Source organism: Notolepis coatsorum (assembly GCF_963971535.1).
Source record: "Notolepis coatsorum genome assembly, chromosome: 3".
Classification (NCBI taxonomy): domain Eukaryota; kingdom Metazoa; phylum Chordata; class Actinopteri; order Aulopiformes; family Paralepididae; genus Notolepis; species Notolepis coatsorum.
The window spans coordinates 53,423,947-53,568,125 of record NC_140167.1 but is presented as its reverse complement, the minus strand read 5'-3'; the positions used below and the strand labels follow the sequence as shown (position 1 = coordinate 53,568,125).

The 144,179-nt window shown below is 43.9% G+C and overlaps 1 protein-coding gene across 1 annotated transcript; it reads right to left on the bottom strand.

Annotated features, from left to right (window-relative positions):
- Positions 1 to 33,241: 33,241 nt before the first annotated feature.
- LOC311225666 (uncharacterized protein C14orf132) lies at positions 33,242 to 115,524 on the bottom strand (the record flags this gene model as incomplete). The annotated part of the gene is made up of 2 exons (XM_084311057.1): positions 33,242 to 33,475; positions 115,498 to 115,524. 2 exons carry the CDS (start codon positions 115,522 to 115,524, stop codon positions 33,242 to 33,244), a joined length of 261 nt encoding a protein of 86 aa, XP_084167183.1.
- Positions 115,525 to 144,179: the final 28,655 nt, after the last annotated feature.

The window sequence follows — 144,179 nt, the reverse complement described above, 5'->3', positions numbered from 1 at the left end:
TTAGGGTTAGAAAACATTGGGGGCTTCAGCCCAGGGGGGTGGAGGGGGGGGGGGGTCACCCCCCCCCCCCTTTTTTTTTTTTTTTTTTAAGCACAGAAATACGCAATTTTAGATTAATTAGAGATGAATACTGAATAACTAGAATCATTAGAGGTTCTCAAAGTGAGGTCCAGGTCCATGAGAGGGATATGGGCAGTCCCTAGAAAATTCAAAGTTAACAGGACCAAATCATCAGTTTCTTATTTATTTATTTATTTAGCCAGATAAAACATTGATCTGGTCCAAGAAGCCCCAACAGGAGTACAAATATACATATATACACATATATATACATATAATATATATACATATACTGTACATACATACACATATACACCAATAACAAAATAAAAACACAGTTAATTGTAGATACACAATCAGGTTTAAGCACTATAAAAATGCAGCAGGTGAGTTCACCTGTCTTCAACCAAAATGGAAGGAGAGTGAAGTACTGTACACAGAGAACGTGAAAATATACAATACATTCACCAAACACTACACAAGACAACCAATGATGCAGACTGATGAAAATATACATTTTCTCCCATTTTCCCAAATCAGTCAACATGGAGAATCACAACAAAAAATTATCTTGCCAGATCCAGCTAGGCAAAGAGATAATGTCTAGTATTTTCTGTTTACATTTTTTCAAAAAAAAAATTGTGTTACTGTAATTTTAACCTGTACTGGATACAGTATTTTATGTTTGTCTGATATTTGCTGAGCTTACAGTGTTATGCACATAGTAGCATGAAAACTGGGACATGTATTGTTGTGATTCAGATGAACTCAATGGTACACTGGTTGAAGAAACCTGGCTTGGCTTCAAAACCAAATTCTCAACAATACTAAACAACATGGCCCCCCTAAGAACCACCAGGGTAAAAAATCGCGCTGAGCCGTGGATGCACACTGAAATACTGACCGCTATGAAAGCCAGAGACAAAAAATGCTCTGAATTTCATAAAAGTCAGTCAAAGCTTACCAAAAGCACAAGCAGTGAACTCCAAGCCCACGTGACTGAACTCAAACTAGAAAGAAACAGACTAAGAAATGACGTAAACTCCATGATAAAAACTGCAAAAAAAATGTCATCAATGACAAAACTGAGGAAAACAAAAATAAACCACGTGAACTTTGGAAATTACTCAATAATCAACTAGGCTGCAGTAAAAAACTTAAAACCAGGTTCTCAAACATAAACATAAAGACGGACAACACGCTCATCACAGACAAACTGGATGTAGCCAATTACTTAAACACTTTCTTCACAAACATAGCCACAACACTGGTAAACAAACTACCCTCCCACTCAGGGCAGTATGGGGTAGAACACATAGTAGCATACTACAAGAACCTAGGCGTCCACAAAGACGATTTCAAACTGGAAATGGTAACTACAGATGAGGTACTCAATAAACTGAGCGCCCTCCAACCGAACAAGGCCACTGGCCATGACAACATCCCCTCCAAATTCCTCAGAGACTCAGCAGCCGCCATCACCCCAGTCATCACACACATAATAAACCTCTCCATAAAACAGGGACACGTCCCCAAGGACTTCAAAATAGCGAGAGTAACACCCCTGCACAAAAAGGGCAGCAAATTAGACCCAGTTAACTACCGCCCTGTTTCTATCCTTACATCCATCTCGAAAGTCATGGAAAAAATAGTATACGAACAGGTCGAAAAGTACCTTACGGATAAAAATCTAATCTACGAATTCCAATCTGGCTTCAGAACATCCCACTCCACTGACACATGCCTTCTCTATTTGAACGACCACATCAAGCAAGAGGTGGACGCGGGCAAATACTGCGGCATGGTCATGCTAGACCTACAAAAGGCCTTCGACACTGTCAATCACACCATTCTGATTGACAAGCTAAAAGCAATTGGTTTTGATAGTTTATCAGTGAGCTGGATACAATCCTACCTGGAGGGGAGAGAACAGATGGTGGAGGTAAACGGTACCCTATCCCCCCCCCCTCACAGTGAACTGTGGTGTTCCACAAGGAAGCATACTAGGACCACTACTGTTCCTAATTTATGCAAATGACATGTCGTCAGCTTGTGACTGCAACTTGTTCCTGTTTGCGGACGACTCAGCCCTGCTGGTCTCTGACAAGAACAAATTACAGGTTGAAAAAACCCTCAGCTCGGAACTAGGCAAAATCTGCATATGGCTCGCCGACAACAAACTATCATTACACATGGGCAAAACAGAGTCCATTCTCTTCGGTTCAAATAACAAACTCAGCAAAACAGACGGCTTCTCAGTTACAGTGGGTGACAATATTGTCACAAGGAAAGATGAAATTACCTACCTGGGTTCCATCCTAAAGGCTAATCTTTCCTGTGACAAAATGGCATCCAATGTAATAAAAAAAGTCAATCAACGAACTCGATTCTTGTACCGGATCTCCTCCCTGGTAAACAAGAATACCCTGAAGACTCTGGCAGGAGCACTCATTCAAGGGTACTACGACTATGCTTGCACCTCATGGTACCAAAGCACCTCAAAGGCACTAAAAACCAAATTACAAACATCTCAAAACAAACTAGTCAGACTACTGCTTGACCTGACTCCTAGAACCCACCTCACCCCTGCACACTTTGCCAACCTAGGATGGCTTATAGTAGACGACAGAGTACAGCAACTTGCAATGGGCCTGGTCTACAAGATACACTACACGACCAAGGTACCCATGTACATGTCAAAATACTTCCCAAAGGTCAGTGAATACCACGATCACAACACCAGAGGGAGCTCCACAAATCATGTAAAACCCAGATTCGGCACAAACAAGGGACTAAACACGTTTCGCAATTATGCCACAACAATGTGGAACGCCCTACCCAAAGCTGTAAAGGAATGTAAATCACTACCCACCTTCAAAAACACTCTCAAAGAACACCTACGGGAGACTGCAATTCAAAACTGGCCCCTACAAATGTCCTAACCCAGTTGTACAATAAAGACCAAGCATGGCTTTGTCAATATTCCAATGTACAGCCCCACCCAACCCAACACCTACCCAACCTCCTCCAATGTACAGTTTCCATGTCAAATGTATGTCAGTATTCCAATGTACAGTGTTCCCCCCCCCTACCCAACCCCCCCCCCCCCCCCCCCCCCCCCACCTCCAATGTACAGCCCCACCCCACCTACCCAACCTCCCCCAATGCACAGTTTCTATGTCAAATGTATATACTCTTCTTCTGGATTTTTTTAGTATCACAAACAGTACTGTATTTGAAAATCTGGTATGTCATAAATGTATAGATGTAGCAGTACTGTCTATCTGTATGTCATGTGTGTCATATGATGAATTGAAAATGGGGGACCCTGATGGAAACAAGACGAAAGTCTTTCTCAGGTCTGCATCCTCTTAACAATTGTATGTATTGAGCTGTACTGTACTGTACCCATTCTGCAATCTGTTAATAAACTTTTCAATCAATCAATCAATCAATTCTCCATGTTGAAATGTTGACTGATTTGGTTATATGGAGAGAAAATGTTATTTTTTTCATCAGTCTGCATCATTGATTTGGGTATATGTAGATAAATAAATTATATTTTCATCAGTCTACAGCATTGGTCTTGTGTAGTGTTTGGTGAATTTATTGTATATTTGCACATTATCTGCGTACTTCACTTACAGTACTCTAATCACTGAGAAGTAGAATTGCTAAATGTGTTTTAGGTTAAGCACAGCAGAGTGTGTAACTGGTTCAAACAGAATTAAGTCATTATGTAACGTGTGTTTCATATGGTAACAAAATTAGTGTATGGTTTTGACAAGTGTTTAATTTAGCAAAGGATCTGAGGTGTTCTGATAATTGTGTGTGTGGTTGTGCTAATTGTGTGTTTTGAAACACCGGGCCCCGTTTTCAAAATCATGCTTAGGCAATCGAAAAAAAACTATTGTGTGTTTCATTATATACATATGTTTCAGTCTTCTCATTAAAAAAAGATTCGATTTTTGGGTCTTTTCCTGCCTTTGGTCCGCTTTGCATTCACATCTCAAATGAACCGCAGCAGGGTTCACTTGCAAGAGTGAATGAGCTTTCACACCACCCCAAACCAACCGGACTATCCGAGGTTCGATTAAAGCTTATTATAGGACACTGGACATGGGTATGGATGGCTCCAGGTGCTGCTGCGTTAAAGTGCACATCTTCAATATCTGTACTATTTAAAAGCACAGTGCAGGACACACTCAAAGGTTATCGCACATCAGAGATGGCAGTGGACATGTATGACAGGACAAAGGCCATATGTAATGGCCTTTGGATTGAGGAACATACTACCAGCCAAAGGAGGAAGCAGAAAAGGATGGACGAGTATGTAGTTGAGTCATCTTGTGGCACAAGCTCAGACCTCAGCTCAGGAGATCAGCTGAGACAGAGACTGTTCTATCCAGTCGTCGACAGAATGCTGCAAGAGCTTGAGAGCAGGTTCTCATGAGTTGGATAACAATTTATGAGAGGCATACAGGCATGTTATCCAGCCTCAGACCAGTTTCTCTCAGTGGAATTGCTGCAACCCCTCGCCACACATTACAATATCCAACTATTGCCAGAGGAGATCACAGTTGCAAAGTGTTTCCTGGTCAGGACAGGCAGAGATGCAGTCCCTACTATCCAAAGTGTCTTTTCCCTCCTGGATGATAATAATAATAATAATGCATTTGATTTATAAGGCGCCTTTCAGGACACAAAAAAAAAAGTCCACAAATCGGTGAATGAAAGAATTATAGGATAAAATGAAAACTACTTACTAAAATTTTTTAAAAGTACTAAAAACCAACAAAAAATACCAAACACTAACAAACATTCAGCACAGACAATGGGGATGCTGACAAAAAAAAAAAAAAAAAGTAAAAAAAAAAAAAAAATGTAAACATTTTTTTTTTTTTTTTTTTTTTTTTAGATCCGGGGCTAGGAGAAAAACATCCGGGGCTAAAGCCCCGGAAGCCCAGGGCTAACGACGCCACTGCTCTCCCCTATAAAGAGCCACGTCTGAGTGGACTCTTGAGCTCACCTGGGGACACTAGGCCGGTGTCCCAGTTGGGTCATTCAGCCATATACAAACAAATTACAAATAAACCTGTGTTTATCAAGTCTATCTTTGACTATCCACTATCCACTACGCCATAGCCCATGTGCTGCACACAGCAGAATCACACCTGGACAAGAGGCAGGGGAACTATGTGAGAATGCTATTCATCGACTACAGCTCAGCATTCAACACCATAGTCCCCTCCAAACTCATAGCCAAGCTCAGGGACCTGGGCTTGAACTATGACCTCTGCCAGTGCAGTGGGTCTTGGACTTCCTGACGGGCAGACCCCAAGTGGTGAGAGCGGCCAACTGCACCTCCTCATCCATCACTCTCAACATAGGGGCCCCCCAGGGCTGTGTTCTGAGTCCCCTCCTCTAGTCCCTGTACACACATGACTGTGTGGCACAGCGGAACAACAACACAATCATCAAATTTTCTGACGACACAGTAGTGGTGGGCCTGATCTCTGCAAACGACGAGAGGGCCTACCTGGAAGAGGTAAAGGTTCTAGCGGGATGGTGTCAAGAGAACAGCCTCTCCCTGAACGTCAGCAAAACAAAGGAGATGATTGTGGACTTTAGGAGTTCGGGAGTCAGGGATTACAGCCTCCTCAGCATCGACGGGGCACCGGTTGAGAGAGTGAACAGTTTTAAGTACCTCGGAGTCCACATATCCGAGGACTTGACATGGACCACACACATTGACAGTGTTATCAAGAAGGCACGACAACGCCTCTACTTCCTTAGACGCTTAAGGAAGTTCAACTTGAGTCCGAAGATCCTCAAGAACTTCTACTCATGCACAATAGAGAGCATCCTGACTGGCAATATCACCTCCTGGTTTGGGAATAGCACTGCACAAGACCGTAGCAGACTACAGAGAGTGGCCCGTTCAGCCGAACGCACAATTGGAGGTGGGCTTCCCACTCTCCAAGACATTACAACAAGCGGTGCATGGGCAAGGCTAAAAGAATAATCAAAGACTCCAGCCACCCAAACAACTGCCTCTTTGAACTGCTGCGGTCAGGCAAGCGATACCGGAGTCTCATGGCAAGCACAGAGAGACTCAGAAGGAGCTTCTATCCCCAGGCCATCAGGATGCTCAATGAACAATGAACAATAACAAACCATCAACACACCCACAGCACACACACACTCACTTTAAATAAACAACACACTGTAGCACCCACTTTACCACTTTAGACACTAACACACTTTACACTTTATATTTATATTATTGGTAAGGAAATTGCACAGCATTCTCATTCCTTATTCCTTATTGCACCTCATTGCACCTCACCACCACAAGGTGGCACCACAAGCTAAGCTATACCTCACCATTTTTGTACCAGCTGTACATACTGTATATATACAGTGGTGCAGTCGTAATATGGGCAATGCCCAAACGCCACGTGCACGCGCGCTCCCGCGCACGCGCATACATGTCCCTCGGTTGCGCACAGAACAGATGATTATTATGCATAAATGTTTTAAATGTAATTGTAGTTACAATTTCTTTAATTGAATTAACTTAAACTAGAAAAGTAAATACAAACTAAATTAACAATGTAACTTAGAGTTAGTTTACAGAAGCAGAAGGACAGTTTCCTTCAGCGACTCCCCGCCGAAGCTGGGCAGCTGCTCCGAGGACTCATTGACGCTGGTGGAGAGGCGGTAGTGGAGGAGAGGAGTCCGTTGTTATGCTATCGCCTATCGGTATCCTATTATTATGCAAAGTCTAGGTGATAAGTGCCGGCCGGCGCGACGTGCGCGTGCACATCCGCGCGCACTTCTGCCTCAGTGACCTATACCTAAACGGCATTTAACCGCGTTTGTGCACGACTGCATGCCTGTGTATATATAGGTATACTGAACAATTTTGTTGTTTACACTTGTTTACGTACTTGACTTTCTATTTTATACTTATATTATACTTATTTTATACTATCTTGTTATTATCTAGCACACTCTCAGGAGCAAAACAAAAAGAAGCATTTCATGCAAAGTATTCTGTATTTCTGTATGACAACTAATAAAGAAACTTGAAAACTTGACTATCTACAATCATTGATCGGGTTAATTTCCCTCACACTGTCTATCATTCTGTCAGAAGGTCTCCCCTGTCTGTCTGTCTGTCTGTCTGTCAGAGGGTCTCCCTGTCTGTCTGTCTGTCTGAGGGTCTGTCTGTCTGTCTGTCTGTCTGTCAGAGGGTCTCCCTGTCTGTCTGTCGGATGGTCTCCCTGTCTGTATATCTGTCTCTCTGTCTGTCTATCTCTCTGTTTGTCTATCTGTCTCTCTGTATGTCTGTCTCTGAGACCCTGTCTGTCGGAGGGTCTCCCAGTCTGTCTGTCTATCTGTCTGTCGGAGGGTCCCCCCCTCTCTCTCTCTTTCTTTCTCTCTCTGCCTCTGTATCTTGCTCTCTCTCTCCCTCCTTTTCTCTCTCATTCTCTCTCTCTCCCCCCTCATCTCTCCCCTCCCTTCTCTATCTCTCCATCATTCTCTCTCTCCCTCCCTCCTTCCCTCCCCCCTCTCGCTCTCTTTCTTTCTCTCTCTGCCTCTGTCTCTTGCTCTCTCTCCATCCTTCACTCTTTCATTATATCTCTCTCCCCCCTCTTCTCTCTCCACCATTATCTCTCTCTCCCCTCCCTTCTCTATCTCTCCATCATTCTCTCTCTCTCTCTCTCTCTCTCTCTCTCTCTCTCTCTCTCTCTCTCTCTCTCTCTCTCTCTCTCTCTCTCTCTCTCTCTCTCTCTCTCTCTCTCTCTCAGAAAAGGTATCTGTCTCTGCCTGTCAGCTCAGATAGAAAACATCCTTAGAAGGGGAAGAGGATTTATGGGGACACTGCTCTTTGAACGCAGATGGATGCGACCCTGTCCACCTGAAGCCCCGCGCACCACATCTCTGAGGCACGGAGACCTTGCAGGGTCGCAGCAGAGAACCGATGTCCCATCTAGAAGCGGGGATGATGAGGTGAATTTATAACAGGTGGAATTTGGCATCATCCCTTTAATCATGATTTATTTGTAGCTTTTTTTCTGTCACGTGTTGATAGGGTTATAGAAACACAGAAATATGAACAAAGCACATGAACGGATCACAAGGGAATCAAGGCCAAAAAAAAAGGGGAAAAAAAGTACAATTCAAATTAGAGAGAAATTATAATTGCATATTTACATAATAGATGTAACCATCGTCACATGTAGCTCAAGTGAAGGTATTGTGATCAAAAACAACGGTTCACATGAGATACCATGAAAATTACACATGGAATAATGTAAATGTCAATCGTATGTAAATCACATTCTCTTTTTTTGCATGTGGTAACATTCATGTGACATCTCAGCAGAGCCGAGACCCAGCAGCTTAACTACACACAGATAATCTGATGGGACTGATCAGCATTCAGAACATGTAGCCTGTCTATCACCATCCAGATTGACATGCATCACTCTGTCAACTCACAGGCACAGGAGCACACAGTTGACTCTCACTTACAGGCCTGCTGGCCAAAATCAAAAGGGAGGCCACTGTGGGGCTATGTTTAATACATGATCTGTTGAAGGGGTGTGGGGGTGATGGGGGGAGGGAGGGGGAGAGAGAGAGAGAGAGAGAGAGAGAGAGAGGGAGGAGTGGGAGGTAGAGAGAGAGAGAGAGTATGGGAGGCCAAACAATTAAGAAGCCTAACTAAATCAGACACCACCTCTCCAATCACTCTAGTGGTCCAACTCAGTTGGATGAACTTGAGTACATTTAATATTTATTACCTAGTACCAATTAGATTATAACTATAATCATTGTGTAGACACGTGAATGTGTCTGACTATGTTCATTATAACTGTTTCAATGACCCGTTTACTTTTGTGCCCGTCAAAGCATCGTGGGAGGACTAACACTACGGGGAGCTGGTTGGCGTCGGTCTGGTAGTCGGTAGAGAGATGCGAAGAGGATGTGTATCCACGAAGAGCCACATGTGCGGGGTCTCTTCGGCTCAATCCACGGGAGCGAGTGGACGTGTTGGCCACGATCATTTTACTTGAAATACCAATTGTGCACCGGAGCAGAAGAAGTAACGCTGCGTGCCGTAAGCTTATCAATACCAAGTATAGGTTACGCCAAGACGAAGAGGACGTTCGGCAGATGGACTGTGAAGATGAACGTTAAAGTGTTGCGTATTAGAACGTACAATCGGGGAGTCAGTCTAGCCATCTCGGCTATTAGCTTAGCTAAAGTGTAGTGCACTAGCCTTTTTAGCTTAGCACGTTGCGTCGCCGGTTTCCAGCGGCAGGAGGATTCAGACACGAGAGATTCTACTGGACGTTCACAATATTGCTACCGACTACCTGCTGACCGCCAGACCAGCCCCCCTTCTAAGTATCACAGGTGACGGTTTCTCTGGACCTTTTTACGGCCAAAATAACCCCAGACATTTGCTATGCGGGGCTAACCAGCACTTCGTCTATAGACCCTCACGCACGGGCGATTCGAGTAAAGGTACAGTACATTCCGCACCTGCCGCGCTTTGGAGCATTAACTGTTTATTTTGGTAGCATTTGCCGCCTGTGTTGCCGGTGACCCATGTACAGTGATGTACCTGAACGCGTTCAATGAACGATCGTTCATGAACGCGTTCGTATTTTGGGCGAACTTGAACTGAACGTACTGTATATCCGCTAACTGAACGTAATTGAGAACGCGTTCATTCTCAACCCTGTGTAACGGAGTTCAAAAGTGCGTTCATTCTCAGCACTCTATTATAACGGCGTTCAAATATGTGCCATATTTCATAATGCATTTCAGCCGAATACTCAGTTAAAACACTGTAAACAGGCTTAAAGATTATGCGTAAAACCACCCGATCTGGCAACCAGCCTGTCACCCCCTGCTACGTCATCAGACTCCTCCTCACAACAAGCAGTGGAACAGGAATCACTCGGAATCTGCGCGCAGAAGCCGAGAGCTGCAGCAGCAGCAGCACTCGCTCAGTCACAGTCAGACTCTACCTCTAGACGTCGGCGTATGCATTTAAAAGAGTTTACAATTCAAACGATTTGATAAACTTCTACTTTCAGCCCGGAAATGCATTCTGATAAACTGAATTAAGGATAAGCCTCCATTTTTACAAATGTGGTATAGAGAGATCTTCGGTGTGCTCCTACCCCATGAAAGACACTGTGCAATGCATAGAGTCAACGACGCTTCCTTTCAGGAGGTGTGGGCCCCACTATTAGACTATTATCCTGCTGAAATGTATCGGATCCTTCTAAAGGCCCAGTGCCCCATTGTATGGACAAAATAAATATATGTATGTAATGTCTACATGTGAATGCGCTCGAGGCAAGTGCAATACTGTACAGTGCCTGTCTTGGTCTGCTTTCCTTTGTGCTTGTTTTTCTTTTTGTTTTGTTTTTGCTTGCTTATGGTGTGGATGATGGCATAGAGATGAACTGGAGGACCCCCCCCCCCTTGTCCCAATGTGTGTTTTTGTAATGTAAGTAACTGTACGTGAAAAATCTATAATAAAAAATAAATAAAAAAAGAACTAAAAAGAACTAAATTAGTTCATTTTTGAAACCATGAACTTTAGTTAAACATTTTGAATTATGAACTATGAACTGAACTAGTTCATTTTAAAAATGTTGAACTGTGAACTGAACTAGTTCATGTAGAAAGTGAACTTTCCCAACACTGCCCATGTACACAGAGGGGTCTTACACTAACGTGATTTCTCAACAGCGGAGCAACGAGGTAACATTGTGGGGAAAGACTGTATTGATCGCCACTACCACCGGGTGTGGGGGGGTACGCCTTACTAGACTGGACACAGTTATAAAGGGGGGGTTACAGGGTACTGCCGGGTATTTGCCATTATAATATCCTACATGACTAATGTACCTGTTCCTAGGTTGGTAAATCCTAAGGCCCTGCTTACTGCATCCCTATCCCGTACGTCTAGCAACGCGGCCACCACAGTTGGGGGTTCGGTGGCTCCTCCACGTCCCTGCTATCTGGTGTTAGTATAATTTCACCCTCACTAAGCGGAGGTAATCCACCCTGCTACAATTGCTTTGGACTGCTGGGTACAGCAATATCCCAATTTTACACAGAACACGAAGACAGGTATCTTTAAAATGACAAGTAATTTAATTAAAACACAAGTAGATGAACATGAACACATCTAAGATCAAATAAAAGACTGAACAAACAGAGTAGTTTTAGGATAGGTCAGAATTAAATGACTACAAGCTGACTTTATGATGGTAAAAAGTGTAGGGGCGAGAGATTATTGACTCACTCAATACCTATCCTGCAGAGAACTATGGGGATTATGGCTCTTTGAAGGGAGCAGGATCTTTTGGCTCCATTCCTTTCCAAACCTGAAGATAGATGACTTAACTGAATGAAATCATCTGTCCCATAGCAACTCCACCCTATCTCATCCCCATAGCAATGGCTTCTCCCCTCCCTAGCCGACCAGCTATCTTTGTTGATGCGGCCGATTACCTCCTGCTGCTGGCTGCTATCACTCCCACACCCTGCCCCCTGTCTCCGTCTGTTCTGGAGAGTCTAACACACACTACATACATGGCAGCTGTCCTCCTCAGCGTCTATAGTTATAATATCTAATATCTATAGGTTATTTACATTATATACACATAGGGGCAGCGGTGGCCTAATGGTTAGAGAAGCAGGTTTGTGACCGGAAGGTCGCCGGTTCGATCCCTGGGACCGGCAGGAAAAATCTGCCGCTGAAGTGCCCTTGAGCAAGGCACTTAACCCCCAACTGCTCCAGTGGAGTTGCTCAGTGGCCAACGGTGTCAGACTGTGGTTGTACTGGGCAGCTCCCAGGTGTGAATGGAACTGTGTGAATGTGAAGCAGGGCGTAGCTGAAAAAGAGCATCTGTGCTCAGCGAACCTACCCTGGGTAAATAAAGGTTAAACAAATTTACATTATATACACATATGAAAAACAAGTGCTATCTCACAGGGTGCCGGGTCTGGGCACAGGCCCTGTGGGAGCGATAAAGCAGCACCAAGGTTGCTCGCAGAGATAGATAGATAGAGAAAGTGCATTTTAAACCATAGCAGCGTTTGATTGGGTCAGAGGTGACAATCGGCCGCTGTTGCTATAGTAACGAGCCACAGCAGAGAGAGAGAGAGAGAGAGAGTTCGACATCGCAAGAGATAGAGACTTGGAGACATTAAGCTGTGGATTCTTCCGGGAGACTAGTCAGACAAGCAGACGCGTTGACAGAGGGAGAAATCCTTAGCTGGAGGGTGGGGAAGGAGAACGCCACGAGGAGCTAGCTTCGGCTAACAGGAAAGGCTTCGGCTAACAGCTAGGCCGCAATAACCACCGAGCGGGTATCGAGAGAGATCATTAGAATTGTGAATTTAGTTTCTTCAAAGACTTTCAAAGACTTTCAAAAACTTTCAAACTGTTCCATCTTGTATGAGTCTATGTTTATGAAAATAAACATCACAATCTAAGGAAAGTGGTCACGTTTCCAGTGTTACTTCTTCTGATTACGGATGTACGAACGGGGTGGGGGGATACAGCGTGTGACAGCCAGTAAGATTGCCATTAACCATCACAGGACACAAACACAACGCAGAGGAAAGTCACGGAACAGCAGGTGACGGGTTGATTAGAGGCTGGAAACTCTGTAATCGATCACCACTCTCCAGGACATTTACACCAGGCGTTGCAGGGCCAAGGCTAAGAGAATAGTCAAAGACTCTAGCCACCCAAACAACTGCCTCTTTGCACTGCTGCGGTCAGGAAAGCACTACCGGAGTCTCATGGCCAGTACAGAGAGACACAAAAGGAGCTTCTATTCCCAGGCCATCAGGATGCTCAATGACTCTATGTAACACTAACCCATCCATCTACATTCATTGCACACACATGCACACACTCACTTTAACCAAACACTCACCTTTAACATTCACTTTAGACTATCTATTTATTACAAAAAGATTTGCACTACATCCATACCTAATTTTTGCATTATGCATTTTTCTTTTTGTTTGCATTTTTGTACCTCATTGTTTGCATTTTGTACTTCATTTTGTACTTTAGGTTGTAGTTTAGTTTGTATATTGTATATTTTGTATAGCGTTTGGACTTTATTATTTTGATTTGTTTACTGTATTGTTAGATTACAGTCGGATTAGCCTTTTATTGATTGGTATATCAGCCTTCATCTGCTCTTCCGTGAAGTATCTTGTGTTTATTTAGTATTGTTGAGGCACTCGTTCGGTGGAATTCTGTCCTCTCACGGACTGACTGGCTAAAACACTGTCTCTCTCCCCGTTAATGCATCCTAAATGACGTATGCTGAGTTTATTTACATAAACAAAGGTTCTCGTACAGAATGAAACACATTTAAAGTCTTTAGAGGTATACGCAGGGGTGTAAAAAGTACCCAGAAATTATACTTAAGTGAAAGTATGGGTACTGTCTCAAAATCTGACTCAAGTAAAAGTCAAAGTATCTGGCTAAAAACACACTTGAGTAAAAGTAAAAAAGTCCTACTTTTAAATGTACTTAAGTACTAAAAAGTTAACCTGTTAATCTGTAGACCGTTTTCGCCTAAAAGGTACATGCCTAAGTAAATGGAAGATTGCTCCACTTCTGCAAGGTCAATTTGCATGTTCTTGGTATCTAGGAACATCTAGGGACCTGGGGGTATGTATTTCCAGTGTCAGAAATATTGTGTCTGTTACTAGGCTGAGTAAATTGTAATGAATAAATTAATTATGATTCATTATGATTTATGATTTTGATGATGATTATCAAAAATTGATACGGGGCACGGGAAATGCTCACTGAGCTCATTCACCACCTTATTGAGATCATGTGCACAAAAAATCTAAGCTAATTAACTGCGGGAAGATGATTAAACAGAAGGATTTGTAGATACAGTAATTAATGATAATCGACTTTAATTATAAATTCATATTTGACCTTGAACTTGACCTTGACCTTATTATGGCCAAATCATATGGATAGGGAAATGCTCCTCTTTCCTATGGCAGGGTTGAATCTGGATTTAGTCATTTCTTGCGGTTTTTACGATAATTAGCATTTTCTGATACATTTGTATTTTCGATAAAACATAATAAACATCGGTAAAAATTTAAATATACAATTTGACTACTGTTTTTGATAGGGTTATGGTCTTTACTCTTGGCTACAAAAAAATTATTTAAAAACATTGACCTCTTAACATCCAAGGGCCCACATGTGGACGATTCTTTGCTGACCTCTAGTGGCTCGGGTGTGCATTTCTTTTAATATAGATAGAATTAAAGCCCTATTTGTTGCCTGTCGATTGCCCTTTCAGGTGACAAAATCCGTTCTGCAGTTCTCGAGTTACATGCCGATATGTGAGGCATGCCCCAAAGTACGCAAAAGTACACATTACCACCCCCGACTCCCGGGGCTTTAGCTCCGTCAATCATTTGGCGATCTCGAAAACCTTTGCACAGGGTTGTAGCCAATGAGTGTGGCTTTCCAATGATACCCCATGATATGATAATTGGGGATCTAATACGGTCTCTATTGATCGATTTATGATAAAGAAAAGCAGGGTCTTAACAGGTTGCATTTTTTTTGGAAAGGGATAGACCAGGGCCCTCATTTATCAACTTGACGTACGCACAGATATGTTCTTAAGCCGTGCGTACGATCATTTCTAAGCAAAGTGTGGGATTTATCTATTTGAACTTGTGCTTGACTTTGTGCGTATATTTAAGCACAGGTCGGACCATGCGTAGTTGGCGCCCGGTGGTAGAATATTTTTACAACGCGGAAATAAGCACTGACTGCGCTCCGCGTAACTCAACTCGTTATTATTTTGCGCATATATTGCAGAAATACGGGAACGTTTTGATTATATTTAAAAGGCTTTGCCATTGTTAAACGTAATAAGTGGAACCCCGAAGCTGTAAGCAGAATACAAGTCATATGAACACCCACGATATAAACGCATTGCAACGAGAACAGACAGAGGTTATTTGTTGAGTGTATGTGTATACAAAACCCTTGCAATAAATGTGTCTTACATGAATGAAAAGCATACATGCTCTGGACACAGAGCATATATCGTGTGGGTGATATCATGACTTGTATTCTGTGTCAAAGCCTAAATCAAAACGTTCCCGTATTTCTGCAATCTATGCGCAAAATAATAACGAGTTGAGTTCTAACAAAGAATGTATTACATGCTGGTAGGCTGATAGAGTAAACTGATATGAATATGAATATGATATGATCATATACTGGTCCGTCCGCGAGGATATCGAGGACTCGGATAGCCATTAAGCCATTTGAGAATATAGGCGGCCTATAGCCTATACATATTATTTAATGTTTTCATAAGCGTAAAGATACAACAGCTAGATTAATGATCAAGTTAGTTTACTGTATGCAGGCTTCGCAGGGCTGTGTGTTATATATGCGCAAGTTACTGTTGCATAATAATGTAGGCTGGCTGCTATTATATGTAATTCATAGGCTACCTAATACCAACAACGAAATAGATTGTATCATATGCCTCTGCATTATATTATACACATCATATTATATCTTGGTTCGGCAGCGCCTCTGTGAACAATCTCTCAGAGTTTGCTCCATCAATAAATGCGCATTTTGGCTGATAATGTGCCGGTGGCCGGAGTCTCATTCAGGCCTAATTGTATTTAATTCAATTGTAATGTTATTACTGGGGTATCTAAAACATCACAATGTAGATCAGGGTTATCCACTGAAGCCATAATGACTCTGATCAGAACCACGGGCTCATGACGAGCGCACACAATAGGCATTGTAGAGCGCAGAGTTGGCGTGCTGAAATTGATTTAATTTCAGTCATTACAGTGCTTAATGTCGGGTCATCTCTTGTCATTTATTTCTGTCAATGTGCTGGTTCTGTAGCAGGACTGGGTCAGTCAACATCCTTGGCTCCCGGCGCACCGAAGATTATACGTTCAAGTTGTTGGTCGGACCTCGGTGATCAATCTCGCTCTCAGTGAAGTCTCTCAGAGTTCGCTTGGGTTAGTCCACTTTTCCACATTTCATGGGGGTGTTCCATTACCGTATATGGTTAATCGGGGCGGTTCTGGTATGCAAATACGTGAAACCCGTTTTTTTTGTGCGTGCACACATTCTAAATTCTGTGCTTAAGTATGGAAATAGAACATTTTCTACGTCACGTTGATGAATGAGGGCCCAGGGGTCTCAAACTCATTCCATCATTGGCCAAGTTTTCATTGTAACTATACATTGCACCAGGTGAGTTAGTTGAAGAGGTGAGCCAATTAGTGAAATCATCAGCTGGTGTTTAGGCAAGGCTGGAATGAAACCAAGCATACACTCTGCCCACAATGGAATATCACAATATTAAAGACAGAATACTGGAGTACCCTGAATAATATCACAATATTAAAGACAGAATACTGGAGTATACCCTGAATAATATCACAATATTAAAGACAGAATACTGGAGTACCTTGAATAATATCACAATATTAAAGACAGAATACTGGAGTACCCTGAATAATATCACAATATTAAATGCAGAATACTGGAGTACCCTGAATAATATCACAATATTAACCACAGCATACTGGATTATTATCGTTTAAGGCAAACATTGAAAGTATGGGAGCCCTTCAGTCTTCTGCAGCAGAACGCCTTTCAAAGCTTTCAGTGTCGATCCAGTGAGCGGTTACCCCAATGAAACTTCTTCGTCGGGCTGTCCAGCAATCTGTTGTTGTCGCGATCCATTCAAATCAAATCAAATCAAATTTACAACACACGTTAATGTCCCCATGGGCCGTACAGGTCTTCTTTAAACAAGTCAAGAAGAAAACATAACAATAAGTCAAGAACAGAACAAGGACACCATAAGGTCCAACAAATTTAAAATAAATGCAAATAAATGAAAGAATGCAAGCACTCCCAGACATACCCCACGCGAAGGTAAGGAAAAACTCACTAAAACCTAACAATAGGTAAAAATGCTCCACAGGCAGTGTGGAGGAGAGAAACCTTAGAAGGGCCATTCAAGGGGGGATCTCCCTTCTTAGATGTCGGTGATAGTAGTGTTGCAGACGGACAGTTGGTAAGCATGCACTCAAGTGTGTAGTGAAACACAGATGAGTGCATGCAATAGCAACTGAACATTTTGAAAGATTAAAGATAGAGCTGATAGCGATAGCAACTGAACATTTTGAAAGATTGAAGATAGAGCTGATAGCGAATCTATTTGAGGCACAGGGGCGGCCTTCACTCATAGCAGCAGTGACTTTCTCTTTCATGGTTTGAGCAGCTTTGCTGATCTTCGAGCGGACAGTGGGCCTCGTAATGACGTTAGTGCTTGGTCGCAAACCATTTATCAGGTTTTTGAATGATGGCAACTCAACAACACTATAAGGTTGGAGTCCTTGAACTATGTATTTTTTATGTAGATAGGGCCATGGATGCTCGTCTTGTCCATCCATGCCGTCACCGACCGTTTCGTCCTCTTCATCACTCATTGTGGCCATCTTCTATGGCTTGTCACTCTGACTCTATTCTTCTGATAGCAGGTGTTTAATCAAAGATCCCCGCTTTCTAGTCTTGCACAAGGACCAATCAGCATGGGTATGGGCGGGTTCATTTTCCATTGATGGGGATTTGATTGGCTGTTTACCTGCGGCCGCAGGATTAATAACGTTAGTTTGGCCAGATAAACAATTCAAAAATACTAATTAAAATGGTTGGACCTGCGAGATTTGTACTTTGTACTTTGTAGGTCTGCATTTTAAATGTAAGGAGTAAAAAGTATGTTTTTCTTCTCTGAAATGTAATGGAGTAAAAGTACAAAGTATACAAACCTAATAATACTTGAGTAAAGTACAAATCCCCCAAAACAGTACTTAAGTATTGTAACAAAGTACAATTACTCAAGTACTTTACATACGGAAAGCTAAGAAAATATCTACTGTCTCCTCGCTATCCTCGGCCATGTGCTCCATCCCCCCCCCCCCCCCCCCCCTTCTCTCTCCAGCAGGGGGACTGCCCTGTCGCTTTACCACTGTGTGCTCTTAAATACCCACAAATAGCACAGATGCACAGAGACACAATGATGATGGCAACGCAGTTAGCACGGTATTTCACCCTTTGCGAGTGCTTTGTGAATAGCAAGCAGTGTTAATTTTGGCATCTATTTTCATTTTAGTTTTAGTCTTAGTCATGTGTCAAGTGCTCCTTTTTCGTTTTCATCATATTTAGTCATCTTCATTTATTTTTCGTTTAGTCAGTTTTAGTCAACTAAATGTCTGAGCATTTTAGTCTTAGTCAGTTTTTGTCTCAATTTTGTCTTTTTTGTTTTAGTCTAGATTTTGTCGACGAAAACGGATGACATTTGTGTATATTTTTTGTTAGTACAAAAAAAATATATATATTATATAAATTATAAAAAAAAAAATCTTTTCTTTTTTACAGCTACTGTTTTATATATACTGTTTTTTAGTAATAACTAGAAATTAATGGTATTTATTCAACAACAGGTGATTGTATAGATTAGTATTAGTATCATTAAAAGTTCTATGCTCAACTATGCTTCACCCACGGAAAGGTTGTTGGCACATTGGTTCCACACGGACATTATAAGTTGTTGCGCACTTCCTCCTATCCAGAAGGCTCCGTTTCGGTTAGCTACTGTAGTAGCAGAGGCTCTGTTGTGATTTTAAATGCACAATAAATATTCAACATTCTCTTTTGAGACTCCGCCTCAGACTCTTATCATTTGGCACTAAAAGTGCGAGAGGTCGATCAGTTAGCCACATTAGCGTGAGCTAGGTTAGCCACTAGCTAACGCGATCTAGATGGAAATACAAAAATGTAACGTTACTGGTGAAAAAGTGATTTACCTTGGAATACTCTTTTGCCAACTTGCTGTACTTTGCTTGCAGGTCTGCAGCTGGATTATGAATAGTCCCAACTTTAGCCAAGGTAACGTTAAGCTAAAACTAGCTTTTCAAATAGCTCTTCAGCTAATGCTAATAACACAGAGCTCCCCGTCATACTGCTCTACTCGGGACGATGGCATTAAGAAAAGTTATAATTATTTTGTCTCGTCTTGTTGTAGTCAACAATATCAACATACATGAAGAGAAATTTCGTCCTGGTTTTTGTAAATTTAATTTTTGTGTCCTCAGTTTGTGGTCAACGATATTTAATAAACGTTTTAGTCTCGTTAGCGTCACATGGTATTCAATAATGTGACGTCACGTCTCGTTGTCGTCATAAAAAAAACTCGTCGTTGACGAACACCTTTCGTCACCATTTTAGTTGACAAAATTAACACTGATAGCAAGGTTTGTTTTGGAGCTATTTGCACAGACATAGCTTCAGAAAATGCCGCACAATCCCTTTGTGAATTCGCCCCTTAAAGTACAATAAAAGCAAAATCATAGGATTTTTATGTGTGATTATATATAATGCAGTCGACAACTGTGGCAATCTAAAAACATGTGTAAAAACTGTGAAATCACAGATTTCAGCTATAGAGTGGAGAATCCAATAGTGTATTTGTGGAGCGTGACTGTCAATCGAATTCTCACAAAATTCAAATTCATGTGTGATGGGACATCGTATTGATGTCTTATTTTCTTTTTTTATAATCTTTCTATCTAGTTGCAGAATTTAGGCTACTGTCACGATTTACAAAACATCGTTCACACATATTGCATTTTTCTTTTACATTAATTCCTATGGGGGAAAAATTGCCCGTTTGAAGTCTATTATTTCCCAAACTGGTCATTTTGACACATCACACGTGTGTGTGTGTGTGTGTGTGTGTGGTGTGAAGGCAGAACAAAAAGGTTGCGTAAGAATAATAATATAAATTCTAATCGTGTGGTGTGCCTGGCTTTGCAAGTGAACAATGACAATGACCCCCATCTGATCTAGCACCAGTTTGCCGTCTTCAACACCAGTTTGATGTGTGACATTGAAGCAAACGACAACCATTCCGTGTTCCAAGAGATGCTTCCCTTCAGGGCTGCATCTGAAGCCTCTCCGTCCCCTGAGCAGGGTAGAAAGAGGTGCACTTATGGCAGAAAATTGATTAGATATGACTTCCTTGACATTTTGCCCTCCCCTCTTGTGTCGTCGCAAACTAAATCTCTACACTGATACATTCATCACGAGTCTTTCAATTATCACTCTGACTGGGAGGGAGGGGACATTTGCCAGGTTGAATTTCATTGAAGACACGCATCATGATTTCAGTGTTCCGTGTAAAATTTCAGTAGAATGTTACCACCTAATTATGGATACATCTGCTTGTAGGGTGTATCATATCACTGTCATTTTTGTTTTGTTGTGGCTGCCACTCTGTGCACCTCATCAGTGAACATAGTTGGTTTTGACGTGGACCTGACACTGATAATGATCAATAGGCACCATCAAATTGTGTACAGTGTGTGTGTGTGTGTGTGTGTGTGTGTGTGCTGAGAGAGACAGATAGACAGACGACAGACAGACAGACAGACAGACAGACAGACAGACAGACAGACAGACAGACAGACAGACAGACAGACAGACAGACAGACAGACAGACAGACAGACAGACAGACAGACAGACAGACAGACAGACAGACAGACAGACAGACAGACAGACAGACAGACAGTGAGTGAGTGAGAGATAGACAGACAGACAGAGAGAGAGGAAAGAGAGAAAGAGAGAGAGAAGAATATTGAGGTACAGAAAATGACTGCCACAGGCCAAAGGTGCCTGTCCAAATAAATCCATTACCGCTCTCCAGTTGCTATGGTAGCAGCACATCAAAAGAAATGTAATAAATAAAAAAGCCTTTCTTTTCTCCCGTCCCCCCACTCCTCCTACTCCATCAAGGAGCAACTACATTCCCTTCTCCAATTCTGAGGCTTTTCCTTTCGATCCTGCTGACGCTGCGACAGCTGTCAGTCAATCACAGTCAGCGGACCGGACAAAATACTTTATCGCAGAGGCGCACTCAGGCGGCTCACTTCAATAACATTCATCACACAGGCGTCAAGAGAGGATTATGGACGATGTAAACACGGCACAAATCACGCCGTGCTGTGACACCTCGTGTCACATCCCCTGCCTCTTGTTAATCAACTTAAGGAGTCAACAACGTATCCTCCCTATTTCCTGTGGTGGAGAGATGCATGATCTACGCGTACTTTGTTATCCTATTGACAATGTACCGTGTGATTGCAGAGCTGTTGAGATGATAGGTAGACTCTCTCTCTCTCTCTCTCTCTCTCTCTCTCTCTCTCTCTCTCTCTCTCTCTCTCTCTCTCTCGTCTCTCCTCTCTCTCTCTCTCTCTCTCCTTCTCTCTCTCTCTCTCTCTTCTCTCTCTCTCTCTCTCTCTCTCACTCTCACACACACACACACACACACACACACACACACACACCGTGACAGCTCCAACGGGAGACACTTTGATCAGAGACTAATAATAAGATTCAGATATGATCCCCAGCCAGCAGCACACAGGGGTCAAGGGCCATCCTGTATCCAAGTTCTGGGATATTATATTGTACCTGAGCCAATCTATGGGCTAATGATGGGAGCCAGGGTAGAAATGGTGTGATGTGAACTCCTGGCCCGTTCCAAGTCACCTGGGGCTGTCATTAAACCCCCCAACTCTTGCTCCGGAGCTGCACAACCAGGTCACTGCCATAATACGTGTGTGTGTGTGTGTGTGTGTGTGTGTGTGTGTGTGTGTGTGTGTGTGTGTGTGTGTGTGTGTGTGTGTGTGTGTGTGTGTGTGTGTGTGTGTGTGTGTGTGTGTGTGTGTGTGTGTGTGTGTGTGTGTGTGTGTGTGTGTGTGTGTGTGTGTGTGTGTGTGTGTGTGTGAAAGCTTGTCTGGAACCTGACACGATGTGAGTCTCAAAAAGCTCCCCAGATTGAGCCCCAGGGCTTGAGAATGAATTCTGTTCATCATAAAATGGGAGTTGACACTCAACTGTGCGATGAAAATGCAACGTATAGTTGAATTAGCGCGTGGGTGTTTGCGGCACATAAAACCTGCCGGAGGTAGTTTTCTTCCACCTTTGCGTTGAGTCTCCGTGTGTCTTCCTGCTGACAAGAGCGCAGCAAAGTAGGACTGTGGTGGGAGGACTGATGCCGGCCAGAGACAACAAGCGTATCTGCTGTTAATGATAACCGCGGAGCTCCCCTGTCACGCTCCTCCTCACACCCCCACACGCTGTAGCCTGTACTATTAGGCATACCTCCCTCCCACACTCTACCTCTGACAACTTGGATACCGTTGCTGAAACACCCCGCATCTCCAAAAATAAAACTTTTCAGCCTGATTCTTAAAAAAAGTAAAAAATGTATTTGTATTCATCGGTGGGTTTTGAAGTCATTTGACGTGTCCTTGTAAAATACTAACACGTAAAAGACCAAGTAAACCTTCCATTCAAATGAAAACATCATAATCACCAAAACTGTGAGTTACAAGGTTTCCCCACGACGAGCCAGGAAGGACACAATGATGCAAATCCTTCTATTGTTCAGCTCCTAGTTCTTCTCTTCACTGCTGCTGGAGATTGAAAAAAAATTAAAAACCACAAAAACATGAATACATGATGTAAATCTCTTGAATAAGGATTTCGTTGTCGCAAGGTTGTGGATTTAAGTAGCAGAACCCTGCAGTGTGATCCAGCTATGACTGACAGCTTGACAGGATGTGTCCGAGGTGCTTGGCATATACGGTATTAGCATATCCAGCACCTTATCACCGAGCCGTCAGCTGTGATTGGACAGAAGCGCAGCTAGAGTGTTGTGTCCTGGGAGGATCAGGGGGCTTTCCAGGCAAAGATGGTATATCTCTCCCCTTTTCCATGACTGTATGGCCTCTCCTGCTTTTCTTTTGTTTTTTCCTATTCCTCATTGTTACAACCCTAGTATTTCATTTCTTTATTTCTTTATTTCTTTATTTCAGATCCCCATTAGTCACTGCCTCAGCAGCGACTATTCTTCCTGGGGTCTGGATGTATGTCTAGGGGAAGGGCAGGGGTGAATAACATAAAAGATGATTGTGTTGTAATTTGTGATAAATGAACCAGTTGATAAATAAAGCAATGCCCACAACAAGTTTAGGTGAAAGAAAGTTATATATTGTGCCTTTTATATATACGAACAAAACAGACTAATAGACAATGACAATGGTGGCTTTGATACACACAACCAAGGGGAAAGGGGGGGGGGGGGGGGGGGGGGGGGGGGGGTGGGAGCTTGAATGATGCCAAAGGAATGAACTACGTAAAACAAAACACAACTAACTCGGCAAGGAATATCTTGCCTACCTATTCACAAACATCAAATAAAACCTACTGCTCACTACCTACACGACCTAACCAAACATATGTCCAAAATATACAATGAGTGACATCACTCCTTACCTAGGGTGTCTAGAGACAATAATACCACTACGTGTAGCACCAAATGTGTTGGGCCCCTTACCTTACCTGCTCCAATTCCCAACACACATACACACACACACTTGTACCAAGTTGGCTAATTATATCAGAGTCAAACATTTAACCAACAGCATTAGAGAAAAAAGAAGGGGGGGAAACAGGAAGTGCTACATGGGTTTTAAAACAAGAGGAGGGCTTCCGATTGGTCAACTGGTGATTTGCTTGATGGCTTAACCTCGTTCCCAGCTTTATCTTGAGAGATAAAGCCTGGTAAAGCACTACGGCCGAAAGTGGGAATCAGGTAGGAAGTCCCGCCCCTGAAATCACGACACGGTGCTCATGAAAATGTATTCCCCCCAGAAACAACCTCGTTATCGCTTCCCTCGACAGGCTGACAGACCTGCTTGTTGTTTGTTTCGCTGGGGACTATAAACAGATCAGGGGGTGCCCGGAAACCGGAAAGCCTGTAGCCGGTATTTCTGTATTTCCGATTCACATTTTAGGAGGCATAGCTTTACCAGCCTATTGATGGCTGGGATGAAGGACAGGAACCTGGATCAGAGTAGCAGGTGGGGGGGGAGAGAGAGAGAGAGAGAGAGAGAGAGAGAGAGAGAGAGAGAGAGAGAGAGAGAGAGAGAGAGAGAGAGAGAGAGAGAGAGAGAGAGAGAGAGAGAGAGATTGAGAGAGAGAGAGAGAGAGAGAGAGAGAGAGAGAGAGAGAGAGAGAGAGAGAGAGAGAGAGAGAGAGAGAGAGAGAGAGAGAAGGCACAAAAGTACAAACAACATACAACAGCCACATGCTCATCCAGTCATTTCCATTACATGTATTTGAAATACATATTAAAACATACTAGGTATTTTGTCATTTGTATTTTGTAGCCATTAAAAAATGTGTCATGTAATTTGCAATAAATAAAAGCTTTTTTCCACCTGCCGGGACAGCTGGATGCTGTAATATTACCATAGACTAATGCAACTGATCACATTGTTAGTCTTTCAGCCATCAGACTGATCTCAGACCAGTGGAATATGGAATTATCCACTGGTCATACTGATCTCAGCAGATTGTAGAGAGGATGTTCTGTTAAAGTAATTATGTACAGTATAGGCTTGTGAGGGAAGCAACAGAGTTACTCAGCCATCAGACTGATCTCAGATCAGTGGAATATGTAGTTATCTATCTGTCAGACTGATCTCAGCAGATGGTAGAGAGGATGTTCTGTTCAACTAATTCAAGGGAAGTAACAGTAGTGATTGGAGGATAAAGAAAAGAGACAGTAGGTAATACAGTAGGTATACTATGCTACCAATCAAAAGCTAGAAATAAAACAGGTATCCCACATGAATTAAGCAATAACAATTTTCATATTTACTCTTTCCATGTTGATTTGAAACATGGGTAGAATCTTTTTATTTTGTAGTTATATGCATTTGTTGAAGAAGTATTTGTAACTTGTAACAAGATTATTTGTATGCATTTTTCCCATTTCTGTCCTTCCCCTTTCTTTCCTCCTGTCTTCTCCTCTCCTCTCCTCTCCTCTCCTCTCCTCTCTCTTCTCTCCTCTTCTCCACCTCCTGTGCCTTCAAGTGACTGATTCATTTGATCCAGAGTTTAACTTAACCACATTATATCGTATTCACAGTGGTGGTAGTCAAAGACAGCATCCACAAGCTTGAACCACATAAATGGAACCATACCCACTGTGGATTTCCCCCAAACCGCTACCTGAAAGCCTAATAATTACCACCATTAGCATAGATTAGCCCGGGCAAGGTCAGCGGTTATTCACTTCATCTCCCTGCTTCTGAAGCAGCTTTTGAGGCCTCGTCAATGGGGGGGGGGGGGGGGGGGTGCTGCAGCCCGGAGACCTCCAGGGCGTTCTTCACAATTCAACTCTTCTGAGCAGATATACAGTAAGCAGCAGAAGCGACGTGAAGGTTGTATGAAGATCATCCACAGCCGACTTCACTCCCTTCTGCATCCCCCCTCTGTTGTGGGATTTGAAAAGCCTGTGGCGCAAGTGAGTCGAGCTGATTCATATATTATTAAGTGCCAGCTATTGGCTAATGTAGTGGTGGAACGGCTTTGATTCGGTCTCTAAGGAGGGGGAGAGGATTGAGGAGCGCGGGCTGGCACTGTGGAGGTGATCCCTTAATTCTCTCGCCCCTCAGTACTCTGTCCTGACCCAGAGTGAAAGGGATTTGCAACGGCAGCCTGAGCCAGACCTTATATAATTTATGTTGTGGATTTCAAGAAAGGTGAAAGTCCCCAACAATAAGAGGCAATAGACCATAGAAACGGCGAGGAAGGGCAGTAATTTTGAGCTATAGTGCTGGATGATAATCTGGAGACAAACACATTATCTGCTCCCATACCCGCGAGAAAGGAGAGCAGTGCATCTTTTTTTCTCCGAAAAGTTCTTACAAAAAGTTGGCAGGACAATATCCTCACAGTCTCATGCCGTTAATCTTTATCCTGAAACCATTTAGACTTACAGCGCAATCTGGTGGTTCAGCAAGAGCAGCGCGAAGCGTCGGGACATTAGTAGATCACTGGCGAACATCAGAGGAGCCTCCCCTCGCTGTTGTGGAAAAACAACTTCCCCTGGCCCACTGTCAGTGAGAGAGACAGATAGAGAGACGTACCCTACGGCACTGAGAGTGAGAGAGAGAGACAGACAGACAGAGAAAGAGAGAGAGAGACTAATGGAGAGAGAAAGAAGGGAGGGAGAGAGAGAGAATGATGAGAGGAGGGAGGGAGAGAGAGAATGATGGAGAGAGAGAGAAGGGAGGTGTAGAGAGGATGATGGAGAGAGAGGAGAGAGAGAAAGAGAGGGCAAGGCCAGATTCAGAGAGGAATCATTCCAGGTGGTGTGCCTACCGTCAGAATGACTGATGGCGTCGTCTATGCACAGGATTAATCTCACCTGATGGCTCAGCATCAACTGGTAATGTCTGCCACTGCCAGTTGGTGTAGCTTCAGCCGGGGGCCAGACGCTTGGGAGGCGGCAAAAACATGGCAACCAAAACATATTCTCACAAGTTGAATAAGTGTGTGTCAATTGAGTCACGAACGCAGAACGTTCTTCCTTCAGTTTTCCATGGTTTCCAGTATCTGGTTCTTTCCAGAAGATATTTTTAGATATTATGGAGGTTTAGTTCAACTCACAGGCTGTCGAGTGTTCTACTACAGAAGCAGCATAGTTATTCTAAAATTCTAAAAGCTAATTTTGGTCCCAGTAGGCCTACTGCTTGGTCATGGCAAGAGGTATCCGGGTTGCGTAAAGATTTCGCACGTAACAAGTCTCTCCGCACGCAACACGCACACACCGAAACCTTTCGGTGTGTGTGTGTGTGTGCGCCCGTTCGCCCATCCCAAATCTGGCACACTTTTGAACGATGTTATACTGTGATAGAGTGCAGAGAATGAACACGTTCACAATTACATTCATCTAGCGGAAATACAGTACGTTCAGTTCACGTTCGCCCAAAATATATACAAGTTCATGAACGATCGTTCAGGTACATCACTGCCCGAGTCCCAACAAATATCTGTAAAACACTAATATGTAAAAAGCTAATAACTATTTATAACAATATGTGTGCTAGCTAGCTGTCATGCTGAAGTCTTTTTATTTTATTGCGTTCTACACATACTGCAAGAGTACATTTTTGGTCACACACAGTGGAAATGACTATATAAAGGATCATATTAAGACGGCTAAACATAAGTGGTGGCTACAAGCCATGGGAAATAGCACAGTTGCCACCCACTGTACTTCAATAAGACTAACACCAGTAACAGCCATCTGAAAAGGGCAGCTCAGGAAGAGACCTTTGCCTACCATCTGGGGAAACGCAACCAGAGCCTTAGATCTATGGACTGTAGCCTACAGCCGGTCTCATTGGAAAATTCTATGATGAGCGTTTTACGTGCATTCGCACGTAAGCAATGTTATTGTGAGCAACGTTACATACTATGGATGTTGACCTGTTGCTGTTGATGCCTCAAACCACAAGGCGGTGAATCTTACCAATCATTATCCGGTACTTCAAACTAACTGAAGGGGTGAGCATCAAGATCCTCTCAATCCCAGGTGAGACGTTGACAGTTATCTTCGACAGTCCACCGTAGCCTCCGTGCATTTAACCTGATGTCGGCTTTGGTGCTGACAACACCAACATCAATTTAGGAGGAAAGGCGAAGAGGGGAAACCAAACAAGGCCACCAATGACCTTGTTGGAGTAGGCCGGCGCGGCACACAGTGCAAAACACAAGACAGACTGCAGCCAATACTCTCCCGTGTTACATTGATAGCTTTCTTGTAGCCTATATCCTAGTGTTTTGTGTTAACTTATTAGTGTTACATTTTTTTAATGAATTATGTTTTGGTGGATTTTGTCTGAGGCGCTGGAGGTGGACCTCGGTGTGCTAAGCGCTGTTTAGTGTTACTGTTGAAAGGCCAGCGCCTTTATATTATAGCTATGGATCTAATAATATGGTTGATTGTCCTTGAGTTTCTTCCGGTCAAGATGCAAAAAACAGATAATTTTCCCATACATACATTTCCGTTTTATACCGTCATGAATATGAGTGTAGTTTCAGGGCGGTCTGGTGTCATTTCCAAAATGCTCCGTAATGGCCGGCAACGTGTATTCTAGTAAATGCGTTATCGTTTCTTCCCTGGACGAGCTACTGTTCTCAAATCAAATCTTGATTATCGGTATTATGTTTCATCATGGATGCATGAAAGGGGGGGCGGGGCCCTCCGTGCTTTGATCGCAACCAACGGAACACGCCACACACACACACACTCCCCGATCAACGGAATATTGATACCATATAGTCCTTACCTTGACCAGGATCTGTCCCGAAAAGAATATTCCAATTATCTGATCGCCATTCCAAGTACTGATGTTGATCAAGGTGCCAACGTAATCCAGCATTGAACATGAACGGGGGGGGCCCGAGCCTCGTCGATGCATCCGTTATAAGCGCTTGCCTTGCCCGATTAGTTAGACCCCGGCCGCAGCTCGGCCCAGACACCAAGCCACATCATTTCAAATGGAGTGCAATAGTGGCCGCAAGGCGTTAGGCTGCGGTATTGGACTTTTGCGATCTCAGACCCATCCCCAGTGATCACACAGGCTGCCGGCATGTTTTTATGAATGGAAATATCTAATACAAGAATTAACGATGAAAACCCGACTATACTCGGGTTTTTGGGGGTCCTGGCACTCAACGTTTGCAGAGTTAACCTGCCTATAGTCGGGCCCGTTAACACTAGAACAGCCATGTTTGAGTGCCAAAATGTCACTGATTCTTGCCGGAAGGGGTCAGATGACCCCACAGCTTATATGAGAAATATGAGAAAAATAAACAGTGTAAACTATATAATTACCTCTTAATATAAAAATATGAGGTTTACCACAGGTTTGAGTGACAAAAAAAAAAAAAAAAAAAAATAATAATAATAATAATAAATAAAAATATTATAATTTTTATTTTTATTTTTTTTTGGATGGAAGAGCCACACATTGACGGGCAAAGAGCCACATGCGGCTCGCGAGCCATGAGTTGGCCACCCCTGCGCTAGACGCTCGCAAAGTGCTGTGACTTTCCATATATATTCCATATATGTGGAATAACGTTCTAATTACATTTTCCTGAAGTCATTTTGAAATTTCAGAAACCGTGCCAGATAAAACAGGTACTTTTAGGAGAAGTCATTGAGTGACAGAGCTGAAGCTCGACCGAGTGACGAGGATACATTTATTGAAAATGCCTAGGGGTCATTTGACCCCTTGTCGGCTGTGCTAGTAACCTGCGGTACACTTTTTAGGGTCCTGGATTTTGGTGTGAAAATATTGTCACCCTACCTGGGTTGGAACAAATCTTTAAAGCGGAACAGATTTGTCACCACACAGTAAATCCTCATTGGTGATTGTATTAATGGCACGAGAGAACAGGAATGGTGAACTGAAACACATCTCTGTTCTTCTCTTATCAATTGTATTCTGTTTCTCTATTTCTATGCAATGGTTTTGAACTGGCAACATGGCAACGACGCACAGAGATCACTATACAGTAATACTGAAACTTTAATAGTAATACATATTCTTACAAAAGAGTATTGTGTATGTGATTTATAACATTTCTAAACACTTTCACATTAGCTACCTGCTTATTAAAAATAAAATAACAGCCTTGAAAAGACCTTCTCTCAACATTATTGAAGTACACTCCTAATTATAGGGATTGAAATACCACGTTTGAATGCCATCTTACATGGGTACAGTAGGGTAGAGGAAGCCAACGTTCAAATAACCTAGTTTATACCGTATGAATACCAATATGTACCATGTATGAATATATACCAACACAAGATAAACCTTTTGACCTCCAAATATCACTGTTACCATTATTGTAGGTCACATGGGAAACATTCTACTAAAAACAAAAACAGCTCTCTTCCTCTCTCTGTCGAGACTACACACAGGAATTATGTCATATAATGTTGTCAGCATGAAGAATTGATACATTTAGTCATTTTGTATTAGACCAGTTGATGTATACAGCATAAAATCACTATTAACAGAACATTTGTCATATGTGTGCAATGTGTATCACAACTTCTCGACATGTGGATTGAAATGTATTATTAGCTTTACCTTTTCTTATGCCGTAGCCCAGACAGAAAATAAATGAAAATGTGAGAGGGAGCCAAGAGCTATAATGTCATGGGGGAAAGCTTAGAAAACCGAGTGTGTGTAAGTGCAGAGCGATTGATTGTATGTTTTGTGCGTTTGTGTGCGCCTGTTTATGTGTGTGTGCGTGTGTCTTTGTCTGCGTGTTCATCGAAAGCTCAGAGTAAAGGACAGCCACTGCGGCAGGTCCTTGCTTTTGTCTCAGACAGAGCAAAGTTAATATTCCCAATTAGGGGTAGGATTAATCACCATGGAAACAGCTGTCTCTGGATTCCATGGCAACAAAACAGCGATGAATTTAAAGAGCCATGAATTTGAATATAAATATATAGATAAATAGATAAATAAATATATTGGAAATCCTCTCTTGTTACTGGCTCCACTTACATGCACTCTGAGACAATAATAAATAAATAAAAACAATTGGGTATGAAAGCATCTATGGGTGGTACCGTACAGGTACAGTACAATACAGGCATCTTGCTTTTTAATCTGTGCTTCTGATACTTTGTTTATATCTGACTTCTCATTCTACAAAAAAATAAATAAACATGAATTGTTGTTATGATAATATTCTTATTCAGATATTATGACTTAATTTTGCATCAAATAAAATTATCCCATGAAGTCACTGCTTGTACCGGACTAAGGTACAACACTTTGTGTTGTAGACTTTACCTGACAACAAAATATGGTCAAAAGCATTCTGTTAGGTTTCATTAAATGTCCATTTGTCCATTTCCTGCCAAGAAAACAGCCAAGACACACATACAGTAGTATGTACACGCTAATAAATACAACCTTAAAATGTTTATAAATGAAACATGAATTAATGTGGAGGTTCCACTTCCCGGGCCACAGACTGGCACAGGAGTAATCCCAGTTCCCCCTTGAATGTTTTAACATTCAACGTCTCTGTTCAGCCGCATAATTAAGCAGCACTCCTCTAAATTGCCTAGCGACTATCTGGGGGATGTTTAAGATGGTCCAGTTCACCCCGCTTCTTAAGACCCATTTAATCTCTATCCTGAGCTCTGCATTAGTGAGAGTGTTGTCGACATGGAAACAAACTTAGGTTACGTTGATTTTGGTTGAGCGAAGGAGAGTAGGTCTATTGTTGCTGCCTTTGAGTGTTGCTTTACAAACTTCCAGTTGCCGGAATACATCCGACCATGCTGTCGACAAAAGTCTGCAATCCTCTTCGGGAGGGGTTAGACTATATGTACTCGTCCGATATCACACACCTTATACTGTCAGGGGCCTAGACATACCGTAATCTGTGTGTGTGTGTGTGTGTGTGTGTGTGTGTGTGTGTGTGTGTGTGTGTGTGTGTGTGTGTGTGTGTGTGTGTGTGTGTGTGTGTGTGTGTGTGTGTGTGTGTGTGTGTGTGTGTGTGTGTGTGTAGAGAGAGAGAATATCCCTGTGTCTGTTTATATACATTATAGCTTGGCCTCACTTAACACTTTGGATGCCACACCTCCCCGTCTCAAAACCTTGTTGCGTGCCACCACCCACTTCAATGATAGCGCTCTCATATTTGTGAACGCATAAACTACATCTTAAATTATGGCTATGTGTCTAATCTGGCCGTCGCTTATCAATGACTTGTTTGCAGTCAACATTGTCAAAACGGATAGTTTTTTAATCAGTTCATTTCCGTTTTATACCATTTTGAAAAACGCTAGTTTCTTGAAACTTCCAGAAGATTTCAGAAGATTCTGTGATAAACGCCCTTTACTGTAATACACAAAACACGTTGTAATTTTTCGGCCTATTTATGAATAGTTTTCAAATAAACACTAGATTATCGATAGTATATGTGTACTTATGCACGCTATAGAAGCGGGCTGAAAAATCGAATCTCTTATTTCCTGATCGCACACACACACCCCCACACACACACACACACACACACACACACACACACACACACACACACACACACACACACACACACACACACACACACACACACACACACACACACATAGGGCCCACGTTGATATCTCTGTGAAAAAAGCTCTGATTATCCTAAGACTGGTAAAATAGATTCCTTACTTCAGATCAGATGTTCTCCAAAAAGATTATTCCAATTCATGATCGCCATTCCAAATATCGATCGCGTTTATTGATCCAACGCTGGGTGGTCGAAACACCGTTTCCACGCTGTTCTGATGGTCCACAATGAATCCGATCGTCTCGGGTGACAATGGGGTGCAGTACCACAGGGAGAGACGATAGGGGGCGGTATTTTCCCAATGGAGCTCAGAGAGAGTTCAATTAGTAACGGGAGGCTAGATTGATGAAATATGAATGGAAATCGTTAATAAAAAAAAAAACGATTAAAAACGAGATTTCCCGTCCGTGGCACTCAACGGTCGGCATGAAATAACGAGAATTCTCGTCCGTGGCACTCAAAGTGTTAAGGTTCAGACATCTGAACAAAGCAGGATGCAGTAGAATTTGTATATGTGTCTGTTTATACTATATGTGTATGTGTTTATACTGTATAGTATGTTATATGTGTATGTGTTAATACTGTATCTGTATGTGTTCATACTGTAGGTATACACGTAATGCCGGGATCAGACTACGCAATATTTCTGTCTTTCGTGGTGGTCACCACGTCAGATGTGTCTTGTGCCGGGAGACAGGGGTGCACTATGCGTTTGTCCCCGTCAGGTCGCTGCATGCCGTCTTGGCTTTGGTTTAAACTTCTCATTTTGAGAAATAGTCAAAGAACATGTTGCAGGAATTGTCACACTAGAAGAAAAAAGGCAAAGAAAATATAAATAAACGTTTGGTCTGGGTGTCACCTGGAGTTTCCAGACGCTCGTTCTGTCGCTCCCGACGTTCATACAGTAATTGACGCTGGAAATGTGTGGCCGGTGACAAAGTCGTGTCAAACCTGTCTGAATTGGTGTAGTCTGACCCCGACATAATATGTGTGTATCAGAAGGTGAAGGCGTAGACCACGCCCACCACCACAATGTTTCCGATGGTGGCGGTGATGGCGATCCAGAGCCAGATGGCGTCGCTGGACATGGACTGCTGCTCGTCTTGCTGGGCCTGAGCCGAGGCGGAGGCCGCCGCGTGGACGCTGGCTGAGGAGTTGAACAGAGAGTGCTCTCCACTGTAGTCATCGTTGGGCGAAGAGTCCATGAAGGCGCCCGTCATGACAGGGATCTGGGACAGTAGGAGGGGAAGGGAGAGAGAGAGGAGGGTGGAGGGACAGAGAAAGAGAAGAGGGTGGAGGGAGAGAGGAGGGTGGAAGGAGAGAAAGAGAGAGAGGAGGGTGGAGGGAGAGAGACAGAGAGAGAGACAGGTTGCTTGACAGAATATTTGTGATTTGTCAGCCTGTAGTCGAGACAGACAGCAAGTGAATGAGAGACAAGCAGATGTAGACAGATATAGACTAGAGTGATAGATAGATAGATAGATAGATAGATAGATAGATAGATAGATAGATAGATAGATAGATAGATAGATAGATAGATAGATAGATAGATAGATAGATAGATAGATAGATAGATAGATAGATAGATAGATAGATAGATAGATAGATAGATAGATAGATAGATAGATAAACAGTTAAGCAGATACGCCGCAAGACAGAGACAGAGATAGAGACAGAGGTAGAGATAGTGATAGAGACAGAGATAGTGTGAAAGAGAGATAGAGCCAGAGATAGTGATAGAGATAGAGATAGAGATAGAGATAGATATAGGTGGTTGTCTTGCTGGATGCAGAGAAAGCTTTTGACAGAGTTGAATGGGGATATTTATTTGCATGTTTAGATACATTTGGTTTCGGTCCTAATTTTACCTCATGGATTAAACTGTTATACACTTCACCCAAAGCAGCAGTAGCTACAAATGGTATACAATCACAATACTTTCAACTTTTAAGAGCAACTCGTCAAGGGAGCCCTATTAGCCCATTGCTATTTGCTTTAGCCATAGAGCCGTTGTCTATTTTTCTTAAATCAATGCAATTGATACAGGGTATTCACAGGGGAGGAATTAAGAATACTTTATCATTATATGCAGATGATTTATTATTATACGTATCAGACCCTGTTTCGAGTATACCTCACATTATCCATACCCTGAATAGATTTGGCACATTTTCTGGATACAAACTGAACCTTAACAAAAGCGAATGCTGCCCAGTCAATGATGTGGCTCTTCAGATCCAAGATCATGTTTTGCCATTTAAAATGGCTCGAAATTAGCCAGTTTTGAGGCCTTATTAGGTCAATTTGATCTCCCCAGGTCAAGCCTGTTTAGATATTTTCAAGTGCGTCATTTTCTTAAAAGTCATGACCCCAACTTCCCAAATCTGTCTTCAACCCCAGTTTTAGAGGATATGTTGAAGCTCCCCCCTGATTCAGCTAGACTTATTTCAAGAGTGAACAGATTCATATCTTCTTTCAAGTGTGTTACTCTTGGCTGGGTGGCGCAGCGGACATTGCATTCGTCACCAACGCAAGATACACTGGGTTCGACTCTGGCTGTCGGCGTTGCCTCCGGCTTGGGCCAGCCGTCATACTAACTCAATTGGCAGAGTTAGCGGGTGGAAGTCAATGGGTGGTAATCTGGACGTTGTGGACAGCGACTCCTACAGGTCGGTTGGGGACGCCTGCACAGCAGAGACAGGAAATGGCGGGGGTAGTGTGAGCCTCCCACACGTTACACCTCGCCAATGAGAGTCCACGCTGACAGGTGAAAAGATGTGACAGGCTGCCTCCTCGTGTATCGGAGGGGACACGTGATGCAAGGCTTCTATCCTCCCTACAACCGGCCAGTGGGGGGCATATGCGAGCAACGTTCAAGACAGGGGAGGGAAGAATTGGCACAGTGGAATTGGGATGGGAGAAAAATAGAAAAAGAGGAGAAAAGTGGATAAAAAAAAAGTGGGAGATTGAGTTAGGGGAGACTTAAGAGGTTTGGGACCGTGCGCTACAAAGGGTAAATAGAAGTACCTCCTGTGCACGATTAAATATAATACAATTTAAAGTGTTGCATCTGGCTCACTTTTCCAAATCTAGACTGGCGAGGATATATTCCCTTCCAGATGCAGCTGTGATAGATGTCATAACACCCCGGCCAATTTATCTCACATGTTTTGGTTTTGTCCATCTCTATTTAATTTCTAGTCTTCTATTTTTGGAACTCTCTCAGAGACCCTTGATATTAACCTCCAGCCGAACTCCTTCACAGCCATATTCGGCATAACAGTTGGAGAGGACCCTAAGATTCTCAAAAGGCATGCAAATGTAATTGCCTTTGCAACTTTTACTTGCACGCAGGAGAATCTTACTACAATGGAAATCAACACACCCAGCACAAGCTTCGGTATGGCAGAGCGATCTTATGCAATTCATTCATCTAGAGAAGATTAAATACTCACTTAGGGGGTCCAAAGACAGATTTCTGCCCGTCTGGGGTCCTGTCCTGAACCATGTTGGAGGACTTTTTACTTTTTAAAATTTTACCTGATAAACTAGCTCGGTGACTGTTGTAGTTTCTTATGCAGCCTTAAGCATTTACGTTCACAATGGTGATGAATGCAACCTAAAGAATCCTTGACTTATGGTACGGGTTTGAAAGTGGAAATGGTATATCTTTTAAATTTTGTTATTGTGTTTATTTGAGTTTTTCTTTTGTTTTGTCTCTCTGTCTGTTTGTTTTTGTGTAATGGGAAGGGGGGGGGGGTAAAACAATTGTAAAATGGGAACTGATATGAATTGAAATTATGTGAAATATACTTGTTGGTACTCCCAAATAAAAGAAATATAAAAAAAAATAGATAGAGATAGAGACACAGATAGTGTGAGAGAGATAGAGACACAGAGAGAGACAGAGATAGTGTGAGAGAGAGAGAGAGAGAGAGAGAGAGAGAGAGAGAGAGAGAGAGAGAGAGAGAGAGAGAGAGAGAGAGAGAGAGAGAGAGAGAGAGAGAGAGAGAGAGAGAGAGAGAGAGAGAGAGAGAGAGCTTCATTATAGTGAAATATATGGTCTAGTGAATTCAGGTTCTGTGGCGTAAAGCATGCATTACATATATCAGGTTAGGACAATATTGCATATCTGGTAGTCAGTTCATCCGTCACATCAAATGTGGCTCACTGAACTTCTGCTTTTCAGTGTGATAACACTTTCAGTCACTCTCCATTGCTTTGACAGAATTGGCCTCACCTAAAAAGAAATTAACAGTTATTTCAAACACAGCCCCATTAAAGAGCACAAACCTCCCGGCAGAAAAGCCCCTGCCTGGATGATAACAGCACATTACCTCTGTGCCTCCCTTGGTCACGCATTAGCAAGGCAAAGATGTATATTAAAACCAAATAAGGGGAAGGGTGCAATGTATCACGGCATCTTTAGCAAATGGAAACAAGGTTTCTCACTCATAGCGTGGGTCTCTCTCTCTCTCTCTCTCTCTCTCTCTCTCTCTCTCTCTCTCTCTCTCTCTCTCTCTCTCTCTCTCTCTCTTTCTCTCTCATGTGTGCGTGTGTGTGTGTACACAGGCAAACCCCATTGTGGGAACTAGGGCTTGATTAACATGGGATGAATATTTCACATGTGGAAAGTGAAAATGATTTATTGCTTGGGACAATTAGAGCCCTGCAAAGGCTAGCCATCAGAGCAGAAGCAAGTGAGTGCCTCCTCCTCCTTCTCCTGTATGTGTGTGTGTGTGTGTGTGTGTGTGTGTGTGTGTGTGTGTGTGTGTGTGTGTGTGTGTGTGTGTGTGTGTGTGTGTGTGTGTGTGTGTGTGTGTGTGTGTGTGTGTGTGTGTGTGTGTAGTCTGTGGCATTCTGCTGTAGGGTGCTTGAGAGCCCCTCTTGCACACGCTGCTCAGATCAGAAAACAGACTCCCTTATTTCTTCACCGAGGACGTCAGGAAAACAAAGCTATAAATACCTCTGAGGCATGTCGAGCACTCTCACATACACAGAAACTCTCTCTTGCTTGCTCATTTGCTCACCTTCTCTCTCTCTTCCTCTCTCTCTCTCTCTCTCTCTCTCTCTGCTCTCTCTCTCTCTCCCCCTCTCTCTCTCTCACTCTCTCTCTCCTTCTCTCTCTCCTCATTCACACACACACACACACATACAGTAGAGACATACTCACTCATTCATGGTCTTCCCCTGCACTGGGGGGAAAACAGTGTTCAAAGAGCATTCTGCTGCTGCTCTCCATCCATTGGCCCCTGGTGGTGAATACTGACATGACTTATACTAAGGAGCGCCCGCTGCTCTCATGAGTATGATGGGAGCAGACATGCATGTGTATGGGGGGGGGGGGGGGGGGGGGGGTTAAGCAACCTGGGCTTCCTTCCCTGCAATCCCCCTCACACACACACACACACACACACACACACACACACACACACACACACACACACACACACACACACACACACACACACACGCACGCACGCACGCACAGACACACACACACACATACACACACACACACACACACACACACACACACACACACACACACACACACACACACACACACACACACACACACACACACACACACACACACACACACACACACACACACACACACACACACACACACACACACACATACTTATTATAATAGCTGATTCCACGTCTAAGAACCGCTACATATCTATACGTTGCTTACATCCATTTTAATGGCGTGTTTCTACCGAATATCATTATCACGAATAGGAGACCGGTCGTAAAATATTCTTCTGAACGGGACAAACAACTGCCGGTGACAATTGGCACACAGGGCGGTTTATAAAATGAGAATGCAGGTCAGTTTCATTTAAAAAGCACTGTGTCATTCAAAATTTATAGAACAGAGAAAGAGCATCCGCAAGATCATGGGCCTCAAAGCGACACCGGCATTTAACAGCGCATTCTGTGTGTAAACCACCCGCCTCCCTTCCGCTACCTATTCATCCAAGATCACAATTCCCATGTGATAGGGGGGCATGAGGTCACACCCAGCGAGCGGTTAAGCATTAATGGGATGGAAGGAAAAGGGGAAACCTGTAAGAGGGAGCTTCTTCCCAAGGCGCCAGAGCACTTAGGCGGCCGATGGCGGCCATCTCCATGCATTACCGTAGGAGGAGCCGATGCCTGTACAGTAGTGGATTAGGTAATAAAGCTATATACTGACCAAAGCTTCCTGGAAACCATACTGGGGGGGACTCCCTCTCCTCTGACCTTTTCTAGTGTGGTAGTAAACTAGCGGGTATGGGATGAATGGCATTAACAAATGAAGCATAATGATGACGTAGCTGAATGCTATAGGGGCCCAAGGATGTCTTGTCAACAAGTACATTTACATTTACATTTTGTTGTTTAGCTGATGCTTTTATCCAAAGCGACTTACAAGTTCTGTACAACAGGCCAGGAGGGAGGGTACAACTCTGGCAGCTAAGGGTGATATTGTTCGTCAAACGGTGTTGAACTTGAGTGCTACACTCCGAGTGCATAGTAGTATAGACATATTAGCATATAGTAGATAGTGTACACATAGTAGCAAAGTACATAATGGCGATGGTGGGAAAAACTGTGGTGGGAAGTTCGTTCCACCATTGTGGAGCGAGGACAGAGAATAGCCTGCTTCGCTTTGATGACCCCCCTGGAGCCTAAATAGGAGTGGATCTCAGGCGGCCAGAAGATAAAATAAAATAGAATTGCCACAGACATTACAAAAGGCGTTTCTTCCCCCACTCCTACCCCAGGACCCCTCAGGACCAACACCCCGACCCCGCTCCGCCGCTAGATCATGGCCTTTACTTTATCAGCCGCTGAGGCCCACAACTCAATGTTGGATTCCCTAACTCCAATCACCCGAGCAGTGGAGATCTCCATATAAATTACATCCAAGAGTGTCAAAGCCCAATTGATTGTTGTAAGTTTTTCGGGTTGTTTCCATCTCATAGATTGTTGGCTGCTGTAACTCCCGCTAGAATGAGTATTTTTTGTTGTATGGAGGCCGGTAGTAGGGAGATATCATTTAGGATTAGTGTTATTGCAGAAAGTGGAATTGTCAGGTTACATACAGTATGTCCGAAGGTTTCGTGGTTATGGATTTCCAAAAACAAGCCACCGGTGGACATTCCCAGAACATGTGCATATAGGTGCCAGTGGCCCTCAGAGCGCACAGGGTGCACCGAGAGTCTGCCACCAAACCCATATCACACAGTTTCCTAGGTGTGAGATACGTTCTATGAATACAATTAAAATGTATTTGTTGGTGATTAGGGTTACGGGAAGTGTAACTGAGGGGTACAATTCCCTGACTGTATTACTAGATATGATACTTACTACCACTACCTTTGTACTTAATATTCGGCCACCCAGTACTCGGCATAAATATATTATGATGAACACTGTCACGTAGATGAAACGGATCCAACACAAATGTACGAATTAGAAATAGGTCTTTATTTCTACACAGCGATGGTGTGTAGAGCAAGCACTTAATCAAATCAATCACATTTATGAATGGGAATTAGTATGCACTTTTATGGCAAGAGTATTCGTCGGTATATCAATAGAGAATGTCCAATCTCTGAAGGCGCAGGTGGTACATATACGACCTGGAATAGTTTAAGGAATAACAGCAATGATACTTTAATGATTATAGGCTGGATACACTAGGGGGGGGTAATCCGGTCGCTTGTAAGCCGACAGGAGTAGGAAGGGGGGGGGGTAGAGTCCTGCTGCCTCATCCGGCCAAGGGTATCCCAGGTGAACCCACTGTAGTGCCGTTCAATGCGCCGGCGATCCTTGGACCACAGATGAAAGCAGGTGGACTCTTTGTGGGCCGGCGTCCTCCAGTCCACGGAGGAGAGACGTGAAGCGACCTCGTCTTGCAGAGCGTCTCCTCACCTTGCGTCCTCTCCAGGGGGGGGGGGTTCCAACACACGGCAGTGTCGGGGGTCTTTATCCATGGAATAATCAACGTATACAAAGCATAATCCGTGCCTGGGAAGGCGGGCTGTCGTCGGTAGAATAATCCGGTATACAGGTCCACTCGCTCGTCGGCTCTGGGGCTCCTCGGGTGCAGCTTCACGTGGGGTCAACCACCCTGGATAAGCAGCCAGTTCTCTGCCCGAAACGATGGGGTACTGACTACGGTAGTATTCTCACCGCACGAAGCACTATATATTAACAGACTATTATTAGCTTAATAGACTACGTCCAACTCGACGATATAGTGCCAAATATGACTATTCAAATATTAATATACACGATGTCTCAATACCGATGGTAGGCGAACTTGGCCTTACTCCCACACGTGGCGTCGCGGGGAGGCTTTACGTCTGTGACTCTATTGGAGGGTAAGAAACTGGACTGAAAAAAGGAAGTCCTACTTTAGTAGCGCAGTATATATACGCACTATGAACAAATAGTCCCATTAGTGGTGCGGTAGCCAGATTCCTACGCGGAACTAGGACTTGTTCGTACATGTTGAGCGGTACGTTTGAACTGGGTCTGAGGGGTATGGCGGCCTGGCACCAAGGTCTCGACCAATAGTAGAATGGAGACTATTATGGGATGTTCAGTAGGCTAGAATGGATATTCAGTGCATATTGTACAAGGAATATACAAGGGATATCAGGGAATATTAGAGAATATACAAATACAATTAAATATATATATATAATAAATATATATATTCGGTTTAATCTGGCCCTTCACAACAGGAAGCCAATGTGTTAGTTTCTAGTAATTAGTCCAGACATCATCCCAATCGAACTCAGGGTCGAGGTCTGGGATGTCCTCTCGCCAAACTACTGTATATCTAATGATTTTTGTATGTGGATTTGAGTGTATAGAAATCTGAAACAAAACCCCTTGAGGTTGTTTTGTCTCCGATGAGTTTAAAAAAGGGGTCTGGATGCAGCGGTTGAGCCCACGGAACCCCTGCGCCTTGAGCGCCGCCCTTAGCTGTAAATAATAATCATACAAATATCTTAGGTCCTGAAACGAGCGAAGACCGGTCTTATCATAAACATCCCCCAGAGTGTGGATTCCTTTCCTTTCCCACTGAGGGTTGTTAATGGGTTTATGCCCAACAAGTAATTGTTGGTTATGAAATATTGGAGAGTCGAGGTGCCATGGGCACTTGATAGTATAGTACTTGAAGACCTCTGTGCGTTATGCCATGTTTGAATCACATGGGAGATGATAGGACCAAATTGTAATTGACATTTTGTAATCGGGTGTTGGAATATATTATATCTTGTAATCTTTGTGGATAGACTGCTGCTTCCTCTAAGGCATGCCACGACACAGCAATTTCGGGATAAAACCAGTTTATCAGGGGTCTCAGTGAGAAGGATCAGAAATATAATTTAAAATCAGGGATTGCTAGACCCCCCCGTCCTGTTTCCTACATTGAGTGGTGGTTCTTTTGATTCACGGTCGCTTGTTGTTCCAAATGAACTTAGATATTGTAGCTTGTATCTTGCACCAATAGTTAATTGAGGGGCGGGGTAAGGGGAGCATTGAGCTAACAACATTTATTCTGGGCAGTACGTTAATTTTTATTATGGATGCTCGGGCTTGTAGCGAGTTGGGGAGGCTCGACCATCTATTGAGATCCTGAAGTATTTTGTTGTATGTGCCTATATAATTGTGCCTATTAGGCTGTTCGGCGCCCAGTAGGTTCAGCATCATTTCCATGTGCTCCGACGGCTTGCTGTCCCCCAAGCCTCGTATAGCTAGCAAGCGTCGGGCCCGCTCTGACTGCGACAACTCGAAAATTCTGAGAAGGTGCGTCTTAAACGCCTCATATTTATTATGGGCCGGTGGAGCTGTAATGAATCCTACCATCCTCGCCGCCGTAGTGTTGTTAAAGTTCGAGACGCGTCATCAACAATTCCATGTAGGGCGAATTGCGCCTCCGTTTGGGCAAACCATGCTGCTGCCGACTGCTCCCAAAATTCTGGCAGGCTGAGACAAACAGCGTTTGCCATGTTGGTCAAAGTCTTGGAAACTTCTTCGAGACTAACGTCGGGGTCACCAGTGTAGTGCTGATAGACGGGAGTCGGAGGCGGTGTTGCAAAGCTGAATGTAACGCCTTTAATATTCATCAGCACAAACAAAACACAAGCTCAGTACACGTTACTGGAAAAGCTAGAATGAATGCCGGTGGCAGGAGGTGCCACACCCTAAATCGTTCGGGGGAACTAATGTTCCCAACAACAGTTCTGTGTGAATTATGTACAGTACAATCACTACAATGCCAAGATATTTAAAATGTTCAACTATGGGGATGTCCGCCGGTAGGTCCACAGCTCTGGCCAATTTATTAAGGGGTAGACAAGCAGATTTGGGCCAATTGATTTTGAATGATAGTTCAAATTTGTCAATTATCCTAAGTAAGTTTGTGGCTGATTGGGAGGGGTCGTGCATAAAAATCAGTAAGTCGTCCGCATAAAGAGCTATTTTGTGTGGGGTATCTTTGATTGTTATAGGGACAATTTCTTCCGTTTGTCTTATAAATTGAGCTAATGGTTCCAAGGAAAGCACGAAAAGTCTGGGACTCAAAGGACAACCCTGTCTAGAAGACCTAGAGCAGGGGTCTCAAACTCAATTTACCTGGGGGCCGCTGGAGGTAGAGTCTGGGTGAGGCTGGGCCGCATCAAATATTCCACAAAAAAAGGGTTTCAAGTATTCAAAAAAAAAGTACAACTGATCCAATCTTCTCAATCTTTAGCAATAACATTTCAGAACATGAACAGTTCTTCAGAACATGAATGGTTCTTCAGAAGATAGGCTTCTCAGTGGTGTCAGTGGACTCATCCACAGCTATGGAAATGCACTGTGCATTTTTTTTTATTCTATCACCAAGCTGTTTAATCAAATCACCAGCCAGTTATTCTGGTTGCTGTGCTATCTGAGGGGGATTTGCTTTTGTTTGCCTTCACTTCAGTCATACATTATTTTCAAATTGCCACCCTTCACAAGAGCTACCGTTTCTTGGCATATAGTCACATTGGTTTGGTGCTGGGACTCAGGATGAACGCATATTTTTCAGTCCATTCACCTTTGAATTGCAGTCGACTTTTCTTTTACTGACCATCTTTGAAAATGCCATATTTTTCTGCTGGCTGCCTGCTTGCGAAACTAGGCTAGTAGTTACATTTATCTCACGGAGATAAAACTGGGAGCGAGTTTACTGTAGATGCGCTGTCAACTCTGCTCTGACTCAGACTGTTTAAGACCCGCCCTACTCTGCCTCTGATTCGCAGAATGTGGGTGAGGGGGGAAAACACTGACGGGACGCTGAATGTGATTGGACCAGACCCGTACACAGACACAGACAGACAGTGGCAGTGCAGCCGGACATGCAGAGCACTGCTCGCAGTCAGAGGAGATAGCGAGCCAGCGAGGATGCATTTGCCTTCCACTTTACTTGATATCACTCCGGAATCACGTTTCAACCAAGTCACTAACCTAACATTGCTGTCATGAGCGTGCGCTATGGTAGCCTACAAGTGATCAAATAAATAAAACTTCCAACTCTCGCGCAACGACTCGGCAAACAGTTGCGCGTGGGCCGCATTAACACTAAACTTTGATGTCTGGGAAGATACTCCAGTCCTTCTACTCCGGAGCTGTAGAGAGCATCTTGACTGGAAATCACTGCCTGGTATAGAAACAGCGCGGCACAGGACAAGAAGGCCCTACAGAGCGTACCACGGGTATTGCACTACCACCCCTGCAGGTTCTATACAACAAGAGGTGCAAATCCAGAGCCTGCAGAATAATGAAAGACCCTCACCACCCCAACAACAGCCTGTTCATGCTGCTGAGGTCAGGCAGACGCCTGCGAACACCAGCTACTAGGACAGAGAGACTTCGGCTCAGCTTCTTCCCCCAGGCCATCAGAGCCTTGAACACTGAACTCTCCACACACAAGCACACATGAGCACACACACGACACACACACTGTACACGCTCACACACTAGCAGCCACTAAGGAAAGGTCACTTTAAGAATAGTAGAGTATAACTTGAGATTGTATAATATAGCATGTACAGAAAGACCCAGTGCCTCATCCATAGCTAACAGTGTATTGCACTACCACAGGACCTAGCATCTCCTACCATGCTCTGTAAATAACCTATGTACATATACCGATATGCCCTACTCTGTTTACTTGTTTTATTGCACAATGTCGTTCTATTGGATCTATTATATGTTATTACTATTGTATTATGCACATCGTTGCGGGCAAGACCACCCGCATTTCATTGTATACTCGTATGCCGTGACAAATAAAACTCTTGACTTGACTTGACTTGACTTGAATAAGAGCCATATTTACATCCCTCAAGAATCCCCCTTGTTCAATGGAGTGTTCAATCATCTCATGTAGTAGTGGGCACAGTGGTTCCCAAAATGCTACAGATGCAGCACTGAAAATCGAACCTCTCCTGCTCATCTGCTGCTCCTCTCCTGCTCTCCAACCCAGTTGAAGTGAAAATGGCTCTGATCAACGCGAATCACATCTCCAACAAAACCTTCGTCTTAAATGACTTTGCGACCAAAAACGGACTGCATTTTTTGATGGTGACTGAAACATGGGCTACCCCCGGTGAGTTCACTCATCTCGTGGAAATGTGTCCCAGTGACTGTAACTTTTTTAGCACACCCAGATCATCAGGAAAAGGAGGTGGTCTAGCCTTGGTATATAAAAACTCCTTTAACTGCCGTGTTGTGAACTGTGCGCAATTTTTAGGATTGACCATACAGTTGACCATGGTTGATTTGGACAAACCTCTCCTAATCACCCTCGTTTATCGGCCCTCTAGCAGCAAGGACTTTATTTCTAAATTTTCCGAGTTTCTGTCAAATACTATGTCCATCCATGACAGAATCCTGATTCTTGGTGACTTTAATATTCATGTGTGCTGCCCATCCAAGCCTATGGTGTCTGATTTCATGGAATTGATCAACTCATTTGAACTCACTTTGCTTACTACCACCACCACCCACAAACTAGGCCATATGCTTGACTTATGATTTCTCAGTGTCAAATGTGAATATTGATGAAAATGCATGCTCCTCTGATCACTATGCCGTAATGTTCACCTCCTCTCTCTCTCTCCCCCCAGCCAAATCCCCCTCCCCTGGACGTCCATCCCGCAGCATTAACCCCTTAACAACCAGTACGTTTTCCTCCTCCTTCCTAGCTGCCCCTAACATCTGTACTATTGAAGCCTCTCCCTCCCACCTTAACATAGATGAACTCACATCCCTGTTTAATTCCACCTGCCTCTCCATTCTGGACTCAGTAGCCCCCCTTAGACAAAAAAACAAACAAAGTCTAAAGGCCAGCCGTGGCTAAATGACACCACCAGAGCCCAGAGAAGAGAGTACAGTAGAGCAGAGTGTAAGTGGAAAAATTATAGACTCCATGGCCCTCATTTATCAACAATTCTTAGAAAGTGTACAGAAAAATTGGGATTTATCACACGTGCGTACACAGGTTCTACGCACACCTGCAAGTACTCCGTGTTGATAAATGCCACTTGTTATACGTTCCGTGCTCGTGCACGGTTTTACGTATTTGCATATAGCACCGCTCGTAATTAACCATATATGGTAATGAACACCCCCATGAAATGTGGAAAAGTGGACTAAGCCAGCGAACGCCTGGGAGAAATACGCGACAGGCTGACCATCTATCAACTTCCTAAAGACCTTTGCTGCTTGGGCACCGCAAACACTAATAAAGACCGTTAACCACTGTTTGCCATTGGTGTCATTAATAACCATGCTGGAATATGACTGCTTTTTCTTCATTTCGTTCGATTAATACCCAGGGATTAAAGTTCTCCGTCAATTTCATTCCAAATCGCGACGGATTTTCCGAAATTCTCTGCGTGCATATGATTTGTAGAGGCATACAATCTATTTTGATGTCGGTATTAGGTATAGCCTATATAAACAATAATACGAGAGCATATACAAGAACCTTTCTATTCACATAACGTAAGGTTATGTATATAACCAAGTTCTGTGAATTATGGTGACGCTCAGCATCATTCTGCACTGTACTTCACTTCGTGCACGAGCACTGAATAAAAAATTCCACCATGTACCTTTACATCCCAACATTCGTCTGGCCACATCCCCATCCGCTTACCTTCATAAGCAGGTGTGTGGTCACCTACTCGCCTCCTTCCCAAACTTTCACCACAAGGCGAGATCAAGGGCCGCAGCGGCGTCTGATGCTGAGCGTCACCATAATTCACAGAACTTGGTTATATACATAACCTTACGTTCTGTTTCATTATGGCTTACGCTCAGCATCATTCTCACAAGAGGAGCTGAGCGGGAGCCATAGCTCGACAAATGTACCCCGCTGAGGCCCCCCACAACCATCAGACCGGGGAGGACCGAGCCCCCCGACCATCCCTAATGGAGGATACCCTCCCTATTGGAGGCTTACGGGAGGGAGACGGATCCGACCGTGCGAAGAGGAACTCAAGCAACTCAACGCACAGGGTGAGCAGACCGTGGCTTGACCCCACGACTACGCACACGCACAACCCGCATGCCACCAGGGAACGAACGGAAGGAACAACCCTTGTTACCGCCCCCAAAATCACGGGGTCAAGAGCAAACCCAACCCCGTGGCAAGGCTGTAGCAGCGGAGCGCGAAGGAAGACCCAGACCCACTGAAGGGACTGGATCCCCTGGAAAAAGGGCGCCCGGAGAGGTCAATGACGCCAGGCATCAAGACCCCACCAGGGGGTCACTTAGTGACACCGCCCCCCACATCGCCAGCGTATTCGGATAGGGCCCCTCCAAGAGCGGGCCCTTTCCCCCCAATAGTACACCGCCTGGCACACTGAGCATGCAGAACAGGCAGTCAGCATGGCCGTAAGCACTCAATAAGTCCAACCAACGGAAGCAGGCAGCGCACCGGGGAAACCAGGCAGCAGGCTGTAACCTGAGCCTGGAGCACTGCGGACGAGACAGGCGCCAAAGGAGTCAACTGAAAACAGCCCCCCCCCGGCGGAAGGGGCGTATGCTGGCGTTGTTGAGCACCATAACAAAGCCTCCATTAAAAAAAACCCACCCAGAGGGGTCGAGGCAGAAAAGGCTGACACGATTGAAAGACGTCATGAACGTGCAGGGGCACACTCAACCGGGTAACCCGGGAGTTGACTCTGCTCCAACACACCAGGGAATCAACCACCCTCTCGGTACACAGACGGTGGTTGTTCCTATAACCCCTCAAGAAAAAACTCCAAAACACACCTGCGGGTATACACTGGCTATACCGCAGTACAAGTGTTTCAGTTTCCAAAAAAGGGTTATTCCAGGCCTACGGGTCGACGAAACATTACTTCGGACTGGGCCCGGCGGCTCGGGAAGCACACAGGGTTACCAGAGGAGGTCCAAAAGACCACCCCAACAGCCCCCTCTTCGCCACGCGTGAGAGAGGAGTGAAAATAATGGAGAACCAGCCCTAAGCTCACTGCACTTGGTATTCCCAGGCGGTCTCCCAACCAAGTACTAACCAGGACCGAACCTGCTTAGCTTCCGAGATCGGGCGTGTACAGGTTGGTATGGCCGTAACCATTACGATAGTGCAGAGTACAACATGTACCTAACAAAGGGTCTCCATAACACCTAACCCTGTGACACCCGGGCCGACCCGGCATTTTTCCCCCCGAAAAAAGCACAAGTCCCTCAGGGTACCAGAACAGCAGATCTGCATCCCCGGCGGACAACGGGTTAACTGACCTGGACCAGCGCGACCAGACCAGTCCCGTGCCCTAACCACGCCGACATGCCCACTCCAGAAGAGGGGGTAGGTATGCGTGTTGATCTAAAACATGAAAAGAGGGCGCCACCCAGACGGTCCCATTTGTACCACGCTCAGTGGCCCACCCCAAGGGCGTGAGACCCCTCTACCAATGTTCTGATCTATTCCGTTAACACCCCCCAGATATGAACGAGAATTCATCGAGACAACCTAGTAAACTGCCGCTCGGAAGAGACAAAACTCCATCCCAGTTGCCCTATAAAAATGCTGTTTTACATTTACATTTACATTTAGTCATTTAGCTGACGCTTTTATCCAAAGCGACTTACAAGTTCTGTACGACAAGACAGCAAGAAGGGTACAACTCTATCAGCTGAGTAACAATGTTCATCAAGTGTTGCGTGTTACAGTGTAGGTTAGTTTATTAGGACAAGTGCATGACAGTAAGGTTAGTCAGGGTTAGATTTTTTTTTTTTTTCTTTTTTTTTTAATCATTTCAGATAGTGGTTGAAGAAGTGAGTCTTTAGTCGACGGCGAAAGATTGGACGGGATTCAGCTGTCCTAACTGGGATGGGTAGTTCATTCCACCATTGTGGGGCAAGGACTGAGAATAGGCGGCTTCTCTTTGATGACCCTCCGGGAGCTTGGATAGGAGTAGGACTGAGGCGGCCAGAAGATGCAGAGCGTAGGGGTCTTGAGGGTGTGTAGTTAGAGACCATTGACCGGAGGTAGGCGGGAGCGGTTCCCTTTGCTGCACGGTATGCTAGGTCGAGGGCCTTGAAGCGGATACGTGCAGCAATGGGGAGCCAGTGCAGGTCCCTAAGAAGTGGGGTGACATGGGCCGACTTCGGTAGGTTTGATATCAGGCGGGCCGCTGCGTTTTGAATGAGTTGAAGAGGCTTGGTGGCAGTGGCCGGGAGGCCAGCTAGCAGTGCGTTGCAGTAGTCGAGGCGGGAGATGACTGTTGATTGGACGAGGAGTTGGGTGGCTTCTTTTGTCAGGAAGGGGCGTATCCTTCTGACGTTGCTCAGGAGGAATCTGCAGGTTCTGGTTGTCGCTGCGATGTGAGCAGAGAAGTTCAACTGGTCGTCAAGGACAACACCAAGGTTCTTGGCGGTCGGGGACGCGGTCACAGCTGCATTCTCGACTGTGATGGAGAGGTCGGTCAGGGGGGAGGATTTGGCCGGCAGGTGGAGCAATTCTGTTTTGCTTAGGTTCAGTTTGAGGTGGTTGGTCGTCATCCAGGCGGAGATGTCGGACAGACAGGCCGAGATCCGCTCAGAGACGTGGATATCTGAGGGAGGGAAGGAGAGGAAGAGTTGCGTATCATCGGCATAACAATGATATGAGAAGCCATGAGACGTGATAATGTTACCCAGTGATTTAGTGTAGAGGGAGAAGAGAAGGGGTCCTAGGACCGAGCCCTGGGGGACACCCGTCCGGAGGGGGCGGGTGGCCGACAGAGTCCCTCTCCATGACACTTGGTAGGAGCGGTCGTTGAGGTATGATGTCAGCCATGTCAGCGCAGATCCAGCCACTCCCATTCCTGCGAGGGCCGTGAGGAGGATCTGATGGTTGACTGTGTCGAAGGCTGCAGATAGATCTAGGAGAATCAGGACAGAGGAGAGGCCTTTCGCTTTTGCTAAGTGAAGTGCCTCTGTGACCGCAATGAGGGCCGTTTCTGTGGAGTGGCCAGTCCGGAAGCCAGACTGATTGGGGTCTAGGAGGTCATTCTGTAAGAGATAAGCAGTAAGTTGGTTGGATACAGCACGTTCAAGTGTTTTAGAAAGAAAGGAGAGAAGAGAGACAGGACGATAGTTGGCTATGACGGTGGGGTTCAGGGTTGGTTTTTTTATGAGGGGCGTGACTCTGGCTTGTTTTAGGGAGGTGGGGACCACCCCCGAGTTGAGTGAGGAGTTGATGGTTGCAGTTAGGAATGGGAGGATGTCCGGTGCTATGGTCTGGAGGAGTGGGGAGGGTAGCTGGTCCAGCTGGCATGTAGTCGGATGGTTTGACGTTACCAGTGTCAGGGTCTCGGCTTCTGTAATGGGAGAGAAAGATGACAGAGTGAAGGATGAGGTTCTCGATTCAGCGTTTGGAATGGGTGGGGGTTGGGAGAAGGAGCTGCGGATGTTCTCCACTTTTTCCTCAAAGAAGATCGCAAAGTCTTCGGCAGAAAAAGATGAGGGAGGAGGGGGTGGGGGGGGGGGGGGGTGAGGAGGGAGGACATGGTAGCATGCAGTTTGCGAAGATTCTTGGCAGAGGCCTCGATCCTATGGTGAAAGAAAGAAGCTTTGGCATTAGTAATGGTTTTGGAGAATGTTAACAAGAGGTTGTGATATGTGTCGATGTCAGCAGTGAGGCGTGATTTTCTATACTTCCTCTCAGCCACTCTCAGGACCTGTCTTTGTTCTCTCACTGCATCCGTCAGCCATGGACTGGGTGGGGAACGGCGGGCAGGTTTCTCAACGAGGGGACAGAGCTTGTCAAAGGAGGTTGCAAGGGCTGAGAGGAGGGTGGAGATTGCCATCTCTGTGGGGAGAGCAGAGAAGGTGTCACTCAAAGGTAGAGCGGATATTATGTCAGAGGAGAGGGTGGAGGGGGATAGGGAGGCCAGGTTACGTCTGAGTGAGACGGTTTGAGTTGGGGTGAAGACCTTTCGGTTAAGCATGAGAGTTAGTGAGAAGGATATGAAGGAATGGTCAGATACATGTAGGGGAGTTACCGTGGTGTTAATGATGCTGGAGTTACGGGAAAATATGAGATCCAAGGAGTTGCCTGCTTTGTGGGTGGGAGGCATGGCAGTGGGAGTCAGGTAAAATTGTTGTAGGAGGGAGACCACTGGGACCGACTGAGATGAGTCAGGCAGGTTGAAGTCGCCCAATAGAAGGAGCGGGGTACCATCTTCCGGTAAGGAGCTTAGAAGCATGTCCAGCTCATCTATGAAGTGATCGAGGGGACCTGGAGGGCGATAGAGTGTAACAATGGTGAGATTGAAAGGATTAGAGACAGATATTGCATGATATTCGAGGGAGGAGAGTGACAGTTCTGGGAGTTGTGTTAGGTTTGTAGCCCATGAAGGAGATGTCATGAGGCCAGTGCCTCCACCCCGTCTGGAGGGTCGAGGTGTGTGAGTGAAGTTATAGTTTTAATAACGAGCAACCAAGGCGCACTTAGCCCCTGCGTGATTCTTAACAGAAACACCCCGAGCCAGCACTATGTATGCGTCGAGACCCAAACACATCAATGGATAGTCAGCAAGACACCAAACATTGTTCCTCCAAGTCGCCTGGGAGAACGACACAGAGCCGTCGTGCTTCATGTTCCTTCCTCTTTTTATTTAAAAAAGAAAGAAACACAGACTGACATGAATCCCACGTGACGCAGCTGAGGGTAATTTTTTTTTACATTTTTACATCCCGCCACCCTCGCCACAGGGAGGAGATGGAAATCCCCAGAACATTTCAGTCATTGTAGTTTGTATATCAAAAACATTAGGCTAACGGCCCAGCCCAACACAACACGCCAGCCCAAATAGTGAGCTTGGAACACATATACCCAGCCAGCATAATGAAATACAGTTCTCCGGCCACACTCCTGTGGCTCACCTAGCTCAACTGAACAGTCTGCAGGTCACAAATGAACTATTGTAATAAAAATGTAGTTGGTCTGTATCCATCGCTAGGCTAAAATCAGTTAGCTTAAAAGATGAACCCGGAGCTAACATAGCCAGGCCAGCTCAATGCAATACAGTTTGCTAGCCAACGCACATGCTCCACTAGCTTGATTGAACATGGGCTAGCTTAGTGCAATAACCCGGAGCTAACCTAGCCAGGTCAGCTCAATGCAATAGTTTGCTAGCCAACGCACGTTCTCCGCTAGCTTGATTGAACAGACGATGGTTATAACATGCGGGCTAGCTTAATGCAATACAGTTGTCATCAATATGAACTTGAATTACTTAGCTTAGCTTGCCACAATGAAAGTCCCATAGCTTGGTTAACTTAGCTCGGTCTGATTGTAGCCACGCTAGATACCCACGTTGTTAGCAAGCATTCTCGTTAACTTCTAGGTCGGCCCGTGCCTCATTCAGGTATTTTTCAGCCTCAGTAACTGACCCAAATCTTCTTCTCGCTCCATCTTTTAACCTGATAGAAAGTCTGGCTGGAAACAGTAGTGTTGGTTGGCATCCCATCTTCCAAAGTCCGGCCATGGCTTCTCTATACTCTCCACGTTGAGCTAAGACCTCCAGGGTGTAGTATTCATATATTGCGACGGGCTGGTTGTAAAGCAATTTGCGCCTTTTGGCCCGGGCCTCCTGGAGGATTAGCTCTTTTATTTGTAACCTATGGATTCTGACAATAATGGCTCTCAGCATCTGCCCCTTTCCGAGTTTGGTTACGTTAGCTTGATGTGCTATGTCACATTCCGGAGGGCCAGCCAACAAATCTCTACCCAGGATCTCTTTTAGCATATCTGGAACGAAGCTTGAAGGACAGGCTTATGTCCATTCAATGCCCTCTGGGATACAGAGAATTCTTAAATTGTTACGTCTTTCACGAGACTGAACTTCGATGAGCCTAGCTTGAATCTTGGCTAACTCTGCTTGCTTGGTAGCTAGGTTCTCTTCCAGGCGCTGCAGGCGCTCATCCTGTTGGTTAGCTTCCTTCGTGAGCAGGACAATCTCTTTAGAATTGTCTAAGGTTTTCGTGTGGAGTATTTCCATTTTCTCTTTCAAGGGTTGAATTGAGCTGTCCCCAGTGTTCACTAACATTTTTAACACCTCACTGGAGCTGTGTCGGGTCCCAGCATGTTTTAAGGCCTCGACCATCATCCCCGTCCCCAAGAAGGCCAAGGTCACAGGCCTTAACGACTACAGACCGGTCGCCCTGACGTCTGTGGTCATGAAGGTCTTTGAGCGCCTTGTCCTGGCCCACCTGAAGTCCACCACAGACCCTCTCCTGGACCCCCTGCAGTTTGCATACAGAGCCAACCGTTCCACGGACGATGCTGTGAACATGGCTCTGCATTATGTCCTGGAACACCTGGACACTGCAGGGACCTACGCCAGGATTCTGTTGGTGGACTTCAGCTCGGCCTTCAACACCATACTCCCGCACATCCTGGAGCACCAGATGTCCCTGCTGCAGGTGCCGGACTCTACCTGCAGGTGGATCACAGACTTCCTGACTAACAGGACTCAGCGGGTGAAGTTGGGAATCAACATCTCCGATCCCAAGTCCATCAGCACTGGCTCCCCACAGGGCTGTGTTCTGTCCCCACTACTATTCTCCCTGTACACCAACAGCTGCGTCTCTCTGCACCCCTCGGTCAAACTCCTGAAGTTTGCGGACGACACCACCCTGGTGGGTCTCATATCCAGGGGGGACGAGTCCGCCTACAGGAGGGAGATCGAGAGGCTGCTGAGCTGGTGCAGCTGCAACAACCTGGACCTCAACGCCCAGAAAACAGTGGAGATGGTAGTGGACTTCAGGCGGAAGGCAGCCCCCCCCAACCCGATCATTCTGGGAGGTACCCCGGTGGCCTCTGTGGAGTCCTGCCACTTCCTCGGCATGACACTCTCCCGGGACCTAAAATGGGAGCTGAACACCATCGCTCTCAATAAAAAGGCCCGGAAGAGGATGTACTTCCTACATCAGCTGAGGAAGTTCAGGCTGCCGAGGACCATGATGGTCCAGTTTTACACCGCCATCATCCAGTCCATCCTCACCCTCTCCATCATCACCTGGTTCCCTGCAGCCACGGTCAGAGACAAGGCCAAGCTGCAGCGGGTGATACGCTCGGCGGAGAGGGTGATCGGCTGCCCCCTTCCCTCCCTCGAGTCCCTACATTCCACCAGGGCCTTGAGGAGGGCGAGGAAGATCATGGCAGACCCCGCCCACCCGGGTCACAACCTCTTCAACATGCTCCCCCACGGCAGGCGGCTACGGCTGCCCAAGACACTAAAGTCCCGCCACAGACTGAGTTTCTTCCCCTCAGCGGCTCGCCTGGTTAACGAGTCAGGTGTCCCCCTGCTCCACCCCCCCTCTATGGCGAGCTGCTAGGGCTGGACTTCTGGACTTGAACTATGCTGCACTGTATCCATGTCCCCTACCACTACCACTACCACTGCACTTTACTGTCTTATTGTTGTCTCACTGTTCTGTCCTGTTTTGCACTTATTTATTTATTTATCATATTTGTGAATAATCATGCACTGAAATGTCAAATCACGTTCCATTTGTACCTGTACAATATGGTGAATAAAGTAATCTGAATCTGAATCTGAATCTGAATCTGAATGGCCGCTTTTATCTCAGCCGTTACTGCCAGGCAGTAGGATTCAAAGTATTGAATTGACTGCCTCTTTGAACTGCTGCGGTCAGGCAAGCAATACCGGAGTCTGATGGCAAGCACAGAGAGACTCAGAAGAAGCTTCTATCCCCAGGCCATCAGGATGCTCAACGAACAATAACACTATGTAACAACCATCAAATGCACTCACAGCACACACATACACACGCACACACTCTAAACATACAACTCACTGAAGCACCCACTTTAACCACTTTAGTACACCTAAGCACACTTTATATTTATCTGTAAAGAATTTGCACTACAACCCATACCTCATTACACCTTACTGTAAATTATATTGTACCTAAATTGTACCTCATCCCACTTCTGCTTTGCACTGTATAGTATATTGTATGGTAACTCAGTTACTTCTACTCTACATAGAGCATTGTATACTGAAATTCTATTTTATTTTATACTTTTATACTATACTTATTTTATTATCTATTTTTGCCTAGCACAGTCTCTGGAGCGAAACAGAAAGAAGCATTTTGTATAAAAGTATTCTGTACTTCTGTATGACAACTAATAAAGAAACTTGAACTTGAAACTTGAATTGAACTTGAAAGTGTTTATTGAATTGTCTCTACAGTTGCCTTTCCAATTGTTCCTCCAGTCGTTTTTCCTTCTCCTCCAGTAGCTCCGTGAAAAACAGCTTAATAGCTGTCAGGCCAGTCTCACTTAGCTCGGCCCCAGGTGTGCTCGTGTTCGGCAACTGGGGCTGTACCCTGTCGGCTACCAAGGTCGCAACATCGCACCCAGCAGCCCGTTTGCTCGCCATATTTGTTATAAATGTAATAAACTGTTGAAATCATCAATAAAATAATTATAATAAAAAGATTAGTCTGGTATTAAAGGTGTTGGTTTGTAAAAGTTTAGGGAGCGGATGCGGTGTGCGACTTTACTCCATGATGCCGGCTCCTCCCCCTCAGAAGGGTAACATCTAAAGTTAGTGTGGTGTACATTCATAGTTAGACAGTAGATGCTGAGGGTAAGTAACATCTAAAGTTATGGTAATTGTGTGTTAATTGTGTGTTGATTAGGAAGTCTTCGTTATTTTCTTTGTCTATTTTTGTTTGTTTGCTTGCTCATTGTCTTGAGTGATGGACTGATCGCTACCTATTCATCACAACTCTACAGGGTGCAGCGGCTCGTCAGTGGAGTCAGCTGAGGATCAAGCCACCTGCTTTGCTTTCACAGGTTTTTGATTAATTTATCCCAGCTGCTGCTTGGCATGGTGCCAACCTGAGTGGATGATTACCACAACGTGGAATAGGATGGACTGTAATTGCCTCCTGTGGGAATGTTCCCACCAGTAAGTGCTCCATGAAATGGCTTTGGAAAAGAGCAAACGAACAACACAATAAAATCGTTTTTAGAAAGCAAGGAAACAGAGATTCATTCTTCACAAACAAAAGCACGTCTGGCAAAGGATGGAAAGTGAGAACAACAAATTATGTCACTTGTCACAGAGAGTTGTAGCCGTAGACTTAGATGTGCAATTCATGACACTGTGGGCACAGAATATAAACAAGAAATGGAAGGCAATTAGAGCATTTGCCATTTCAGTTTCAGACAGATATAGTGGCTAACGATTCACACATGCAAGGTCACTTTTTCAGGACAGATTTGGCGTCTCTGCCACACCAGCCTTATTCCTAGTATTCTCACGACATATCACGCATTTCCTATCATAGCCACGGTTTTCCTGATGATCCTGATGAATGAGGATCACCTGATATTTGATTACAATCACTTTTTGCCCAACAAGACGTCTGTGATAATGATGTATATATGATGATGATGATGATGATGATGATGATGATGATGATGATGATGATGATGATGATGATGATGATGATCAAATATGAATAGTAAATTTGATGGAGAAAGCAGGGGTTTTATACAGATACTTGTCCAGCCAGTGAGAACGGTCTCCCAGCATTGGTTTCTGCTGCCCAGATTTACAGCTCTGGTTTCATTGATTTTCCCTCTCTCAACTTCCCAGCATAATTTCATAAGTAAATCTTATAGAACAAGTGTAGCCCAAGTGATCGTAGCTAGACACCAGAGTCAATCTGTTGGCTCAATAGGATTTCTTAGGGGAAGCCCCTCCAACAATATAAATGATACGTGTACCTTCACATGTTTTCACACTGCTACTGTATGCTTGACCTTGTTTTTATTTCCAACATCTTGATGTCTACATTTATGAAAGATATGGATGGAGGCATCGAAGAACATTTCTATGATAAGTCGGGGGATGTTACAGTGTTGCCGTTCTGTCGATTCATCCTGGCAATCAGTAGTCACGCGTGTCGTATGGAAATCCCAGATCAAATTCTTACTCAAACTCAAATTAGAACTTTTCCCCCCTCCCAGACAAGAGGCAATTTCTAACCCTAACCCTGCAGACAACCATACGAATGAGATAATTTTTCGAGAGCTAAGTGAGTCGTCTGTGCTATGCCCTTTAATGTGTGTTTGAGTGAATAATGTGTATGGGAAGTGAACAGGAGAGGAATAGAAAAAGAGAGACAGAGAGAGTGTATTTGCCTGCTTGTGTGTGTGTGTGTGTGTGTGTGTGTGTGTGTGTGTGTGTGTGTGTGTGTGTTTGTGTGCGTGTGTGTGTGTGTGTGTGTGTGTGTGTGTGTGTGTGGTTGTGAGTGAGAGACATCTGGGCAGTGCTGCTCGTTCCGGTGTGTGACTTCTGACATGTGTAAATGTGTATCTGTGTCTAAAGTGCTATGGTCCATGACTCCCCCATGCTGCACGACAGACTCTGTCAACAGGAAAAAATAAACTTAGCTTAACTTCTCAGGCAAGCATCCATCCAGCAAGCACCCCCCCCCCCCCCCCCCCAAAAAGAAAGAGAGAAAAAAACAAGGCCAACAGAGGATGAGGAATTAGGGAATCGGGCGGTTTTAGAACTCGCTCTAAACTGCCTCAGCATTTCATCTTTAATCTTGCAGAAAATGTACCCCTCTGCTCTCTGGAAGGGATTTAAGAAGGATCCCAGCTCACCAGAGTGTGCCACACATTGGCTGCTTATAAACAGTCTCCGTTTGAGTTATAAATAGTCGCTTTGAGTAATTTGTGTATTTCCCCCCCCCCTGAGTAGGTGACTACTATATTATTACGAGTGCTGAGATTAAACAGCCATCTTTTATTCATGGTTTATTTACTGTACTAACTTTGACCGTATGTATTCAACTGTAACCAAGACCTGAAGCTGAGAGGATCGGTTTGGGTGTATTTGCCATAGATCACAATACAGGATTATGAAAAAAAAAATTAAAAAAAAAAAAAAAAGTGTGGTTCTGGTAGTATTTTGCTCCTTTAAATGGAATCTCATGAATTCTAAATGTTGGTTATCCGTTTACAAATCATTCTAGATGTGGATAATCCTGCCTCTCCCTGGCTCTGTGTGACTTCTAGTTGTGTAACAGGGGACGTGTGCTGACAGGTTGTAGACGACTGCTGTTCTGCAGAAACAGAATTTCCTCTATTTTCATTATATATTTTTGCTGTTTAAATTTCTTGATATTATTTTACTCAATGTTTTAACACATACAAACAAAACAGACAAATCAAGACATCAGATATGCACAACAACAACAATTAAAAAATATTATATATATACCCCACCTCAACAAAGAAAAAAACTAGAAAAAAACGAAGGTTATCCTATAACCCTATAGATAGCGAGTGCTCTGCTCTATATTGAAATATTCCCCATAACATACTGTGAATTTGAAAACTAGGTAGCACTTTATAATAACACCCTGTTTGTATTTGTAGATAATGAACTAATCATGAACAAACCATTTATATACATTCATAAATGATTATTAAATCATTTATAACTATTTTTCATCACATGTTACAAATGTTGTAGACAGCTTTCAGATACACCCTTCTTTGTGACATCAAACAGTGACAGAATTAGGACTAAAGATAAATGCAATTTTAATGTGCATGACATATAGTGTGACGGGGGGCACTAGGACCCAGGAGTACCCTGGCCAGGTATTGAAGAGTAACTAGAGAGGAAGTCTCACGCGAGTGAGACTTGACGTCACGTGTGTTGCCGTCTGTTTGAATGGAAGCACGATACATGCAGAACCAAGTTATCCGTGCTGCTCCTGCCCCGCGAGTGAGACTTGACGTCACGTGTGTTGCCGTCTGTTTGAATGGAAGCATGATACATGCAGAACCAAGTTATCCGTGCTGCTCCGGAGGTGCGAAGACAACAACCCCGGAGCAGGACCCCGGACGGGGACCACTCCATGTGCAGGCCTTGGGGCCGAGTGCAGAACCCCGGACGGGGGTCCCTGCGGATGTAGACCACGGTGAAGACCACGGCAAAGACCACAGCGAAGACCACGGCGTAGGGCTGGACCAGACGAAGAGCCGGGACCAGACGAGGAGCCGGGACCAGTCGGGGAGCCGGGACCAGACGAGGAGCCGGGACCAGACGAGGAGCCGGAACCAGTCGAGGAGCCGGGACCAGTCAAGGAGCCGGGACCAGACAAGGAGTCGGGACCAGTTTTTACTAGCCTTTCTAGACTTGCTAGCAGTAGCAGGGGGAGCTAACTGAGGAAGCCATAGGTTTAGCTGTAGGGCCTGTAGGACTAGCAGTTGCTGCCCTAGCAGGGGACGCTAAGGAAGTAGCTGACAGAGAATGGCAATAAAAAGCGTGCATACCATTTTGTTAATTTGTCCAAAACAGCCCACAAAACAGCTATGGAGCCATTAGTCTCATTCTGCTTCATAACGTTATTCCCAGGGTCTTTCTTGGGCAGTATTGTATGTCCTTAAATAATACATGACCAGCCGGTTATCCTTGCACATCCCTACTGCACATACATCTGATTAGCATTATTACTCAGTAGTAGTGATTAGTAGGGCTAACCCCGATTAGTCGAATAGTTGACTAATCGATCGAAAGGAGCCGTAGTCGACTGCCAACCTCTTAGTCTAATGCAAAATCTTTTTTTCTTAAGTTATAATATTTTATTTTGTTTACTTATTTTTTTTCATTCTTTCCAAAAGACAAAAAATGTCCTAGAAGCGTGGCTAATGCTAATGGCACGGATACCAGAGGGATACCAGAGGCTAAATCCACTGAAAGAGGATTTCACCCATCTAATCAGTGGACCAATTGCATGCTTTTGCAGAGGACAAGAAGCCTTCCGTCGACTCCTTCAGACATTAAGCACCCCCACAGCCCAAATGAAAAAATAAAATAAAAATCATTTTACATAAAAAAATTCATACTTTTTTTTCTTTTTCATAGTCGACTAATAGTCAACTATCGGCAAATTTTGGCAACTACAAGTCAACTATATAAATCCTTAGTCGGGGACAGCCCTACTGATTAGCATATACTCCAGTTTAATCACCTGTACATTGCACTTTTCTGTTACATTTACACTCTGGTTAGATGCCAACTTATTTTTGTTGTACTGTACTTGTGCTGTACTAATTTGAATACATTTGAATCTAATCTAATCTTGTATATTGAATCGGTTTTACACAAAGTGGCGTGCCTATGAACCACCACTAGGGGCAGAGAGATTGTGTGAGTGAATGAATGAATGAATGAATGAATGAATGAATGAATGAATGAATGAATGAATGAATGAATGAATGGATGAATGGATGGATGGGTGAGTGAGTGAGTGAGTGAGTGAGTGAGTGAGTGAGTGAGTGAGTGAGTGAGTGAGTGAGTGAGTGAGTGAGTGAGTGAGTGAGTGAGTGAGTGAGTGAGTGAGTGATATTGCCGGTTATAGAGGTATCTAAAAACAAAATAATAATAACAAAATTAAACTTTATGTCCTGAACGTTTGTGTAAGAAGTTGATTTATGAACTACAAATTTATGGATTGATGAATCATGAAAATGTTGTTTTCCTCACATTATAGCAAGCCTGCACAAATAATCTCATTACAGTCATACAGACACAGTTTGAAACCTGATTAACTATTCACCATCTTCATCATAAGATACGCTTTGAAAAGTTACAGAAGAAGGCTTTTCTGCCACAAGCTGAGGCTATTAATCATTTATAGGAGCACATAATTTAATTATGTATGAACTGGATTAAATGTGCAGCATATGTTTTAAAGTATAGTTTACACCCAAGAACACATCATACTAAAGCCTGGGAGGCTACTGTGCCTATTCCTTACTGTGCAGCAATTGTAGATCCTGCTCATTAATTTTACATTGTAATCATTTTTCATTAATATACACCCAATGGAATCACATGTCATCCCTTTCACGGTAACCGTAAGTTACTGGAACATGTGGATATCTATTTAACCATTTGGTAAGCATATTTAAACATTTGGTATAAGCATATTTCCTACCATATTTCCTGTCCTCGAGGTACCAGTATCAGACATGGTCCAGTGGTTACAACATCCCATTTCCAGACACATGAATTCTACTTGTTTTTTTTCTTTTAGAGACCGCTCAATAATTAAATACTGTAGGTCTAACTGGATGAGAGGACCAGATTTACTGGGTGTTCACACTGCAAAGATGAAACACAGCTGATAACGTCGCTGTGAGTGACACTATTTTGTTTTGGCTGAATATTATCATGGCATACAATTAAAATGTGTTAGATTTGTTAGATGTTGTCTAATTGCATGAAAAACATTGTCCAATGCGATCACGGTGATACTCTATTAACCCATATCTGTATATTGTCCCTGTTACCATAATAGTGGTCTGAACCCAATGATCTTCTTGCCTGGCACGCATTTAGCAACAACAGGCTTTGTTGACAGCCAGGAGTGTGCGACTGATAGAGACACAAAACCTACTCTGCAGCCCTGGATCGTGGCTTGATTGGATACTGCGGGTGTGAGACCCCCCCCCCCCCAACCCGTACGCTTCTGTTGACACATACCCAGGGTTAGATTAGAATTGAGAAATTACAATATACACTCCAGCTAAATTTGTTAAAAGAAATTAGAACACCAGTATAAATGCCAGGGGGATTTGAAAGGTAATGCGTGCCTAAATGTATTAGTGTACATCTTTCTTGGGGAGCTTCTCCCATTGTATGTTTACTAGAAGGATGGCTGAATAAAAAAACTGAAAAAAGGGAAAAGAAATCACCCGAAGCACTCAATTTATCTTTTGCAGACGTCAGCCGCCCCTGCAGCTCCTTCACGCCTTCTCATTCACTGTGCAATACAGATAAATTTCAGGGGCGGAGGTGGAAACCCTTAATTGAATCTCCACTCAAGTAAGACTTGGTAGTGGGGTGAGAGGGAAACCTTGCTTTGTACCTATTCTAAACATAAAGTGCAGTGAGAAAAACACAAAACCACTTTGATCTGAGGGTAAGCTGCACAGCAGAGGGTACAAGATGACCACAAAATTGTCTTTGCCACTACCATGGGGATGAGGGATGACAAATATCTTTTTGTCAGGCTACTCTAGCTCTGTGATTCATTGTGCATCTTGACAGTACTGCCATCTGTAAATAATCACTGCTTGTAATCATGATAGATTGTCATGCAAACCTTTCCTTTGTTGTTTAACCACTCAGAGCAAAGAGAAGCACAATAGGCATCAACATCAATTTAAAGGGGAACTATCTTATAAATGGCCTTTTTGAGTGTTTAGCATTGTTTCCTAGCTATGTGAACTTATATTAATACGATCTATGTCTCTAATTCTCATATTGGCGCATTCTTCCAATTCTCCTCTCACAATATTCACCCTCACTGAACTGAGTCATCTGAAAATGTGCTGATTTGTGATGTCAGAGAGACACAGCTGCATGATAATGTGGCTGTGTGGCATCAGGCTCATGATGAGCTGCACACAGTGGTTGGAGCCCAGGCTCAAAACGGCTTAAGATCTTGAGGTAGAAAAATGCTGTTTTTGAGTACTTGATTAGAAATACAAAACAATGAATACAAAATTTAAAAAAATTACAGAGGTGTTCCATAGACTCACAGGAATTGTGTAAAAGTGCCCAAATAGTGAAAGAAATAGTAAAATAGTTCCCCTTTAATCTCTTTTTTTTCAAGCAAGACTGAATATACTTACTACTGTATACACTGAGTTTACTGTACAGCATGTCCACACTTTGTGAGAACATCAGGCTTTAGCTGTGGAGGAGGAAAATACATTGCCACTGAAATGAAGTCTTGAGTTGCGTGATTTCAACGCACAAACAATCCAGAGTTCCTTTCAGTGCCACAGCCTCTTTTTATCCGCAGCCAGAGCTTGTAGTTGTTATGAGAGTGGGTGTCATACTTAAGAGACGTTCTGCTCCGTAGCATTCAGTGTTCTTATCACTGAAAAAGTCACGCTCCGGGGACTCCTTAGTAGTGCTGTCTCAATAACTTGTGGATGCTAGGGCCACACGGCTCATCCGGGTCCCACGTTGCATGATATCTTACTGTGGGCAAGCTCTGGAGGGAACTGTGGCTGAAAGGTAGTAGATGTGACTCATAAAGGGCTCTGGCTGACTTACATGCGTGCATGCACACACAAAAAAATAGACACACACACACACACACACACACAAAATTGTTCTACTGGTGTAGGATAGTGATCTTTCAGAGCCATAGGGACAGGCCATTGGAGTGTTTTGGAGTTACAGTGAGCACGGCAGCTTTCAGAATCTCCAGAAAGTCTACAATTTCATTTTCTGTAGGTTTAGGTGTAGCATCACAGGGGCCTGACTTCTTTGGTGTAGGAAGGACCTCACGTCAGTCTTCCTGAGCATGCTACTCGTTCCTGTGTGAGTGTTTTTAGCGAAAGTCAACTGGATACATGAGACACTGGAATATACTTGAGAGTTTGTAAACGAATGTTTTGATATAGTTTTGCTATGGAAGCATGGAAGAGGTGGGTTTGGACTTGGGACAAGTCGACCCACATGACACAAGGCAACATCAACCCAGAGGAGAAAGCTGGTGGTGGCTCAGGTTCAGCAACAAGAGGAGGCAGACAGATGCGCAAAGTCAGTCTCACAGTCCAAACAGGGCCAGTGGACTAGCTGGGAAAACCTGGAGCATCGTAATCTCACATGGAAGGATCTTTGGGAGATGGAAGGAAGCCAAATCAGCTTCATCATCAGAGCCACCTATGATGTTCTTCCCACGCCCAAGAACCTAAACCAGTGGTTTGGAGAAGATCCTTCTTGTGCACTTTGCCAAACCCCTGCAACATTGAGGCACATCCTCACCGGCTGCAAAACCAGTTTGTCCCAAGGGCGCTACACCTGGATACACAACCAGGTCCTAAGACAACTGGCGATAACCCTGGAAGGAAGGAGAACTACCAACAATGCCCTCCCTCCCCAATGCCTAGACACTCAAACACCACTTCTTTTGTAAGAGCCGGACAGCTCCCAGCAAAGCCATCATCATCATCATGATCATTACAACTAACCTCAGGCCGGACCTGGTCTTGTGGTCAACCTCCCAGAAGTCGGTATTCATTATAGAACTAACTGTAATAATAATTTAATAATAATTTAGGACCTGCTCAGAGATCATTAATCGGCATGCATGCGATGCATGTATGCGATTCGTCTCTGTGATTAACCCATCCCGTCGTCCTTCCCCCCCAAGGGCAGCCGGGAGCAGACAGGCGTCAACGTGAGCCGCGCCAGGGGACCAATCCAAGTGCTCCTGTCCGTCTTCGTCAAGCACGCCATAGCGTTAGCGATCTTGTTGTTGTGCATGTTTTTCCATTGGGTTTATCTTATCGGGGGGGGAAACCCTTGCGAGCACGGGGAGAACATGCAAACTCCACACAGAAAGGCCTGGGAAATACCCCACCTGGGTAAGTGGCATCATGGAAACCTGGTCCCCAAGCGGGAATCGAACCCTGGACCTTCTTGCTGTGAGGCAACAGTGTTTAACCACTACACCACCGTACCATGGGAGGCTGCAGTTGGTGAAGCATATGAACGTAAACATCTGAAGTACTCCGACATAGCAATTCAGCTGGCGTGCCCAGGTGCTTCCGGTTGAGGTCGGGTGTAGAGGACTTGTTGCCATGTCCACAACCAAGCTTTTTTTTTTTTTTTTTTTTTTACTTTGACCAGTCAGCTGGTTCTTTTAGTGTTTATCGCTTTTTCTGGTCAAGCATGGCCGACAGAAACAGGTTGAATGGGGTATAGATCGGGGGAAAGACACTCTGAGAAAATACGGCGAGTCCGGGAGTCGAACTCGTGTACCCCAGATCCGTGACGCGCACGGTTGTCCCCGACACGGAAATAGCGTCCGAGGTACGCAGTGAGCTACTGGAGCTCCCCCACAACCAAGCTTCTTAAGGGGATGGGAGTGCGAGGACAGGCGTTCCGACAAGCTGTCAAAACACTCTCAGAGGCTGCCGAACGAAGCAGCAGATGGCTATGGATTAAGAGAAAGGACCCCAACTGGGCTGCAAAATGACCATCGAGGGGTAAAAGCAGAGGGGGCACACCTGGGACGCCAGGTGTTGCCGTTGAGCCCTTCGGAGGTGTCGTGGGCCTGTCAACGAAACACTAATGAAGGAGGGTGCCCACCTGAAGACCCCAGTGAAGCTTTTACCACTACCCCATTCACTACCAAGTGCTGGTGATTATCTAAGGGATTGTACTATCTAGTCCTATAAATTCAACTAATTGCTGTTGTTAATCAAATTGGTTATTAAGTGTATTAAGTATAAGTGTTCCTTTAAACAAGGCATGGTTTCTACTATTTCACTGTACTTTAATTTATCTGACTTAGAAAAAAGCTTAAAAAATACATTGTTGGCTTTTAGTCCACATACAGCAAGCAAATAATCATGACAAATTCCTGACAACAGTGAGTTGCTGAGAGAGAGAATCTTCCACACCCCCTGCTGTGAAGTGAAGATGCATGGTTTGGTTGCAGGCTTTTTGATGAGTTCACTCTGTGATAGCTCCACAGTGCCTTAATTTGCCACCAGCGTAACAACACAATTGTAAGCTGTTAAATGAAATTAGCATTAAATTAGTCGCTGCCTATAGCGTTCCAGTTATATGTTGCAGGTCGGCATTTATGAATGTTTATGTATTCCCCCTTAAGGTGCCACGACATTCTCATGCGTGTGATAATATTGCCCTAGTTATAGAACTTACATGAAGTCAACATCTCTTGAGGAGTGGGGTAAACCGGGGTAAGATGCCTCCCCAAGGTAAGAAGCAAGCCCCTCCCCCACAATTTACCCTGTGACCACTAAATGGTCACAAATTTGATTTCACATCATGTCAGCATCCAACTCATTTTAGTAGTGGGAGGTATAGGCCTACCAATGTTTTTTATAGGTAGTGGGGGATGATGCCTCCTTTACTTTAATTTAGTTTTATAATAACAAAGTTGTAGTCTGTTATGATTTAGAGTAATTGCCATCTAAATGTGTTTACTTAAGCAAAATGTCTTTGTACATATTATATTAATATTCAAGTTATATATTTTAAAGGTCCCGTGTCTTATAAATGGCCTTTTCCAGTGTTTAGCATTGTTTTATAGCAATGGGGGGTTTATATCAATGAGTCTGTCTCTCTAATTCTCATTTTGGCGGATTGCTCTAATTCAGTTGAGACAATCTCCTCCCCCAGTGAACTAGGTCATTCTGATTTGACTCACTATCCTACGTAGCACTGATATGATCTGCAGTAACGCCCCCTCTATGGTTGTAGCGCAACCATTCGCTCAACAACAGAGCGAGTGAAAATACCTTCACTTCCTCAAGCGGGTGTGTGCCGACAGAACGAGCGAGCGAGAGAGAGAGATTGAGAGGGATATAGATAGAGAGGGAGAGAGAGAGGGACAGGAGCTTCTCTCTCGGGGAAGCACACACGCATTTACACGCAACCTCGACCGGCGTGCGGGGAAGCACACACGCATTTACACACAACCTCGACCGGCGCACGGGGAAGCACACACGCATTTACTCACAACCTCGACCGGCGCGCGGGGAAGCACACATGCATTTACACACAACCTCGACCGGCACGCGGGGAAGCACACACGCATTTAAACACAACCTCGACTGGCGCGCAGGGCTGGTATGGGGCTTCTCCCTGGGAGCACTCGCATATCACTGTCAAAATATCTTTGACTCCCACACGCGGGCCCGTATTCCGATCCGTGCAATAATATTCACAGGGGTATATATTGTCATTTGAAACAAGTTACCAATTCATTGTCCCTTGGGATTATGCCCCCCCCCCCCCCCCCCCCCGCGGCAAAATTAATTAGTATCCCCCTCCTCTATATCTCTATCTCTCTCTGTCTGCCTGTCTTCCTCTGTCTGACTGTGGGTGACTGTCACTCAAATCGCTTATGGGCGGAGCCCAGCCCAAAACAGCTTGAAATCTTGAAGTGGAAAAATGCTGCTTTAGAATACTTGATTAGAAATACAAAACAATGATTTTTTTTTTTTTTTTAAACCTTACATATGTGTTTCATAGACTCACAGGAATTGTGTAAAGTTGCCCAAATAGTGAAAGGAATAGCAAGACATGGCCCCTTTAAATAATAGATAATAGACTTTGTACCCTTATTCCGTTCTAGCTGGGCCACGCTTTTTCTACCTAGTTTGTAGAGCTATATCTATATTCTATATTATAGCTATGGAGACAATACTATGGTAATTTGACAGTCAGTATCTTCCGTCGAAAATGCAAAAAATTATAAATTTGTTCATGTATACGTTTGCGCGTTATCCCGTGGTGAATATTGTATAATTTCAGAGTGATCCGGGCTAATTCCTGAAAAGCTGAGTTATAGGGCGCTAAGTGAATTCTGCTAAAAGCATTGGCGTTTCATCCCTGGACACGTTACTATTTCCAAATCAAATGTATATAATAGGTATTATGTTTCATTATGAATGCGACCCCCCGGTCGTTTCTGATGCTTTGATCGCCAGTAACGGCATTCGTTTTGAACACCACACACGCTGATCAGCTGGATCGATATGAAATCATTGCAGGATCAAGGTGGAATTGACGTCAGATAGTCCTTACCTTTGATCGGGGTTATTCCAAAAAGAATATTCCAATTGTCTGGTCGCGATTTCCAGTATTGATGTCCATCTGGTCCACGACATAATCCGGCACAACACATGCATTGAGTTTCCTGGGCACGTTTCAATGTGATCGGGTGAACGGCTAGGCTTGCCTGGACTAGAATTCTCCACCCGGAGGGGTTTAACCTCTTCCACCCGGAGCCTATTTTCTGAAAATCCGCCTAAAATACATACCTAAGTAAATGGTATATTGCTCCACTTCGACAAGGACCATTTGCATATTCTTGGTATCTAGGGACAGCTATGGACCTCAGTGAGTGTCAGAAATATTGTGTCTATTACTACATTTACATTTACATTTAGTCATTTAGCTGACGCTTTTATCCAAAGCGACTTACAAGTTCTGTACGACAAGACAGCAAGAAGGGTACAACTCTATCAGCTGAGTAACAATGTTGTTTATCAAAGTGTTGCGTGTTACAGTGTAGGTTAGTTTATTAGGACAAGTGCATGACAGTAAGGTTAGTCAGGGTTAGATATATATATATATATATTTTTTTTTTTTTTTATCATTTCAGATAATGGTTGAAGAAGTGAGTCTTTAGTCGACGGCGAAAGATTGGACGGGATTCGGCTGTCCTAACTGGGATGGGTAGTTCATTCCACCATTGTGGGGCAAGGACTGGATTACTAGGCTTGCTTAAATTGTGATGAAACAAAGGAGAATATGAATTATGATTTTTCTTTGCATCTTTGACAGTGAATAACACCATGCTAATAATGACCAAACATAAAAAAAATTCAGATCTAATTGTTGCTGCATGCTAACAATAGGGAAGAGAAACTAACTGCGTTTCAATATTTGTCAATAACGTTACATTTTGTGGTATATTATCCCGAATAATAAGAGTTATTAAAATAATGCATACAGAACTATGAACGTTGAACCCCATAGATCCAATCAGGAAGTGTAGTTTTGAAAAATTCCAACTAAATGGCCTAAAAAAACTACAATTCCCATGATTCAAGGTTTTCCAAAATGGTCGCCTCTCGCGAAATATACAAATTTTTCGAGAAGGAAAATCTATCTAATAACACTTTAACCTAGTCCTAAACTAACGTATTGATGACAATATACATTATAAATGCTGTTGTGACATGGTTATGATGTTTAATAAAAACGCTAATTTTGTATAACAATCTGGAGATATTGATTTATGACCAGATGTCATCCGCCGACGGACCGCACGGGTGGAAGAGGTTAAATGTAACACACGGTCTGGAACAGGGTTTACTGCACTCTCGATACTGCCACCTAGCAGGATATGGCCGGTACTGCACCCTCGGGGTCCCAGTATGCCTTTTAACGGCAACATACAGGTCCGTGACACTGAATAGAATATTAAAATCGGAAAAAAGGAAAAAGGACCAAATAACTTAGATATACGTGATTGGCGTTCAACGGTTGTCGAGCAAACACGTATACGTGGACGGCGCAGATTGAGTTAAGGGGGCTGTTACCCCGGTTTACCCTACTCTACTGTATGGTAACAGTGCAGGAGGCTACTTGTGTGTGTGTGTGTGTGTGTGTGTGTGTGTGTGTGTGTGTGTGTGTGTGTGTGTGTGTGTGTGTGTGTGTGTGTGTGTGTGTGTGTGTGTGTGTGTGTGTGTGTGTGTGTGTGTGTGTGTGTGTGTGTGTGTGTGTGTGTGTGTGTGTGTGTGTGTGTGTGTGTGTGTGTGTGTGTGTGTGTGTGAGACATGTGGAAGCTTGACAAAGAGAAAGAGATAGATAAGGTCTGTGTGGTGTGTGTTTATTTGAGAGAATGAGGAACGCATATCTACTGTATGTAGTGTACAGGAAATCAAATGACATGATACATGAACCATAATGATGCAAGTAAAATCAGATTTTTCATCCAGTGGTGTATCATACACACACGCACATATGCACGCACACTCTCGCTCTCTCTCTTTCACAATATTCTATTGTACCTTCTGGTCTTGCAGAAGTTGGGACCATCACGTAAGAGCAAACAAGATTCTCTGGAGTGAAACTAGTCGACATCTTGAACGACAGCAGTTGTTCACAGAGAAATAAAACAGGTATTTTACATGGTATTGGCATTAACTACACTAACTAGTCCTTCAACGAGATTCAGGTGTTTATCTGAGTTCTGAATAGCTGGATGGGTTAACAGCAATGTTATAAACCACTGATGCTTCTGGAGTACCTGCAAGCTCAGAAGCTGTAGTACTGCACCATTAATATGGAGCAGCATACATATTGCATGCCAGCCTGTTGTGTTAGAGTTGTTACATCATGGCAGGTTGCAGGCTGCTCTATCCACATTTGTATCCAATATTGTACACTATCCCGTTCTGGAACCCTAATGAAAAACTCATAGGGTAATGAATTGTTTGCAGTTCGTCTATAAATAGCTGTGGAACAATGAAACAGAGCAACAAAATATATATGAGACAGAGCGAGAGAGAGAGAGAGAGAGAGAGAGAGAGAGAGAGAGAGAGAGAGAGAGAGAGAGAGAGAGAGAGAGAGAGAGAGAGAGAGAGATGGATGGATAGAAATGAAAACAGACTAAAGAGACAGATGAATGTGCTCTGCCAACAAAGGTGCACAAGTTCCTCATGGAAGATATGTCGGTGGAGTTTAGTGCAAGACTGGGGCATTTAGTATAGGCACATGTCTGCAAAGATAAGCTTTAAGAATTGTGTCACAAATCCCTACAAATGTTTACATATGAATACAAATAAATAAATAAAAATAATCCATCATAAAATATATAAAATTATTCTCAAGCAATATAAGCCTATGAGGCGTTAGGAATCATTTCCATAAGAAATGCTACCAAATGTGTATTTATTATTAATCTCTGAAAGTGGTTTATGCTGACCTGGGAATGGGAATGCCAGCAGAACTGCTTTATTTAAAAAGTAGTCATGGCAGTAAAGCATTAATGAAGGCTTGGCTTACTGATCAAAGTCTGGGCCATAGATAGATGACTCAATTAAAACAACTGAAAGATGAAGACTAGTTGCAGAGTTAGAGTTCAGAGTCTATAGCTCAGCAGTGGGAAGTACTTCCTGTTTTGAAAAACACATCAGCAGGAGGAATTGTTCAATCTGAAGCCTTGACTGTTGTGATTGGAGGATCAAGAAGAGGGTGGGGCTTGAGATAGGACAATTACCAAGCATATTTCCTCCAAATGGGACAATCACACGGTTTTACCGAGGAAGCTTATCACATAGTCCAAGATAAAGACATGTTGTATTGCCATGACAATTTTTTTATTTTGTATTTACTCAGTTTATTTGATCAGGGACGGTGCATATCAATCAACAGTTATACATTTATAAATTAATACAAATGAAAAACTGTAAATATACCAACGTTAGCAGGGTTGCTAGTTTTCAGTTGTAGTCCCTGGGCTAGATGTTAAAGCCAGAAAAGAAACATAGAAATAGAAGGACATTAAACCTAATATAAAAACAATTGTCAAACTGTTCTTGAGCTGTGTCTGCTAGATTGCTTAGACTAATTGCTGATGCTCACAGCTTCAATACTGTGTGTAGGACTCTGTATTGAATGAAAAGAATATGTGCCTTGGAATAGTGATGACAACTATACAGTAGGGCTGGACAAGATGGCCAACATATCATAACATTACATTATTTGTGTTATATATAAATATAATAGTATTTTATGGCATTCTGTTTTCTGGTACAAATGACAATGTGATAAAACTACTTTTTGATAGTATTTATCTTGTAATTTATCTTGTAATATATATGTGTAAACTTTTAAAGTTACTTTTCATACAGTAGCTTCATTATGGTATACCTTATAATACAGTAATGGATAATCAACGAGTAGGTGTGTGTTAAACGGTTTTAAGGCATGGAGGCGAAGAACCACCCAACACAGCAGAGCGTCCGCCAACCTCCATGAACCATTATCTATGGGTAACAAACAGTGAATATGAACTGACAGTATGTTTGACAATAAGGCTGGCTTGCTTGCCAGACATTTCACTGTCTCCAAATCAAAAACTTTTTTTCCTGTTACATATGCAGTCATTGTTGCAAGTTGAATTGCGAAGACGGGATGTGCCATGATATGAAGGGATTATGCAAATCCAAGAATAAATTGCCTCTCCATGTAGCTGCTTAGCTAGCTATTATCTTGGAAAGACAATAATCACCCAAAAGAATAATACTGCATGCCTAATTGCAGAATAATTATACGTGTGTAAAACACAACAGTGCAAAACAATTCATGGTGTTTGATGTAAGCACACTCATAACAGAGAGCGCATTGGGCTGAATAATGAGATGAAGCACATCCTACCTGGTCAGCAACATTGTTGTAAAACTTGCCACAGACACTAAATACTATAGTCTAACGTTCCCATCATCAGTGCTACTCACATGGTCCATTGTCAGCCTCTGTAAAACAGCAAGGAGTATGAAACTGTTATGTTCCTTGTAAAACAGGCACAAATACGAAGATTATCAATGAAAGTCCCTATTATTAGGCTCCTCAAATTTCATCATTCATAAAAAAATACATTTCTTGTAATATTTTACAACGTAGAGTATAATAACCAACCAGGGGATGCTGCTGCATATCTATGCTCTGTCACCTTTAAAAAGGAGAGATCTGCAGTTGGAACTGTGTGAGGCCACAACATGTACAGTAATCAAATGAAAACTATGGGGACGGGGATTTGAGCTAAACTTGCTTGGGAATAGATAGCATGTGGACGACGTGTGGCATGATAAGTGAAGGGTTATGAAGTGAAGGTTGGGTAGCGGATGAATTTAGAACGGTGATTAATCCTGAGCCGAACTACGTGTGCATCGAGCGGTTTTAACGCACACCTGCCGGCCAATCAGAAAAGAGTATTCACCCAGGCCATGGCATAAAATCGTGTAATGCACACGTAGTTCGGCTCAAGTTTAACCACCGTTCTAGATTCATCCGCTACCCAAGCTGTAACCATAGAAATATTAAAGAGCACAGCTTTGAAACCATCTTGTTATATACTGTGACAAACACAACTGATTTATCAACTTTAGAAACTAACGACCGGGAAGGAAAACACACCAATGGCAAGTGCGAAATTGTCACCAGAAATTTGCAAAAGCTTTTATTTCATATTGTTGGTAAATGACCATGGTATAAGCAGAAGAACCAACTTGTATAGTCTGCGTTAAATGGTGTTAAGGCACTTCATGTTGGTTCTTTGCCTTCACGTCGTGCCATAAAACCATTTAACGCACACCTACTCTGTGGGGGGAAACAATCAATACAGTAATATATCACAATATTTTGCGTGCCTATATATCGATAAAGTATTGATATTTAAAAAAAAAATATATATATATATATATATTTTTTTTTTTTTTTTTTTTTTTTTGACAATCCCATTTACTGCATTTAACTGCGTTCTCTGTTGGGGACGTAATTTGCAGTTGAAAAAAAGTCATAAATCGCAATATATCACAATATCCAAGCTCTAGTATGGTGATAGTATTGTATCATGGGGCCTATCCTCCTATTATCCCTAACGTATTCCTCCCAGCCCGTTCACCAACTATAGTTGAGCAGAGCAGAGAGACTACAGGTGCAGCATGTACAGAACAATTTGTGTTCCTCTGGAGGAGGGCGGGTGGGTGAATACATGCTTCAAGGTACTAATCCCTGAATCAAGTCATGTTCTTCTCTCGTTACATAGGCTTTCTGATGGTAAAAATATACCAATTTGGAGTCCCCCCCCCATTATCTGTAAACAGAGGCAATGTTTATTAAAGAGTAATAAGTACATATCTGTTCATCAGTATCAAAGCTCTACTAAGAAATCATACAACATGCAACACTTTCCAAACATTTAGGTTTAATTGAAGGCTTGAGGCTACACCAAAATATTCTTATAACGGGTCGGAAATAGATTATTCATATGCAGATGCTTAATTCATGCATGCCGAATATTAGAGGGGCAGTAATATCATACACGTCACACACTGTGGCAGTTTGAGAGCCTATCAGGAAATGTTATTACTTCATTCTTTCCTGTCACATTCCATTAAGTCTTCAGGCTTGGGGGGAGTAATGGAATACAGTAACGGGCGTTACGTAATCAGGATTAAAATTGTAATAAAAAAGACGTAATCAGATTACAGATTTTCTTTTTTTTCAGGATTACATTTTTAAAATAATTTAGAATATATGTTTTTATATTATATTTTATTATAAGCACTCGCTGGTAAGACCAACCAATACACAGGAAAAACTGGGGAGTCATTTTCCCAGAGTAATTATTACGGAGTTATTATTTTCCTCTCAAGTAGTCATATTTACTCCATTTGGGGCATAATCATTGCCTGTGGCCAATAGAGTGAGAGTAAAGTTCCAGAAGAGTTTCTATTGGAGTAATACAGCATTGGTCACGCCTACTATCCATATAATTCCCAAAGGTGCCGACGCCATCTTTCTCTCTCGCCAAGTCCTCGCTTCAAGCTCAGGTGCAGCAAGAGCGCAATACAGCGATATTTTCCTTCTCTTGGATGCCAAATACAAGGTAAGATTATTATTATTATTTGTTAATTTATTAAACAGCAATGTGTGTAACTAATTTGCAACATTACAGCTAAGCCACAGAGCCATCTATCACGATGTTCGCATGTTAGCTGCTATACGTTTGCACGCACGCTATTAAATAAACGTTTTACAGTTGTATGGACAAGTATTCAATTATCAACAGTATTGCTATCAGGGACAGTGCACATTAATCAACATGTCGGTTTTCATGTCAAATGTATATGAGCTAGTGTATAGCCAGAAGCTAATTTCCACCTGTATAGGCCTGAGACCATACCTGTAGACCATGCCTGTAGGCTGTTGTTAAAAGTAGTGATATAACTATATCCATACAAAAACTGACTTATTAAGAACATACAAGACAAGTAGACATAGTACAGGAGATGGAACAATTATATGTTACATGTTGGCGGTTTTTGCTGAAACGGTGGCAGAGACAACGTGTGTTTTACTCTAAATAGAGTCACCGTACATTACAGCTAAGCCACAGAGCCATCTATCACGATGTTAGCATGTTAGCTGCTAGCACGCACGCTATTAAATAAACGTTTTACAGTTTTATGGACAATAACTTAAGAACAGGTACGTCGGTGCAACACGAGTATTCAATTATCAACAGTATTGCTATCAGGGACAGTGCACATTAATCAACATGTCGGTTTTCATGTAAAATGTATATGAGCTAGTGTTAGCCAGAAGCTAATTTTCACCTGCATGCGGCTATACCTGTATAGGCCTGAGACCATACCTGTAGACCATGCCTGTAGGCTGTTGTTAAAAGTAGTGATATAACTATATCCATACAAAAACTGACGTATTAAGAACATACAAGACAAGTAGACATAGTACAGGAGATGGAACAATTATATGTTACATGTTGGCGGATTTTGCTGAAGAGACAACGTGTGTTTTACTCTAAATAGAGTCACGTAAATTTGCCGCAATGTGCTGTAGGTTGACTGTTTTACTAGTGGTAAATGGACATAACAAGTTAATTTGACGCACTGTTCGGTTCAACAAGTGTTTATTTGAACCATTGTACTGGGTTGACTAATTTGTGTGTTCTGCCTCCATGTATAATATAATGGAAACTTGTGGAACTATCCTCACAGTAAATTTCACAGAGTAAATTTTACTCAAACTGAGTCAATTTGAGCCCAAGACGTGAGTAAAGTTTTACTCAGTTTGAGTAAAATGTACTCAGCGAAATTTACTGTATGGTGCTTTTGTAATATTTTCTAATTGTAACACTCCTCATAATGCATGAGTTGTTGTGCCCTATATGTATCATCTTAGTAACTGTTATTATTTATTTGCCATCAGATGCAGGCTGTACGTGTTAAACACGTTGACCGGCAGAAATTCATCTGTTTTGAGGGCCAATTGACCTTCACAACTTTTTTGGAGTGTGGTGAGTGAAACATTTTGCACAGCGTGCCGTTGGTTCTCAAAATGGCGTCCGCCTTGATAGTTAGGAACCAAATGGACCCTTATTGGTCTGTAACTCTGACTGTGTACAAATGGACCCCAACGTCCATTGTACACCGTCAAGAGTTAAATTAACATTGATTTTACAATATAAATTGGGGTCCCAAAGATACAAATGCCATTAAATGGGTGCCCTTGGAATTAAAATGGTTGAGAATCACTGCTAGAGCCGTACAAATATTGTCTTATGGGGGTCCATGGCACATCTTTTCAAATGGGGGGTCTGTGGGCTAATTGTCAATTTGGGGGGTCCTTGACATGAAATGTTTGAGAACCACTGCCCTATGCAACAACATACTGGGTATCAGTTTAGGCTTTCCCTGCATGTTAATTTAAGCTGTAGGCCTACAGTACAAAGCACAATCCATTTTATTTAGGATAGAGTGAACCAATCAATGTCTTACACCCCTTCCTGACAGGCAGTGACGCGAGCGAGCGTGATTGCGAAAATGATTAAAATGTATTCGTTTCAATCAGACTATCCTGACCTGCCGCGAGCGACAGCAAACTGAGCGGCGATGTCGTTCCCCCCTCAAATATTCGCTCGCTGTGTCTCTAGTTGAGCGATTACGCGGCCGAGTCACGCCCCTAAACACTTTTTATTGGTCAAGAATCGCAGGCTGCTTTGCCCCTGTGTGCTTCCAGGTAACACACACACAGACACACCCGGACACGCGCCGCCTCATATCAGGACAGTGTCGCGCACGATTTCGTCTCCAGTTCGCACGCTCGCTGCCTGTCAGGAACCGGTGTTAAGTATGTCAATTAAGGCTGTCAATCTTCCTCATATGATCACATTTTCAGTGGCTATTTTAATATCCCATTTTATGACATTTTAATTAATACAAATTAAATAAATTGCACAACAGATTTATCAATAAGCTTGTGCAATCTTGTTTTGTCTATAGTTGCCAAGAAATTTGAAATTCCTAGTACCTTGGACTTAAAGGTCTATGATGACTCAAACACTGAAGTCGACGACGAGGCGTTTCAATTTCTTCTAAAAAAACCAGACCTGGGTGTGTTGGAGATTTGTTCACCCCAAGACTCAAATCCTGAAGGTGAGTTGCTAACATGGAGCCTTATAGCCTCATCCATACAGTCCTGGCTGCTTGAAGCCTTTTTACAACATTTCCGGGTTCCCGTTTTTTTCGCTCTGATTGGCCAGGTTATGTGACATGAGCGGCAATCGTGGGACGGCAAGTTTCTACACTGGTTAAGGGCACTCTTCGAAGTTGGTTAAGGTTAGAGTTTGTCTTAGAGCATGGCGATAGAACGCCAGGTAGTTTGCAGGCTGTTCGACGCGGAAATGGGCAAACACGCTATTGGGCGCACATGTCACATGACCTGGCCAATCAGAGCGCCGGAAACGCGGATGCGTTGTAAAAAGGCTACACGTGTCCTGGCTAACCTAAAATGTCACACAGGTACTGTGTATTTTTGTACTTTGAAATGATCTTTGTATATATGCCCAATGTAACGTGTGGATCCTTCCTAATCTAATGTGGTCTTTTTACATTACACTTGTCACAAACATTCCTATCTAATCACACTTATATGTCTACATGATTGTTAGATTCAGTGAGGACCTCTGCAAGCAACTCCAGCAGCCAAAGCTCCGTTCTCAGCTCTGGTGCAGACAATGAGGGGGAGTCTGATGACACCATCATTTTGCAGTCTAGTCCTGCTCCAAGAAACGGTGCTGACCTGACTCGTATCACTCTGGTAAGCTTTGCATATGACTGTTTGAAATGGAGATGGTGACTCTGATAAAGGGGTAGCATGGGCATTGGGGATGGCCAAGTACAATTGGGGAGAAAATGGGGGTGGGGGGGGGGTCATGGTTTACATTTGTCACCTTAACCCTTTCACTGCCGCACAACAGCAGGTTAACCCTTTCACTGCCGCACTACAGAAGGTTAACCCTTTCACTGCCGCACTACAGAAGGTTAACCCTTTACTATCACATACTGTACCACATACTGTATACCACATACTGGTACTAGTGTGGCAGTGAAAGGGTTAAATATACTTGGCCACCAAATGACTGTCTATCCATGTGTGTCCTCCCCCCCCCCCCCCCTTTTTACTCCCGCTTAGATGACTGAAAAGATTCTGAGGGACACAGCTGGAGGAGAGAGGATCATTGCCGATTATGCTCGGACGAAAACCCTAACGGATACCAGAAGACGCGACATGGTGAAGATATTGGTTGCGCACATGGCAAAAGAGCATGGGTAATTATGTTATCTAAACATTACGCACCCAATACACATTTTTGGTTTTTACTAAGATCCTCCTTTTTGCAGAATTGGTAAATGATAAATGGTTATCCAAAGCGCTTTACATAGATTGTGCAGAAGGCATTGGCACAGCAATACTTTTGTTTGGATCTCATACTTGTGTATGTGTGCACTGTAGGACGAGTCCTTCAAGGCGTGTTAAAGAAGACTACGCAAAGGGCATCACTGCCTTATTCCCATACCTGGCCGATCCCCAGGGCAATTTGGGATATGTAAGTACATCAGGGAAAAGTGCAGAGAGACATTTCATCGGCGACTCAGTGCATGTGTGTTCCTGTGGGTCGCCCATCTTGCGTGTGTGTTAAAACTGCATGACAAATAAAGACTTCTAGTCTAACAATTATTATGTTTATAGGTCATTCTTGTTATATAATTTCTAGGGATGTTCGATATTGGCTTTTTTTTACCGATATCCGATATACCGATATTGTCCAACTCTTTAATTTCCAATACCGATATCAACCGATACCGATATATGCAGGGTTTCTCCCCCCCCCCCCCCCCCAAAAGGAATAATTTCAGGTAATTAACATTAGGCTACATATCTCTTGTCGTGGAATTAACACAACATTATGCATAACATTATCCAATCACATGCATGGTACATAAAACACCAACCCCATTACTCCTCACTTCTCTGGAATTGCTTAAAAGGGCTGTGCGGAGTACGATTTCAACTAAATATTTGTTAACATTTCTGTATGCTGACCATTTCTCCTAACCTCAACAATTTAAGAACCACAGATGTCCTACCTGTTGACCTTGATTTTAGCAATTCTTCAGAGAAGGGCATGTGTTAAGTTTTAAGGAGAGAAATAAACACATTTACACATGCCCATTTAAACCAAATAACTTTTTTTTTTCCTCTTTACTTCTTGTGTTTTAGGAGCAGTATTACAATCCAGTAGATGGGAGTGGGTTTCTGGCATGGAGGGTGAAATCACTTCAAAAGATAGCATCAGAGGGACAAAAGAAGAGCCGTAATGTTCAGCCACTGATCGGTATGTAATTTTGATTGTCCCAGTCCACTGTTTATCTAGCAACTGTGAAGATGGATCATTATAGTAAATGCATATCACTGGAAAGTATTGCAGCAGTATGTGTGGTTTCTACACTGTTACAGGTGGTCCAAGTTCTGGCGACAGAGCCCCCTTCTCTGAGGAAAACCAGCTAACCACAGACACCCAGTTTCGTGAGGCCAGTGCACTGATGAAGCATACAACTGATGAAGCAATCATCAAGGAGAAGATGAAACAGACCTTCACCCATCGCCAAGAAATGATGCACGACCCAATCAAGTCCTCTGAAATATTCACCACCTTTCCAAGATTCCTAGACATCACAGGAATGGTATGTGGCTTGCATTAAAGTCTAACTGAAATAAAAAATGACCTTTTTAAACAATTTAGATCACATCCCTGGTCATAGGGTGAACCTATTTAATAGGGCTGTCCCTGACTAAGGATTTGGATGGTTGACTAGGATTGTTAAAAAAAAAAAAAAAAAAAAATTTATCATTCCATTTGGGCTGTGGGGGGTGCTTAATGTCTGAAGGAGTCAACTGAAGGCTTCTTGTCCTCTGCAAAAGCATACAATTGGTCCACTGATGAAATCCTCTTTCAGTGCCTCTGTGCCTGTTTTCGTAGGCAGTTAGCCTCTGGTATGCCTGCCATTAGCGTTAGCCACGCTTCTATGCCTCTTTTCTTTTGAAAAAAATTATAATATATATATATTTTTTTATTTTTATTTTTTTATAATATTATATTCGACTAAGAGGTTGGCCAGTCGACTACGGCCCCTTTCGACCGATTAGTCGACTAATCGATTAATAGGGGTCAGCCCTACTATTTAACAATGTATGACAAAAAAATTTCAACCATGTTTTATTCCATCTTGTCTGCAGATTGAGCAGGATTTCAGTCTGATGTTTGGTGATGACATCTCTGCAAAGTTCCTGGAGAAGTGGCCTACTTTCTGCAGGCAGAAAGTCCTTGAACAAAGCCGTGGCCTCACCCAGACCGGCGACCTTCAAGACCTGCTTCAGAATGCTGAATCCACAACAGACACAATAGAACTGAACAATGGTATGCTTGAATTAAAGGAATATAATAATGGAAGGGTGAATTGTTTTTTAAACAAATGGAAACACAGCTTTTAGTCAAATGTATTTCTGATTTTTTTTATTTAATTTTTTGTATTTTTAGCATGGGACAGTGAAATGTCCTCCCTCTTGCTTCTTGTCCACCTCCTGCCACCATCACCTCAGGGACGCAACAAGAGACCGGGAAAGCTCTCAGCCAGAGAAGCCATTGACTCCCTTGTGAAGTTCATAAAGGTAAGGTTACAGTTGCCTATATTATCGGCCGATATTGGCATTCAAATGTGATATAGGAAAATATCGGTAAAAAAAAAATGAATTATTCTTTTTACATTTCTATAACCAACTTTTATTTACCCAGGCAAGTAAGAACAAATTCTGATTTTATTTATTGTCAAAAGTATGCATAATGTTATGTTAATTCCACAACAAGACATATGTAATGTTAATTACCTGAAATTATTCAGTTTTTTGGGGGGGAAACCCTGCATATATCGGTATCGGTTGATATTGGTATTGGAAATTAAGAGTTGGACAATATCGGTATATCGGTAAAAAAGCCAATATCGAGCATCCCTAGTTACAGTTGAATTAAAGTATAAGAAGGATCACTGTTCTGTCTAGGGGTGCACGATATTGATTTGTTGACCCCGATATCGATACCAATAACTTTCTGCTCCTCAAGGTCGATACCGATAACCGATATATATATTTATTGTACTATAATTATAAATTTTTTTATGTATATTCCTGTAGTTTTGACCTAACCAGATTTATCATGACATGAGCGTTACTATATGAACAAAACAAAGCCAAGAGAACAGTTTTGACTCTTCAAATAAAGTGACTATTTATTTTTCCAAATAAATATAATTTGAGTCGATCACAAAATTCACAATCCGTCAATGTCATTAACAATGTGTTTCCCTGAACAACTAAAAACCAACAGGTATTGTGCTTTGTCAGTAGGGATGCTGTTCACATTTGAACCGATACGGTACCGGTACCTGTGAATCGATACCGGTACCCAACGGTACCTTTTTCGGTACTTTAGTCTCTAAAAATGTAATCTACCTACCTCAGTTGTGAGAAGAAAAAAATCCAAACTTCAAATAACCACATTTTCGACCGTTTTTGGCTTGCCTTTGCCCCGACTGCTTTGTTGTTGAATCAAGTCAAATCCTAAATAAGCATATATAGTGCGTGTGAATGTTGACATGAAAAGAAAAAAGTAAAAAAAATATATATATTTTTTTTATTATCAGAGCTGTCAATACTTTTATCGGGATGACGTCATAATTGCTGATATCGGCCTGATAATTATCGTGCATCCCTGATATTGACCTGCATGATTGAAATCATGCAAAGACCACGGTTTGCAAACCGTGACTAATTTTAATAGCAAGACTAATGAAGTTCTCTTGTCACAGACTGGGACCAGTATCCAGGGGCATTTGGACAGCATCACGGAGAGCCTTCAACCCTATCTGCTTGCTGTGGGGACCCAGAGGAGTGTGATTCACAAGTACTTCATTGTGATTGACAAACATGCAATCCCTTGTAAGTCACCAGACTCTCTTGCCTCTTTTGATGAGCTTTTCAAAGCTCATTTTGTCTTTGGTACCTCATACAACCGGGATCTGGCCAATATGTACAACTTCTTGCAAACCGCCATTTACAAGATCGATGCTGCTACAACTAATGTCAACCCCAGGGTTAAAGAGATGAGGGCTCGGATGCTGCACTGATTTCTTTTTTATACTGAGAGGATATTTTATCTCGGGCCTCTGATGCTGCACAGACTTTTGATACTGAGAAGATATTTTATCTTGAGGCCTCTGATGCTGCACAGACTTTTGATACTGAGAAGATATTTTATCTTGAGGCCTCTGATGCTCCAGTGTTTTTTGATAAGATGTTGTGTTTCATTTGCAAAAACTCTCAGGCAAATGCCAATTCACTGATGAGGCACTTAAGGATGATCCACGGACTTTGTTCAGGAAGGACACTTCGTCTTAAATGTGGTCAGCCTGGTTGTTTACATGTCTTTTGCACTTTTTCTGGGTTTCGAAAGCATCTTAAAGCACGTCATCAACCATGTGATGATCCTGGTGAAGGCCGCTCTACAGCTGAACATTTAGCTGAAAGTTATGTTGATGACTTTCCATCAGGCAGTGCCCCTTCTGACCCAGTCCTTCCAGTCCTTCTTAATAATAGTCTTGTAGACAGCTGTGCTGCAACAGTAGCTGAACTTAAAGTGGCAGGTGTAGGTGAAACAATAATCAACTCTTTGGTAACTTCAATGGAAGTGATTGTTGATGATATCCATAATCAAGCAAAACAATATGTGAAGCAGTGTCTATCTTTACAGGAACCTATCAAAAGTGAGGTTGAGTGTAAAATTGATCAGTGTTATGAAGAAATTGAAAATCCCTTTTGTATCTTAAATTCTGAAACTAAGAGAAGGCAATATTTTACAGAGAAGTGGGGAAGGGTAGACCCAGTTGAATATGTCCTTGGTACAAGATTTGATACCCTGCGCAATCGGACTACTGGAACTTATGATCAGGCTGTTGTTACTGATAAATGTGTTTATATCCCAATTTTGAAAACATTAGACTTTATTTACAAACACCCTAATATAAAAGAGATGATGCAGAGTGATTCCAGTTTAAGAGAAGATCTTCTTAATGACTTGTGTGATGGAGAGTATTTCAAGAGTCATCCTCTATTTTCAAAACAGAAGCATGCAATTCAGGTGCAGCTTTTCTATGATGATTTTGAATGCGCGAATCCGTTGGGGAGTAAAAAGGGAATACATAAATTAGGAGCAATCTATTTCACCTTGCGTAATTTTTCTCCAAAGTACAACTCAATTCTGCTTAATATTCATTTGGTCGCTTTATTCCATGCCCAAGACATTAAAACACATGGCTTTTCTAAAATACTTGCTCCACTTGTGGAAGATATTAAAATACTGGAGAAGGATGGAATTAAGGTCCCATTGTATGATCAGCCAGTGTATGGAACTATTGTCCAAGTTACAGGTGACAACCTTGGTATTCACGGTTTGTTTGGTTTCGTAGAATCATTCAGTGCCAGATATTGTTGCCGCTTTTGTCTTGCTGAGAAAGAGGACTTTCAGACGGAATTCAAAGAAGATTCACCCAAGATAGTTATGCGAACTCGAGCACTTCATGCAGAACACTGCCACACAATGGAGACTACTATTGGTCTTCCCTATGTGATGGGAGTTAAACGTTCTTGCATTCTAAATTCCTTGCAGTACTTCAATACATGTGACAATTTCTCTGTCGATATTATGCATGATATCTTGGAGGGCGTGGCACAATATGAAATGAAACTGCTAATACTACACTTGATTAAAAACTACACAACATCAAAGGAAATAGACTTGAGAATTAAGAGCTTTAACTATGGTTACCTGGAACAAAACAACAAGCCACCTGCATTGAAGTTAGTAGAGACCTCAAATGACTTGGGGTTAAATGCAATCCAATCTTGGTGTTTACTTCGCAATCTACCACTTATCTTTGGAGACTTGGTTTGTCCAAATGATCAACACTGGTATTTGCTTCTGCTGTTGCTTCAAATAGCAGATATTGTATTTTCTCCCAGGTTATCAACTGGCATTACTATTTATTTAAAACACTTGATTGCAGAGCACCACGGGTTATTCAAGCATTTGTTTCCCAACAGGAGGCTACTACCAAAGCATCATTTTATGGTGCACTATCCTACATGTATTCGTAAAATTGGACCACTTTTGCATGTCTGGTGCATGCGCTATGAAGCGAAGCATAATTTCTTTAAAAAACAACTAAAAAGCTTCAAAAATATAACTAAAACGTTGGCAAAGAAACACCAAAGTCAAGTAGCATACAATTGGCAGACATTTGATCCCAACAGACTGGTGCTTGGTCCAAGTAAAATGGTAGCATTAAATGTGATGGACAGAGGCTGTGAGATAGCGGAGACTCTTCAGGTACCAAGTGACACCAAGGTGTTAAATGTTAGATGGGCCAAACACCATGGAAATATGTATCGTCCAGGTTTAGTTGTTTGCCTTAAAGTTCTTAGTGAGGTTCCAGTTTTTCACAAAATCCACCGTGTTGTTCTTAAAGATGAGAGGTTACTGTTGTTTACATTTGCACTACAAACTGTGTCTCTGGATGACCATTTTTATGCATTTAAAGTTGTGTGTACTACAGATGGACCTCATGTAGTTGATGTCAAAGAGCTTTTGTTTTACAAAGCATTCGATATACAGATGTCATACAGTGATGACGATTCAAGCTCATTTATTGTTCCATACTGTTTCCTGTGATTTAAAAAAGGAAAAGAGAAAATCACTAAGCTCTTGAACTATTGCACTGGGGATGAACACTATTAGTTTTCTTTTATTTCTTTGGGGTGAACAGATGCTGCTGTCACTTTATATAGAGGCCAAAATGTAATTGATCGATTACTCTCCCCATGAAGCCTTAATTGAAGTCATGGTGATTTCTTTTTGTTGCATTCCTGAGCCAATAATTTGATGACTGGCTTGAATTATTGGCTCAGGAATGCGACAAACAAACAAATCTCCATGAATTCAAGGATTCATGGGGTGTGTAATTGGTAGATTTCTTTTTTTGGGTGAGCTATCCCTTTTTAAAAGGGTGTACAGATGCTGCTGTCACTTTACAGAGGCCAAAATGTAATTGATCGATTACTCTCCCCATGAAGCCTTAATTGAAGTCATGGTGATTTCTTTTTGTTGCATTCCTGAGCCAATAATTTGATGACTGGCTTGAATTATTGGCTCAGGAATGCGACAAACAAACAAATCTCCATGAATTCAAGGATTCATGGGGTGTGTAATTGGTAGATTTCTTTTTTTGGGTGAGCTATCCCTTTTTAAAAGGGTGTACAGATGCTGCTGTCACTTTACAGAGGCCAAAATGTAATTGATCGATTACTCTCCCCATGAAGCCTTAATTGAAGTCATGGTGATTTCTTTTTGTTGCATTCCTGAGCCAATAATTTGATGACTGGCTTGAATTATTGGCTCAGGAATGCGACAAACAAACAAATCTCCATGAATTCAAGGATTCATGGGGTGTGTAATTGGTAGATTTCTTTTTTTGGGTGAGCTATCCCTTTTTAAAAGGGTGCAGATGCTGCTGTCACTTTACAGAGGCCAACATGTAATTGTCTTTTATTTATGACCTTTTTTCTATCGATTACTCTCCCCATGAAGCCTTGAAGTCATGGTGATTTTTGTATATAATGGAGTTGTTTGCAGAGGGGCTCACTGAATCTAACAATCACGTAGACATATACCAAGTGTGATTAGCAAGAGAGGAATGTTTGACAAGTGTAATGTAAAAAGATTAGGAAGGATCCACACCAAGCAAGTTCTTCCTCAGACGTGTTTTTTTTTTTTTTTTACTATGTTACATTACATTGGGCGTATAGAAACAAAGATAATTTCAAAGTACAAACATATACAGTACCTGTGTGACATTTTGGATGAGGCTAGGCTCCATGTTAATAAGCAACTTGGGGTGAACAAATCTCCAACACACCCATGTCTGGTTTCTTTAACTGAAACGCCTCCTTGTCGACTTCAGTGTTTTAAGTCATCATAGACCTTTAAGTCCAAGGTACTAGGAATTTCAAATTTCTTGGCAACTGAAAACAAAGATTGCACAAGCTTATTGATGAATCTTATTTTATTAATGACCTTTTTTTCTTTCTATCGATCGCCCCTTGAAGTCATGATTCTCACACGCTGTTGTAAAACTGTTTGCATCCCAACTGAAACGCCTCCTTGTCGACTTCAGTGTTTTAAGTCATCATAGACCTTTAAGTCCAAGGTACTAGGAATTTCAAATTTCTTGGCAACTGAAAACAAAGATTGCACAAGCTTATTGATGAATCTTATTTTATTAATTTTTTTTTCTATCGATTGCCCCTTGAAGTCATGATTCTCACACGCTGTTGTAAAACTGTTTGCATCCCAAAGGATATGCCTGCATGTTGCAAATAAAAGTGCATTGTTAAATACTGATTTCTGCTTTGCCCCCGTTTATTTTAAATGTATTATTCCAGAGTAAATTATTATTTAATTCTATATTGAGTGAAATATGATATTCTATATCGAGTGAAATCTATTCTATATTGAGTGAACTACAACTCCATATTGAGGGAATTACAACTCTATATTGATTAAAATACCACTCTATATTGAGTGAAATATGATATTCTATATCGAGTGAAATCTATTCTATATTGAGTGAACTACAACTCCATATTGAGGGAATTACAACTCTATATTGATTAAAATACCACTCTATATTGAGTGAAATATAACTTTAAGTATCTCTATATTGAGTGAAATATAACTTAAAATATCTCTATATTGAGTGAAATATAACTCTATTGAGTGAAAATATAACTCTATATTGATTAAAATACCACTCTATATTGAGTGAAATATAACTTAAAATATCTCTATATTGAGTGAAAAATAACTCTATAGATGTTAGAGTTGTTTTTACTTTATGCTAAATGGAGTAAGTTGGTATTTTGTAGAGTTAAATGTTAACACTAAATGGAGTAGAAATAACTCTGAAGATTTAACTCTGTGACAAGAGTCATTTTCACTCTATCTGGAGTCGGAGCCAATACTGTCTTTTTGGGAGTAAAATTTTACTCAATTTGAGTAAATTTGACTCTGCGAATTTTCCTGTGTAGCTGCACAGGAGTCCAGTCTCCAGGGCTTCTGTCCCGACCGGCCCGGGTCCCTACAGCCTTCCAGCCGTGACTGACATGCGCTCTGAGGGTTGGCGGAGCGTGGTGAACCGGGTGAGAACCACCTTTCGAACTGAAAAGAAAGTGTGGAGCGGTCTCACCCTGGCCCCCCCATGCGCCATCGGGTTTCCAACTCCAGTTAGATAATGAGGGGGGGGGGCGACCGTGGCTCGGGAGGTAGAGCAGTCGTCTGGCAATCCGGAGGTTCCCGGTTTGATTCCCGCTCCTCCCGGGCAGCATGTCGAAGTGTCCTTAAGCAAGACACTTAACCCCTAATAGCTTGGGACCTTGCATGGTTGCCTCCGCCGTCAGAGTGTGAATGTGTGAGTTTCGCCGCCAAGCATTGAGTGCCAAAAACATAATATCTCGTTTTTAGATCCTTTGATATTTTTCCTTTGATCCCCGTTCTATACACTCAGCTCCGTGGGCCTCCCTGGCTCATCTGCCTACGTTACAATTGCAACGATGATCGAATCCTGCCAGGTGGCAGTATCGCCTACCTTTTGAACTGGAATGGTTTACTGTAAGGACTCCTCCCCTTCTTTTTTTTTTTTTATTGATCTTTTTCCCCCTCCTTTTTCCTCCGATTTTCTCCCATCCCAATGTTAGTCGTTATGCCAATTCCCAATCCCCTTCCTGGTCGCTGCGCACTTACCCCCCACAGTCGGTCTGGGAGAGTGGAGGCTATCACGTGCTTCCTCCGACACACGTCCAGCCAATCAACCGCTTTTTTTCACCTGGCAGCGCGGATTCTCACTGAGAGGGCGTAGCGTGTGGAAGGATCACACTATCCCACTTAGATCCTATCCGCGCTTAGCAGGCACCCCGACCGAACTGTAGGAGTCGCTGTTTACAACGACCCGGACCCACCCCTCCAGCTTCTCCCACCCTCTAATACTGCCAATTGTATTAGTGTGAACGGCCAGCCAAGCTGGTGACAACCCCGGAGCTGTGAGCTGGATTCGAACAGGCGAATCCAGCCGCTCCGGGGTTGGTGACGAACGCAATCTCCGTTACGCCACCTGACCGTCCCTGGACTCCTCCCCTTCTGAGGACAGAGCGACAGAGCGATCTTGGTAACGATCAGAGTTTTGAGTTAAAACGACCCCCCCCCCCCCTTGATGATTTTGTGAAGACACATATGTACATGATTATATACCCTTGATTTGGAAGTATTTGGGGTTTCAGGTGATCAACCAAAACGATTTGGGCATAATGCATATAACTAGGGATGTTTGATATTGGCTTTTTTACCGATACCGATATACCGATATTGTCCAACTCTTAATTTCCGATACCGATATCAACCGATATCAACTGATATAAAAGTCACTTTAACACATTAACTGCCACGGAGTTTGCCCGTCTCATACCACTCTCTGCCACCACTCTAAGCCTATGGAGATGTTTACCTTCTTTGCAGGGCTATAACTTTTTTAATTGTATTGCTAAATTGACATTACTATGGCCCATTCAACATCGATTATCTATCGTTCAGGATGTAGGAACGTTATACTTTTTCATTCATAGATTCATACGAAAATACTGTCTAGAATATAAATATGTTTTTATCGTTTTCTGCAGTAATTCCTAGAGCGTGATTTATAGGCATAAACGCATATATAGATTATCAACTGCCGTTTGTTGCCGATACACGCTATATTAAAAATGTTTAACTGTACATGATCCTAAACGTTATGACTGAGCATGCGCGGATGAACGGGGGGGGGGGGGGGGGGTCGTTTATAATTCCGTGATCGTCAGTAAATGCTTTATGTAGTATGGGTGATATATTGATCAGAGCAGTTTGCATTAATAATAATAAACAAACACGCTGAAAATGACGTCAGCGTCCTCTTACCGTTCGCCGATGAGACTGGAGGAAAAAAATCCCACTTATTTGATGGCGATCTACAAGATCCATTTCCGGGTTGTATAATAATAAACGCCCAAATCATAACGATTATTGAGTTATGGCAGCGATCGATATACACGGATGTGTGTCTAGAGTCCCGCAACAATATGTGAGTGCCGGACGCATTAGCCAGATGCATTTCCGGTTGTAACTCGCCGATCATCCACCAGGCGGCAGTATTGAAGCGTTGCAGAGTTGTGCAGGCTCCCACTGTATCAGCCGAGGCTGGGTGCGGGAATTCTAAATACCATGGCGAAAAAATGAAATATGACCTCAATAACGTTGTACGCCGTGGAATGGCAGAATTAGCATGACCTTGAAACACGTTGTACAACGTTATTGGCGCCAGATGTGTTAAGGAAAGAACAGATGTGGTTCTTGTATAGTATAGTTTAGATATAGTAAGTAAAACATAATGACGGAGTTAAAATTGTATATTATATAGTAGTGTACATAGGAATCAGTGCCTTCTCAGGAATTTACCATGTCTATTTTTATCATGCATATCTTATGTCTTACCTGTTTTTTTTCTGTCTATTTTATTATTGTATTATTGCACTGTATGCCCTGGTATGTATGTGACAAATAAACCTCTTGATTCTTGATTCTACTGTAGCAACACATCACCGTCACTCATCCAAATTATCATCAGTGACAAAATGGATCATATTTGGGCAGTCAGGGAAAGAGCAAGATCAAAACGCAGTGCAAGTCAAGCCCACTGAAAGACATTGGCATTTGCTGGCATCATTGCAGTTTCTATCTTTACAGTACAGGTGGGTGATGTCTCGAACTTCCTTAGGTGCCGGTGCTTTCTGGAACATCACAGGTTCAATGGTCCCATCTTCTCTGAGCCTCCACCCTCTACCAACTGGGTTCCAGAGAAGAGGCTTGGCCAGATGGCTGTGACGCCACACTGCTGTTTGGTACAAGGCTCTCAACACATGTTGCTGGAAGGCATTTTCTGTTGGGGGTAGATTTGCAGCTGATGAATCTGTGGTAGATGCTACTGTGTACCTCAGCTCATCCAGGTTGGTGCAAGGACATCCATTCTCCATTTTCTGTTGGCCATACAGGAGGAGGGCATACTTTCTTGCCACAGGAAAAGCCTCCTCTAGGCTTTCAGACAGTCTAAAATTGGCAATTTCTTTTAACTCACTCAGATGGGTCTTCAGTCTTGTGAATGCAGTAGTCTTCCCAATTCTGTACAAGCTGCTTGTGGTATCGCAACCTGTGAGGGCGTGGCATACAGGTAGAAAATGCTGCTCCAAGCTTCTGATCTGATCGATGGATCTTTCCTTTGGGCCATGTCCAGAGTGCATGAACACTGTTGAGGATCCAAACATCCCTTTGCTTGAATAGTACACAAGCAAAACCAGTACATCTGTATCATCACATTTGACAATGAGACGAGAATGTGACTGTGCATGTGCAAGGTGTAATGCATGTAACACCAATATTGTGTCAGCCTCCTCCTGGTCACTATAAAGTGACCTGTCAAGCAGTCAACGCCTGACTTGCTAATCGTCTTAACCTCCTCACCATTTTCAAAGCCACCTGCCAAGATGACTGTTCTCTGAAGAGATTCTCTGTGGCCCTTTCAGGCATACAATGATCTGGCTGAGTGTGTCTGGAAAAGGATAGCAACGTTAATGGGAAAGGAAGGCATCAACTGCATTTTTTATAGTGTTTGACAGATATGACCATCAACACTCAATCAAAGACCTTGAAAGGCAAAGAAGAGGCACCATCCAAACCAGCAGACCAACACATATTATCACAGGACAATCAAGTGTTCCTAACTACAGGAAATACCTGAGGATCAGTGGGAACAAGGCTGCTCTATGTAGCTTTGTCAGCAACTACATAACCAATACAGGGCCACAGAGAATCTCTTCAGAGAACACAGTATGCCCTCCTCCTGTATGGCCAAAAGAAAATGGAGAATGGACATCCTTGCACCAACCTGGATGAGCAGAGGTACACACTAGCATCTACCACAGATTCATCAGCTGCTAATCTACCCCCAACAGAAGATGCCTTCCAGCAACATGTGTTGAGAGCCTTGCACCAAACAGCAGTGTGGCGTCACAGCCATCTGGCCAAGCCTCTTCTCTGGAACCCAGTTGGTAGAGGGTGGAGGCTCAGAGAAGATGGGACCATTGAACCTGTGATGTTCCAGAAAGCACCGACACCTAAGTAAGTTTGAGACATCACCCACCTGTACTGTAAAGATGGAAACTGCAATGATGCCAGCAAATGCCAATGTCTTTCAGTGGGCTTGACTTGCACTGAGTTTAGCTCTTGCTCTTTCCCTGACTGCCCAAATATGATCCATTTAGTCACTGATGATAATGTGGATGAGTGACGGTGATGTGTTGCTAGAATCAAGAATCAAGAGGTTTGTTTGTCACATACATACCAGGGCATACAGTGAAATTTGGGTGGTCATGCCCGCATCGATTGTGCAATAATACAATAATAAAATAGACATAGAAAAAAAAACAGGTAAGACATAAGATGTGCATGATAAAAATAGACATGCTAAATTCCTGAGAATGTACACTACTATACAATATAACATTTTAACTCAGTCATTATGTATTACTTACTATATCTAAACTATACTATACAAGAACCACATCTGTTCTTTCCTTTTGTGTGTGTGTGTGTGTGTGTGTGTGTGTGTGTGTGTGTGTGTGTGTGTGTGTGTGTGTGTGTGTGTGTGTGTGTGTGTGTGTGTGTGCTCATGTGCTCATGTGCTCATGTGTACTTGTGAGTGGAGAGTTCAGTGTTCAGTGTTCTGATGGCCTGGGGAAAATAGCTGAGCCGGAGTCTCTCTGTGCTCATAGCGTGTGTACGTAGGCACTTGCCTGACCGCAGCAGCTTGAACAGGCTGTTGTTGGGGTGGTGGGGGTCTTTCATTATTCTGCAGGCTCTGGATTTGTACCTCCTGTTATATAAGTCCTGCAGGGGTGGTAGTGCAATACCCGTAGTACGCTCTGCTGAGTGCACCACTCTCTGGAGGGCCTTCCTGTACTGTGCCGTGCTGTTTCCAAACCAGGCAGTGATGTTTCCAGTCAGAATGCTCTCTACAGCCCCGGAATAGAAGGAGTGGAGTATCTTCCCCAATACTCTGAACTTCCTTAACTGTCTCAGGTGATAGAGGCACTGTTTTTCGCCTTTTTCACCACATAATCTATGTGTGTTGACCATGTCAGGTCCTCTGTGATGTGGACTCCCAGGTACTTGAAACTGCTCACCCTGTCCACGATAGCCCCATTTATCCGCAGTGATGTGTGTGTCCCCTGCTGTATTCTCCTAAAATCAGCTCTTTGGTTTTACCAATGTTCGGGAATAGGCTGTTATCCCGACACCAGCGTGCCAGTTCATCAACCTCCTACCGACCCGATAGGCCTTTTCGTCATTGTTAGAGATCAGCCCCACCACCACCGTGTCGTCCGCAAATTTCACTATGGAGTTACAGCTGAACCTGGCCACACAGTCATGTGTGTACAGTGAATACAGAAGGGGGCTCAGAACGCAGTAGATTGAAATAAAGGTGTTCTATTTCAATTTCAACCTGATTCAATTGGATCTTTGTTTCCATATGAAGTATCATAAAATGTATCATATGAAATGTATAATTTATTAAATGTATCATAAATATATTAACATTATAGACCAGAACATTACCTCAAGTGACTTTACTTTGCAGTAACATCGAATTTGTCAACATGCTTCTCACCACTGATAATGGGCTTTGGACTGAAGGCTTCATTATGTCAATGTTTCATTTTCTTTCATTTAGGACACCTCATACATTTACTGATGTAACTCCCTGACCATGCATGCTATATTTACACATGTGGTATTGCTGGATTCAGCACAACCACACCCTTCTGAAAAAGCCCTCATATGTGTTTATATGACAATCCATGGCAGAGCTACTACAAAGTAAATGAGAACATTCTGCATAGATATTCATTTTTTACATTTCCGCTTATTTTAAGTGTGTACATAGTTATATATTTCCTACATGCATAAAGATATTCACATCCAGGTTCTTCTATTGGGTTTAGCAACTGTCTGACTGCTAGCATGTCAAATTTGAAAGCTCTTATTCCTGGCTATATTCTATTGTGCTAAATCTTTGGAGTTCTAGTAGACCTTGAGAAGGGCATGATGCTCTGAAGAGTCTGACCTTTACCCACACACCCCTGCAGTGAGAATCATTCATGAAGACATGAATTAAGGCTCTCTTTTTGTATCTTGTCATTAACAGCATCTTATCTTTTCCATCACCTCTCAATTGCCTCACTTGATCTCAGTGCTGCTGGTCTGTATGTTGAGACATTTTAATTAAAAAGTCTAATGACTCATTCACAAGCATGTACACACACGCACACACACACACACACACACACACACACACACACACACACATTGTGATTATTTGTATTTTACTGTCAATCACATCTGCAATTTGCAATTAAAGCGGATAGACAATGGAACTTACAAACAGAACAAAAAACAAAGAAAATACATTTCTAACAAAGGTTTTACTTTACAGATCATCTGATTCACTGTAGGCTCAAACAATGGAAACCAGTGAAGTGTTTTTTAGAAACAAAGCAGCTGTACAATGGAATCTAAGAGACGCCACACTGTGGTTCAGAGGACCAGACTTCATATGAAAGCAATTGCTCAGAAAGCAGACTAATGACCAGAGGGGAAATGAAGTCAATAGACTACAGATGAAAAGGCCACAGTGCTATTATTACACCCTTCAAATAAGCTCCTAAACAGACTAAAAGCTCTACATTCACCAAAAATGGGATAGTCTTGGCGTGAAGACCGCGTATTGAGATAGTGCAATTACGTAATGTAATTTAAGTGTATTTTGAGAACAAAGATTTGCAGAATCTGGGGCCTCACAGCTGCTGCCGCTCTTTTCAGAGGATGTGTAATAGGAAAATAAATCTGGTCCATGAACTGTTGAACTTCCATTATCCTTATCTCCTATCGGAGCATGATATACAAAACAACCCTTGCTATCTTGCTTCATCTCTGTCCATTGCCTTTTTCCATTAGAGGTATCCTTCCTGGGTGACATGTCACTTTTCAGTCACATTGGTTCACCGAGAAGGGAGGTCCAGGGGCGGGGGTGCTTACCATTGTGGTATAATATAATGTCCTCATGTAAATATACTCCCCTCCCCTGTGTCCCCCTTACCTGTGCCCCCCCCCTCTCTGTGGAATAAGACATTCCCCTCCCCTTTCTCCCCAAACCTGTACCCCCCCCCCCCATAATATCCCACACCATCTTCACCAGAATCAGACAAGAAGATACCAATTTCCTCTACGGACCAACTAGCCTAGCTGTCACACCTCCCAGAGTTTTAGTTGTCGGTTTCTGCTTCCATTCATTTGTGCTAAGCCAGGCTAGCTTGCAGCCTGGATAGCCTTTTACTGAATGCACAGAGAGGAAATTGGTATCCATCTTCTATAGAATTAACCAATCAGGGTAACCCAAGTAGATTATGCAATCGCTTGATATCCAGGGGGATCCAGGGCTTCAGTCATAATTTTCACAACAGTTCTAATATTTTGGATAATTTTCAACATCCCTTCTGTAAAAAAAATGCGATGAGATTGAAAAACACAATTTATATTGTACTGAATCGTTAACATAACATTATGTTATCTATAACTCTTAACACTACAGTGGTATCTGTAACTCTAAACACTACAGTGGTATCTGTAACTCTAAACACTATAGTGTTATCTGTAACTCTTAACATTACAGTGTTATATATAACTCTTAACTCTTTCTGAGATTTCTCGGGTTTCGAATCCAACCATTGAGGGCCAAAACCCGAGATTTCTCGGGTTTTGATCCTTTTCTCTTTTTTTCTATTTTCCCATTCTAAACACTCGCGTGGGCCTGCCTATGTCTCCCTGGCACCGCTGCCTACGTTATAATTGCAATGACGATCGAATCCCAACAGGTGGCAGTATCGCCTACCTTTTGAACTGGGTCTCTAAGGTGTCTTTCAGTATTGAGGTACCTCCGGCTGCAGGAATCCCTTCCCCCTCAAAGTGGGCAGCACACACAGCCATCTGTCGGAGATCTGCTTGCCTGAAACCTATTGTTCCCCGTATTGTAGCCAGACTCAATGCACACGAGCAATGGCGATCGCGATGGAACTACACGGATTATAAATTTTGGAGTACCTTCTGACTAAGGTAAGGTCTATTTGAGGTATATTTTACCGAACCTAAAACATGCTTTTGGTAACAATCGCAGCATCGTGAAACGACCCCCCCCCCCCCTTGATGATTTTGTGAAGAAACATCTATTTATGGTATATGTGACCCAGTCTGGCGAAAATGCCTACAAGTCTCCATTTTCATTTTCCAGATTTTTCCAGATTGTGAAAGTACAGAATGTAAGCTTTCAAATGATGTGTCATACTTTGAAATCTGAGAATGTTTTGAATATCATATATTAATTTAAATATTGTAAAGCAGTCTGTTTTCTAGAACAGCAAAGGGGAGAAAAAGGCCTCGCAAAGATTTTCACACTTAAGCTAGTTTGGACTGGGCGTGGACAACTACCCTCACCTGAATAGCATTAACATAATTAAGTGCCGTCACAGTAATGACTGTGAAAAGTTTACATGACATTATATAGCAGATACCCTACCCTACATGACATTATACAGTAGATAACTATCATAGTGAGATACTGGTGAGAGCACTAACTATAATCATAGTTACATAGTGGTGAGAGCAATAACTATAATGACACAGTCCTCATATCCCTCCTAGTTACACATACACACAATCCTCATCACCTTTTCCAAAGGAAAATTCAAGCACTTTTCAAGGTGCCTTATCATGCTTTTCCAACATCTAACTAACTATAATCAAATATATAAATTGAGTACTACTGGGTGTAGTGCTAATCAGATGTATGTACATAGTTGTATTATCAATATGTACAGTGATTCATTGACTAGTTCTGTATAAGGCTATCTGGCTGTCTTATCCATTATTATTAGTCTAGCTTAGCACAATGAATGGAAGCGGATGTGCCGGTTAGCTAGGCGAATAACGCAGCCAGATATCTTTCTACTGAATCCACACACACACACACACACACACACACACACACACACACACACTATCCATCTATTGTGGGTCACTAATAATCAGGGGTGCAGTGGTCATGCCACGCGGTACCACGCCGTCCCAGCACTTTTCTGACCAGAAGTATGCGCACGGATGTGCACGCGCGTGCACGCGCGCACACAAAAATTAAACGTTATTTCATCTGATGCAGATCGCATGCACAAACATTGAAGTTGACATTCCTTCTATTGTGCGCCAACAGGTGAGACCACAAGTGTCTCATTAAAGACAGAACCATTATTGACCAACTGTGGGGGAGGGTGAATGTCATGCCAGTTTGATAAAGGGTCAATGGAAGGCATGTAGAATTGCACAAAAAGGAATTCATTATTCTGATGAGTATTGCACTTGGCTACTTGTTTACTTTTGTAGTGTTCAGATAACAGTAATAACACTGAAATGCATGTTATGGATATGAAGCACTCAGGAATGTTTTGTTTAGTAGCAGGATACAAGTTTATACATTTAACAAAATCATTTATTATTGCACTTTTGATTTACTGTTGTGCAGTGAGCTTTAAGTTCATACATTTATTTTAATAGAAGCCTTAATTATAATTTGTCATTTTTGTATTTGGGTTACACAGCAATACTTTCAAATTCAGCTGTATTTATAAATTCATAAAGTTGAAATTAAGCATTACTAAATGCGTTTGAAATGGAATAAAAAAAAAGTTACATCTAATTATAATTGTTTATATGCCTTATTTATCACATCTGTGACTATTATGGGCTATTTGAGTGATGGGGTACTACTGGCGGGACTGCCGATAAACAATGCTGCCCCCCAGATTGAGTGTGGAAATGTAGTGGCTCTCACCATATACAAAGTTGCCCACCCCTGCACTAGACCAAGAGGTGAATTCACTTCTTGGTAATGTGTCTGGACGCCTCTGGGGAGTGAGTTTACTTGCAGTACTGCTTAACGTCCACAGCCACTTCACTACACTGTCCATCGTGACTGTGGATAGACACGCGGTACCTCCGTTACACTCACCCCCCTAAACTCACACCACCCAGGGCATCCAGGTCACTGGGCACCACTGTAACCGGTCTTATTTGACATGCTCCGAGTGTGAGTTGAACCCCGGTCTCCCGCGCCGCGGGCGGCATCACAGACCACTAGACCAAGAGGTGAATTCACTTCTTGGTAATGTGTCTGGACGCCTCTGGGGAGTGAGTTTACTTGCAGTACCGCTTAACGTCCACAGCCACTTCACTACACTGTCCATCGTGACTGTGGATAGACACGCGGTACCTCCGTTACACATATAACACGTCATAACTCCCGTTCCAGGAAATCAGCCTGGATAGTGTTATCTATAACTCTTAACACTATAGTGTTATCTATAACTCTTAACACTATAGTGTTATATATAACGTAAGGTTATCCAATAACCCTAGTTATATGAGTATAGCGAGCGCTCTGCTCTTAGTGGAACTATTCCTTTATCCACTCTAATAATGAATAATTTTCTCCACATGCACACACCCATCCGCCTGGCCACACCCACATCCGCTCCTCTATATAAGCGGGGTCGTGGCCACACCATCAGCTCCTTCCCAAGTCTTTCACCACCGAAGGTGAAGACCACGGGGTCCTCAGTGAGTCAGAGCAGAGCGCTCGCTATACTCATATAACTAGGGTTATAGGATAACCTTACGTTATAGATCGTATAGCTTATGCTCTGCTCTTAGTGGAACACAGGAGCTGAGCAGAGCGGAAGCTCGACAGATGTACCCGCTGAGGCCCCCCACAACCATCAGAACCAGGGAGGACCCGAGCCCCCTGGACCCCCCCAGTGGAGGACGGGAGGGAATCGGATCCGACTGTGCGAAGAGGGTTTAGCACCCCAAAACGCACAGGGTGAGCAGACCGTGGGACTTACCTTCATTCAGAAGGACCCGCGACCACTCAGGCGCGCATCCCACATGCCACCAGGGAACAGACGGGAAGCAAAAACACCTCCGTCACAGCCCCCAACATCACAGGGTCGAAGGTCAAGAACCCAACCCCATGGCAAGGCCGTAGCAGCGGAGCGTGGAGGAGGTCCCAGCCCTAGGACAACCTGAGGGCCAGGACGCCTCTATATTAAAGGCGGCCCAAGAGCCCTTCCGCATACGCCTGATTGGCCCCGGTAACGCACCCAATGCGCATTTTCTTTTTCCCCCACAGGCGGAAATGGAATACATATTTATCCAAACGAGGACCCGATTTGTTATGTCATTTCGGGCGTTTACGAATACATATTTATCCAAACGAGGACCCGATTTGTTATGTTATTTCACACGCGGAAATGGAATACATATTTATCCAAACGAATACATATTTATCCAAACGAGGACCCGATTTGTTATGTGCTTTCGGGCGTTTACGTTAACACAGCCCAGCTGTCAACTGTACTTAACAGCTGTCAACTGTACGCTGTAACGTAATGTGCTTTCGGGCATTCATAACGTTATTTCGTGCGACTGTACATTGTAACGTTAGTTAACACAGCCGTTAACACAGCACAGCTGTCAACTGTACTTAACAGCTGTCAACTGTAGGCTGTAACGTAATGTGCTTTCGGGCATTCATAACGTTATTTCGCGCGACTGTACATTGTAACGTTAGTTAACACAGCCGTTAACACAGCACAGCTGTCAACTGTACTTAACAGCTGTCAATTGTACGCTGTAACGTTATGTGCTTTCGGGCATTCATAACGTCATTTCGCGCGACTGTACATTGTAACGTTAGTTAACACAGCCCAACACATATGTAATATTAATAGGTTTTGCTATGCATAGAATAACAGAACAGATTGACAGGTGGTGACAAAGCACTGCGCATTTATTTAAAAAACATACATACCCTAAGCTATGCATAGAATAACAGAACAGAGCGATAGCAGTGTTTTAGAGGTTATTTTGGTTATAAGATGTGACATACTGTAGTTGTTTATATGCGGGTGTCTTTGTGTCAACAGAAGCCACCCCTGGGCCAAGCAGTACAGAAATAACGCTTTTTATGGCTTTGATATGGGGTGTGCTGGGATAAACCGTGTTCAATGTCTGGGATTAACCGTGTTGATGTTCTGCGAGGTGAACCAACGCGAACCAAGCACCAAGCGTCCCAAACGACCTCATGCGCATGCGCGGCGAGCACCTGGCTGAAGCATCTGTTTGGCAAAAGAAAATGCGCATTGCGTGCGTTACCGGGGCCAATCGCAGGAATGCGGAAGGGCTCTTGGGCCGCCTTTAATATAGAGGCGGCCAGGACCCCCCGACAAAGGGGGCCTGGTGAGGCCAACGAGGCCGTAGCATCGGGACCCCACCAGACGGTCACTGGTGACACCACCCCCCACATCGCCAGCGTATCGGACAGGGCCCAAATCAAGAGCAGGCCCCCTCGGCACACCGCTCTGAAGCACTCTACAATAGGCTACTCCCCCACAACACTGCGGGCCAGTCGGCGTGCCGGGGAGACAACCCCCAAGGAGGTTGATCCCTCAATCCAGGCAACAGGCCCCAAGAGCAGAACTCGACCTGTGCCTGGAGCACTGCGGACTAGACAGGCGCCTAAGGGATCTACTGTGAGAACAGTATCCCGGCGGAAGGGGTGTTCGGTATGCTGTGCACCATGTCATAACCTCCACAAACCCGACCCCCCAATCCAGCAGGGACGAGGTTCAAAGAAGAGGCTGACGTGGCAGACGTCATGAAAGATGCGGGGCAGACGGGGTCAAGCCCGGCCTCAACCCGAGAGTCAACTCTGCTACCAACACACCGGAGAACCAGCCACCCCCCTATGTTTAGTTTAACAGGAGGCGGTTGTTCCCTTAACCCACAAAGAAAACTCAGAAACATACCTGCGTGTATACACAGGCTATACAAGCAGCACAAGTGTTTCAGTTTTCAAAGGGTTAACCCAGGCCAACAGGTCGACGAGAACGAGTTCGGACCTGGGCCCGGCGGACCGGGACCTACACAGGGATGCCTAGAGGAGTTGACAACAACCTCCCCGACAGCCTCCTCCCAGCCCCGTCCTAGCAGGGAAGGAGGGGTGAAACAAATGGAGAGGGACCAAGCCCCCTAACACAGCGCAAGGTACAACACAGTATGGACCAAGCACGTCGCTGTTAACACTTTGAATGCCATCCACGAGTTTTCTCGTGTTTACCCCCCGCGGCTTGAATGCCCACTCACGAGAATATTCGTTTGTTCTTTTTTTTATTTTATTTTTAGCGATCTGAAATCATATTTCATCAACCGAGTCTACCGTTGGAAATTCAGCTACCTCAGGGGCTCAGATGTGAAAAAAGCGCCCCCTATCGTCTCCCAGGTGGTAATTCACCTTTTTGGATTGAACTCAATGAAAATGAATGAGAAAAAAAAACCTGCACTCCACATTTTACTTCTCACTCACGCTGCTGCTGGACTCTCAGAATATGCGGGGAATATGTGTTTTCAATAAAAGGAGCGATTTTTTCGAATGGCGATCAGGAATTGGAATAATCCATTTGGATACCATCTGATCTCAGGTAAGGAATATATGTTACCAGTCTAAGGATAATCAGACCCGTTTTCACGGATATAATTATAAGCTTTTATGTGATTATGTGATATGGCTGTTTGACTATGCGCGCAGTCAGGAAATAGGAGAAGCGATTTTCAGTGCGCACCACGAGCGCGCATGCGTACACATATACTATAGATAATCTAGCGTTTATTTGAAAACGATTCATAAATAGGCTGAACAATGACAACGTTCTAGATCTAGAATATTCCAGTAAAAGGCGATTATCATGGAAACCTCTTTTTTCTCCGTGAAAACGAGGGGTTTTCTAAATGCTATGAAACAATGTTGACTGGAAATAGGTCATTGATAATGCGACGGGCAGATTAGACACATAGCCATAATTTTAAACATAGATTAGGCGATATTAATGTTAACATTGGAGTGGATGTGGGCATTCAAGGGGGTAAAAAGGAAAACACGGCCAGCTCTGAAAGTGTTAAGGGCAACCCGTGGTGGCATACATATGACACACATCCACAACATCAATCCTGCGATGTCCGGCCCGACCCGGCATTTTCCCCCCGGAAAAGCACAAAGTCCTTCAGGGTACCAGAACAGCAGATCTGCGCCCCGGCGGACAATGGGTTAACTGACCTGGTCCAGCGCGACCAGAACCAGTCCCGCGTCCTAGTCACGCCGCCGTCCCCAGTCCTAAGAGGGTGGTAGGTACACGTGTCGATCTAAAACATCACAGAGGGCGCCACCAAGACGGTCAGTACGCGAATGCACTGCTCCTGGTGGCCCACCTCATGGGCGTGAGACCCCTCCGCCAATGTTTTGATCTACTCAGTCATCTCCCCCCGGAGATGCACGTGAGCCGTCGAGTCTAACCTAGTGCACTGGCGCTCGGTAGAGATAAAATCTCCTTCCCAGCCGCCCGCATAGAAAACGCTGTTTCTACTCCCTCCACCAATTGGGCAACCAAGGCGCGCCAGCCATAAAGTGGTTCCACATGGAAAGCACCCCGGGCCAGTGCTATATGCAGGTCGAGAACCCGAAACATATCGATGGCGAATTCTAATAAGAAACACCAGACAACGTTTCCTCCATGCTGTCTGGGACGAGCAGCAGGAAGCCGGCCTATAAGACACAGACACGGGTCTCATATGACGCGTCTCAGGGTAAAACCCTGTCAATTCTGCTCTTTACATAAGAGGGGAAGACAGAAGTTCCCCCAGAGAGACCTCTAGAGTAACCATTGAAAAAGATACATGTAATAACAATTGGGCCAAGTGACCAACAGCCCAATAGACACTTTAATAGAGAGCAGAGCAGAAAACAAACAGTTCTCGAATGCATTGCATCATCCAACTTTGACAATGACAGCGGTCTGCAGCACAGACCTGAACACTCACGGATGTCTCATGGCCAACAGGAAAAACGCGCCCAGTGACGTATTCCATGGCCGGGGGGAAATCCCGTGACCCACCCATCCTAACATGGAGTGGAACCAGGGAACCCCCCCAATCCCCCCCCCCCCCCCCCTCCCCCTCCCTGTGACGCGCTGACCCCTCAGCCGACAGGGAGACTGACAGGCAGGAGGTCCCACCTCCCGGCCAATCAGTAAAGTGGGGAGGGGTTATTAGTCCATCCCCTATGACCCCTCACCCCTGATACGATGCAACAACAAAGCAGAGCCATGACACCAGTCGTAGCGCGCTACATGAAAGCGCATTACACCTGTTAGGGTAACAGCTTCACATTCTGCACGCCAGCCACAGACGATAACCTCGTTTGTGCAAAAAACGGGCCTTATACACGGCTTCAGGCTCATGTGCGAACTTGCCACCTGAATTTTTACACCTTTACCCTAAAGTAAGAAAAACACAGACCAAGAGAGAGGCCAAAGGTCTTGGTACAAGAGTATTTCTATATACATGTAAACTTCTGTAGGCTAACACCTAACCCAGTTGTGGACTCAATGCCACGACTTAAACGTGAAAACATGATACGCACAACCCTCTTTCACAATAAAAAAGGGCAAAAATTCACTATCACTATTGCAAGAGGAACACCGTTTTTTATGACGAGAGAAGACATAAGTCCTTGACCAGGTGTTAGCTACGTCCATAATAGCGACCAAACAATTTTCAGAGAAAACTGCACTCTCCCTAAGCAAGAGCACAACCCCAGCAGTAGCTGAGGGATTACACCGTATCCCCAAAAATATAGTGAATCAACACACGTTTTGAAAACAAAACCGTGGAATAATTTCACCCACCCCCTCACCACCTCACCCATGATACAACGCCAAAAGAAAAAACAGAGCCGTGACACCAGGTGCATGGCGCGGCAGATGAAGCCCATACTCACCTGTAGAGTAAAAGCTTTACATCATGCACGCCAGCCACAGCCAATAACCTTGTCTGAAAACAGGTTTTATCAACGGCTCTGCTTATGTGTGAAAACTTGCCACTCGTTACTTTTACCATTACCCTTAAGTAAAGAAAATAACAAGCTAAGAGAGGGCCAGGCCCTCGATCACATGCCACTATGTACAGCGCTGCAGGTCAACACCCAGCCAGTTGTGGACTCAGCCACGTTGTCTAAACGTTACATGAATACACACACAACTTCTCATCATACAACAAAAAAAACCAGTTCATTTTTACTCACGTAAAAAATTTCGCCATTTTTAGGTAGAGAGAAAGACACAAGCCTTGGCAAATGCTAAAACCCAAGCTATACAAGACAGCAACCAAGACAATTTTCACACAACACACGTCGTATCTCAAAATGCAGTGAAGCAACATATGTTTTGTTAAACAAAGACATCGTTATTAATCAAAACATTCGGGAGGGGGAGGAAGGAAGAGTGGGGTAATGTCCAACGGACATCTTACCTGCACCTCGCACGCAGGACGAAAGGCCGCAAACACAGGGTGGTCTACCACGTTGACAAGGCCTCTCGCTGGCAGGGCCAGAAGCCTCGCTCCGGCGTGACACCCCCCTCCTGCGGCAGGTCATGGCGCAGGTCGGACAACATCTTCTGCCAGAGATGACGCCGTAGTCAGAGTGCCAGGGCCCGCAACTTCATCACGGCTAGCGCCAATGGTTGTAGCATAAGCTAACAACTAACTCCAGGCTAACTGATAGCATCAAGCTAACGTTTCCAGCCGAGCGTAGCCGCCAGCTAACGACTCAGCCTAGGAGCTAACTGGCTAACAGTCAGCTTCCACCGGCTATCAATAGCCACTAGCTAACGCAGTAGCAAGCTAATCGGCTACTCTGAAGCTGTATAACGTGAGAAATAGCGATACAGGCCAACACTTCTGACAGCCGCTGTCTTTTCCTCTTCTTCTTCGAAGAAAAAAGGGAAAAAAGCAACACACGTCCCTCTCACAGAACGGTGTTTACCAGACACAGCGGCATCGGCAGTAAGCCCCTCATTGTACGCGGGCTGCAGCCGACCTGAGCTCGGAGATATTCTCATAATGAGACACCAAGCTCACCCCCCTCGCGCCGGGTGTTTTTCGTCTTGAAAATCGGGGCCAGCGCGGCGGCAGAGGGTATCCGTTTGTCCAGAGACCCGGGGAATTGAACCGCAGATTCGGAATCACGGTCCCAGGAAAACAAAGCTACGACTTCACTGAGGAGGAGTCTATGTTATCGTGGGGCATCAGACTAGAACCCCCTCCACGCCGCCAAGGGGCAGCGAAAGGATTCTAGCCTGGAGCCGACCTTCGCAAGCTCGTACAGTTGTCCCCTCACAACTGACACACAGAGGCTTGCGTCGCAAAAAACATCACCCGCCCAGGGAGACCGTCATCTATCACACAGCCGACCATCTCCCGAGGCATAATATCCAGCTGCAGAGCCGGAGGCAATGCCGGCGGGGACTGCTCAGCGACGCGCGCCCCAATGCAAAGCGCCGGTGGAGGTCAGAATGATCACCATCTTCTAGACTCTCCAGGGTGAAGACATTATCGCTTTACTTTCTCGAAAAATAGTGAGAGAGAAAACAAAGATACAATGTCAACGCAGCTCCTCTTCTCCAATAACTAAACTTAAAGTGGTGTTGTACAGACACTTTTCGGTGGTGAAAATAGGGAAGGAGCTGATGGTGTGGCCACGACCCCGCTTATATAGAGGAGTGGATGTGGGTGTGGCCAGGCAGATGGGTGTGTGCATGTGGAGAAAATTATTCATTATTAGAGTGGATAAAGGGATAGTTCCACTAAGAGCAGACCGTAAGCTATACGATCTATAACTTAACACTACAGTGTTATCTGTAACTCTTAACATTACAGTGTTATCTGTAACTCTTAACATTACAGTGTGATCTGTAACTCTTAACACTACAGTGTTATCTATAAATAATAATAATAATAATAATAATAATAATAATAATAATAATAATAATAATAATAATAATAATAATAATAATAATAATAATAATAATAATAATAATAATAATAATAATAATAATAATAATAATAATAATAATATATTTGATTTGTAGGGCGCTTTATAGTTGTGGAGCAAATCTCAAAGCGCTACATTGTAAAAAGAACATAAAAGCTGAGAGTAAAAAAATTATGTAAAATAAGCAAGACTAAAACTAGTAAGGAGTAAAAAGAACACTAGAACTAGTAAAAAACATAAAATGTGTGGAGCTAAAATAGATAGAAATCAACAAAAGGCTCTATTAAAAAGATGAGTTTCTAGGCCCTTTTTAAAGGCATCCACATTCTGTGGTCCTCTCAGGTGGTCAGGGAGAGCATTCCACAGACTGGGAGCGGATGAGCAGAAAGCCCGATCTCCCATGGTTTGGAGTTTGGTCCTTGGGCGTTCCTTAACACTATAGTGTTATCTATAAGGTCACTTTAAGAGTAGTATAGTAGAGCTTAAGATTGTATAATATAGCATTGTATAGCAGTGTACATAAAGACACAGTGCCTCATCCGTAGCTAACAGTGTATTATTGCACAGGACCTAGCATGTCCTACCATGCTCTGTAAATAACTCATGTACAGATACCGATATGCCCTACTTTGTTTACTTGTTTATTGCACAATGTTGTTCTATTGGTTGGATTCTTATTATATATTACTATTGTATTATGCACATCGTTGCGGGCGGGACGCCCCGCATTTCACTGTATGCCGTGACAAATAAAACTCTTGTATCTTGTATCTTGTATTACTCGTAACACTATAGTGTTATCTATAACTCTTAACACTATAGTGGTATCTATAACTCGTAACACTACACACTATAGTGTTATCAACTCTTAACATTAGTGTTATCTGTAACTCTTAACATTATAGTGTTATCTGTAACTCTTAACACTACAGTGTTATCTATAACTCTTAACATTACTATCTGTAATTCTGAACAGGCAAAATCTGAGTTCTTTGGATTGACATGTATGAGCCAGCTGGACAGAGATTCAGGAGACAAAGGTGAATTCAATCGGTGGTTTTTATTGGCAGGAACACACAGAGAAGAGAAACAGTCCTGGAGATGCCCTCATTTATCAACAATTCTTAGAAAGTGTTCTATTTTAGTACTTAAGCACAGAATTTAGAATGTGTGTACGCACAGAAATATTGGGATTTATCAACCGCGCGTACACGGGTCCTACGCTCCTCCGTGTTGATAAATACCATTAGGTTCTACGCTCCACGCTCACACACAGGGATTAACACATTAACTGCCACAGAGTTTGCCCGTCTCATACCACTCTCTGCCACCACTCTAAGCCTATGGAGATGTTTACCTTCTTTGCAGGGCTATAACTTTTTAAATTGTATTGCTAAATTGACATTACTATGGCCCATTCAACATTGATTATCTATTGTTCAGGATGTAGGAACGTTATACTTTTTCATTCATAGATTCATACGAAAATACCGTCTAGAATATAAATATGTTTTTATCGTTTTCTGCTGTAATTCCTAGAACGTGAGTTATAGGCATAACCGCATTATAGATTATCAACTGCCGTTTGTTGCCGATACACGCTATATTAAAAATTTCAATTGTACATGATCCTAAACGTTATGACTTATCATGCGCGGCTGAACGGGGGGGGGGGGGTCGTTTATAATTCTGTGATCGTCAGTAAATGCTTTATGTAGTATGGGTGATATATTGATCAGAGCAGTTTGCATTAATAATAATAAACAAACACGCTGAAAATGACGTCAGCGTCCTCTTACCGTTCGCCGATGAGATGTCGGTATTGGGTAGCCTATATAAACAATAATACGAGAGCATATACAAGAACAATGACTCTCACTGCCATGTATGATGTAGCCTACGCCATGTGTAGCCTGCCTATTATGTAATCAATACAAACTTGAACTTGAATTCCATCATGTCTGTGTGCGGGTCTGCCGGAGCTCACAAGGCTGTTGTCACAATGTAAATAAGAACGTGCACTGAAAAGTTACAGTATGTAGTTGGTTGATTATTTGTATGACAGTCAGTAAACCCTTGCAAAAAGTATCCGTTTTATTTAATGAATTGAAAACATGCAGCATGCCTTTCCTCCCGGCAGCAACAACATTTATCAGGCAAATGCCCATCACTGAGTGGAATCCCTTTCTATTCACATAACTGCATTTGTGATGGGGCTTTGACAGCTACATGGGTGGTACAGTAACAGTCTATTGCTCGATCCATCTACAATATCACGATGGACCGTGCCATGTAACCTATGTATAGCCTGCCTATGTGATCAATAAAAACGCGAACTTGACATATTAATATGTTGTGTCTGTCCACTATGTGTGTTACTTTGTTATTCCCCCCCCCCTATCTATGTAAAGCGACCTTGGGTCTCTTGAAAGGCACTATATAAAATGAAGCTATTATTATTATTATTGTTATTATTATTATTATCATGTCTGTAGTGAGCTCAAAAAAAATTTAAGACTTTTTAAAATTTTACTTTTAGTCTCAGTGAAGTTTCAACGGAGGTAATCTATTCTAACCAACAAATTGAAGTAGAAAGCATTTCGTTGTGGCCAATCTTATTTGGAAACATGACACACAAAATAATAGTATTTCGCTTTTAATTTGAAACAATATTTAATCGTGTTTGGAGGTGGGTGTTCTGCGTCTGCCCCCGGTGCCAAACAAGCAGGCCAACCTCTTGTTCGCGCGTGAGCCTGTTATAATTACACTACTGTCGCTATTTTACAATGAACTATAATGAATTACGGGTCATACAGAAGTTGAACACGCCAGTGTTTGAAGTAATGCACGGAAGCTTATTTCCGAATTCTACCACCGGGCGCCCAGGTACGCATGCTCTGAGCTGTGCATAGATATACACACAAAGTCAAGCACAAGTTCAAATTGATAAGTCCCACACTTTGCTTAGAAACGATCGTACGCACGGGTTACGCACATATCTGTGCGTACGCAACATTGATAAATGAGGGCCCCGGCCCTCCACGGGGCTAAGAGCCTCTAGAATGATGACACAACCATGGCTTTTATATTATGTGGGAGTTCCATATATAGGGAGGTTTGAGCGACTGGTTAATAATGGATGATCCGACAGGTACTGGCATACATCGTCTGGTTTGGGGATATACTATATTCAGGTTTGCTCCTTCTCACTGGCCAGAGGCCCAATGCAGCCATGCATGCACTGGTCATCAGGTCACACAGGTAATCAGGTGAAAGTATTTCTGGGTGCATGGCCTGGCTTGGTCACAGATGCACATTCCAGAGTGGGGGAGACGATGATCATGATTTGACCAGAGGAGCTTAAATGTAAGATATTAGATATTAATGAACTAAAAATAACTATCACTAGCAGCCTACGTGTTAATAAGGCTTTAGTGGCACAGGCACGTGACGGGTTGATAAACACAGTCTTTTGTGTTGCGATAGTCTCTGCTCCCCTCATCCTTCACTCTTGTCTGTTTTCTCTCAGCACAGACGGGGGGAAATCTGGAGAAATCTGCAATGAATATAAAAGGAGTGGACAATCCACTGAGGTGATGCAGAATGACTCAGAGTTACAATCAACATGAGAAAATCAGTAATGAGATACGCCAATAGCCAGTGGTGACTAGACCAAAATAAATATATACGTACAGGTATCCAAGGTCAGAACATGGAAACATGTTCCAAACATGGACCCGAGACATGGCCTCACGTTGTTGCTCCTTTCTGCTGTTCACTCATTGAAAATGTTTTGAAGTCGAGAAAACATCAATATTTCAGTGCTACTGGTATGAATACTGACACATGCCTACTGTGCTATTTATTCTTGATTCTTATTTGTGTGAATCAAATGCTGACTACAGTGCTTTTTTAAAAGGAGTGTGTGTGTGTGTGTGTGTGTGTGTGTGTGTGTGTGTGTGTGTGTGTGTGTGTGTGTGTGTGTGTGTGTGTGTGTGTGTGTGTGTGTGTGTGTGCATGCTTCCATATCTGATAATATCTGACATGGGCTTGTCAGCAGAGAGGAGGGAGAGGGCAGGCCCAACGTGTTGTGGAGCTCAGGGTAGACGGAGCCTGTAGGAGGGAGAGGGCAGGCCCAACATGTTGTGGAGCTCAGGGTAGACAGAGCCTGTAGGGGGGAGTGGGCAGACCCAACAAGCCTATAGGGGTTTGCTGCTGTGGCAGATCCGGCAGTGGAAACATGGGAATGACAGAAGGTCCAGTATGGCCCCCGTCGCGCCGCCTGTACTGTAGCACTTAAACCTTGACCTAAACATGGACTCATGACTCACTACATTAGCTTAACACACAGTACACATTAGGTACACACTGGCTCACTTGTATACAGTATCTAGTACAGTTTCTATACCTCAGGTTCTGTCATTGTATGGGCAATACAGATGGTTTAGATATAGCCTTGATAAAAAAACATATATATATATACACATATACAGTATATAAAATAAAAAGATTGATAGGATGGTAATGCTATGAGTACAATTGACTTATCTCCAATCCCACCCTCTTTTCTTGATACTCCAATCACACCTGTTGCTTTCCTCTGACAAACTTGTCAGAGCAAAGCAACAGTTGCGATTGGAGTATCAAGAAAAGAGGGTGGGGTTTGAGATAGGTCAATAGTGATCTGAGAAATCCATCGTTCCAAAATCTGTTTAGGTACCGGTACACTGTAAGTACAGTATTCTAAGGACTCTAGGTTGACAAAATATCATTTACAAGATTTATGTTGTGAGTGAGTAGTTTGAGAAAGCATAACAATCAACAGAATGAAGTACTATATTCTGGATGTGTAGCCTATGAGAGTATTCTGAGGCCGCTGAGACGCGGCGCTGTTTAAGTTGAACATGTGTCTCTGGAGTGCGTTTAGAGAGGTGGCACGAAGAGCCGCGTTGTTCTCAACTTAGTATTCAAGGGCTGTGTTGTGATTGCCACATATTAATCCATGTTTTGCAATGCTTGAGGACACTACCACTTCCAACCTAATGAAGGATGCCTGTAGCTGAGGGGTACAATTCCCTGACTGTATTGTTAGATATGATATTTAATACCACTACCTCATGTACTTTAACTTCTGGCCACCCAGTACAAGATATAAGTATGATGAACACTTTCCCACCTGATGAAACGAACCAACACAAATGGACCAAATCGAATATTTAATACAGCAAAGGGTGTATACAACATTCACTTAATTACATTTATGATTTGAAATGTTAAGTATGCACTTTTATGGCAAATGAGTATTCGTAGGTAAATCAACATTGAATGTCCAATCTCTGGTTGCGCAGGGAGTAAGTATACAACCTGGAATATTTAGGAAACGATAGCGATAGTACGTAAATGATTATAGCTGGATACACTAAGGGGGGGGGGGGTCCCGCTGGTTGTAAGACAGTAGGAGGGGGGGGTTAGAGAAGTCGCTGGCGGTATCCCATCTGGCCGACGGTGTCTTGGGAGAATCCAAAGTCTTAGACCCAGTGCCCACAGAACCTCGGGCCGCAGACGAATACAGCTGGACCCTCTGTGGAACGGTATCTGCCGGTCCACAACGGAGAGACGTGGTGCGACCTCACGTGTAGAGCGCCGCCTCACCTGTAGTCCTCTCCGGGGGGTAATTCCAACACTCGACAGTGTTGGCCTTTATCCATGGAATAATCAAAGCACATAAAGCATAATCCAAGAGCCGTGGAAGGCTCGCCGTCGTCGGGTAGAGTAATCCAATATACAGGTCCAGTCGCTCTTGACCCGGAGCTCCTCGGATGCAATCACCACTAGGGGTCTGACCAGCCTGGATAAGCGTCCAGATAACGTCAGGAACGATGGGGGTACTGATAACTGTAGAACTCGAACCGAACGATGCACCATACATAAATAGACTATTATTAGCTTAATAGAATACGTCCAACTCGACGGTATGGTGCCAAACTATGACCATTCAACTATTAATCTACACGATATCTCAATGCCTATTCTGGGCCAAGTAGGCCCTACTACACCGCACGTGCTTCGTGGGGAGGCTTTTGCGTCTGTCACTCTGTTGGAGGGTAAAGAACTGGACTAAAAGAAAGTTCTACTTTACGAGCGCCATATATATATGCGCTATGAACAAATAGTACCACACGTATTTCGCCCGGCATATTACTGCGCGGAACCGGGGGTTGCCTCGACATGTTAGGCGGCACGATTGAACTTGAACCTAGGGGTATGGCAACCTGGCGCCAGGTTCTCGTCCAATGGTAGAATGAAACTATTATGGGCTGTTTAGTAGAAACGGGGATATTCAATGCATATTGTACAAGGAATATACAGGGGATATCAAACGATATACAAATACAATTAAATATATATATATAAATAAATATACATATTCGGTTTAATCTGATCCTTCACAACAATGCCCTTTTAATTTCTACCCACTGAGGCATCGCTGACATATGCAAATCATTCGCCAAACATTGTTGTCGTCCAGAGCTATTTAGCATTTTACCGTAAAATTAAACAAAACCCATTGAACAAAGAAAAAAGGAATGAATGACAGCGTCAATGACAACAGTAGGGCCAATTAAGTTAGGAACGTGAATGGACTATTTAGGCATTCTGTAAAATATTCTAAATTTACTTGTTTTGCTTGCACGATGTGCTTCTGCCACAAACACAAACTAATTGTTTTCTTTCAAGAAATCTAATTGATCATATGGATTCAATGTTACATTATTACTCATGCATTGCATTTGTTTCCCGTCCTAATTTGTAAGTCGTCTCCCACGCTACCCATTGTTCCTTGTTATAGGAGAGGACAGCAGGAGACACACACACCACTGATGATAAACGGGGCTACCGTGGACAGGGTGAGCAGCTTCAAGTACCTGGGGGTCCACATCTCAGAGGACCTGACATGGTCAACACACATAGGCACAGTAGTAAAGAAGGCGAAACAGCGTCTCTACCACCTGAGACAGTTAAGGAAGTTCAGAGTATCGGGGAAGATACTCCAGTCCTTCTACTCAGGAGCTGTAGAGAGCATCCTGACCGGAAACATCACTGCCTGGTATGGAAACAGCACGGCACAGGACAAGAAGGCCCTACAGAAAGTGGTGCGCTCAGCCGAGCGTACCACGGGTATTGCACTACCCCCCCTGCAGGTTCTATACAACAAGAGGTGCAAATCCAGAGCCTGCAGGATAATGAAAGACCCTCACCACCCCAATAACAGCCTGTTTCAGCTGCTGAGGTCAGGCAGACGCCTGCAAATCCCAGCTACTAGGACAGAGCGGCTTAGGCTCAGCTTCTTCCCCCAGGCCATCAGAGCCATGAACAATGTACATTGAGTGCTCAGAACATTGAACTGTCCACACACAAGCACACATGAACACACACACGACACGCACACTGTGCACGCTCACACACGAGCAGCCACTTAACACTTTAACATGAGCGGGCACACACTCATGTCGCACACACGCACACTTATGGCCAAAGGAAAGGACACTTTAAATTAGAATAACAGGAACAGTGTATTGCACTACCAAAGCTAACTAGCATGTCACACATGCGCTGTAAATAACTATGTACAGATACCGAGATGTCACTCCATGTTACCTGCTATCTGTTACTGCACAATGTTGTTTCTTCTTTTGATTCTATTATATGTACCACTGTATTGCACATCGTTGCGGGCAAGACCACCCGCATTTCATTGTATACCTGTATGCCGTGACAATTAAAACTCTTGACTTGACTTGACTTGACTTCTCTACGATTTTTTTTTAAATCTAACCCTAACTAACCTTACTGTCATGTCCTAATATACTAACCTACACTGTAGCACTCAACACTTTGATGAACATTGTTACTCAGCTGATAGAGTTGTACCCTTCCTGCTGTCTAGTTGTACAAAACTTGTAAGTCGGATTTAGCGTCAGCTAAATGACAAAATGTAAATGTAATGTTCCTGGCGATCCTTGCAGCACTTCAGAAAGTTGAACTTCCAAGTTCTCAGAAACGTCTATTCTCTTTAGGAGAGAGGATTTGTGACGGCTTCCGTCATCTTTTACAGAAAGAAAGTGATGGCGAAGGTCCAGCAGTCTGGAGGCAGCACAGTTACACAGAGATGGATGGCGCAAAAACCTTTTTTCCCCATTGTGAAGTCAGTCAGACTCCCAAGGACATTTTTGTCAAACTTGATTAAAAGTTGCCACTGTGGGGAGCTCTGGAGGGGGCTTAACTTTTCTGAAATTGTTGACTTTATGAAGATAATTCATCTGTGAGATGCTTTCATGAAGAAAAGAAAAGGTGGAAATTATTATGAGACAAGAATAATAAAGGACAGAAATAGCCTAGAGGTCAGAGAAGCTAACTTTTGACCAGAATGGTGCAAGTTTGGATCCCTGGAAGGAAATTGGAAAAGGATCCAACATTGCTCTCCACTTATTAATTATCATCTATGTGCCCTTGAGCCAAGGCACTTAACCTCCGACTCTTCTTGCCAAGCTGCCAGTGGCACAGTGTGGCGCTTCCAGATGTGAATGTGTGTATGTTCGTGACCCTCTCTTCCCCACGTAACAGCTCTCCTCTCTCCCCTCTCTCTTTTAAGAGAGGAGCTGTGCCTCGTTCAGAGTCTCAGAGCTCACGTTTGGTCCTAATTATTGTGCTTTTCACTGAATCTTTTTCTAAACTCTGTGAAATCTACAGTAGGGCCCAATTCTGTCCTCTGTAAATCTCAAGATGCACAAAATGTGGAGGATAAATATGAAATCTGCATTTTAATGTGAAATATTTAATTGTGAAATCATTTAATAACTACTTCCTTTACTAATGTCTACAGCTCAGGTCAAAAACAAACATACATGTCACTTTTTGTCATGATTAGGCTTTATTTAATGCTAATTTATTGGTGGTAAAAGGAAAGGAAAAAATTTACACAAGGGGGAAAAAGAGGACATTATAAAGCCCTAACAGTTCAATTACATAGACATAGACAGTGTTTTCTCTACATGCGGCCTCTAGTCCATTACAGATAGTGTTGTGTGTGCCCACTGTTAACATGCAACGTTCAGACCCCTCATGCCACTGTGTGACGATGAAAAAGTTGGGGAACGGGTCATCATCCAGCCCTGTGCTCCTTATCCAGACAATGGCTTTTTATATTACTTCTATGGAGGAGGATGTGTTATTCCAGCCTGAAGAGAACATACTGGCGGCAGGCCCTACAGGGCTAGACGCCAATCAGCCAATATCATTGGCCTATCACTGACATTGTGTTATTGGCAAACCCTCCGCCGATAAACTACAGATATACAGGTAGCATGGAATACCTCACAGCGGGGCGGCTAGGTGGTGTAGTGGGCAAGGCGCTCGCCACCAATGCAGGAGACGCTGGGTTCGAGCCCAGCTCTCCGCATTGCTATCAGCTTGGCTGGTCGTTCATACTAACACAATTGGCAGTGTTAGGGGTGGGAAAGCTGATGGGTGGGGATCGGACGTTGTGGACAGCGACTCCTACAGGTCGGTTGGTGCGCAGCAGAACCAGGAAGCGACGGGGGCGGCGTGTCCCTCCCACGCAGACCCCCCGCCGCTGAGAGATCGCGCTGTGCAGGTGAAAAGATGCGACGGCTGCTTCCTCGAGTACCGGAGGGGACACGTGATGTAAGGCTTCGTCCACATTGCAGCCGGCTTGTGGGAGGCATGGCCTAACAGCGTTCGAGACAGGGGAGGGTAGAATTGGATGATACGAAATTGGGATGGGAGAAAAATAGAAAATGGGAAAAAAAAGTAGATAAAAAAAAAGAATACCTCACAGCAATAGTAACATAAATGCATGGCCCATGTGGTGTGTTAAAACGGTGTTCCATGATTTAGTTCTAATAGAACACCTAGAAATGTTGATATATCTATCATTAAAGTTTTGCTAAAATAAAAGTGTACTTTTAGTTCAATCTGATTTGACCAAATAAAGAAATGAGGGATATTTGAAAGGACATTTTTCATACTGTCTTAAATATGCATATCGGCAGATAGAGTATATCACTGGGCTAATGTAATTGTATTCTTCCAAATATCTAAATTGCACTTGGAGCCAAAATAATGTGGTCTAAACCATAGCAGGCACACAGGAAAGGGTGAGGTAGATTGCAGCAGACCGTGGAGAAGTGCGTAGGAACATGCACAATAGCAACCTCTAGTGAGTCACAGAAGGCTACCATGCATGCAAAGAAGAGATTTGAGAACAGAACAGAATACCACTGTCCCACATGCATGCAGCCACATAGATTTGAAGTTTTACACAATGCCACAAATCATTCATATGTCCTAGTATTAATAGCCAAAACATTAAAAAGTGTAGTGGACTATGGTCAAAACAAATCATTGTAATTTAGTATAATTTAAATTGAGTATTTCCAGAACACTTGAATGTCACTTGGAACATTATGACTCTAGGTGTTGGTCAAACCCCCTAAAATGAACATTAGAAAATGAAGACGACTTTCGGATAATGGCACTGGTTAACAACTGAGGGACGTGTTGACGTGCCACGCCCTCGGGATGACAAAAAAAAGTTCAAACAAGCTCGTCTTTCATCGGGAAAATTCAACAAAACGCTGTTCTTACCTGCGCAGCCATGAATGACAGATCCATACTGTTGCTGGTGTTCAAGCCAAGGCACCCAAAGGAAAGATGTAAATGTGGGTGGCTATTTATATTATTCCCAGAAAGAGCATTTGTCTTCCTTTGGCACCCGGTGGTCTTCAAGTTCGGACCGCGGCTTCATGTGAGAGACATGTCGGAAGAGCAGCAGCAGCCGTGGCTTCCTTCCCCACAGCGGAGGAGACGGAGAAATGTGATGTGAACGAACCACAGCAAGAGGCGAGAGGCACTGAAGGATGCTATCGGTTCAGTGTAGCCACACATATTGTGGAGGGAGCGTGAGTCCCCCCCTCTCTCTCTTTCTCCTCTCCCCCCCAACCATCTCTCTCTTTCTCCCTCTCTTCCCAACCCCCCTCTTTCTCCTCTCCCCCGACCCTCTCTCTTTCTCCTCTCCCCCGACCCCCCCCCTCTCTCTCTCTCTTTCTCCTCTCCCCCGACCCTCTCTTTTTTGCCGACCCCCCCTCACACTCTCTCTCTCTCTCTCTTGCTCAGTATCGTTGTCTTTCTCGTCATGCTGAATATTTTTAGAAAGTTGCCATCCTCCCGCTGAAAACATCATATTAACCCACAACATGTACAGCCCAACTGTCTTCTCGAGGCATAGAAACAGGTGTTTGAAATTCACAGGTAAATGCATTATTCTTCTGTTTTCATTATACAATGTCAATCAAAGGCTTCATTGAAATGCTGTGACCCAAATCCTATTAACAAGGCCATGAAAAAAGATAACACTTGATAGAGCACTTTACTGTGTAATGCCTACATTGATATTCATTGAAGCATCTCCAAAAAGTTACTTAGTTCTAGAGCAATTAATCCTTCATTGAACTCACTTTAGGATTCAGTGCACTACAGTATGAACTAATGTATAATACAAGTCTGCTATAACATCCAATTTGTATGCAAAACAAGTCCTCAGAGCCCTTGAAGGGCTAGTTTTTAGTAGCAAAATAGTTTGAAGGTTCAAGGTGAATTAACATTATGTAGCATAACACACTATATTTCCAGACCAGCCTTAGATTAATTGACAAGTCACTCAGTATAAAAATTTTATTTCTAATTAGAGGTTATTGCTTATTAACTCATTCAGCGCCGGCCATTTTCCTCATCCTGTTCTAGCTAGACCACGCTTTAAAAGATAGGAGTGCGTCACCTTGTTTGTAGAGCTATATCTATATTCTATATTATATCTATGGATACAATACTATGGTCATTTGACAGTAACTATCTTCTGTCCAGGATGCAAAAAAGAATAAACTTTTTCATGAATACGTTCGCGCGTTATCCCGTGGTGAATATAAGTATAGTTTCGGAGTGATCCGGGCTAATTCCTGGAGAGCTGAGTTATAGGGCCCTACGTGAATTCTACTAAGAGCATTGGCGTTTCATCCCTGGACACGCTACTATTTCCAAATCAAATGTATAATTTTTCATCATGAATGCATGAAAGGGGGGGGGGGGTCGTTTCTGATGCTTTGATTGCCAGTAACAGCATTCGTTGTGAACCCCACACACGCTGATCAGCTGGATCGATATGAAAACAAAGCTGGAATTGACGTCAGATAGTCCGGGCGTATTCCAAAAAGAATATTCCAATTGTCTGCTCGCGATTTCCAGTATTGGTGTCCATCTGGTCCCGCACATAATTTGGCACAACTTATGGATCGAGTGTGCTAGATGCGTTTCGAAGTGGTCGGATGAAGCAATCTACTTGGCTCCATCTAAATTCAGCGCCCGGAGGGGTTTAAACGTAACACGCGGTCTGGAACAGGGTTTACTGCACTCTCGATATTGCCACCTAGCCGGATCTGGCCGGTACTGCACCCTCTGGGTCCCAGTATGCCTTTTAACACTTTGAGAGCCAGTCTGTGTTTTCCTTTTTACCCCCTTGAATGCCCAAATCCACTCCAATGTTAACGTTAATATCGCCTAATCTATGTTTTAAATTATGGCTATGTGTCTAATCTGCCCGTCGCTTATCAAAGACTCATTTTCCAGTCAACATTGTCAAAGCAGATTGTTTTTTTATCGCTTCATTTCCGTTTGATAGCATTTTGAAAATCACTTGTTTTCGCGGAAACAACAACCCATTCTATGATAATCGCCTTTTACTGGAATATTCTAGAACGTTGTCATTTGTCGGCCTATTTATGAATCGTTTTCAAATAAACGCTAGATAATCGATAGCATATGTGTGCGCATGCACGCTCGTGCCGCGCGCTGATAATCGCTGCTCTTAGTTCCTGATGGCTTTTACAGTCAAAACAGCCATATCACATATAGGGAAACGCTTATATATCCGTGAAAACGAGTCTGATTATCCTAAGACTGATAACATAGATTCCTTACCTGAGATCAGATGGTATCCAAATGGATTATTCCAATTCCTGATCACCATTCGAAAAAATCGATCATTGTATTGATCAACCGTGTATATAGAACACATAATTACCCGCTGCTCTTCAGGCTCCGGAGTGATGCCGGTCGATGCCGGCTGCGTGAGTGAGACGTAAAATGTGGAGTCAGAAATCCTTTCTCCCATTCACTTTCATTGAGTCCAATCCGAAAGGGTGATTTACCATCTGGGAGACGATAGGGGGCGCTTTTTTCACATCTGAATGCCTGGGGTGACTGGATCTCCAACGGTAGGCTCGCTTGATGCAATATGATTTCAGATTGCTAATAAAAAAAAAAAACGAATAAAACGAATATTCTCGTGAGTGGGCATTCAACCCGGGGGGTAATAACACGAGAAAACTCGTGGGTGGCATTCAAAGTGTTAACGGCAACATACAGGTCCGTGACATTGAATAGAATATTAAAATCGAAAAAAAGAAAAACGGACCAAATAACGTATGTGGTTGGCATTCAACGGTTGTCGAGCAAACACGTATATATACGTTGTTGGCGCAGATTGTGTTAATTGTTGGCTAATTGCCATTAAAAATGTTGCTATCCTTGAGAATATGAGAATAGTATTTTGCAATTGCAATTTGCATTTGCAAAATGCTATTTGAATCGAATGTCCTTGAGGAGACGATGACAAGTAAATACTGTACTGTCCAGTTTCTTGCAAAATGAAAATTTAAAGATATTTTAGCTATATTATTGCCAGACCAAAGGGCCAGCCTATACCATAGAGAAGTGGTGTGCATAGACAGAGGTGTTGTGGAGGAGGAGGTGTAGATAATAGGGCTGATCGGACGGTGCAACGTTCTGGTGACTTCTGGCATGGAGGAGACGGGAGAGATGAGGCAGATCTCCTGATTCAGCAGTTTGGACACTTCTCCGTTCTGCTGAGCTCACCAGGCTCACAGACAAGCCCTCAGTTTATGGGGCTTCTCTCTCATCCAGGTTCCTCCAAAGAATCCAAACTTGTGGAGTTTTGAGATTTAAGTTTAAGATTTATTTTTAATAATAAAAAAAAAATTGTATAATCTTTTTTTATTATAGACTTCGACAAAACAACAACAATTTGACATAACATAAAACACAGTATGGAAAGTAGGAAACATAAAAAGAGAGACAATAGCCAAATAGACCACATACCAAAAGTAAATAACATAAAACTAAAACAACCTAAAACCCACTTATCCCCCCTTCCCTCCCCTGTTCAGAATACCATATAAAAAAACTATATAAAAAACTAAACTGCTGTTTTAAGGCTTTCAGCGATCGCCACCCACATCTCCAGTGTCGATTCATTCGCCCCATGCAACCGGGCTGTGGAAAGTTTTAGATATACTATGTCTATACATTAGTATCCTATGAGAGAGGGAATGGGGGGAGGCTTCCAACACATTGCCACCAGCTTTTTAGCAGCTGTAAGCCCTGCCAGTAATGCTTGTCTCTTGATTACTGTTAGGCCTGTTTATTTACATATTTCAAGCTAAATATTGTCCCTGGAATGTCACCACAGACACCCAGTTCATATGCTGCATAGGCGAGGGCTTTCATCAGTGGCCATAGGCTCATTCACCATCGTGTTACCTCATTTGGCGATGGATAGTGAGTGACTGATAGTGATAGTGACTGATAGTGATGGATAGGCATTTATTTAAATAGAGATCTTCGAGATTGGTACTTTAAAGTGACAATGTGGATTTCTGGCATCCGCTGGCTGATACAATACGTAAATATATTACTTATGGCTAACATAACATAATAGTCTTATTTAACTGATAGAATACACTGCATGGTCTATAATGATTTAACATCTGAGACCCTCCCAGTGCAATGCAGTGTCCCACAAGGCTCTGTTCTGTGCCCTTTGCTATTTTCGATTTACATGCTACCCCTCGGCAATATCATGTGCAAATTTGGCATAAACATTCATTTTTACGCTGATGACACACAATGCAAAATGTTCTACTCCTTAACACTTTGATCGCCAGGCTTAAATTCATAATTTACCATCCTCCGCCAGTGTAACTGAGGGGTACAATTCCCTGACTGTATTACTAGATATGATACTTACTACCACTACCTTTGTACTTAATATTCGGCCACCCAGTACACGGCATAAATATATTATCATAAACACTCTCACGTAGATGAAACGGATCCAACACAAATGTACGAAGTCGAAGTATGCGTTTATTACTACACAGCAATGGTGTGTAGAGCAAGCACTTAATCACTTAATTACATTTATGAATTGAAATAGTATGCACTTTTATGGCAAAGAGTATTCGTCGGTATATCAATAGAGAATGTCCAATCTCTGATGGCGCAGGTGGTAAATATACGACCTGGAATAGTTAAGGAATAACAGCAATGATACTTTAATGATTATATACTAGATACACTAAGGGGGGGGTTAATCCGGTCGCTTGTAAGCCGACAGGAGTAGGAGGGGGGGGGGGGTAGAATCCGGCTGCCTCGTCCGGCCAAGGGTATCCCAGGTGAACCCACTGTAGTGCCGTTCAATGCGCCGGCGATCCTTGGACCACAGATGAAAGCAGGTGGACTCTTTGTGGGCCGGCTCTCTCCGGTCCACGGGGGAGAGACGTGAAGCGACCTCGTCTTGCAGAGCGTCTCCTCACCTTGCGTCCTCTCCAGGGGGGGGGGTTCCAACACACGGCAGTGTCGGGGGTCTTTATCCATGGAATAATCAAAGTATACAAAGCATAATCCGTGCCTGGGAAGGCGGGCTGTCGTCGGTAGAATAATCCGGTATACAGGTCCACTCGCTCGTCGGCTCTGGGGCTCCTCGGGTGCAGCTTCACATGGGGTCAACCACCCTGGGTAAGCAGCCAGTTCTCTGCCCGAAACGATGGGGTACTGACTACGGTAGTATTCTCACCGCACGAAGCACTATATATTAACAGACTATTATTAGCTTAATAGACTACGTCCAACTCGACGATATAGTGCCAAATATGACTATTCAAATATTAATATACACGATGTCTCAATACCGATGGTAGGCGAACTTGGCCTTACTCCCACACGTGGCGTCGCGGGGAGGCTTTACGTCTGTGACTCTATTGGAGGGTAAGAAACTGGACTGAAAAGAAAGTCCTACTTTAGTAGCGCAGTATATATACGCACTATGAACAAATAGTCCCATTAGTGGTGCGGTAGCCAGATTCCTACGCGGAACTAGGACTTGTTCGTACATGTGGAGCGGTACGTTTGAACTGGGTCTGAGGGGTATGGCAGCCTGGCACCAAGGTCTCGACCAATAGTAGAATGGAGACTATTATGGGATGTTCAGTAGGCTAGAATGGATATTCAATGCATATTGTACAAGGAATATACAAGGGATATCAGGGAATATTAGAGAATATACAAATACAATTAAATATATATATATAAATAAATATATATATATATTCGGTTTAATCTGGCCCTTCACAACAGCCACCCCCTGAATAGGTCCCAGACCTAATCAGTTAAACAGAGACAGATTAATCGCGTTGTCTATTTACACATAAGGGTTTGCTGTAGGGGTCAGTCAACTTCACAAAGTCATAGGGTTGTAGGGTCATGGTCATCATCGATTGTGTCTGGGAGTCGAGGCAGTTCTATGAGCCTCGCCACGGGACGGGTGTAAGTGCGACCCTGGACGAGCACTTCAGCTGCTCGGACCTTGCCGTCGGCACCGGTGATCACTTTGCTTACGCGGCCGGCCGGCCACATAGCTCTGGGCAGTGATTGATCAATAATCATGACGACTGTTCCTTCTGTCAAATTGTCTCTCTCCTTTACCCACTTCTGGCGGGTCTGTAGAGACGGTAGGTAGTGCAGTAGGAAACTGTTCCAAAACTTGTCGGCTAATACTTGGCTGTACCTCCACATTCGTCGGCCGTTCGCTTCTTCAGGCCGGTACATTGTCTGGGGTAATGCAGGATCTAGCCGCCCCATCAGGAGTGTGTTGGGGGTAACTGGGTCGATATCCGCCACATCACTGGAGACATATCCGAGGGGCTTCGAGTTAAGTACTCCCTCAATCTCCGTGAGGACTGTCATTAGGACTTCTTCCGCCACAGTCTGGGCCCCAAGTACTGCGTACAGGGCTGTCTTTATGGAGCGCACTTCTCGTTCCCAAGTGCCACCGAAGTGGGGTGCGTTTGGGGGGTTGAATTGGAAATCAACCTGTGCTGGAGCGAGGTGGGTCTTAAGTTCTGGGCCCATAGCTTGGAAGCTCTCTCTCAGCTCTCTTTCGCCGCCTTTGAAGTTTGTCCCATGATCGGACAATAGGGTAGACGGTCTTCCTTTCCGTGATGTGAATCTACGGAAGGCCATAAGGAATGAGTCTGTGCTCATGGTCGGGAGAAGCTCGATGTGTATCGCTCTGGTGGTCATGCATTTGAATACAATACCCCACCGCTTCTCGGTTCCTCTTCCTTTCTTTATGTGCAGCGGGCCAAAGCAGTCCATACCCGTTGAGTGGAATGGCTTGTCACCGATTCGGAGGCGACATGGAGGAAGGTCAGCCATCCTTGGTATGCTGGGCTGCGCGCGCCACTTGCGGCAGTCTAGACATGTTCGCTGGAAGCGTCGTACCGCCTCTCTTCCTTGTAGGATCCAGTAACGACGTCTGATTTCCGCGAAGACTCTTTCTGCTCCTGCGTGATGTACATCCTCATCGTATTTCTTTATAATCAGCTCTGTGACCTTGTGTCGGCTGTTCAATACGATCGGGTATTTAATGTCATCCGGTAGATTGGGGGCTCTGCGTAGGCGACCACCCACTCTGATGAGGGTATGAGCGTCGCTCTCGGGGGCCAGGTGAATTAATCTGCTGTCGGATGGGACGGGCTTTCCTCCCTGTAGACAGGCCAATTCATCGGGGAACGAGTCTCTCTGGGCTCGCTGCAGTAGAAGCAATTCTGCTTCCTCGTAGTTAGCTGCTGACATATCAGCGGGGGACTTGCACTCCGGGTGGTACCGCAGGAATGTTCTTTGTTGTGCACTCTCTATGGACGTGCAATCGTCTATGTTAGGGTCGGTGGAGGCTACGGTGCTCAATCCACAGAACACAGACTTCTTATTTTCCACCTCCTCTGGACTTGCTTCCCTCGGGATAGGCATGGGCCACTGTCCTTCCGGGAGTCTTAGGAATGCGGGGCCGTCACTGTAGACATTGCGACGGGTGAGGTCATCCAGGGGCATCCCCCGGGTGATGATGTCAGCTGGGTTCTGTTTTGTATCAACGTAGCGCCACTCTGTTTCTCCGGTTAACTCTTCGGTTAAGTCTTGAATCTCGGTGACTCTGACTCCCACGAAGACTTTGTACTTGCATGAGTCCGATTTGATCCAGGCGAGTACCGTCGTGGAATCTGACCACAGGATTGTTCTAGACACCGGTATGGTGAGCTCACGTTGGATGAGCGTGGCTAGGTGCGCTCCGGCTAGGGCTGTTGCTTGCGTGGGGCTATTCTCGAGCGGGCGAGGACAAATGCTGTGTAGATCTCTCCCCCCTGGTCTTGGGCTCGTAAGTAGGCTACTGATCCGTATGCGACCTCTGAGGCGTCACTGAAGACGTGTAAGTCCATTTTACATGTCTCTGGCCTCACCGTGGGTGGGAAGTAGCTTCGGCGCATATTAACGCCTGGGAGTGAGTGGAGCTCCATCTCCCACTCTCTCCAGGTGGATGCAAGGTGTGCGGGAATGGGGTCGTCCCAGCCCTGGTCCTTGTCCCACAATGCTCGTACAATCATTTTTGCCCTGGTGGTGTACGGTAGAATACATCCTAGCGGGTCATATTGTCGGGCGAGTGTTGTGTACACACTCCGTCTGGTGGTCGGCGCCGCCGCCGGCCTTCCCTGCTCCGTAGTCAGGGGCTTGTGTCTGTAGTGAAGCGAATCTGTTTTGAATCGCCACACCAATCCCAGGGTCATCTCCTGGGCTTCTCCCGGGATTGTAGCCATCCAGGTCTCGCTGCTGGCTGCCTTGTCCTCGGAGGAGAGGCTGCGCAGTACTTGCGGATCGCTGCTGGCCCACTGCCTGAGATCAAAGCCGCCTTTGATCAATGAGGCGCGGAGTTTAATCAGGAGAGCCTCGGCTTCTTCTTGGGTTGAAAGGCTTTGTAGACAGTTGTCTACGTAGAAGCTGTTCTTTACGCTGTGTCGGACCTCTTCGTCCGCTGCTGGGTCCTCTGCTACATGTTTCTGTAGTGCAAATGTAGCACAGCAGGGGCTGCACGTCGTTCCGAAGGGGAGGACTTCCCATTGGTAGATGGCTGGGTGCTCATCTCCTGGCTTCTCTCTCCATAGGAACCGTAACAGGGGCTTGTCCGCCTCTACTAATCTCACCTGCAGGAACATTCCTTTAATGTCCCCGCTGATGGCCACCTTTTCCTGGCGGAAGCGGAGTAGAACGCCGAGTAGGGAGGGGCCGAGTGTGGGACCGGGCAGTAACTCTTTATTCAGATTTTGGGATCCGATCTGGTAGCTGCAGTTAAATACTATGCGGTCTTTACCGTTGTGATGGATCTTGTGGTGGGGCACGTACCACGATTCAGTGGTCTGGTCAGCCTCTTTAATGTCCATCTTTGTGACGTGTCCCGCTGTGATGAGCTTCTCAATCTCAGCGCGGTATACACTCTCTTGGGCGGGGTTCTTGGCTAAGCGCCGCTCCGTGTTCAGCAGGTACCGTTCTGTGGCGTCTGTCTTGGCGTGGAAAGTAGGCATTCCTTCTCGCCGCAGGAGTGGCGTGGCGTATCTCAACACGCCGTTGACCGGGACTCTCTTGGTCCCTGTCTCGAGGAGGTGAATGGCGTAAATGTCATCTTTAGAGCGAATGTCTTTCTTTCCGTTCTTAAAGGGCATTTGTTCCAAGGTCCATAGCCGCTCTACGTGTTGCAGGAGTGCGGTTTCTCCCTCTTTGACTCGGGAGTGGAGACATCTAGTGGCTGTACTTCGGTTGAGAGATTTGGCGAGCGGGCCTTGGAGAGTCCATCCCAAACGGGTCTCGACTGCTGCAGGACAGCCTCGGGGTCCGGTATGAACCCGGTCTATCGGGACAATGAGGTCTGCATGGTCGGAGCCTATCAACAGGGTCGGCATAGCATTGTCTATGAGCGGGATCGGTAACTTGCGCAGATGTGCATATTTCTCCATCAGCTTGGCGACGGGGTATGTGTACCGCGACAGTCCTATTTCTTGGCTGGTGAAAGCGTCTGTAATCTGGTACCGTCGCTCAGGCTGGCCGCTTGCTGCGATAGAGAATGAGACATTCTCGCCCTTTATCGTCTTCAAATCTCGTCTTATTGTCCGAATTGTCATTTGGGTTTCGCTTCCCCGCAGCCCTAGCTGGGCCGCAGCGGAGGCGAGTAGCAGGGTCTTCTCTGACCCGTCATCGAGGACGGCGTAAGTGTCCAGGACTTTATTCTGGTAGCTTAGTGTCACACGCACTACTTTTAGGAGTACTCGGGCTCCACTGCTGCTGGCGGGATCGATGTACATGACGCTCGCTTTGCGGCTGGATGGTGCAGGTGAAGGGCGCCGTCTGTTACTGTCGTGAAGTATGTCCAGATGGGCTCCATCGCACTTGGTGCACCTTTTCTTTAAGCGGCATTCGGCTGCCATGTGTGAGCGCGCACAGCGAAAGCAGCGCTTGTTGGACTTTATCCATTGACCTGCTTCCTCCGCGTTCAGCTTGGGGAAGGAGTCACATTGCGCTAGCCAGTGTTCTTTCTCACAGTAGGGGCACACTATCTTCCACTTCTCCGTTCTGGAGGGGGTACTGTGGCTCCTGCTGCTCGGTACTGACTCCGATTGGTGCATCACAGTCACCGATCTTCTTCCATCATTTAGTCGTCTGGTTCCTTCTCTGGAGCCAGGGGTGCTCCGTCCGAATGTATCTAGCCGTAGGCTGCTGACTTCTCTCGCCAGGAAGTCTGCTAGATCGAGGAGGTTCGGTTCAGGGCCATTCGGGTCTCTGTGGTCCCTCTGCCGCCTAAAGCGCTCCTGACGAGCGGGCGGCAGCTTCTCCAGAATCCTTTCCACATTTGAGTTGGCGTAAAGTTCATGCCTCCCCTTCTCTCTTTGCGCTCCCAACATCCCTACCAGGGACTGCACTCTGATGGACAGGTCGTCCAGTGCTCGATTGTCTATTGCTGGGGGTAAGCGGTCGATGTGTCGGATCTCCTGGATCACGTAATCCCATATGCGCCCATACCTCTGGTCCAATGCTACCAGCGCTGCTGTGTATGGGGTGGTGGAAGTCGCGTAGGCGAGCGCTATATTATGTGCGCGGGGCACCTTTAAGTGCTTCAGTAGGATGGCGTATTTGTGGCGTTCATCCAATACATCCACCAACATGGTCTCCAGACACATGCGGAGTTCTGTATACTGGGCCCGGTTCTCTTGGGTGAAGTCGGGTACCATAGGCGTGCCAATGTATGACGCTGACTGTGGATACATCGGCGAGCGTTGGGGGAGAGGCCTCCTAGGCGAGTCTCCTCCCGCTCCTTGGTATGGGCTGGTACCGGCAGTGTACCATGGCCCGCTTGTCCAGGTGCTGTTCCTCGGTGCGGGTCGTGCGTCGTGCTCACCCGTGTATAGAGTCGGGGGTCTGTAGCGCAGCTCCGCGGGAGTATAGCCTGGGCTGTACCGGACCTCCTGGTCCGGTAGAGTACTGTGCTGTCTTCGGGCGTGGTTCTCCTCCTCTTCCTCTTCGTCTTCAGTTAGGTCATCCAGTGCTTGTAGTCTCTGGTTTAGCCTCTCCACAGGATATGCTGCTCCTTCCCGGTTGCTAGGTCTCGCTTGGACCGGTGGGGGGAGGTGGTCTGTGGGGGGTATAGACCTCGTCTGTTGGTCAAGTTCAGGGTTGTTTACTCGGCTAGGGGATGCCGCCCTGGAGGTGTGTCTAGACGAGTTCCTGGAGCCTCTGGCGGAGGGAGAGGGTGTTGTCCGTCTGATCAGCTGTTCTATTAGTTGCGACTGCTGTCTGTCGCGCGCTGCGTCCCGTTGAGCACCGGCTCGTTCTCAGGCCACATTCTCTTCCATCTGAATGCGTCTTATTTCTAGACGTATCTGCTCGTGTTCGCTTCGCTGCTGGATCTGCAGTCGGTCGCGTTCAGCAGCGGCGTTCAGGCTGATGAGGAAGGCCTGCTGTAGGGTCCTCTCTGCCTCGCTGGGAGAAGGCGGTTGTATAGGGGAGCCTTCCCTCGGGATACTCCTTGCGGAGCCTTGGAGCTCTATCTCCACGGTGCTCTCCCCGTCTTCTTCCGTGCCGAGTTCTCTCTCGGTAGCGTTGTATTCCTCCCGGGACTCATCGGGGACTACTTCTTCAGTACTGGCGGGGTGTGAAGTCATGTCTGGTTCCCACTGGTCCCCACCGTGAACTTGGTCAGTTACATTAGAGCCCGTAGGGGCCTCTATGGTCGGGGTAGTCTGGGCGTTGGGGTTAGACATACTTTTACTTTCTAGTTTTACCGCGTTTACTGTTAGTAGAAGACTAGGTTGTTGACTGACAGCGTAAGCCTCTAAGTACTGAGGGAGCCGTCGTTCGCGCTGCGGGCGTTGGTTAGGAGGATCGTTTCGTGGAGTGTTCATCATAGGCCATTTCAATATTAATAACACTATATTAATATTACACTAATTACCATCCGGCTCGAAGGACCAATTGTAACTGAGGGGTACAATTCCCTGACTGTATTACTAGATATGATACTTACTACCACTACCTTTGTACTTAATATTCGGCCACCCAGTACACGGCATAAATATATTATCATAAACACTCTCACGTAGATGAAACGGATCCAACACAAATGTACGAAGTCGAAGTATGCGTTTATTACTACACAGCAATGGTGTGTAGAGCAAGCACTTAATCACTTAATTACATTTATGAATTGAAATAGTATGCACTTTTATGGCAAAGAGTATTCGTCGGTATATCAATAGAGAATGTCCAATCTCTGATGGCGCAGGTGGTAAATATACGACCTGGAATAGTTAAGGAATAACAGCAATAATATAGATACACTAAGGGGGGGGTTAATCCGGTCGCTTGTAAGCCGACAGGAGTAGGAGGGGGGGGGGGGGTAGAATCCGGCTGCCTCGTCCGGCCAAGGGTATCCCAGGTGAACCCACTGTAGTGCCGTTCAATGCGCCGGCGATCCTTGGACCACAGATGAAAGCAGGTGGACTCTTTGTGGGCCGGCTCTCTCCGGTCCACGGGGGAGAGACGTGAAGCGACCTCGTCTTGCAGAGCGTCTCCTCACCTTGCGTCCTCTCCAGGGGGGGGGGGTTCCAACACACGGCAGTGTCGGGGGTCTTTATCCATGGAATAATCAAAGTATACAAAGCATAATCCGTGCCTGGGAAGGCGGGCTGTCGTCGGTAGAATAATCCGGTATACAGGTCCACTCGCTCGTCGGCTCTGGGGCTCCTCGGGTGCAGCTTCACATGGGGTCAACCACCCTGGGTAAGCAGCCAGTTCTCTGCCCGAAACGATGGGGTACTGACTACGGTAGTATTCTCACCGCACGAAGCACTATATATTAACAGACTATTATTAGCTTAATAGACTACGTCCAACTCGACGATATAGTGCCAAATATGACTATTCAAATATTAATATACACGATGTCTCAATACCGATGGTAGGCGAACTTGGCCTTACTCCCACACGTGGCGTCGCGGGGAGGCTTTACGTCTGTGACTCTATTGGAGGGTAAGAAACTGGACTGAAAAGAAAGTCCTACTTTAGTAGCGCAGTATATATACGCACTATGAACAAATAGTCCCATTAGTGGTGCGGTAGCCAGATTCCTACGCGGAACTAGGACTTGTTCGTACATGTGGAGCGGTACGTTTGAACTGGGTCTGAGGGGTATGGCAGCCTGGCACCAAGGTCTCGACCAATAGTAGAATGGAGACTATTATGGGATGTTCAGTAGGCTAGAATGGATATTCAATGCATATTGTACAAGGAATATACAAGGGATATCAGGGAATATTAGAGAATATACAAATACAATTAAATATATATATATAAATAAATATATATATTCGGTTTAATCTGGCCCTTCACAACAGCCAGCCCTATTTAATATGGAGAAGGTCCCCTTCTTTGCAGGGCTATAACTTTTTAAATTGTATTGCTAAATTGACATTACTATGGCCCATTCAACGTCCTATATCTATTGTTCAGGGTGTAGCAACGTTATACTTTTTCATTCACATATTCATACTAAAATACGGTCTAAAGTATAAGTATGTTTTTATCGTTTTCTGCAGATTTCTCCAGAACATGATTTATAGCCCAAAATGAATTATATTGATGATCAAATACAGTTTGGTAGCGATCGTTGCCAGATGAAAAATTTCAACTGGAGGTACTTCTAGAAGTTACTACGTATCATCTGATATTGACCGGATGGGCGAGGGGGCGTTTATAATTCCGTAGGCAACGTTATACCATTCATCTAGTGTGGGTCATATGATCATCAGATCAGTTAGTATAGAATACGTTAATTCCCAACTAACGTTATTCGTATATATATATTAGGGCTGTCAGTTTATCGCGTTAATTCGATTAATTAATTACACAGCAAATAATCTGTATATATATATTTTTTTTAATCTCATTCATTCCATAACAACGTAGAATACACATTTACAGACTTTTTTTTAATATAGTCCATTTGCATGTTCTTGGTATCTGATTATAAAGACATCTATGGATCTCAGGGAATGTATTCCCAATGTCAAAAATACTGTGTCTGTTATAGGCTTGAGTAAATTGTAATGAACCAAATGAGAATATCAATTAAATGTTTTATTTCTTTGACTGTGAATAACACCATGCTAAAATTGACCGGACCTAAAAAATCTAAGCAAATGAATAAATGGAAGATGATTAAACAGAAGGTTTTGTAGATACAGTACTGAATTCTGCCATCCGGACACATGCAATTTCAAATATGATTATAGAATATAGAATATCAGGCATAAAATAGTTATGCGATTAAAATGCGATTAATTAGATTAATTAATTACAAATCCTGTAATTAATTAGATGCATTTTTTTTATCGCCTGACAGCACTAATATATATATATATATTTTGTTTATACACAAAACAAGACAAACACAATACAGTAATAATAATAATAATAATAATAATAATAATAATAATAATAATAATAATAATAATAATAATAATAATAATAATAATAATAATAATAATAAACAAGACCTCACAATACCATAACACTAATATACAATAATGACAATAGAAATAACAAAAATTATAAATACAGAACATAAAAATCGAATTATATTATCACAGACACCACAAAAGACATTTCTTCCCCCACTCCCACCCCAGGACCCCTGGACCCCCCAGGATCAGCACCCCAACTCCTCCTCACCGCTATATATGGCCTTTTCTCGGCCACTGAGGCCCATAGTTTGACTGCCCAACCCCTATCAGCTGGGCAGTAGAGATCTCCATATAAATTACATCCAAAAGTGTCAGAGACCAATTGATCATTGTAAGTTTACATCGTATATATTATTATGAGTGGTCAATGAAATATATTGAGCTATATTGGGCTGATTTATGACTACCTCCAATGATCATTAACTATAATTTTGTAATAAAAAAAATAGATAACTGGATATATTCCCAGGTGTTTTTCACTGTCTAAGCACTGTATTGCCACATTTCAATCCCTATAATTGATCCTGTTTAATGATGCTGCGCCCCCCCCCCCCCCCCCCCCCGCTGTGACAAATCAGCTTCCTTCTGACTTCTGCTCACCATAGCAGCAGTCTAGGTGAGAATAGATGCATAATAAACATCCACCTGCACCTCATCATGTTAGCATTTCATGTCGATGGTAATGAGTTGGAATAATGTCAGGCCACCTAGTGTAGCCTGGCCTGCCTAACGTTTATGAATGCAGCCTGTGGTGTGACTGATACACAAGCTGTCACCCAGGGCTATATTGCCCAGACATTGTGTGTGTGTGTGTGTGTGTGTGTGTGTGTGTGTGTGTGTGTGTGTGTGTGTGTGTGTGTGTGTGTGTGTGTGTGTGTGTGTGTGTGTGTGTGTGTGTGTGTGTGTGTGTGTGTGTGTGTGTGTGTGTGTGTGTGTGTGTGCGCCCCCTGGGTTAGCGGGTGGGCGGTTACGCTCTCTAAGCAGTTCTAAACGTCCTTAATCTTGGGGGACTTTTGTTGTGTGTTAGTTTGGCTCTGACAGCTGCGTGGGGGTGGGGACCTATGAATCTATTAGGCTACTGGTGTCGAACATTTAAGCCTAATCAATCAAAATGCAACCAAAACCATGAGAGAAACCCTTTATTTTTTTTTGCACAGACCACCTACTTATTATTTGTGAAAGTAGATGTGCGGATTGGTGGCACTCTTACCACACATTACCGTTGGTGCACACAAACACACACACATAAACAGACACACACACACACACACACACACACACACACACACACACACACACACACACACACACACACACACACACACACATAAACAGACACACACACAGACACACACATAAACAGACACACACAAAAACACCTAGGCACAAAGACATGCATGCCGGCACGTATACACACACACACAGCCATCAACATACCGGTACTGTATGTCCTGTAAGCTCTTCTCTCAGCGTCCTGCACTCACTGCACTGTGTACATCTGAAGTTTGCCTCTCTCCGACTGATGCATAGCCAGCAAGGCAGGTGATTCATAATTGATGCTCAGCTGAATATATTGGAATTCATCATGTATGTGTTTGACCATGGCTACGCAACGGGGATGCAGTGTTACATGGCTCTTACTACTCGCCGCGTTCCACTTCCCCACCAGCTCCTTGTGAGTTCACATTCCACACATTCAGTCAAGTCTCCCCTCTTGTAATCGATACCCCCTCATCTCCCCTTTTTCCCTCATCTCCCCCTTTTCCCTTGTCTCCCCCTTTTCCCTCATCTTCTGTTTGTAACGGTTTCCACAGCACACAGAGTCGCCGCAGCTTGTGTCATTATGAAGTAGTTTATCACCAAATCTAATCACATGTTTCCCTCTTCCGCTTCCCCATTGAGTCAAGCTGGCTACTTCTGAATGGAGTGGTGATGAAGAGGCTGCTGCGATGGGCTTCGCCGTGCACCTGTGCAGCGCCACATCTGGTCCGACCCAAATTAATCACTCTTATTGCAGCCAAAATCTCAATGGCTGCTGTGACTTGGTTTCTCTCGGTCTGTGGCAGCAGCTGTTATTGCCCAGCCACATGGGATGAAGTGCACACTGGCACCAGGCATAAACTGTTTTCTCTAAAGACACAGTCCATGCCAAGTGTGTGTGTGTGTTTGTGTATGTGTGTGTTTATGGGTGTGTGTGCGAGCATGCTCGCATACATTCGCACACGCATGCACACATGTATGTATGCTTAATCGGGCATGGAGGAGGCAAGCATCTACAGTACAGTACATGCATTGTGCATGTGATTTATTATATGGAAGGTGAGATCACACACACACACACACACACACACACACACACACACACACACACACACACACATACACACACACACACACACACACACACACACACACACACACACACACACACACACACACACACACACACACACACACACACACACACACACACATACCAGTGCATGACCCCTCTACCCTCTCTCCCTCAGCTCTCTGCTCTCATTGTCCAGTCTCTCCAACAGCTGGCATCATCTGCATACTTGAGCCACTAAAAAATGCTATTCCTGCTGTGCCAAGCAGACAAAGGTCCCACATGTACCATCATGCCCTTCCTTTATTCTCCAGTGGGGAGTTGAACCACACACGCACGCACGCACGCACGCACGCACGCACGCACACACAGACACGCACAAGCACACGCACACGCACACACACACACACACACACACACACACACACACGCACAGTGCTCTATTGGCTGCGATCGTGCCCTATAGGCAGATTGGCTCACGGCCCCTGCATGACACATGCAGCACACCACAGATGATGTGTGAAAGCAGACGTGTGAGAGACCGAGGTCCCCTGTGACCTTTGATGTTCAACTTTTCGCCTCCTTCAAGTGTTTTCCTTTTAATTAATGCACTTATTTACTGTCTCCTGCTGCTGAACGACTCAGCCTGTACTTAAAGTACAACGTGATGAGATCAGAGCTGAGACACAAGCACGATACTTAAACGTCCAATGTATGTGCCCAGAGTTGGCTGGCCTAGGATCACATCCCGCCAGAGCGGTCTCCCCCTGTGTCTCCCCTACTCAGAATCTCTCTCTGCTGTCCTACTGTGTAAAATTGAAGTATTATATACAAGTTTTGGGAGGAAACCTGTTATGGTTTCACCTGCACAATCCTCTCTGTCTCCCTCACACACCCCTGTGTCTGTCTCTAACCCTGTGTCTGTCCCATTCACTCCCTACACTTCGGCGCACGGTCTTTGGGCGCGCAAAAAGCACAGCTGATAGTCATCACGCTGATGCATGGAGACTCCACACCTGCCATCTAATCAACACACCACCTACAAAAAGACCAGGGCCCTCATGCATCAACGTGGACTTTGAACTTGACCTACTTCCACACGTAAGCACGGAATGTAGAACTAGCGTACGCACAGGGAAGTCGGCATTCATCACACGTGCGTACGCAGGCTCTATGGTCCTCCGTGTTGATGAATACCACTTTGTTCTACCGTCAATGCTCGTGCATGATTATCCATATATGGTCATGAAAATGAGGAAACACCCCCCATGGGATGTGAAATAATGGACCGACCCGAGCGGGACTCCGAGAAACTCCACGGAGAATTCACTGCTGTCGAACCAAGAAGACACTATCGCGTATTATGATTTATGGGATAAATAAAAGGCGGACTTGTAAACGGTGATGTCAGATATCAACGGCTCCCTAAGACCATTGCTGCAATTCTGCCTGGACAGCTCAAAATACTAATAAAGACCGTTCGTTGACCACTGTTTGGCGTTGGTTGTGTGTCATTATAACCGTGCTTGTAATATGAATGCCTTTATTAGTTGTGTTCGATTGGCTATATGATTTTTAGATGCATCTATTTTGTTGTCGGCTAATAAAGACCGCGCTGGAATATGACTGCCTTTTCCCGTGTTGTTTGATTAATACCCCATGGATTAAAGTTCTCCTCAATTTTATTCCAAATCGCGATGGATCTCCCGTCAATTTTCTACCTGCTGCATATGATTTCTAGAGGCATACTACAATCTATTTTGACGTCAGTATTGGGTAGCCTATATAAACAATATAATACGAGAGCATATACAAGAACAATGAATCTCACTGCATGTATGATAGCCTGCCTTTCAATACATGAACTTGAATCCCATCATATACATAGTCTGTCCACTATAGTGTCATTGCAATGCGTTTTCTATTCTTTCTTATACAGTAAAAAGGGGGAAGAACACTATATTAATATGACTTGTATTCTGCTTACAGCTTCGAAGTTCCACTTGTTTCGTTTAACGTAAAGCCTTTTAAATATAATCAAAACGTTCCCGTGTTTCTGCGGTCTGCGCAGAATAATAACGAGTTGAGCTTTATGATTTATGATGAATTGAAAATGGGGGACCCTGATGTAAACAAGACGAAAGTTGGTCTGCATCCCCAATTAACAATTGTATGTACTGAGCTGTACTGTACTGTACCCATTCTGCAATCTGTTAATAAACTTTTCAATCAATCAATCAATCAAGCTACGCGGAGCGCAGTCAGTCAGTAGCCTACACCCCGTATATTCCGATAACGCTATATAAACCATGCTGCATTCATTCTGAGAGAAAGATCTATTATTCCAAATGCTATTTATAGGGTTTTGACCATAATTACACTACTGTTGCTATTTTACAATGAACTATAATGAACTACGGTTCGTACAGAACGTGCCAGTGTTATTATGCACAGAAGCTCATTTCCTTGTTGTAATAATATATTCTACCACTGGGCGCTAGGTACGCCAGGTCTGAAATGTGCGTAGATGTACGCACAAAGTCAAGTTCAAGTTGAAGTTGATGAATCCCACTCTTTGCTTAGAAATGATCGTACGCACAGGGTAAGCACAGATCTGTGCGTAGAACACGTTGATGCATGAGGGCCCAGATCTCCATGCAGGGCCGCCTGGGAGAAATGCGAGGCCCTGTGCGAGATTTAAACGCGAGGCCCCCCCCCCCCCCCCCCCCTAAAGGTAAAAAATAAATAAATAAAATTATATATATATATATATATATATATATATATATATATATATATATATATATATATATATATATTTTTTTTTTATACAGTCAACATATTCTTAAATAATAGCGCTGCCCGAGGCTGGGCATACAGTCAACATATTCTTAAATAATAGCGCTGCCCGAGGCTGGGCATGATACAGTCAACTGTCAATTATAGAGAGAGAGAGAGAGAGAGAGAGAGAGAGAGAGAGAGAGAGAGAGAGAGAGAGAGAGAGAGAGAGAGAGAGAGAGAGAGAGAGACTTACAAAGAGCCCCTTTTGTCAACTCATAATGAAACTGGCTGACATCTCACACTCTGACATCACAAACCCTAGCCAGTCTCAGAAGATTAGACCTAACCGAATTATAACCAAAGAAAAAGATAAATACATTACGTATTGGAATCAACTCACACAATCACAACACAAATTAGAAACATATTTGGCCCTAAACAGACAGTATACTGTGGCAGACTACCTCAGCACAGTAGGCTAACTGATAAGAATCTAAGAAAGAATCTGACAAGGTACAGACTGAGTGACCATGGTTTGGCGATAGAGAAGGGCAGACACAGACAGACCTGGCTGCCCAGAGAGGAGAGGTTGTGCTGTCTTTGTGATGAGGGAGCCGTAGAGACAGAACTACACTTCCTAACACAATGTGAAAATTACAGAAATATTAGGGAGGAATTCTTTCCAAAAATTGAAATAATTTCCCCAGAATTCCAAAGTATGACAGACGTGCAGAAATTGCCATTCCTCCTGGGGGAACAGAAAGAATGTGCAGTTTTAGCTGCAAAATTCATGTCACAAGAAAAGGGACAACCAGTAGGACACATATACTGTATATACATGTACCATGTTTTACTCACCGCACCATCTCCTTTATTTCTTTTGATCTTATATTGTTTGCTGTTTATGTCATAATTGTGCTTTGGCAACATTTGTGAAATTTCATGCCAATAAAGATTTTTGAATTGAATTGAGAGAGAAATGCTTCTAGAGAGAGAGAGAGAGAGAGAGAGAGAGAGAAAGAGAGAGAGAGAGAGAGAGAGAGAGAGAGAGAGAGAGAGAGAGAGAGAGAGAGAGAGACGGGTGGGTGTAGCGAGAGAGAGAGAGGCGGGTGGGTGTAGCGAGAGAGAGAGGCGGGTGGGTGTAGCGAGAAAGAGACCATGGCGGGTGGGTGTAGCGAGAGAAAGACCACGGCGGGTGGGTGTAGCAGGAGAGAGAGAGAGAGAGAGGCGGGTGGGTGGGTGTAGCGAGAGAGAGAGAGACCACGGCGGGTGGGTGTAGCGAGAGAGAGAGAGAGGCGGGTGGGTGTAGCGAGAGAGAGACCACGGCGGGTGGGTGTAGCGAGAGAGAGAGAGAGACCACGGCGGGTGGGTGTAGCAAGAGAGAGAGAGAGACCACGGCGGGTGGGTGTAGCGAGAGAGAGAGACCACAGCGGGAACAGAATAGATTGCTTGAAAAACTCACCCTAATGCAGATTCAATGGCAAAGTTGGAAGGAGACGACGTCGACGCCTTTTCATACCGTGGAGATGAAAAAGTTAGCTAGCGTTAGCTAACGCTAGTTAGCCTTTAGCTAAGCTACTAGCCGACATGGCTAGCCCGACTGAACCACATGTTAGCACTCGCTAACGTAGCTAACGCTAGCTAGCTAACGCTAGTTAGCCTTTAGCTAAGCTACTAGCCGACATGGCTAGTACCACATGTTAGCACTCGCTAACGTAGCTAACGCTAGCTAACGCTAGTTAGTTAACGCTAGTTAGCCTTTAGCTAAGCTACTAGCCGACATGGCTAGCCCAACTGAACCACACGTTAGCACTTAGATAACGTAGCGAAAGCTAACTAGCTGTCCCTGCCTTTAGCTAAGCCAACATGGCTAGCCTGACTGAACTTTCTAACATGCAACAACTTTCATCTTCAGTCCATCTGCCGAACGACCGTCCTCTTCGTCTTGGCTGGCATAACCTCCAATGCTGCACGCGCGAAATAGTCAGACGCTACCTTACCTGTAACCCCTCCCCTCATTGAAACCAATAGTATCTGCTGCAGAGCCTCAGAGCTCCAATAGTGTATCTGCAGAGCCGCAGAGCCAGGAACAAGTCAGACACATTCTACAAACATGTCTAATGTGAAATATATAAGCATATAAGCAAAACTAGATTTTAGGTCTGTGATGAAAAAGGGCCTCGCCCTTTAAAAAATTATTTTTTTATTTTTTATTTTTTATTTTTTTTGCGAGGCCCCCCTTCCCGCGAGGCCCTGTGCGACCGCACTGCTCGCACACACCCTGAGGCGGCCCTGTCTCCATGCATCAGCGTCAGATCTTCGTTTATTGACGGCTTGGCAAGTATCTTGGCATTACCTCTATTGATTATGCTTTTTTCATCATCATGCTAACCTTACTCCTGTTGTGTTTTTTTCGTGTCTCCACCCGTTCCATGATTTTTGACGTCTCATGTTTTCCCCGTGTTTTTACCTTGTGTTTTTTCCGCGTGCTTCCCCTAAACGTACCCTGTCTTTCTCTCTGTTATCTCCGTTTTTGCAACGTATTATTAAATGCCCTACAGGGTTGAACTTCCCTCTGTCTCCCGTGTTGTGCATTTGAGCCTACCTGTAACCAGTTCCTAACAGAAGATCTGACCATGGAAACAGGCTCAACCAACACGGGGGACGCCACGGCCAGGACGTCTCTACAGGCCCAGGAGAGAGTCCTCGTTAACCACGACCGCTTGCTTCGGGCAGCCGCTGCTGCTGTCCAAACCCTGAACGATTGGCTCCAAGCCCAGGAGACTCTCCAGCAGGGGAGTACTAACCAGGTGGGAAGTCTCCTGTCATCGATCCAGGCTCTGCAGGTCCAGGAGGGGATCCTTGTGGATCACGGGCGCTTGCTTCAGAAGGCCTCTGCAGCCGTCCAGGTCCTGAAAGACCGGCTCCAGGCTCAGGAGATTCTTCAGCAGAGAGGCGCTATCCAGATGAGGGATCTCCTGTCAGCTATCTAGACTCTATCTGGACAGGTTGCCGTGCTCACAATATCACCCACTCCCCCTACCGCCCCTGCTCAGCCCCCAGTGTCACCACCCTCTGCTGCTTCATCTCCCACTCATCCAACCGGCCAGTTCCATGAATCCAGTCTAGCCAGCCCCCGCCCCTTCGACGGTACATTCGCCCAGTTCCATGGTTTCCTCCTCCAATGTGAGTACTTTTTTTTCATTAACCCAATCAGTTTTTTTCTTCCGCGTCCTGTGTGGCTTACCTAACTAACCTCACCACTGGTTGCGCTTTAAGTTGGGCTCAGGCTACCCTTAGCACCCGCCCCGACCTGTTCAACGACTATGCTACCTTCCTCTCCGAGTTCAAGGGGGTCTTCGACCACCCTACCACCGGCTAGGATGTCGGGCGCGACTGAGATGTCCCTCTCCCATGGAAGACGCACGGCCGCCGCTTTCACTACGGATTTTCGTATCCTTGCTGCGGGAAGCGGGTGGAACGATGTGAGACTAAGGAGTGCTTTTCGTCAGAGACTCAACGAGAACATCAAGGACGAGCTCATCAGAGACAGGCCAGCCACCCTGGACGACTTGATCGCTCTCATCGACGTTGATGAACGCATCCGGGAACGTCGGAGAGAGAGGACCCGCCATCAGACCAGCCCACCACGTCTCCCGGATTCCACTCCTGTTTCCCCCATGCCTAAGACTGGCCTCCTCCCTGTATGCGAGTCAACCACCACCACAGTCCCAGGTGAGGAGCCGATGCAGTTGGGAAGGGCCCGTCTCAGAACGCAGGGTCTGTGTCTCCACTGCGGGACACGGGGCACCTGCGTGACACCTGTCCCTCTTGGCCAAAAGAGGAGACTCACCTGAGGGGGGATTTCAGATGAGTCGTGTTATCCATTCCCCGTCACCTACCAAGCCGGCCAAGTTTGAGGTCACCCTTTCCTGGCCAGGAGGAACCATGTCGATTAGTGCCATCAGTGACTCAGGGGCAGACGAGAGTTTCATGGACGCCCAGTTCGCCCGTTCTGCAGCCATTCCTCTCCTCTGTCTAGACTCTCCACTCGCCGTATCAGCCCTAGACGGTCATAGTCTGGGTCCCCTTACCCACCGCTCAAGACCCCTCGCCATGACCATCTCGGGGAACCACGTGGAGGAGATCCAGTTCTACGTCCTCATGTCTCCCCAGGCCCCTCTCATCCTGGGACGACCTTGGCTCGAGCTCCATGTGCTCCATGTCAGCTATGGCGAGGGATGTATCCTCAGCTGGAGTACCGCCTCTCCATTGTCTTTAGAACCTGACCAAACCTGGCTGAACCATGGCTGAGGTAGCCACTTTTCACAACAGACCTGAGCCAAAGCCGACTGGGACTGATTCATCATCACGGTTTAGCTTGTGTACACAGTCGGTGGTGTGAATTTTTAAAGGTTGCCTAGCAACCGGAGAGTTTGCAAGAAACACAATGGAGACACAAACTCAACCATACCATACCATGATAGACCACGGCCCCAGCCAGGCTGAATAGCTAATGGAGACAAGACATAACATTAAAGCTTTTTTAACTTTTGGAAAAATGCCTTGGATTCAGGTTGAGTTTTTTTTGGGGCATTTTCCTCTCCTTGGACCAAAGAGCACCTTCCTACAGCTTTGTTTCACCAGCATTAGAATGCCATAGCCCTGCTCTATATCTGCCTCTTATATTATGTCACACCCTCTCCTTCTATACTGAACGCTGTTGTATGAGACTGACTGACAGGCAGCTAGCAGCCTGGATTTGCTCACTGCATCGCATCACATTGTGGCGCTGCCAACACATACTTCTGATTTCACACTCTGTTGAGCTTGTTGTCATGTGCGATCTCTCTCTATCTCTCTATCTCTTTCTTTGTCTCGTTCTCTTTCTTTCTCTCTATTTCTGTGTGTGTTTGTCTCTCTCCCACTGACTTTCTCTCTCTGTGACTCTCTTCTCTCTCTTTCTGTGTGTATGTGTCAGTGGAGGCTGCTGACAAATTTTTTAGGTGAAGCACAAATTATTATATTATATTATATATTAAATTATATTTTTTAAACATCCCCAACGCTGCAACACCCCCATTCCTCCCAGGTGTCAGGCTCCTCATTCGCTTCCATTCATTTTGGGGACCATGTTTAAATATCATACTTCTGAAGTATAAACAAACTATACCGCTGTGACGATTTCAATAAAACAGACCATTCTGAGTCAATGGTATGCAAAACTGTACATTGGAATATCTTAACATGTATTTACCACCTTCCTCTGCACGAGGCCACAGATGGGTTTTATGTAACACAAGGACAATGAATGAATGAATGAATGAATGAATGAATGAATGAATGAATGAATGAATGAATGAATGAATGAATGAATGAATGAATGAATGAATGGATGAATGAAACTTTATTTAACAGATTGCAGAATGGGTACAATACAGTACGGCTCAATACACACAATTGTTAAGGGGATGCAGACCAGAGAAATACTTTTGTCTTGTTTACATCAGGGTCCCCCATTTTCAATTCATCATAACATGACATACAGATAGACAGTACTGCTACATCTATATATGACATACAAAGATATAGACAGTACTGCTACATCCAGACATTTATGACATACCAGATCTACAAATATACATTACTGTTTAAGAGTACAACGCCTGTCATATAGACCTATAGCATTGGAAACTCTGATTAAGGAGAGGAGAGGAGAGGAGAGGGAGAGGAGAGGAGAGGAGAGGAGAGGGAGAGGAGAGAGGAGAGGGAGAGGAGGAGGAGGAGGGGAGGAGAGAGAGGGAGGAGAGAGAGGAAGAGGAGGAGGAGGAGGAGGAGGAGGAGGAGGAGGAGGAGGAGGAGGAGGAGGAGGAGGGAGGGGGCCACGGCGGACCAAAATAAATCGCTCGTTATACCACAGAAAGGCAGAGAGAGAATACAGCCAATTAAATCATAATCAACACAGACCCGCCCCACACAGCTACTAAATATTAAAAAAAAAAATTCACTCACCATTGACGACGTTACTTCTTAGGAGGAAATAGTGTCCCTGTCGCTCCTTGTAAATGAAATCCATCCTTCGCTCTTTTCTGATGAAGCGTTCAATGACCTCCTCTGCAGTTGCAAATCCAGCAATGCAACAAACAGCAGTCTTTTGTGATCTAATCGATCCTTCATTCGTTTCAAGTTTCAAGTTTCTTTAATAGTTGTCATACAGAAGTACAGAATACTTTTATACAAAATGCTTCTTACTGTTACGCTCCAGAGACTGTGACAAGATAAGTATGAAATAAAATAGTATAGCATGTAAAATAGAAGTAAAAATAGAGGTCACAGTGTTCAGTATAGACATATGTACAATGTTCGATGCAGAATAGAAGTAACTGAGTTACCATACAATATACAATATACTATGCAATGTACTAATATACAATACTATATAGTGCAAAGCAGAAATGGGATGAGGTACAATTTAGGTACAATTCACAGTAAGGTGTACGAGTTGTGCAAATCCTTTACCAATAAATATAAAGTGTGTTTAGGTGATCTAAAGTGTGGAGAGTGGGTGCTGCAGTGTGTTGTTTGTTTAAAGTGAGTGTGTGCGTGTGGATGTGTGTGCTGTGTGCATTTGATGGTTGTTGCATAGTGTTTATTGTTCGTTGAGCAGCCTGATGGCCTGGGGATAGAAGCTTCTTCTGAGTCTTTCTGTGCTCGCCTTGAGACTCCGGTATCGCTTGCCTGACCGCAGCAGTTCAAAGAGGCAGTTGTTCGGGTGGCTGGAGTCCTTGATGATTCTCTTAGCTTTCCCCCTGCACCGCTTGTTGTAAATGTTCTGGAGGGTGGGAAGCCCCCCTCCAATTGTGCGTTCGGCTGAACGTGTCACTTTTGCGTGAGGATGCTGTCGAAATCCACTAAACATTGTTCTGTTGATACGTGACACACGTTCCATTTTCGGGACTCCGACTCCCGACAGGTGGTCACTCAGACAGTCACCCAAGCGATTCACCCAAATAAAGTTTTCATTCATTCATTAATTTGCTGTCTCGTTATAACACAAACAGCTCACCTTGAACCATGACCAGCTTAATTACGTTAGTTAGCATCCAAGCTAGCGTGATAACGTTAGTAGTTATTAGCATTCAAGCTAGAAACTGCTAGGCTGCCTGCTTACAGTATACCTGCAATAATGTTGTCATCCTCCTGGACAGATAGACTTGTTAAATCATGATATCCACAGGTGTGTTGTGCTGGTTCTCAGTAAATGTCCCGCCGGTGAAAAATAAGTTGCTATTAAAGTGCTAAATGTTAGATACACTAATATAGAAGTTTCGAACGTGGCTGCTCTCAGTGCTCTGTTAATAAATGTTTCAATCAATCAATCCCGCGAGGGGAGAAACAGCCGTGTAGCAACAGAGCTGCAGAGTAGGAGCCATACTCTGATTGGATTTGCAAGGCTGCCAATCATTCAACCTCCGTGTATTGGATGTCAAGGGCTGTCAATCATTCAATCCCCCATTCAATGGCAAGAGTTTAAATGCACAGACCGTGCTTAGATGACATTAATAGCCTATTTTGATTGGCTATTATTTATTATTTATTTAACCCTGGGTCAACCTGTGCAGTTATTCTGCACGAATAATTACTGCAGGCATTACTGCAGTGCAGGCCTGCTCAGAGCTGTCCATTTTGGCCATTTTTGAAGAAAGAAAAATTCACTGGCATTTTTTTTACAGAGGAAAACATTTATAATAAAAATAATAATAATAATAATAATAATAATAATAATAATAATAATAATAATAATAATAATAATAATAATAATAATAATAATAATAATAATAATAATAATAATAATAATAATAATAATAAAAAAATATATATATATAGGTATATGTAAATTAATAATAATTATGAATTATGAGTGAATTTGTGTTTCACGTGTTGTCATAGAGAAACCTCCACTGGTATGTGTGGTTGTGTGTCATACTAACAGCATGTCTATGCTTTCTTGGGCCTTCCTTTTTGCCATAAAGCCACGTGTCACACATGAACCCCAAGGTCAAAGGTCACGCTGACCCCCCCGTTCCACCTAAGGCTGGTGGGTTACTTATCCTCCTGATCAAAGTCGACAGTATAGGAAAATGTCACCTGTTGTTTGTAGATTGGAAATCCATTTCTGGTTCAATTACCTTCACTGTGTTATGTGTAGTAGTTATAAGCCAGATGTACTGTAGATCAAGGTCGCTGTGTAGCGAGCGAGAGAGGGGTGAGCTAGATCTAATGGCAGTTAACACTTTCAGGCTTACAATCTCACATGTGAGATTAGGATTCAGAGATGGCTACTGGCCATTGTTGCATGCAACATGGTCTCATTAGAAAACGTAAATAAAGTAATCGACCACAGGAAAAAATATACATAATGTACGTTATGCTATGGCCATAAGTAATGGCAAAAGTCTTATGTACAAAACAAATAATAAATGCTGTGACCAAGGATCAAACCAACAATAATTGAGGTTGTAGACAAGTGCTTTCATCATTACACTACCCTACCCCTACACACTCATTCTATGGTTATGCTAAGAGTTTTAGTTTTAAGATAATGGTTATGGTCAGGGTTACATGTGTTATGGTTTGTATGCGACCCCAACAGCACGACACAGACAGGTAATCAGAGTTAGCCAAAACAAGGGCGTATTTATTTGAACAACAGAAATTTGCAACACTGTTCCTTTAAGGACAAAATGTATGTGAAAAAACAAACAGTGTCGAGTGACTGAGGGAATCTGGAACATCCCCTTTAACACTTTAACTGCCACACACAAGATATCTCAGGTTTATTTTTATGTGGTTGAAAGCCACTCACGAGATTTCTCGTAATTTTTTTATTTAATTTTTTTTAGCGA